The sequence below is a fragment of the Juglans microcarpa x Juglans regia genome, chromosome 5S, assembly GCF_004785595.1.
Source record: "Juglans microcarpa x Juglans regia isolate MS1-56 chromosome 5S, Jm3101_v1.0, whole genome shotgun sequence".
In the NCBI taxonomy this organism is placed as follows: Eukaryota; Viridiplantae; Streptophyta; class Magnoliopsida; order Fagales; family Juglandaceae; genus Juglans; species Juglans microcarpa x Juglans regia.
This window is the reverse complement of record NC_054603.1, coordinates 19,766,503-19,910,681: the sequence shown is the minus strand read 5'-3', so window position 1 is coordinate 19,910,681 and position 144,179 is coordinate 19,766,503. Positions and strand designations below refer to the sequence as shown.

Here is a 144,179-nt window from a genome sequence, read left to right as displayed (position 1 = left end):
AAGGTTTGATGACCAAACATGTGATGGATGGATGGTGTTTTCTCTTAGTCATATGTCATGTGAATCAAAAAGTTGAACACACTTTGGAGTACTGTCCTAGAGTTAGATAGAGTACTTAATTTTGGGTAAGGTAATTTCAAGTATGACATTAGGCCAAGTGCAGTGAACGATTTTAGGATTCTTCTAATGACGTATTTTCTGTGGTAAGATGACTGAGGAATCATATTGTGACGTTGGAAACGGGACTAGAATGGATACTAAACAGAGTTGTTAAGCTTGAAGAAATTCTGGATTTGATGGCAATCTTGAAGGTTTAGAACTTAATGTTCAATGTTTTAGCGTCGAGGGGATAAATGAAACTTTTGCTAGATTTTATAAGTTTATGTTTCAGTTGAGGATTTGTCTAATGTTTGTACGCTTTTATTTCATCCCATGAAGATTATACTCTTTGTAAGTAAGGAAAAATTTGTAAGTACACCCTCAACTAACCTCGAATAATATTAGTATATGTTGTGTGAACTTTGCATCTTTGGTTGCTATTGTGTATGCTTGTTATTTCATGTTTCAAGGTGTACGATGTCTTGGATTCATATGATGACATTGCCATGATCAAATGTGTATAATGTTTCAGTTTTATATGACGACTTTGCCACGATCTATGGTCTATGATGTTTCGGATTTCCTCTTATGTTAAGATGATGATTTGCAACATGCTTTTGTAAGTCTTGATAATTTCGGCCAAATCATATTCTTCTATGTTCATGAAGTTGTTTTGCTATTTCATGTGTTCTATGTTATCATCCCATGATTTGAATATGTTACGCTTGATTATTTCATGCACGGCATTTCATGTGTCACATGTCACGTGTAAGAAGGAGTATGTCTTAAGTCTCATGTCACATGCATTTGGGAACAAAAGGTTTTTCAAAGAAAAGTGTCTGTAAATATTTTATCACGACCTCAAATGTTAGGACGGGGGAATGTACTAGTGGAACTCTTATGTCCACTCTAGAGTGTTTAAAAATGGAGTGGTAACCCCTAGGTTGACAAAGAACCGTTAACGTACCTCGAATGAACCTGTTTTGAAAAGATGCCGAAGCAAGGTAGCACCTAACTCTAGTGGGTGACATGACTAAGGCAAATAACTTGACAAAGTACTGTCGTGTTTTAATGAATATGAATAAGACGTATTCACTACGATGTACAAATCGTTGGTAGTGCGGTAACTAGCAGGAACACGCGGTGCATAGGGGAGCCATGATGTGTCTACCACGTGTTATAAGAACTAGGCAATGAGCCTACATGAAACGGATCACGTGATATGATATGACATGATACGTTCCAAATCACGTGATTAACAAGATATGAAATGATGTCAAAGATGTTTTGTGAAAAATTCTACGGATTTTGTAACATGTCTTTTGAAAAATGCCAAGTTGCATAAGTCAAGTTTTATGTCAAGTACATGTCCATGCATTCATCTAATGGTTTACCATTGTTTGCTTATGTTATCTGTTGTATGTTGTTTGTTTACTTACTGAGATTTTTTGAAATCTCACTGTGGTAGTTTCCACTACCATTCCCAAGTCAGAATTGTAGAATCTTTAGCAGGACCAGGAGTAGCGAGTTAGGATGATGATGAAAGTTAAGGATGAGCTCAACCTGGATTAAAGATCAGATTTAGTCATGACCTACTTAGAGATAGCTGAGATTAGAAAGATATTTTAACGATTTCTTTGTTATGGTCTTTTTAGACAATACTTGTAATGTTAAAGTGTAAACAAGGAGTTGGATACTCCATTACAAGAAAGTGTGATTTAAAGCTATGAATGAAGAAGTTGAGATATTAGTTTTATTCTAATACAACATTTAAATGACTTATTTCGCTGTGATATATTGCATACTGCTAGTATATATAGGTGTATTGCATCTTATCTGTCATGTACCGAGGGGGGTATGTAGCCTTATGCTGTATGTCTCAATGTTTCAGTCACTGTTCAATCCCAAGCGAGGGCTGGGGGCGCCACAATCTATTACATTATATATTATGTCATGAAATATTTGTCTGTTACACTATATATTCTATCACGTAAAGTCAAGTACTCGTGAAGATAAACAAATGAATTGACGTAAGTATTTTCCACAATAGGTTCAGATACCTGTGAACTGGCACATAGTTAATGTACTCAGAAGTAGTGGAGATAGATGTGTTGTGATGCGGTAATCGGTATGGATACACAAATCAAGGGGAACTGTACATCACCCATATATTCATGTTTATTAATCATGTCTATTTATTGAACAAGATTCCAAGTTCATATATTTGACGTTCAAGTTCAAGTTCATGTCACGTCAAGTTCATGCCATGTTAGATGTTAAGTCACATCATGCTTATTTATGACGATTATTCATTCATGCCTTTATTTTCGTGCCTGCATCCGGAAACTATATCTTAAGTTACTTGTTAACTTTCAGAGATTTGTATTCAAATCTCACCGTGATAGTCCTAACTACCATTCGCCCTAATGGTAGGCGATGTGCCAAGATCAAGAGATGGAGTGGAGCCTGGACGATTGGAGGAGGTTGAATTGGTAGCGTTGACTTGACACGAAGCTCGTAGCCTTCATGACCAAATTTATAGATAGTATTTTGGAATCCTTAGTTGAGTTATGCGAGTTACTCTGTGGACTATCCTAGTAGTTGTTTTATGCTTGTACTTATGGAGCTCTGTTTCCCGTATCTCTGAGATTACAGATCTTTTGGACTTGTGATGTAATCATGGATATGTATCACTTTCATGTTTTAAGTAATATGTTTTAGAATTATTTGGGATGTTATTAGTTTGGTAGATAGTATTACTCAAACAAAAAACATATTCGCTACAAATATTGCATATTGCTAGATCCATGCTAGGTCCATTGCATCTTTAACTGTCAAGAATGGGGACAGGTAATCTCGTGTTGCATGTCCCGATGCTTCAGATGGTCGTCCGATCCCAAGCGTAATTTGGGGGAATCACAACACTTCCACGTTTCTCCCGATTTTATCTTTGAACATGTGGTTTACTAACCTCTTGTGAGGGTACCCCAGCGCAAGGGGATAGACCATCAATGGAGTTGAGTGGAAAGAAAGATGAGGAACACTCCATTGGTTTGGTGAAGAAAATAGTTGAGTGCTAGAAAGTGAAGCTAATCCAACTTGTGTGTGAACAAGCACCTTGTAAAGGGCCTAGTAGATACGTCCTAGCGTGGGGTGGATATGTACAAAGAGATATCCTAACAGCTTTACTTATAAAAAGTTTCTTTTCTTGCTCTTGCTTGATTTGTTGATGTCCTTTGTCATCAAGAATCCATTACGTTGACAAATTGAGATAAGTGTTACATGAACTCATTTGTTATTTTCAAAATCTATAAGCACGTATAGAGTTATATGATGCTTGAAACATTGGGCTCAACGGCCTTGTAACATACTACTCATAGATTTGGGGTATATAAGTAAATCTTTTAGTTATCTTTCTATTATTATAATTTATATAATCTTATTGGATTTTACATTATTAATTTTAATAATTACTATTATAATTTGGTAAATCCAAATCCTAATGGAACCAACTCTAAAATCCTATCAGCAAACGTTCATTTTCCCACAAAGCCTCTTGAATAAACACAATAAACCTCCAAGCTCGTACCGTACGTCTCTGAGTGTTAGTTGTTAGTGTTCTAATGGAAGACCAACTCTCACGTCAAAGCCCTTACAAATCCTCTCTTCCTCTGCACAATATTTCCATCAACAAACCCACACTTCGAACCAGAGTTACACAGTAAAAACAAAGAAAACCACTTCCCCAACAGCCACCATAGCAATTCCCTTCATTCCAAGTTGTCCATCACGCCAACACTACTTCAAGGGACGTTGGAGTACCTCTCGAACAACACAGAGATCGTCGACCAGCTTTTTTTTTTTTTATTTCTTCTGTCACTCCAGGTCCCTGATCACGCGATCATGCGTTTCCATCTATTTTGGTGACGAGCTATGAAGTGAGATTTAAGAAGAAGCACAACGAGGTAAGTAATTTGATCACAAATTAAGATCATCACAGTTCAGCTTATATATAAGAATTAGTCATGCTAGTTCATTGACAGCCATTATTTCATGCACCACTCATGTCATATGCAAACATGTCATTCAGCGTAGCTTACGATCACGTCATTCCGCATCATGTTCAAATTCAGAAATTATAATTATGTATGTATTATGTCATGCATCTCATGTGTATAAGACACGTAAGCTATCTTAAGTTCAAATGCAAGATAAGATAATATCAGTTAATCAGATGTTCATTCAGATGCATGGTACCAATGCAGTTCAATTTCAGGGTGGATGTGCAAGTCAAGGACTCAAGCGTGGTCCACCATAGTATGCCAGAATACAATTAGTGTCTCCCCTCGCAGCCACGGGACGTGGGGCCGGTGCACAACCCCGCTCACAGGATTAAGTGTGTTGGCCAGTCAGATCAGTCAGTTAATTCAGATCAGTCAGTTAAATCAGATCAGTCAGTCATGCATAGCATAAACATCAGTATGAACAGTCATGAATTTTAAACTCTCAGGATGAAAACTTTTATGAAAACCTTATGTTTATTATGTTTACATTGTGATGGATTTCTTGTTGAGTTTTCGATTCATTTTAGTTTGTTTTCATGTTTTTAACCACCCAGGTAAGGATGGTGAATACGAGCAGGCAGACTAGGATTAGAAGGAGAAGTTGATTTAGTTTCAGACTTTCTAGAATAAAATTTGCTTTTATGACATAAATTTATTCAGTTTATTCATTTAATATTTTTGGAATACATTTAGTAGACATTTTTCTACAAAATAAATCCTAAAGTTCATTTATTAAATATGAAATCTCTTGTCATGTTTATTTTATGAAAAACATGTGACACTCCTAGCCTATGGGAAGGAGGTGTTACAATTTGGTATCAGTGCCGGTCGAGAGATTCTGTAGACTTTTTGAAAATAAAAAATAAAAATAAAAAAATACTTTTATAATATTTTTTTAAAATAAGTTAAGTTACCTAGGATGCTCCTTGCCTGCTCGTGAATAATCGAGGTTTGTTTTTTTTTTAGAGTTGAATACTTTATAGCTCTTACTAGTTAGAACCATCATTATAGCTGCTTTTATTATTCTTATCAAATACCAGTTAATTGTTAGTATGACATCTTGACGTAGATTATGGCCTCTGGCACTAGAAATCACCCAAATCTAGAGGGATCTTCTGGATCTAATCAGAATGATAACCCGAACCCCTTTGTCGCAACTGCTACCCAATTTTTCCAATCAATGGTTAGAAGCCAATTTATGGCTTTTTAGAGCTCCCCAAGCCAATTGTACCTTGGAACAATTTTCCCGCCAGCATCCCCTACTTTTGACAGCAGATTGAATTCCTTAGATGCAGAAGGCTGGATTGAACATATGGAGCAGATATTTGAAGCGCTCTACTGCACGAATGATTCGTAGGTGAAATATGCCACTTACCATTTAACTGACATGGCAAACAAGTGGTGGAAGTCGACACGGGCTTTGGTTCAATTGGAGTTAGGGGAAGCAGTCCCCATTTCTTGGGAACATTTCAAGAAAACTTTCCTAGATCACTTCTTCCCACAGACCATTCGGGAATCGAAAGCTCACCAATTTATGGACCTCGCGCAAGGAACAATGACAGTAGCACAGTATGCTACGAGATTCATGGAGCTTTCCCGTTTCGCTAGTTACTTAATTCCAAATGAGGAAAAGAAAGCTAAAAAATTCAAGCGCGGACTGGATCATAGGACTCGAGAACGTGTACGCACACTCAAGATCGGAGTTTCACGGACCTAGTCACCTGAGTTACCATTGCTGAAGAAGACCTCCATGCAAACATTGAGTACAACAACCAAAGGAAGCGCCAGCAACAACAGCAACAACTCAAATCAGCTTCGCATAAGGACAAGATGCCTCATATCGAGAATCATCAAGCGCAACCACCAGCAGGACAAACTTACCCCACATGCGCAAAATGTGGGAGAAGACATATGGGAAAGTGTATGTATGGCCAGAACGTGTGTTTCAAGTGCGGGAAGCCAAACTATCTAGCCCAGGACTGCCCAATAAAGAGACCCAGGGAACCAGGAAGGAGCGGAAGACAGAACATGACAGCTACGGCAAGAGTATATTCCCTCACCCCTGTTGATGCTGAAGCGTCAAACGATCTAGTCACAGGTACCTTCCCTTATCCTAAATTTAGATATGTATATAGAATGATGAATAAATTATATGATCCTGATAGCTCTAAGTTGTTATGACATTCATATGGGCAATTATCGTTGTTTTCACGTCATGCCTCCATTTTATTTGATTATGGTGCTACTCATTCTTTCATTTCAAATTATTATGCACCTTTGGCTGAGAAGATACATGAACCACTAGAACCTAGTATGTCTGTTGCTACACCCTCGGGAGAACATATCACTGTGATTTTGTTCTAATTGGATTTTCGATAGAGATTCAAGGGAGAATTCTACCTGCGAACTTAATTATATTTAATATGTCCGGATTTGATGTGATTCTGGGAATGGACTGGTTGTCCTGGAACCATGCCTGTGTGGATTGCTTTAATAAGAGAGTAGTCTTTAAATCCACAGATAGGGAGGAGTTTAGTTTTCAGTCAGAACGAGAAAGTTCCCCTCCTCGTGTAATCTCAACTTTACAAGCCACCCGACTTTTGAGACAAGGGTGCATGGGATTCCTTGCGAGTTTGATCTTACCCCTAAAAGATGGACTCAAGGTTGAGGACATAAAAATAGTTAGAGAATTTAGAGATGTGTTTCCTAAAGATCTTCTAGGGTTACCGCAGGATAGAGAAGTAGAGTTCACGATTGATCTCACTCCGGGAACGACGCCTATATCCAAAGCACCCTAATAACAATAAAATATGAATAGTAATAATAATAATGATACGATAATAAATCTATTAAAATTACACTTTATTAATAATATAAAATCTGATAAAATAATAATAATAATAATAACAAATATAATAAATTTATAGCTATATGAAAAAAAAAATTACATAACACTTATATTATAGCCTAAACTTAGGATCGGGTTGTTACACTACTACCCCTATTATTTCCTGCAATTAATGAGAGTAAATGATATAGAGAAACACCAAACATTACTTTTACCATCTACATAATGTAATTAGCAACGATACAGTTACCTTTTGGCTCTAGTATAGGATCAGCCAAAATGGAGTCTTGGGCTAGGGTTACACTGCTTTGCCCCTCTCCTTGTGGCTCAATGCTCATCTTCTTAGTTCCTTCAATTAGTGAAGCTGAAATAGAACCTTGGGCTTGGGCTACACTGTTATGCCCTTATCCTTTTGGCTCCATGCTCCTCTTATTTGTTCTTGTAATGAGTGGATCTGAATTAGAACCTTGGGCTAAGGCTACATTACTTTGTCCTTGTTCTTTTGACTCAGCACTCGTCTTCTTGGTTCTTACAAGAGTGAAGTCGAAATAAAACCTTGGGTTGGGGCTACGCTTCTTTGCCCTTTTCCTTTTGGCTCAACTTTCCTCCTCTTCTTGGTTCCTGCAATCAGTGGAGTTGAAATAGAATCTTGGGTTAGGGTTACACAACTTTGCCACTATCCTTTTGGCTCAACTCTCTTCCACTTCTTGGTTCCTATCATCAATGAGAGAATACAATGTAAAGGAAACATAATAAGGCAATGTTTTTATTTTTATTTTTTCCGGATAGGAAACATAGTCCATAGTAAGTAACTAACAACAATGTGGCTTGCTTTTTGGATAGTTTTTCCATGTTAAAGTAATTAAGCAAATTTTGATATGCTGCATCAAAAAATTCCTTAACCATTTTTCTTTTTGTGGCTTGCTTCTTAGACCGCAATAAGAACAATGTATACTTTTTTACATCACTTCCATGGTTCAAGCTACCATTTGTAGAGCCGATAAATTTTTCATATGAAACTGCTAAGAAGTGCTCCACTGTTTCGGTTTTATATCCTTCATGAACCTTGGATGAGAAACATTTCTTCTCTTTATTTGATTTACAATTGCTTTTAGAAACCGGAGATGTCCGCTTTCTTTCAAGCATTTTCCTCCTATATTCATATTACATAGTAAAGTATTCGATAGCGATTGTAAATTCTACTGATGGTACATTCCTCTTCTCAGGCACATAAATATGAATATAGGAGGAAAAGACTAAAAAGAAAGTGGACATCTCTAGTTAAATTAATTAAATGATCATGTCTTATAATTAATTAAATTATTCAAATAGATACAATTATAAAAGACAACAAAAATGTGCTAGTATACCATATTAAACAATAATGATGAAGAATGTGTTAAAATCAAGTATTAATGTTTAAATCTTGTTTTGGATGTTTGCATTGATTTATTTCTTCAGACAATTGTTTGAATTAATTGTTTTGATCATGGGTACGTTCTGCCACACTATTACATATTATTTGTAAGAAAATAATATCCGTCACAAAATTACTGTAGCATTATGTAAAAAAATTATATATTTTCAGCTTCAAAAACAATACTTCATTCCAAACAGAGCATATGAAAAGTTAGGCAAAGGGAGAAAAACATTACCGTATCTCTCCGGATGTATGTTCTGGCATTTTCTAAGCACTCCACCAACTTTGAAATCAGTGCATTCCACATGTGAGTGACTCAAATCTAGCTTCGACGCGTGAACAACCGTAAAGATTAATGGTTGTGTTTCGCAGTGCGGTCAAAATTTAGATCCAAGAAACTTGTAAAGTGAAAAGTCCCTTATAAAAACGTACTACAAAAAAAAGAGATGCCTGATCGATCAACTTTACACAATCATCTCTTATATGTGTGCTAACAAAAATAATTTATTGTTGTAGTGTTTTAGGACAATGCATGCCTACAACTTTATTATAATAACTAATTTTTAAAAATAATAGTAATCTTAGAAACAATGAACTTTGAAGAATTACATATTGATCAATGATATCATGGAATATCATGTATCAGATTATTTATCTGTTTTCATGTAAACTGAGAACTACCACTTCCCTTGTGCATGCCTACAACTTCTAGATTACCCCACTACAACATATACTAGTTTTTGTCAAGGGGAACTATGGTCAGAAAAAATATATCCACTGTGACAAAAAGTTTTTTCTCACCAAATTGATCTGTGGCAGCTTGGTGGCATATAACTGGTGAAGTAAGTCTCTTTTTCCACCAAAAGTTTAGTTCATGACAAAAACTTATCTTTCTCCACGACATTAATGGCGGAAAAAGCATACAAAATTTCGTGACCAATAGTACTAGACCTACCCTCAGCTTGTGAGAAATGAGTGAATTTTCTATGAAATTCAATTATGGATAATTGTTTTACCCATGACCATGTTTATGGGAAATGCTTGCATTCCTTTTTTTTCCCAAGAAAAATAGTCATGCAATTACAGATTTTGCATGTCCAGTGTTCATGAGAAATAACCATTTCCAACCAAATACATAGTCAAAACTAATTTGATTACATGATTATATTTCATGGCAAAAGACCAATTTTGGAATAAGCACAAAAACATAGTTGAGAGAAAATACTTTTTGTTAGGATCAAATCTAGTCAATGAAGCCTAATATGCACAGAATGATTGGCATGGGAAATAAAAATATATGCAAGCAACATGGATCTGTTCCACCAGTTTTGCCTTGGAAAAAAGACCAATTTTTTGTAGCAACCTGCTTATAGAGAAATCCACATTAACAAAAAGGATTACAATCAAAAGAGTATTTTGCTAATACCATCACTATATTGAAGCTACAAATTACCAACCATCAGAAGAATATCATAGCTTTAAGACTACCTCAACTATACAATAAATTAATGGCCATTCACTTCATAAAACCAACACTTGAATAACTTCAACAAAAATATCAAAAATATAAATTATATATATCATAATACTTTTACACATTTTTCAACTAGATTAACCAGTCAATCAAGGCCTGTTGATTTACAATATATGTTTGCAAATAGGGGAGTACAGGAGGTAAGCCAACTACATCAGTAATGTTCATAACAAAATCCAGCTACATGTACACATATTTCTTGCCACAAGACACATTACTGTGATTTAGTGTGTGCTCCAATTCAACTCCATTCATAGTTGGTTGCAAAGCCTTTTAATCCACAAATATGATGGGCTCATAGTTACCTGAAAATACCATTTACTTATCTGTATTAGCCATTAGAAAACACTGAGGAACCTAGCTACTAGGACATATGCTTAGCAAATCATATTTAGAAATATGATATAAACAAGTTGTTTTGTGGTTTACAACCTCTATTTAATAGCCATTGAACAAGATTATACCAGACTTCAAACATGAGTAACTCATTGTAATAATTTTGATCATAAAACATTTATACAACACCATATCTTTTCCAGCCATAAATACCTCACCTTTTTTCAGATTCATAAACAGCCACCTCTTACTACTTTTACATACTTGTTGCCCTATATATTTATTTACTTTATTTCCCCCAAGCCCTATAATTCATGAGTTGTGCCATATGAAGCAATACATACCTCAAATTTATTCCCAGCCTTATCCATTTTGACTGCATCTATCTAAGGTGGCACCATCAGTTTTTTATCTCCACATACTCCAACCACTATTTGATATATTTTTATATTTATACATATATAACTAAATTGTAAAGAACATTACCACCTTTCATGTGCAAACAGAGATGTACTAGGATAACTCATGGACTAAGTTAATTGTGAATAATTAGAATCTCAGCAAATAAATAAAGAATACTTACTCCTGTACAAGGAATACAGCAAAAAGATGTGCAGGAATATCTGATTTAATACAGGCTGGTGCCCTGGTCTAGAACCTGCATAAAAGAAAAAGACTAAAGTTATTTTAGTATTAAGTTTGAAATAACCAATACACAAAGTCTACAAACCAACTTCGAACAAAGTATAAGATAATCACCCCTTGATGATAACTAGAAGTCTTCAGAAACAATAAAATTATTTCCTTACTAGTTTTTGTGCAACCAACCTAGAGTCAAATCCCACACACTTCCTCACGCTCTAGACAAAAGTTTTAAAACCACCAACTTTTCCCTGCCACTTGTTCTAACATACTCTACCATAAAATATTTCCACTAAGCCCCATCAAAATATTTCCCCCTACAAACTGCCATGGCCTTTGGATTGTGCTAAGAAAATGATCAAATATAACAAAGTCTAATATATGCTAAAATAAATATATCCGAACCTTGGAGATCCAAATTCACAGTTACAATAATTTTTTTTAAAAAATGTAACATTGTGCTAACATTCAAAAAAAAAACTTCTAATGCGAACACGAGAGGAAACTGCCCATACAATTTATACACATGCACCACACATACACCACATAACCACAAAACATTATAAATTAAAATTCATGACTCCACAAAACCACAACCATACAATCTATTCAAGCTTTATAAGATCAACATACAATCCATTCAAATCACTCATTTGTTTTTTCAAGCTTCATCCATACCCAATACATTTAATATACACAAATTTGTCTATTAAACCAACATTAACGTCATACTTTACAAACTCACTACAACTCCGTCACTTAATCCCAACACTTCAAAACAATTCATCTTCATTCCAACTCCATTTCATGCTCAAATATCAATACAAGTGAAGCCACTCCATTCCATCCACTCCATTGCAATCCAAACAGGCTATCGCCCAACCAACAAAAAAAAAAAAAATCCACTTTAGAACCAATGACATATTATAACTAACCCAAACAACTACATTTAATTAAAATTTGTTTATAATTAAACTACCTTTACTTTAATTAATCAATGAAAAAAAGCATAATATTTCTAAACTAAGCCCCAAATCAAAGTGATATAACTAGTTTCCAGGTTAAAATGATGGTAAAAATGAGAGTTTTCAGTAACTGTGTGAAAATGAGAGTTTTCAGGTCAAGATAGTGTTGCCGGATCTTGTAAACATCAAAGCAGCTTGCAGTAAAATCATTAAAAAAGATCCTAAAGGTAGAATGAGATATGACAAGATGAATAAAATAATGGATTATAAATATAGTATTGGCCTTAACCCCTTAGGTAGTGAGCCGATGGCTTGAGCCTTTATTGAAACTTGAAAGACACAATGACTATACTTATTTAGATCACCAGACATCAGATCAGATATTTAGATAAAACTTAAGAAACATAAAAGTACCACAACCCCCTCCCCCCCCCCCCCCCCCCCCCCCCCCCCCCAAAAAAAAAAAAAAACCAAATAAAAGATACAATGACCTTGCAGAAGTGGGATTATAGGAAAAAAAGGCTACAAAACATACAGTTTGAAGTACAGAACATGAAACTATAGCATAAAACTGCTTGTCAGCAATTAGCTTTCCAATATGAGCTGGAACCTAAGCTAAAGTTTCAAGTACAGAACATGAAAAATTTTCAGAATCACGAAACTGTGAAATCTAGAAAAATTAGAAGAGAATAATTGTAGTGCTAGTTTATAAATGATGAAGTCATAGTACAAGTACTTTTTTTTCCATTTTCTAAGAAAAAGTTGGAACAACTGAGTAAGGGCACATCATAGCATGCAAAAATGTGTGCATACCAATACATCTACTTATATATACATGCCTACATCTAGAAATGAATCAGAAAGGCAACTATAACTCAAGTGCAAAAAGATCCAAGCACAAAGGTATAGGCATAGTGTTTTAAAGCGTGGGATGGAAATTAGGTGATTGAAAACAGGGACAATGAGAAGAAGAAACAAGCAAATATGCACAAGTCTTTCAGTTCTTATTGTGCCATCAGTAATTGTGGACATGGCTAGTAGCCTAGTACACACAATGACAAACCTTTTCCAGAAAAAACAAGATGCTTCTCTACTTCAGACAAGACAGAGCCCAAACACTCCAACTCATTATCCCATTAGGTTTCAGAAAGACAGTTCAATAATGCTACTACGAAAACCATTATAGATGAGTTGCATTCACATCAATGCTCTCAAATCTAAACTTGATTCTTGAGTGATTACATTCACCAAAGTGAATAATATCCTTTGGATACCAAGTGGCTGGCCACCTTATTAATATCACACTATCTACGGGTCCAGATTTAGTATGTGATATAACTTTTGGTGTTAAAGATAATCTTCAGAATAAAAGCTTACTAAATTGCTTCAGAATAAAACCAAGCTCATTAGCAAAATACCAAATTTGAAACACAAGAAATCCTATAGTAAAACAGCTCCATCATCATTCGGTTAGGACCAAAACAGAGCATTTATAATATTTTGCAACATAGAGAAATAAACACAACCCAAGACACAAGCTTTCCATCACAAAAGAATTCGGTTGGCTTCAAACTAATACCCAAATCAAATAGAGCCCAGTTAGGGTTTTTACCTTGGTTCTCAGCTCCTTCTCAAGATGTAAAATGGAGGACCAAATAATGTTATAGGCATGTAGAGGAAAGAACACAAGTGATTGCATTGAAAAACCCCAAACCGAAACATCAATGGGTAACCTTCCTTGAAGAAATCGAAACCCATTCGAAACCATAATAGAAAGTGAATCAAAATGGTCTTACCTTCAAGGTTTTCCCTTTGGAAAGATGAGAACAAACCTTAAATCAAACTTGAAAAGAAACTAAAATGGGTAAAGGGATGAGGGTATCGCACGGCTTGGGAGGAAGAAAACCATTTCCTTAGTTGCTATGGTCGCACGGCTTGGAGGAAGAGATATGTGGGACCTGGGGTGGAGCGATGGATGGTGACTAGAGGAGCCGTAGGCGGCTGAGGGTGGCGATGGCCATGGCTGGAGACGGCGGAGGTGCACGGATCTAGTGGGATCCGAGAGGGAGAGAGGGAGAGTCAGATAGAAAGTCGATGAGAGGGCGAGGCGGAAGGCCTCTGGTGGCTTGATGGCAAGGAGAGCCCTTCACGATGGCACAGTCGGGAGGAGAGCCTCGATAGTCGCACGGAGTCTTAGGGAGAGAGACAGAGAGAGAGGCGAGAATATCACAGGGGTTGGGGGGAAAGAAAGGAAGAAGGGTTTAAAATTCTTATTACTATTTGCAGCGAGTTGTTATCGCCGCAAATGGTATTTAGTCGCCGCAATTACCAATACCTAGAATTAAAAAAAAAAAATTAGTAGGCAAGTTTATTTGCGGCGATTATTAATCGCCGCAAAAAGATATTAATCTCGTCAAAAAAACTATTAACTCACGAGAGGAAAATATTTCTGAGAAGATTCTCTTCGGCGATATAAAGTCGCCGCAAAAAACTAATAACCTTGTCACAAAAACTATTTACCCACGAAAGTAAAAATAATTTTGGTAAATTTATTTTCGACGACCTGAAATCGCCGCAAAAAATTTTTATTTCGTGGCAAAAAAATTTTTTACACAAAGTTTTACTTGCCAACATGATTTCGTGGCAAAATGCTTGTTTTTTTTTCCCACCAACTGTCCTTGTGTCGTCAGCACACTATTTGCCACGATCATATATCGTGAGAAAAGAATTCGTGGCAAAAACCCACATTTGTTGTAGTGCCCTTAACCTAAAGTTGTTTGTTTCGTAGCATGTGATATAGATTTTGGAAGATGATGAATAAAGGGTACCAAAAATATTTTCAAAACCATGAAACTCTTCTTGAAGAGTTCGAGAGAGGAGAACAAATCTAATAAAAAACAGTTTCTGTGCTTAAGACTCCATACTTTATATAAAAACTTTTTTCAAACTTTTTCCTAGCTAGCTAAATTACCTCATGATCCATTCTTTCGAATTGCATGAGAAAACTATGTTGCCCCCTTTCGATGTAACGACCCTTCTGTCATCTCGATGCGAATGGCAAAAAGATCTATGTCTCTGCTTCTATGTAATTTTCACGAGCCTTAATCTCATAAATGAGCATCATTGTGACCCTAGAGAAAAAGCTTGTGAGAGAGAAAGCTTGTGAGAGAGAAATGGGAGTGGCCTTCATTCATGTACATTTCCATCTATTTATATTAATCTTCGTACATGAAGAAACATACATGGAAGCCATGTGCTTGTTGACGAGGTGGCGAGGTAATGTAAGGTTCTGGATTGTCTGAATCTATTTATTTTGACTCGAGACTCTTAAAGTTGGTAAATAGTTTATGAGGTCTTTCTCAAATATTAGTATTACACAAAACTCAGCATAATTGTGCTAAAACAAACTTCCAATTAAAAGGCATGCACATTAGATTGCTAGCCATACTTAATTTGCTAGTGAGGTAGGGGCCACTAGAAACAACAACCATGAAAATCAAACCTTTGTTTTAAATGCAGAGATACAATTGGCCGTATTCACCTATTTATTTTACATTTTACAAATTTATACACAATGAAAATTAAACATCTTGCCAATTTTTGAAGGACGAATGCAAAGTGGCAGGCATGCTGTACGTACCCCATAATGCATCGAATTATAAATGCAGAGACACAACAGATATTCACCAATTTTATAAATGCAGTTACTTCAGTTATTAATTGAGTGGAATTTATGTATGAAAAATGATAATAATAAAGTTATTATTCTACTATATATAAAGATAATAAATTGGTTAATTTCTTAGATTCCCATTTCTATATATGATTATTATTCCATACACTAAGAATATTTTTTAACAGAATAATGTCAATTTAAATTTCTTTAAATTAATAATAGTAGGGTAGTCTTCAAAAAATTTAAGAATTCCCGAAGGCTGTCACTACAACAAAAAAGACTTTTTGGGACGATTTTCTCTTGGAACGAAATGAAAATCATCCCAAAAAGTTTTAGGGACGAATTTTATATTTCATCCCAAAAAAAGGACGAAAGAACAAAACCGTTCGAATGCGTTCGAACAGGATAATTAGGGATGAAATATTTTGTCTCTAATAATGAAACCGTTCGAATGTAATGTTTTAACGTTTGGATGGTTAAATTTAACCGTTCGAACGTACATTTTGGTGTGTTAAGTAATATTATTATAACGGGAAATTGTTCTACCGTTCGAATGTACAATTTTCACCGTTCGAATGATTAATCAGCACTGTTTGAACGTACATTTTGGCGCGTTAAGTATTATTATTATAGCGGGAAACTGCTTTACGTTCGAACGTCCAATTGTACCATTCGAATGATAAATCAGCACTGTTCGAACATGCAATTTGGCGTGTTAAGTAACATTATTATAGCGGGAAATTGATCTACCATTCGAACGTATAATATTCAGCATTCGAACGGTGATCATATGTTTTTTCTTAAGAGAATTATATTTATATTAACTAGTAATTATAAAAAATTTATCAATTAAATAATAAGAATAATATCAATCAATAATTAGTTTAGAAAATATAAACTAATACTAATTCATAATTAAATACTGAATTTACAAAACACTAAATATTGTTTATTCTAGAAACAAACAAAATAAATAAATAAAAGATAGAAAGCACTAAGACCCCAACTCTTTGCACACTTCCTCGACTGTAGCTAGGCGTTCCTCTATCTGTGCCAATCGAGTACTGATGGTGACCTGAGTCGCAGACATGGCATCAAGCTTCATACGTAACTCAGAGATGGTACCAGTAATCTCTATAAGAAACTCAGACATGGAAGAACGGACCTCCATACGCACTGCATCGATCAATGTTGATGTCTGTCCATTGATCGTTGCACGCACGACCTTGGCCATATCCTCACGAGTAGCGTTGTGTACTGATGCCTCGGTCTGTCTGGATGTCCCAGTGGCCAATACTCCATGATCTCCCGGCTGTACAACTCTCTGAGGATCAACCGGGTCTGGAACATGTCCACAAAGACGCAGTCTCGAGTGTCCCGTGCTGCGTGAGAGGGTGGTGCTATTGATCGGTCCCATCGGCTCCCTTTTATGCTCGAGAACATCAGGCACAACACCGGCAAATAGTAGAAATCGGGTGATCAGGATCCCGAATGGCAGTATATCCGTTGAAATGTACCAGGACTCTGATCGAATCCTATCGAATATATACCCCACCAGGTCGATAGGAATACCACGAGCGACCCGTATCATAAGTTTCATCCGGTCAATGCCAACCTCTGTCTTGTGCTGCCGAGGGTCAATATTGTTGGCGATTATCAAATTCAAGATCTTGAAGAAAGAAGATAGATCTACATGCTTGATGCTCTTCGTCTAGTCATACGGGGGAGCATCTGGACCAACAACCAAATCCCTCACCTCATGATCAGCATGGGTATCAACCTCATCTGTATAAACTGCTGCCTCCTTCTCAGCTGTCTTCGCCTTAGCTAAAGGATTAGACTTTCTAAGCAGCACGTTGGGATATGCATTTGGCAGCCTAGGAATATCGAGATGCTCAACGAGTCTGTCCCATGAAAATACAATTAAAACTCCTCAGACAGAGATCCTGTATGCCCCTTCGTCATCTGGGTTGGCACCACCGAGCTCTCTATAGAACTCATAAACAATGTGAATATAGGAGACGGTCTCCCATGATTCCTCCCGCTCATCTAAGATAGGTCCCCAACCACGATCGCTGAAGACTGATGGCAGGGAATGACCCTCCCAGACAAGACTTTGGAAGTCAGAAAGCTTCACTTGTCGCTCTAGTGAAATAGTCATTTCCCTGCCTGGACTGATACTAGTCTTAGCTGGATTGCGTCGCTTACGTCCTGCCCTAGAAGACGACATTTTAATCAACTTGAAATTTACAATTAAAGAGTTTATCAATACAACATTAACGATAAAAATATAATAAATAACTAATCACTAAATTACATACGAATAATAATTTAATAAAGTGAAATATTGTGAACAACATAATTTTATAAAAATAATATCACATTATTTAATATTAATAGAAATTAAATATTTTACAAAATGTGATACATTTCTATATTAATTTAATTATAATATAATATCTATTCTCGTTAAGATTTAATAGAACTACAATATGGAATAAAACCACCGATTCACTAATATTACTAAAATTAATTATTTCGTTCGAACGCTTAAAATAGTGTTCGAACGGTATGCAAATATGTTTGACTTGTATACTGTTCAAAAGTATAAAACAACGTTCAAACGGTATACTACATGTTTGGTTAATACCATTCGAACGCCATAATCAGCGTTCGAACGGTATGCGAATTTAACTCAGCGACTATACTGAGTCGATTCAGCCATTGAAATCCATGGAATCCTTCGATTCCATCAATTTTTCAACAAACAACTACAAAGAGACTTAAATAAACCTTCCTACAATGGATTTAAGCAAATCTACGGTGAATATTGATGGATAAATTGTTTTATCCTAATTTAAACAAATAATCCATCAAAAACCTATATTTAAAAGGTAAAATAGTTAGAAAAATAGCATATCGGTGCTTAAAGGAAGAGGCTTCAACTGAGTACTGTTTGCGGTGGCGAAGGCGGCTTTAAACGGCAGAGATAGACGGTTCACTTGGAAAAAATGAAGTTTTGTTAATAGTTCAAATGTCCGTGAAAATGACCGTCCGCGAGAACTTATTTATGCAATACCGTTCGAATGGTTAAAATAAGTTCGAACGGTTTACTTCAATACATTTAAATATTATACTAGTATATTAATATATTATATTTTAGTTATAGTCTAATTAGATGACACTATATATAATACTATATATATGTTATCTATAGTCTGATATATTAAGATATTAATTAAGTATTTATGGTCTAATTAGATGATACTATATATGCTAGTACTGTAGATGACATTATATATATTTTATATATATAGTCTAATATATTAACATAATATATTTTAGTTATAATCTAATTAGATGACACTATATATGATATTATATATATGTTATCTATATAGTCTAATATATTAACATATTATATTTTAGTCATGGTTTAATTAGATGACACTATCTATGCTAGTACTATAGATGACACTATATATGATACTATATATATGTTATATATATAGTCTAATATATTAACATAATATATTTGTATTATAGTCTAATTAGATGACACTATATATGCTAGTACTATAGATGGCATTATATATGATACTATATATGTTATATATATAGTCTAATATATTAACATGATATATTTGTGTTATAGTCTAATTAGATGACACTACATATGCTAGTACTATAGATGTCATTATATATGATACTATATATATGTTATATATAGTCTAATATATTAACGTAATATATTTTAGTTATAGTCTAATTAGATGACACTATCGATTATATATTATAATATGATATTACTATGTTACTAAACTATAGTATCATCTAATATGTCTATATCTATATATTAATGTTGTTCTTTTATTTGAAGGTATATTGTAAAAAAAAATATTAGTAAACATTTACCAAACCATTCGAACTGTTACAATAAACGTTCGAACGGTTAATATTCGAGCGGGAATGCATCCATTACCGTTCGAACATACTATTTATACGTTCGAACGTGAAAATTTAGGAGGAAATTTTTTCCCACTACATATTTTCACATTCGAACGGTTAGGAAATCTTCTGCACATACACAACAGAACCTCACAATCTCGCTCTCCTCCCGCGCGCCACTCTCAGTCTCTTACGAAACAGTGAGCCTTCGCGACACCAGGTATAATTCTTCCTCAAACTAGCCCCCAAACTCAAAAGAGTTTTCATCTCACTCAATTATTCTTGGATTACTACTTGTTGGGGAGGTCCTTCGCACGGCATATAATCTAATCTTCTTGCATTTTCATCTCCAAAAATTCAAGTATGCCTTTTATATTCTCATTTTGGTTTGAATATAATATTTTGCAATATTGGAAATTTGTATGCTCTTGATATTGTTGTTTGTGTTGTTGTGAGTTCGTGATTAATGGGGTTTTCCGTTGTTGAAGACGACTGAAATCTGGAAAGAATCCGTTCGAATGGGTTAGTATTACCGTTCGAACGTGTATGTTATGTTCGAATATAGTGTAGCACCGTTCGAACGTAAACTATACATCAATGTCTTTACAATTAGAATACAAATATATAATGATAGTTGTAAATTATATGTACTACTAAATCTCTAAATTAAAATACAAATAGTTAGGATTTAATAACACTTAAATAGTTAATTCTAAATTAATAAAATTAAGTATTTAAATTAAAATACTATTAAATCTTTAAATTAACATACAAATAGTTAAGATTTAATAATACTTAAATACTTAATTCTAAATTAATAAAATGAAGTTTGTAAATTAAAATACTACTAAATCTTTAAATTAAAATACAAATAGTTAAGATTTAATAATACTTAATTCTAAATTAGTAAAATGAAGTTTGTAAATTAAAATACTACTAAATCTTTAAATTAAATTACAAATAGTTAGGATTTAATAACACTTAAATAGTTAATTCTAAATTAATAAAATTAATATTTAAATTAAAATACTATTAAATCTTTAAATAATACCTACTAATTATGTTTTTGTTGTATTGTTGTATAAATAATATGTTGTTATTGTTTGACATATGTTAGCATATCTTGCATTTTTTGTTCATCAAAATAAACCTTAAACCCGTTTGAGAGTTATCAATCCAGATGAATGCTTGATTGATAACTCTTGAATTGTCCAGAGTGGACAGTTTGGGATTGTAAGATCATTCTTGCAAACTATCAAACTATATATGTTGTCGTCCAACATTATGATTTTGGTAGATTCATCCCTTGTTCTCCGGATATGCAGTTTCGGTGATGGTACAACGGCGTGTTAATCGTCAGTGCACACAACCAAACGAGCATATTTGGAGAACTATAGGGAGATGCTGCCGAAATTTTGTTGGACGTGACAGATAATAGATCATAGGTTGGCGACTACGATCTTACAATCCCGAACGGGATAGGACCAACTACCCGGTGAAAGGTGGCATACTCCTTGATTGATACACGATACATACTTGTTTGCTGATGCACACGTGATTGTTTGTAATGAATATAGTCGGCATGGATAAGAGTTGGATGAGAGTTAGTGATCAATTGGGTCAAAATTACAATGTATATACTGAAGGTGTTAAGAAATTTTTGGAGTTCGCATTGGGTACATGCGATAGTGAAGGGCGTATTAGATGCCCATACAGAGAATGCAGGAATTTGCGTTCTCATAAGATAGACTTGGTGAGAGAGCATTTGCTTGTCAAAGGTATTGATAAGGGTTATACTGATTGAGTCTTACACGACGAACCATCTCCAACTTCATTTGAGGCTCCACATGAAGAAGAAGAGATCGATGAAGATGTACAACCAGAGGTTGTTGGAGATGAATACGATGAGGATATGGAGCAAATGTTAGGTGACATCGGTGTGAGAATGTTTATGGATGAAGGTGACATGGACACATCAAGCTCAAATGATAGGGGCCATAACACTTTTGCATGATTGTAGAATGATTCACAGCGTGAGCTATATCCAGGATGTAGAAGACACAGTAAATTGTCATTTACCGTAAGATTGCTTCACATAAAATCAATGTGTCGATTATCTATTAAGGCAATCAATATGTTACTTGAACTGTTTAAAGAGGTACTGTCGACAGACAATACTTTACCTCGTAACTTCTATGAAGCAAAAAAGTTGAAACGAGGACTCGGATTTGATTACAACATAATACATACATGTAAGAATGACTGCATATTATTTTGGCGAGAAAATGAGTAGTTGAACGAGTGTCCCATATGCCACGAATCAAGATGGACATCGGACAAGCAAAATATTCCACAAAAGGTCGTACGCCACTTTCCATTGATACCTAGATTACAATGATTATTTATGTCACGCGCAACGGCTGTAGACATGACATGACACTCATTAGACAGAGTAAGGAATGATGATATTTTGTCACATCCTGCTGACTCCCAGGTGTGGAAGAAATTTGATCAGGAACACCTATGGTTTGCTGAAGAACCGCGTAATGTAAGACTTGAGTTGGCAACAGATGGATTTAATCCGTTTGGGAACATGAGTACTAGTCATAGTACTTGGCTAGTTGTACTTATGCCATATAATCTACCACCGGGAAAGTGTATGAAAGATCCATATTTCATGATGAGTTTGCTCATTCCAGGTCCGAGGTCACCGGGAAATGATATAGACATACACTTACAGCCATTGATTGCAGAATTGAAAGATTTGTGGGAGAATGGGGCTATCACATTTGATTCATCAACAAGCAAGTCGTTCAAGATGCATGCTGCGGTATTGTGGACAATAAATGATTTTCCCGCTTATGGAAACTTGTCAGATTAGAGTACTAAGGGGAAAATGACATGTCCAACTTGTAACAAACATACCAAATCTGAATGGCTTACGTACGGGAGGAAATTATGTTTCATGGGTCATCATCGATTTTACCTGGTGACCAAAGATGGCGTGGAAATTCTAGAATGTTTGATGGAACTGTTGAATGGGGCCAACCTCCACCATATTTGTCTGGCGAAGATGCACTTGTACAATTTATAGATGGTAGTTGTAATGAATTTGGTAAAAAATAACGAAAGAGAAAACGAGCTACGAATGAGTTGAATTGAACAAAGAAGAGTATATTTTTCGAACTCCCGTACTGGTCAAAGTTAAAATTGTGGCATAATCTTGATGTTATGCATATTGAAAAAATATTTGTGAATCCGTATTGGGAACATTGATGTCAATTGAAGGAAAAACAAAGGATACAATAAACTCAAGCAAGGATTTGAAGGGGTTGGGAATAATGTGTTTGTGACTATTTTTTTCAATGATGATTTCGAATTAAATTTTGGTCGGAGAGAGGAGCGTAATACTGTGGAAGAGGTTATGGGTAATGCATTTCGTAAATATAAGGCAAGGTGTCATGGGCATTATAATAAGTTTGAGAAGAAGGAAGATGCACGCCAACATCATTTTCAGGATGTTCGACCTTCCGAGTGGTTTGTGACATGTTTGAGGATCCATCATATCAGGTATAATTAAATTAAATTTAATTATTTTACTTCTCCTATTTGTCATTTCGCTTCATAATATTTTTAATTTCTTTGTAGGAGCGAAGTTCTATAAACAAAACAAATAGATCAAAATTGAAGATTAATCATCATGCAGGCTCAAGATCTTTCCATCGCCTCTCTAAGAAATTGGTATTGCTATTTTTTTTTTATTGAATATAGTTAATTATTTAGATGAATCATAATAACTTTATATCTTAACATATTTATTGTGGCAAGATTCAGATACCAATTATGATCTAACAAAATTATATGCTACATCGCACACTGATCGTAATGGAGAGTGGACTCATCCTGATACCCATGAAAATTATGTAAGTATTATAACCTGTTTTAATTAAATATATTAGAATATTTATGACGATATTAATTCTTTATCTTATATACGTCTAGGATAAAATGGTTGCCCTACTTGCTGAATCTGCATCAGATCAAAATTCCTCAACAAATGATATTGATATTTTTACACAAGTCCTGGGTCAACGTTCAAGATATTTAAGGGGTTTGGGTCGCTCTGTAAAGCCTTCTCTTTCTTCCTCTTCTTCTGGGATTGCATCTATGACTTCTATAGCGCTAGAGAATGCGAATTCCAGAATCGAAGAATTGACTGCAAGACAGCATGAGTTAGAGGCTCAATTGGCAAAATAAGCAGATATGGAGATGCACCTCAAACAACATGAAGAGCAACAAGAAGAGTTCAGAAGACAGATGCACCTCCAAATGCAACAGCTTATGCAACAGTACAGGCCTCTAAGCAACTGATGGTTTTTTACGTACAAATTTTGGGATTATCTATTATGTACGAACAATGCCAGTCTCACGGTTATTTATTTAGTTCGCACTTATTATAAAACTTTTGTGAGTGTTAAATAGTTTCTAATGTATTTTTTCAAATATTATGAATGTCTATTTGGTTTTCTATTATTGACTTTAAATAAAATAGTTATCATTCGAATGACCAAATAACGCTCGAACGCTTTTAGCGTTCGAACGTTAACATAATGTTCGAACGCAATTTATTTTCGTAGAGTTCAAACGATCATACAACGTTCGAATGTCATTTATTTCTGACGTGATTGAACATAGCTTATACCATTCGAACCTCTATATCGTTCGATCTGACCCTTTAACGTTCGAACGCAAAGCTAAATTCATACCGTTCGAAAGAATTTATTTTTGTTTGAACGTATTTTGCAATCGTTCATACACGTTACTACTATTCGAACGTAAAATTGTTTCTGTTTGAACGATATTCTTGGATGAATTTCAACCGTGACAAAAGAAATTCCTGTTCAAACGTGTTTGAACAGTTTCCTTCAATTTCATCGCAAAAGATATTTTTTGGGACGAAATGGTGATTTTCGTCCCAAAATACCTTTTGGCACAGTGTTGATGGAACGAGCTCGGGACGACCTTTTTTCGTCCCAAAAAGTATTTTAGGACGAAATGGCTATCTTTTGGGATGAAAATTTTCGTCCCAAAAGAGCCTTTTTATTGTAGTGTGTATTTAGTCTAATTTGTTTCTCTTTTATTTTCCTCCTTTCTTTCTTAGTAATAGGAATATTTAAACATCAGAGAATTCACATAATTAATTGGGCTAACCAAGATGTTGGATCCGTTTAGCCTCATCTCTTTTGTCAAAATGAAGAGAGATCATTGACTATATTTGAGTTTTATTTTGTTTGAGGATGAACATTATTCTATAATTCTAAGCTCAGTCATGCAAAACTATTTTTGTACAAATTTTAGTGCCTAGAGACTTAGACATTTAAAATTTAGTAGTGTTACATATACTTACAATTTTATGTACAAAATCTATTTTATCAATTTTGTTTTTCAAGGCATTTCAGAGTTCTACATTTTCAAAGTGAATAGTAATTTTGATAATAGCACCTAAGAGTAATGTTTTCAAAATCACAGTGTGGAATGTCCAAATTAGGTTAGGGAAGTTTTATTTGGAAACTTGGCAAATCTTAGCCCCACTTGGTGAATAGTATTGGACACTTGGCACAAAGAGAAACCATGAGATGGAAAAAGTGAATGAAATCAAGGTTTGTGATCATGCCTCCTAAGCAAAACACTATTCCATCCAACCATCCAATTTGTGTCAAACCAAAAAGGGTTTCAACCCTAGTGAAATCCTAAACACAGAGAATTTAACTGAAAGCTCAAAAGTTTGGGTGAAACCGAAATCCTAAACGGCTTCCCCAAACCCCAAAGTTTGCCTGCAAACCATCAATGGAATCGGTTTTAGTTTGATGTTTAATCACTTGATTAAATCACTTCCACATGTTACTAACCACTCAAATTCAAGTTATGACATCATTATTTATATTTTTAAACCTAGGAAATCTTATTGAACCATAAAAATTAGATTTGGGTTTGAGAGCAACCCAAACCCCAACCAAACCCTATTGAAATCCTAAATGGGAGCCAATTTGGTTAAGTCCTTTTAAGGCCCATGAAATTAAACCAATTTGGCAAGGCTTGTGGATGAAGTTTCCCCCTACCATGTTTGACCAAACCCTACTCAAAGCAGCCACAAATAGTACATGATGTGAAGGCAAAAGGCCACCTCACGCCTCCGTCTCACTCGACAATCCAAGGCAAAAAGCCATGGGCTGGTTTTACCCTTTGGTTTGGCTGACAAAATCATCATTTCAAGTGTCATTCACATCCTCCCATCACCCTCCAGAAGTGTAAAAGGCAACCAAGTCCCTTCCCTCTTCATTTCATCACTTTCCAACTCTTTCCTTGGAGAGAAAACCAGAGACTTTTAGGCTGATTTTCTGGCTCAGATTATTCATCATTTTTAAAGCAGTTGTAAGTATTTTCTCACATAATCTTCTTCGCCAAAGTTGTTTTTCTTTGAGTCTAGTTTCTATGAATATGTTTAACGTTGATTTTCATGATCATTTGATTGGTCAAAAGAAGTTTGCTCAAAACCAAACCTTGGAGAAATCCTATTATCATGTTGCGTGGCATGGCGTCTAGCCTTAGATGAGCAGCAAGGTAGTGCAGCTACAGTCTCGTCTTTCGCATATCAAAGAATGGAGCAAAAAGTCTTTCTTTTCAGTGCTGGTTGGGAGTTTCCTATGGGTGAAGCGGTGCATGACGAGTAAGTTGGCCATCCAGAAGTTTTCTATTCTTGGGTTAGAGCGAACTCAGATGCGGTCATGACGGACGCTCTCCTTACTTGGGAGAACATAGATAATTTCCTCATGTCTTCAAACCGATCTTACTTTGTTTGATGGTCGTTGTCTGAAATTCTGGGTGCAGCTCATGGCCCCTGTAGGAAGAGGCCTCCCCCTTCTCTCTTGAAATGGGAACAGAAAAGGCCTTACTCTGACTGCCACTGCATCCGCGGCTCTGAAGAGATTCAGAGTTGATGCCCTTTGAGCGATGACACTGCCTTCCCATGTCTCCATAGGGGGTTCTATGCCAACCCACTCATTCGTGGCACTTCCGAAGGATCTAGCAGAAGTACTTACCCGAGGAGAAGAGCAAGTTAGAGAGCTTATGGGCTTGAGGTCGAGACCCCTCAAGCATAGAGGGTTCCTTTGCACTCAAGGACCTCATAGTGGTGCTTCCTGGTTACTTGGTGAAGATACCCCGCCAAAGGGAAGAAGAAGTTGGGGAAATGATAGATTTTGGTTTCCTCAAGCCCTGTGGCGGGTTGAAACCCAACCGTGGAAGGTTCACTCGAGAGGCCAACCCTACTACCCTTTACAGTTAAGTCCTTTGACAGCCTCCGGTGCTCACCCCCATCTCCTCCGCCTCTGAAGAATTCTAGCACTCCTTTTAGGGGTAATTCCCAAGAGACAATTGGTCTCTTGAGAACAGACGAGGCGGGGAATCCATCTTCTCCCACTAGTTCTCCCTCTAGTAATTTGGCGAAGATGTCTCGCTTTTCCCTTAGCTATGTTGATGATGGTTAAGGTCCAGCCTGTTGAAGTAGCGCTCGGCATTCCTCTTGTGAGCAGACCTCCTTGACTCCAAGTTCTTCTCCCCTCTCCTCCAGCAGGTTGAGGTTCTCTTCCAACTCTGTGATTCAATTCTTCGTCTTAACATAGGACCCTGTAGCTTTGCATCTTGATCTCTACTGGTATCTTCGCTTCATTCCCTTAAGCCATAGTAAATGGGGTCTCTTCTCTCAGGGTTTTTGCGATTGTTCTATATGCCCACTAGAGTCTCGGGAGTTCCTCGGCCCATAGTCCCCTATTGCTTTCTAACCTTTTCATTAAGATGCCAACCATGGTCTTAGTTGTGGCCTCGACCTGCCCATTTTCTTGAGGATGGCCCGGGGAGGCATATGTGGCCTTGATCACAAGCCCAATGCACCAGTTTCGATAGCAGTGGAAATATAACTGCCTCCTATTATCCAAAATTATGTTCCTCGGTACGCTGAACTAGGACACGATGGCCTATCAAAGGAACCAAGTGATGTTGTTGGTCGTTATGGTTGCCAGGGCTTCGGCCTCTGCCCGTTTCGTTAAGTAATCCACTACGACAACAACAAACTTTACTCCCCCCTTTGTCAAAGGTATGGGTCTTCCGATGTCAACTCTCCATTGTGCAAAGGGCTAAAGAGAGATGATCAATGTTAGTTCTTTTGGCCAGTAATGAGGCACCAAAATGCAGCTGGCATTTTACTCACTTGTTAACGAATTTCCTCGCATCCCTAAGGCGTGTGGTCAGTAGTATCCTGCCTTTAGGACCTTTCTTCCTAGAGCTCATCTTCCTAGAAAAACCTCTCCTGTATAATACCCCATCTACAAGGGTAAAGCGGGCTGCTTTATTCCTTACCTTTTGCACCACTTGTTTATCTTCAAGAAGCCCACCGTCAATCTGGGTACTTCACTACCTTAAATGCCCATTTGAGTATCTCCGAGCTCACCTCCGAGATCAATAGTCCGGTCAAAGGGGTTTCTAATATTTTGGTAATTACTTCCCAAGGAAGGGCTTATTCATCAATCCCAAATGTAGTTTGTGCTAATCGTTTCGCTCTCCAACTGTCGCTTTGTGAAATTCAATTGATGGTGAAGTAGTCGAAGTGGTCACACTTTTCCCAAACTTGTTGCAGATACATCTTCAGCTTGTGTACCTTGGCTGTGTTCTCCTGTGACACCTGGTTAACTAGCACCTATGAATTTGCTTGTACGTCAATCTCCCTAGTTCCCAACACTTCCGCTATGGCAAGACCTGCCAGTAGCGCCTCGTATCCTGCTTGAATGTTGGTTGTCTTGAATGTGAATTTTATAGCATAATAGATTTCTTTTCCATCTCTGGTTATAATGAACATGCCTACCCTTCCTCCTAATTAGCAAGTGGAGCCATCGATGTCAATCCACCATGACTTTCAGCTAGCTTTTTTACACTGGTTTGGGAAAATCGATAAATTCTACGATAAAATCTACTAATACTTTCCCTTTTAATGTGCCCAGCGGGAGATACTTAATGCCGAACTCACTCAGCTCAATTGACTAGCTCAGGAGGCACCTAGACATGTCGGGCTTCTGCAAGCCTTTCTTAAAGGAGTTTTTATCAGCACCTTCATTAGGTGAGCTTGAAAGTAAGGCCTTAGCCGGTGGCCATTATCACAAGTGCAAACGCCAGCATGTCCACATGGACGTAACGTGTTTCGAGTCCTTTTAGGAGGGGGACTAGGCCAGATACTCTTTTAGGCATCAAAGTGCTTCATTACATTTGTCGTTCCACGAGTGGATTTTACGCAACACTTTTGTAAAAGGGGGTGAACTTTTCCATTGACCTGGATATGAATCTATTAAGCGCAGCAATTCTCACAGCCAATCTTTATGCCTCGTTGAGGTTCTTGGGCATTATCAAGCTGAGAATTGCCTCAATTTGCTTAGGATTCGCCTTGATTTCTCTTTCTAGGACCATGAAGCCAACAACTAGCTTGAGTCCAGGCCAAAGGCTCATTATGCCAAATTAACCTTCATCTTGTTGTGTTGCAAAATGACAAAGGTCTCCAGCAGGTCTGTAATATAGTGCTCAGGCCTCTTGATTTTTATGAGCAGATTGCCCACGTAAACTTCCATGTTACTACCAAACTGTTCCTTAAACATACGGTTCACTAACCTTCGGTAAGTGGCCTGGTGTTCTTTAGATTGAAGGGCATTACCTGGTAACAATACAATCATTGATTGTCATGAAAGAGGTCTTAAAGCTCAACATTCAATCTGGGGCAGGGGAAACTATCCTTCATACATGCCTTGTTCAGATCGGTGAAGTCAATGCACATCCTCCACTTGCCGTTGGACATTTTTACAACGACTACCATTGAAAGCCACTACGGGTGCTGGACTTCTTTGATGAACCCCGAAGCTAGTAGACGGTCAACTTCTTCTGCTATTGCTATGTATTTCTCTGTGCTAAAACTCCTTCTCTACAAGACCTTTTTTGCCTTTGGCTTGATGGTGAGGCAATGGTCAATGAAATCGGTGTCGATGTCGGGCATGTCCTCGTGGCTCCATGCAAATACATCCTTGTGCTAATCAGGAGTCGCTGCAGTTGCTGCTTGATTTTGGGCCTCAATCTAGTTCTGATTCTTGTCATGTCTCCAAGTGGAATTAGTCCAAAATTATAAGTCCAATGGCACGTCAATTCTTGTTTTGGTCTTCGGGTGGAATTGGTGGAAAATTGTTCAAGGTCGGGCGCCTGATGATCACATTGTATAAGGAGCAAGTTCTAGCCACTAGAAAGTCCACCATAGCAGAATAGGCTTGTAGCTTTGTTCCCACCGTTACCGGCAATGTGATGGCACCCTCTGGTTGGATAGCCTCTCTTAAGTATTCCTTTAGTGGGGTCAGCGATGGAAGAAGTCAGTCGAGATTGATCCCCATCTTTGCGAAAGTGTCCCAAAAGAGGACGTCATCAGAGCTCCTGTTGACGATCAAGATTCTCCAAGTAGTGTTGTTGGTGACCAACATGGTTACTACCAAAGCATCGTCGTGAGGATATTGTACCCCTCGGCTGTCCTTGTCACCAAATCGGATGGTGTCGGTCTTCTTTACTCAGCTTGCTTAGGCTGCCCTTCCAAGTGAACACCTATATCTACCTCGCCCTCCAAGCGTATGCCTTTCTCCCTGGGGAAGTTTGACCACCTCTAGCAAAAACCCTACTATAGTCTGAATCCCTCCTCCCCGAACTCCCCCACGGGCCACCTTCCTCATCTCCCCATGGCATCTCTTTTTATCTCAAGCTCCCGCTTCTCTTAGATTCCCAATCTGACTCTGGCCATCGACTCGCAGGTTGTCTTATGGGTGAAGAGTGCTAGGCGATTACCCATTCCAGCTCCCCATCTTCTTTCATCGCTACTATCTTTCCCTTGAGGTTGTGGTAGTCTTCTGTCTTATGCCCTATAGCCTTGTGGTAGGTGCAGAAGGGGCGAGTGTGACCACCATAACAGCTCACGTTGACTCCTTTTAACTCGTATTCTTTGTGCCCCATCCGCATGTGTAGGTTCAAATGCGTTACTTTGTAGGTCCAACCCTTGGGGGCCAAGCAACTATCCTTTCTTTTTACATACACGTGTTTCTTCTCCCTTTGTTCCTTCTTCTTTCCCTTATCCCCCTCGATTTCTTTTGATCTGTCCTCAGCCAGCCCCAACTCGCATTTCCTTGGCCCGATCAATGCCTTCATGGTATCTTCCGCGTTGACGAAGTCATCCGCCATGTCCTTAAATTCTCGCAATATCACAGGAGTTTTTTTTGGACAATTCCATTATGAATGGGCTTTGAGGCCAAATGCCCCTAGGAGCTGCCAACGTGATTTTATCATCCTGATCACTCGCAGTCATATGCTCCCTGTTGAGTCTCACCAGATAGCTTTTAGGTTTTCATCTTCTCATTGCTTCATCTTGAGAAGGTATGCGGCAGGTCGCCTCCTGCGCTGGCTTGCCATGAACTAGGTTAAGAATTTTTTGCTGAGCTCCTCAAAACTATTGATGGAGGTCGGTCGCAGTGTTCCAAAAATGGAGCAATTATTGATAACATGTTTCGCACACCTATGACGGAGTTCCCATCCCAAGTGGCCATGCTGCCACATTCAATGCGATAACCCTCCAGGTCTTTTACGTGCTTATCATGCTACGTGCATATCTTTTGATTGTGCGTACCAGGACACTTAATGTAACGTGGCCCTCGGTAAGCTTCCGCAGTCAGGGGCACGTCGACTTAGCAGACCATGCAGTGTACTTTCTATGACCAAACCCACATTGGGGGAAGGGAACAAATCTCAGTCTCTTTGGGGTTTGGAGAACCCAATTTGAGGCCTCATTCAGACCTTACTGGCAATTTTTGCCCTCACCGGATGCATTAAGTAATTCTGCTAATGATAAATGATTAATAGATTTATATTAATGAATATAATCCAATCCTAATATATTATATCAAATCTGATTTCAACAATATTAAATAGAAAATGGTTGACGGTTAATGATCAATGATTGTATCTTGCTATGTTCTTGCATTAATGAATACAATCAAATCCTACTAGATTATGTCAAACTCGATTTCGTTAGAATTAACTAGAAAATGATTAACAGTTAATGATTGTGTCTTATAATTTATTAGGTTAGTCAATAACACAAGACTCTAGGAGTGTAAATTTAAACTGAAAAACTGGAAAATCGGTCCGGACCAGACCGAAGCCAGTCCGGTTCCGGTTCTGTGGTTTCCAGAACTGGACGGACCGGATGGGGAAAAAATATAAAAATTAATTTTATATATTATACAAAATATTTTATATATTTAATGTTTATATATAATATATAATTATATATGAAATTTTTATATATAATTATATATCCTATAGGAAATAATTTCATATTATAATTTATAAATTATGGCATAAAATGTTAATCTTAAATATGAATATTTGTAATTTGTTTGATCATCTCTTATTAATATAATTATATATAAGATAATGTTATTACAATTTTTAAGGTAAAAGTTTAATCTTAAAGATGAAAATTTAATTGATCATATGCTTTAAACATAAAATATATATATTAAATTATTAATAACATTTTATTATAAGAAGTAAGAACCAAAAAGAAAGAAAATCACTCAAATATTATTACTAAATTTTGATGGCCTAATAAATTCTCGAAATGTTTTTTTTTTATAAGTACACAAGACATTAGTAGATTAGTAATACTAATATATATTAGTATATAATTTATATTAATTACAAGTTGCATTTTATGATCCAATACTAATAGTCTAATGCTATATTACTATACTAAATAATCACTTATAAAATAATGATATAGTAATACTAATACTAAATTACTATACTAATACTATCACTATAAGTCTATAATACTATCAATAATAGAGTTATAATAAATTAAACTCATTATAGCTATAGTTATACACTTTTAGTATAACATATTATATAGACTATAGTTATACTAAATCACTATAATTAATACTAATATATAGCTATACTAAATTACTAATAGTTTAATATTAATACTATTATATAGTCTAATATATTATATAGCTATACTAATATATAACTAATGCTAATATATAGCTAAGTCTTCTCTCTGGGTCTCTAGTCTCCTAGACGATTTCAGAGGTGAAGTTTTTTTAATCTTCTTGACTACTGGCTTGTGAGGATCGAGTGCTATGGAAGAGATTGCAGAAATGTGGCAACGCCTACGTTTATCTACGGAAGAGGAGGAGGTTTTGTATTTCCCTTTAGGAGAGAGTGATGATGATAAGTATAAGGGTCAGCGGAGTCTCATTGGGAAAATCAGCATGGATCGTGTAGTGGGGAAAGAGATTGTGGCGAATTCCATGGGAAAAATCTGGCAAATTAGTAAGAGGGCTGAATTTCAAGAAGTTGCTAAGAATACTTTTGTGATAACATTTGCTACCCATGCTAATAAAGATCGGATTCTTGATGGAAGACTGGCTTTTTTATAACACTTTGTTTGCGCTAAGGGAGTATGATGGAATTATACAACCTTCACAGATAAAGTTTGAGACTGAGGTATTCTGGGTTCAAATTCACAGCTTACTGTTAGGGCAGATGACGAGGGACCATGGCTAGTTCATTGGGGCAACTATGGGAAGAGTTCTTGATGTCGACACAGCGGAGGATGGTGTAGGGTGGGGTCGTTTTTTCCAGGTTAAGCTTGTATTACCCCTACAGAAACCAATTGCTCTGGGCGTTTTGTCCATTATTTTGGTCGTAAATTATGGGTGCAATTTCAGTATGAAAAGTTGCCCCGTTTCTGTTTTAAGTGTGGCTAGTGACTCATGATATTAATGGTTGTCGACAAGAAGGAACGGTGCTAGGGAAGGAAGGGAAGGCGGGGATGCAGTTTAGTGCATGGCTCAGAGCTGAAGTTGGGATCCGAAGGAAATCCTCTTTTGCATCTAACGATCATAGTGACGGTCAAAAAGGGGCTCACTTTCAGGATCATCGACGTGAAGAGGGTTTAGGTAGGTAGCACCGATCATGGTGGTCTGTCATTGATGTTGGAAAAAGAACAGCTCCAAGGTGTGGCGGGAGGGGGCAGTTATGATTTTAGAAAGATTGGCTACAATATCTCGAAACTGGGTGATAAGATTCGAATTATTGTTGCGGTTGAAACGGAAACCATATTTGCTTTTGAAAATGGGAAAACTGATAAGGATAGGGTGCGTGATAGGGGGAGTGAGGGAAAGACTTTATGGGGAACCTCTTCGAGCCAAAATTTATGGGGAAGTACATTCAAATATAATCGTTACAGAGGCTGCGAAGGGTTTGGGGGAATCATTGGGTTTGGGTGGGCCAAACTTGCTTTCCCAATCTAATGATGGGCCTAGACTGGCTACAGGGCCCATGAAGAAGGCACTCCATCAGCAAAATCTTATAACGGTTGCATCTCCTTTTACGGTTACAACTTAGCTTGAAGGAAGCAACAAGGGGAAGGGAAAGCTCTCAAATGATCACAAGGGGGTGCAGAGGTGGAAGAGGAGGGCTCATTCTCAAGGTAAACTTTCTTCTCATCTAGAAATTTTAACTGGTCAGAAGAGATTATTGGATGAGGAGAATGATGATGGGTCTGAGTTGGTTGTTTCAAAGAGAGGGAAACGTGCTGTTTTGCACCATAAGGAATTGGTGGAGGCTGGGTCCCAGCCCCGCCATCATCATGAAAATCTTAAGCTGGAACTATCAAGGGCTTGGGAACCCCCGAACAGTTCAAAGTCTTGTCTATCAAGTTAAGGCAAAAGCTCTCAAGATGGTTTTCTTAATGGAAACCAAGTTATGTTCAAAAGGTGCTCAAAGTGTTGCTAGGAAACTGAAATATGAAGGTTGTATTGTGGTAGAGGCTATTGGTAAAAAGGGTGGGTTATTGTTGTTATTGAAGTAATAAATTATGCTTTATTTGTGGAATTACTCTCAACAATATATTAATGCCTTTATCACTGATGAAACATGTGGGACTTGTTGGCTCCTTACTTGCTTTTATGGTTATCCTGAGGTTACTAAAAAGAGATTTGGGTTTGAGTTGTTAACTTCTTTCAAACCTAATGATTTAGGTTGGTGTGTTATTCGTGATTATAATGAGATTTTAACGAATGATGAAAAGGTTGGAGGGAGAATTAGGATTGAGGGATAGATACAACTATTCAGAAATGTTCTTGATGTAGGTGCTTTGTTTGATTTGGGATGGAGAGGTGATGAGTTTACTTGGTCAAACAAGCGTGAGGATGCTACTTTTACAAAAGCGTAGTTGAATAGAGTATCGGCAAATCAGATTTGGATGGAATGCTATGCTAGCTATCAGGTGGACATTATTTCTGCAATTTTTTCCGACCAAAGGTCTGTTTTGCTTTCATGTGGCTTTACTCGAGTGTCTCAATTTGCAAGGCCAAGCAATTTTAAGTATGAAATCTCTTGGTTAAGGGAAGAAGATTTCAGGCATGTTGTAGATTCTGAATGGTAGAAACATATGGGGGATTTGACCCAATTAGATTATGTGCAAGCAAAGTTAAAACAATGTGGCAAGGGCCTCAAGAGGTGGAGCAAGCCTATTGACTAGGATAGGAGGAAAGCTTTAAAGGAGAAGACAACAACTCTAAATCTATTACAAAAGGAAGAGCGACCAAGCAATATAGTGGTTCTTAAAGAGCAGCAAAAGGAGATTGAATTTTTAATGGAACAAGAAGATGTTAAATGGAAACAAAGGGCAAAGAGACACTGCCTTGAGAAAGGGGATAGAAATACCAAAATTTTTCATGCATGTGTTGCTCAAAGAAGAAAGAAAAATACTATCAAGCAGATTCAAGATGAAGATGACTTCTTATTGACTGTACATACAGACATTGCTCATGGTTTTGGGCAATATTTCTCAAAAGTTTTCCTCTCTACCTGTCCTGCAAGGGAGAGCATTGATCATTGTTTGAGGGGGATTGAACCTAGAATTACTGAGGAAATGAGAGTTTGTTTGGACAGGGAGTTTCAATGGGAAGAAGTGGAGATATCTTCGAAACAAATGTCCCCTTTTAAAGCCCTTGGGCCTGATGGCTTTAGTGCTAAATTCTTCCAAGACCATTGAGAGGTTGTAGGTGATGATGTCTCAAATGCTATGTTGGAATTTCTTCGAAGTGGCAACATGTCAGCAAGTCTTAATCAGACCCATATTGCACTGGTAACTAGGGTAAATTCCCCTACTTCTATGCATGACTTTAGACCTATTATCTTATGTATTGTTCTATACAAACTAATTTCTAAAGTCCTAACTAATAGAATGAAGGGAGTGTTATAAAAAATCATCTCATGGAATCAAAGTGCTTTCATTCCTGGTAGACTTATTTATGATAATATTATGGTTGCCTATGAGATATCACCTTCTATGCAGTCAAGACAAAAGAGCAAAGTGGGAAGCATGGCAATTAAACTAGACATGTCTAAAGCCTATGATAGGTGGAATGGGATTATTTAGAAGCTATGTTGCTTAAGCTAGGCTTTGGGACAAAGTGGACAGGTTTGATTATGACTTGTGTCAAAACTATTAGCTACTCAGTAAAGGTTAATGGGGTTCCTGGGGAGCCATTTTTTTCTTCAAGAGGATTAAGTCAAGGTGATCCATTATCTCCATACTTCTTTCTAATATGTGCAAAGGGGTTGAGTTCTTTGTTTCAGCAAGCAGAAAGAAATGGTTTGATTAGAGGCATAGCAGCTTCAAGAGGTGGATTGAGAATAAATTACCTTTTCTTTGCTGATGACTATGTCATCTTTTGTAAAGCAAAGCAAGGAGAATGGGCATATATGAAATATATTCTATGGAGATATGAGTGTGCATCAATTCAGTATCTTAATAACCAGAAAACTTCAATTTTATTTAGCAGCAATACAAATCCTCATTCTAAGGAGTTACCTGCTTAGTCTTCTAAGGGAATGATATGTGGAAATTACAATAAGTATTTGGGACTACCAATTGTGATAGGGAGGTCCAAATACAACACTTTTTGAGGTTTAAAAGAGAAAATGGAGAAGGATTTGTAGTTGGAAGTCTGTTTTGTTGTCTTTTGTAGGGAAAGAGATTCTGATCAAAAGTGTTATACAAGCTATCCCAGCATATACAATGAGTGTGTTTAAGTTGCCAACAAGTTTACTAAGAGAGATTTTGTCAAAGTTTTGGTGGAGCCGCAACAATTCTGTCAAAAGCATTCATTGGAGAAGTTGGGAGAAGTTAGGCAGGATTAAAGATAAGGGTGGATTTGGGTTCAAAAGTTTAACCAGTTTTAATAGAGCTTTGTAAGGAAAACAAGTGTGGAGACTTTTGCAAGATCCCTCCTCACTGGTTTCACAGGTTTTTAAACATAAGTATTTCTAGAATTGTGAGTTACTAGAGCCTAAGATTGGCCCTTCTTCTTGTCGCATATGGAGGAGTTTTTAGTCTTCCATAGACTTAGTTTAGGCGGTTCTATGCCGAGGGCTGGTAATGGGAAGTTTATTAAAATGTGGCATGATAGGTGGCTTCCTAGACCTTCTAACTATAAGGTGTTAACTCTTGTTCATGAGTTTGACATTGATGCTAGAGTGGTAGCTTTAATAAATGCAGAGAAGTATGAGTGGAATACTGAATTGATCAAAGAAGTGTTTAGTGCAGAGGATGCTCAGTTGATATCCAGTCTCCCAATCAGTCAAAGAGGGGCGGGCACACAACAAGCTAATCTGGGTGAAGTCTTCAAAGGGAATGTTCACTGTAAAGTTTGCATATTTTGTGGATTTAGAGCTTAAAAGATAGAATCAAGGTCAGTCTTCTACTGAAGATGTTGAGGAGGTCCTATGGAAGAAATGTGGAATTTACAGATTCCTGGGAAGATTAAACAATTTCTCTAGAAGGCAATTTCTGATATGTTGCCAACAAAAGTTGGTTTGGCACAAAAACAAATCATTGAGAATGGAGACTGTCCATTTTAACATCAAGTTACAGAAACTGTTTTGCATGTTCTATGTGTTTGCCCTGCGGCAGTGGATGTGTGGGGAGAACAAACTAATCCTCTTAAGAAGTGGAACACAGAATATGAAGACTTTACGTATTTATGGAAAGCTATGAATTTGGGGTTAGAAGGTAGTCAATTAGAACAAGTGGTTGTTGTTTGTTACAAATTATGGGCACGAAGAAACATATTGGTTTTTTATCAGAAGTTCCAAAGTCCATTAGTGCTTTATGTCAATGGATAGCTTCGCTATCCACATTTGTTTCCATACTTGTTTCCATCTTTGTTTCCTTGATTTACTCTTCAGAATAATTAGCTTAATATTTGACAGATTGTATAGGGATAACATTAGCATATACGTAGTTCTTTCCATGTATAGAATTCTTTTGTACAAATTATATAATAGAGAGAAATCAGAAGGCCAACCATTCGGCCATTCATACAACATTTTTACTTATTTTGACATGCTATCAAGAGTCGGTTGAAATTTTTTTTTCTCTCGGTTTCTTTGTCGCCCCTGTGAATCATTTTTTTTCTCTCAGTTTCGTGTGTCGGCGTCTTCTGAGTCTCGACAGCACTTCTCGACACCTATTTCTGAGTCTCGGCAACACATCTCGGCACATCTCGACGTCTTCTGTGTCTGTTTTGTGTTTTTCGGCATTCTGGTTCTGCGATAGTCTTTGTCGGCACCTTCTGTCTCAGCTTTGGGCATTTTTGGCACCCTCTCAGTCTATCGACACTTTCTTTTGCTGCAGTGGTGTCTTTCGATAGCCTCTGTTCAAGGTCTTGGTATTGTTCTCCGACTTCTTTGGGAGTTTGTTTTATTTTTCCTGGATTGGGTGGTTTCGGCAATTTATTTTTTGGTCTGGGTATTTTGTTTGGCTTCTCATTTGTCGGCAATAGGTCCTTCTCTTGGATATTTTTTTGCTTTGTCTCGGGTTTCATTTATTTGCAATGGACTCTGCACCTGTGTGTGTCAAGTTTACAAGCAAAAATTACTCTACCTGGGCTTTTCAGTTTGAACTTTTCCTCAAGAGAAAAGACCTTTGGGGCCATATTGATGGCATGGATGTTGCACAGACATCCAACACTGACAAATCCAAGGATGTCGTGTCTTCTCCTTCTTGGGCTATGCTTGATGCTCGAATCATGTCTTGGCTTCTTGGTTCAGTGGAGACACATATTGTCACCAACTTGCGGGCTCATCGCTTCGCTCAATCCATGTGGAATTACTTGAAGAAGGTTTATCATCAAGATAATGATGCTCGTCGCTTTCAGTTGGAACATGCGATTGCCATGTTTCAACATGGTAGTCTTTCCATCCCAGACTACTACTCGGCATTTTTTACTCTTTGGCATGAATATACTGATTTGGTTATAGCGGATGTTCCTGATGCCGCTCTTTCGACTATTCAGAAACTTCACGAGACTAGCCGGCGTGATCAGTTTCTTATGAAACTACATTCGGAATATGAATCTGTTCACTCCTCTCTACTGAACAGATCTCCTGTTCCCTCTCTTGATATTTGTTTTGGTGAGTTACTTCGAGAAGAACAATGTCTTAGTACTCAAGCTATTCTGGAGCAATCTCATGACAGTTCCGGGATGACAACGGTGGCTTATGCTGCGCAAGGACGAGGATCACCTATGACTTTTAAAAATTTGCAGTGTTTCTGTTGCAAGGATTATGGGCATATTGCTGCAAATTGTCCTAAAAAATATTGTTCTTATTGCAAGAAAAAGGGTCATATTATCAAAGAATGTCGTATCCGCCCCCAGAATCGTCAGGCCCAAGCATTTCAGACTTCTGTTACTATTTCTCCCGCGGCGACTTTTGTAGCACATGACTTTTCCTCAGGTGCTTCTTCTAATCTTGCACCACCTGCGGCAACTTACTGCACTCTTGAAATGGTGCAACAGATGCTAATTTCAGCATTATCTGCGATGGGGTTTCAAGGTAAACATTCTACTACACTTTGGTACGTAGACTCGGGGGCTTCTAATCACATGACGAATACTTCCACAAATCTGTGTCATGTTCGGCCCTATGCTGGTCAATCTGTCATTCAGACTGCAAATGGCAGTTCTCTGCCAATTGCTGCTGTCGGAGATGCCTCTTCTACATTTACTAATGTGTTTCTTGCTCCTCAGCTTTCCACGAATCTTATTTCTGTTGGTCAATTAGTTGATAATAATTGTGCTGTTAATTTTTCTGGTGATGGTTGTGTTGTGCAGGACCAGGTAACGGGGGAGCCGATCGCGAAGGGACCTAAAGTGGGGCGCTTGTTTCCACTATTTTTTACCTGTTCCAGCACTTTCTCCAGTTTCTTCTATTAAGTCTTTTGCTTGTAATAATGTTCTTGATCTAAGTATGGTGTGGCATCGTCGTTTAGGCCATCCCAATACTCAGATCTTATCTCATGTATTGCACTTTGGCTTTCTTGGTAATAAAGAACTTACTTCTTTATCTCTTGAGTGTGATTCTTGTAAACTTGGTAGAAGCAAAACTCTTCCATTTCCTTTGCATGCTAGTAGAGCTTCTCGCTGCTTTGATCTTATCCATAATGATGTTTGGGGACCTTTCCCCGTTAGTTCACATGAAAAATTTAAATACTATGTGACTTTCATTGATGATCATAGCAGATTCACTTGGGTTTATTTTCTTCACTCTAAATCTGAGGTTTTTCGTATTTTCACTGAGTTTTTAGCGTATGTTGACAATCAAATTTTCGCGACTATTAAGACATTACGCACAGATTCTGGTGGTGAATATTTGTCTACTGAGTTTCAGGCATTCTTGGCTTCTAAAGGTATTATCCATCAACATTCATGTCCCGCTACTCCCCAACAAAATGGAGTAGCCGAACGCAAAAATTGTCATCTTCTTGATGTGGTACGTACTCTCTTGTTAGAATCTTCTGTTCCATCCATGTTCTTGGTTGAGGCTCTGAAGACTGCTACTCACTTGATTAATCGTTTACCTTTCCATGTCTTACACATGGAGTCTCCCTATTTCTGCTTGTTTGCTAAGCAACCTAGTTACGATAATTTTCGTATCTTTGGTTGTATATGTTTCGCTCATTTACCTCCTCATGAGCGACATAAACTATCTGCTCAATCTGTTAGATGTGCATTATTGGGATATAATGTGTGTCAAAAGGGATTTGTTTGCTATGATCCTACATTACATCGTACACGCATTTTTAGGAATGTTATTTTCATTGAAAATCAACATTTCTTTCCTGCGTCATATGTGCCCTCTTCTTCTACTGTGGTCCTTCCCTCTTTTGAGCAGCAGTTCTCAGATATTCATCCAGTCAGTTCTCGCTTTAAACCAGGTATGGTGTATACAAGATGCTCCCGCTCACAGTCTCTTCTGGTGGCTCACCCGATATCTGATCCTAACATGCACCAGAATCAGTCAGTTGCAGCACCTCCAGAGCCTTTGGTACGTCGCTCTCCTCGAGTGTCTGTACCCCCAGATAGGTATGGGTTTTCTTTTGGCAATTCTATTTCAGCGCTTACTGTTGCATTATCCAAGTTTAATATTCCCACATGCTACTCACATGCTGTCAAGCATGACTGTTGGCGACAAGCTATGCAGGAAGAAATTGCCGCTCTAGAGGCCAATCACACCTGGGACATTGAGCCTTGTCCTTCCACTATAGTTCCTCTGGGTTGCAAATGGGTTTACTCAGTCAAGGTTCGCTCTGATGGAAGTTTGGATCGTTATAAAGCTCGGCTTGTTGCCCTTGGGAATAATCAGGAATATGGTGTCAATTATGAGGAGACGTTTGCTCCTATGGCTAAGATGACCATTGTTCGTACGATCCTAGCTCTTGCTGCTTCCAATGATTGGCCACTACATTAGATGGATGTTAAGAATGCTTTTCTTCACAGTCATCTTAAAGAGTGTATTTATATGAAGCCACCCCCGGGATTGTTTCCTTCTCCGACCTCCAATGTGTGTAAACTTCATCGCTCTCTTTATGGTCTCAAACAAGATCCGAGGGCCTGGTTTGATAAATTTCGAACCACTTTATTACATTTTTCCTTCAAGCAAAGCAAATATGATACTTCATTGTTTCTTCGGAAATCAGACATGGGTATTGTTGTCCTTTTGGTTTATGTTGATGATATTGTGATAACTGGTTCCGATTCTACTTTACTTGTACAGCTCAAGACCCATCTCTCAGAATCCTTTCATATGAAAGATCTTGGGCTCTCACGTATTTTCTTGGTGTTGAGGTGCATTGTAGTCCCTCTGGTATTTCACTCACTCAACATAAGTATGTTAGTGATTTGGTGGCTACAGCTGGATTGCAGGAAGCTACCTCTGTCAATACTCCCATAAAATTAAATGTCATGCTTCGCAAAGAGGAGGGTGACTTACTTGTTGATCCCAGTTTATATCGGAAATTGGTGGGTAGCCTTGTCTATCTCACCATCACTAGACCAGATATTTCTTTTGTTGTACAGCAAGTCAGCCAATTTCTTCAGACTCCTCGTCATCTTCATTTGGCTGCTGTTCGTAGGATCATACGCTATGTTCAGGGCACTTCTGCCTGTGGCTTATTCTTTCCTGCAGGCAATTCTCCTCGTCTTGTTGCTTATAGCGATGCTGATTGGGATACACATCGCTCCATCACTGGTTGGTGCGTGCTCTTAGGTGATGCGTTGATCTCCTGGAAGAGTAAGAAGCAAGACAGAGTTTCTAAGTCATCTACAGAATCTGAGTACCGAGCGATGTCTCTTGCTTGTTCCAAAATTATTTGACTTCGAGGTTTGCTTGCTGAGTTAGACTTCTCTGAGACCGATCCTACACTTTTACATGCCGATAATACAAGTGCTATTCAGATCACGGCCAATCCTGTCTATCATGAGCGCACAAAGCATATTGAAGTCGACTGTCACTCTATCCGTGAAGCCTTTGAAGCTCGTGTTATCACTCTTCCACACATTTCCACTTAACTACAAATTGCTGATATCTTCACCAAGGCTCTCACTCGTCATCGACATTGCTTCCTAAGTAGCAAATTGATGCTTGTTGATCAACCCGCATCAATTTGAGGGGGGCTGTCAATTGACAGCTTTGCTGTCCATATTTGTTTCCATACTTGTTTCCATCTTTGTTTCCTTGATTTACTCTTTCGAATAATTAGCTTAATATTTGACAAATTGTATAGGGATAACATTAGCATATATGTAGTTCTTTCCATGTATAGAATTCTTTTGTACAAATTGTATAATAGAGAGAAATCAGAAGGCCAACCATTCGGCCATTCATACAGGATTTTTACTTATTTTGGCACTTTATACATCTGCAGTGAATGACCTTGAAGTGTTTAAGGATGTGAATCAGGTTGAGAATTATCAGCTTATAGCGGTTGAAGCACAGTGCAGACAGTTGTGGATCCAGTGTTATGGAGGCTAGCTGAGGAACCTTTTACAAAGGTTAATTTTGATGCAGCTTTTGTCTCTGAAACAATGACTATTGGTGTAGTATTGAGGGATAGTAGGGGAGATGCAGAGGTGGTCTTATCTACTCCTAGACCATATGTCTCTTCTGTATTTCAAGCTGAGTGTTATGCTCTACTGAGAGCTATGCAGTTGTGTCATGAGTTGTGGATTTCCCATGTTGTTTTTGAAGGTGATGCCAAGCAAGTGATTGATAGCATTCTTAGCAAAAGTCTGGACTATTCTTGGAATGCACAGATCATTGAAGACATTCAACCCTTATTCTTAAATCAAATCCACTTCAGGCTAGTTTTTGTTAAAAGGGATGGAAATATGGTAGCACATGTTGTTGCTCAATACGCGAAGAAGCTGGTTGATAAAACTGTTTGGATTCAAGACTGTCCTAGGAAGATTTCTTCTATTATCGTCGCTATACTAATAGTCTAATATTAATACTATTATATAGTCTAATATATTACATATCAATACTAATATATAAGTTTATAACTAATACTAATATATAACTAATACTAATATATAGCTATACTAATATATAGCTATACTAATAGTATAATATTAACACAATTATATAGTCTAATATATTTTATAGCTATACTAGTTTGGGATTTTTGTGATTGTGTTTGTTTTACTAGCGTCTTGTGATTGTGTTTGTGAAAATGCACATAAATCTGGTACATGCAAGGAATCCGAAATTTAGGTTTTTTGTGATTGTGTTTGTGTTATTCGGATCTTGTAATTGTGTTTGTGAAAATGCACAGAAATCTGGTAGATGCATAGAATCCGAAATTTAGGATTTTTGTGATTGTGTTTCTGTTATTAGGGTTGTGTGATTGTGCTTGTGCAATTGCACAGAAATCTGGTAGATGCACAGAATCCGAAATTTAGGATTTTTGTGATTGTGTTTGTGTTATTATGGTGTTGTGATTGTATTTGTGAAAATAAATAGAAATCTGGTAGATGCACAGAATTCGAAATTTAGGATTTTTGTGATTGTGTTTGTGAAAATGCACAGAAATCTGGTAGATGCATAGAATTTGTGTAATCTGTAATTGTAATTTTTCTACTGGAATAACATTTGTGTCTTGTTTATCAATTGGGGTCGAAGATTTGAATAAACTGTGAAGGCTCAACGAAATAAATAAAAATTCAATGCAACAAACATTGTTGCAGATTTTATTAATTTTATAGCAGCTTTTATTAATTGCTAACTTTTTATTGGAACTAACTGCTTGATTTATTTTCATACAATTGCAAAGTTTGTTGAATGGACTTCGGAGTTGGTGGCTTGGTACATAGTTATTTGTTCCAGTTGTAAAGTTTTTTATTGAATGTTCTTATAATTTTGACTTCTAATTTAGATTTGTAATTTTGACTTTTAATTTGGACTTGTAATTTGTTGGAGTATTGAACTTGTAATTTGTTGGAGTTTTGGACTTGTAATTTAAACTTTTGGAATTTGGACTTGCAATTTGTTGGACTTTTGGACTTATAATTTGGACTCTTATTTTATTCCATAGCAGATTTTTCTATTTATTGCAAATTTTTTTTTTCAGTTTTTGTAGTAGTTATATTTATAGGCTTGTAGCAAATTTTTTTTAGTAAAATAGATTTTGGAATAAAAGCATAAATCAGATATTTTTTTATTAAAACGGATTTTTGTAATAGTAACAGATTTTGGAATAAAAGTATAAAACATATTTTTTAAAGCAGTTTTTTTTTTTTTTTTTTTTTTTTTTTTTACTTTTAAAACATATAAAACTAAATTAAGATATTTTTTTTTAATAAATTACTGAAAACTCTACATATTGTGTTTATTCGTCTTTAACTTATAGATCGAATGAGTTTTGGATAATAAGAAATAATTAGAAATCTCAATCTCTTAAATTGCTTGCAATCCGATGAAATTATAGGGGATCTCGATCTTCCATTAAGACATAGAATAGATCCAAGAGAAGTTATTACAATTTACTCTTCTTAAGGAAAATTTGGTTACTACATATATGTATTTGAAAAAGTTGGAATTCGTTATTTATGCCTCTTTACAACACATTGTTTTATGTAAAACAAAAAATTATAATAACTTGAAAAAATAAAAATTATAACAACTTTTAAATACAAAAAATTATTATAATTTCAGTTGTATGATTTGAAATAACAAAGAAAATTATTGACGCAATAGCATTTTCTATTTATTACGATCAACAAAACTACCTGTAAGGGGAAATTTCCCCTAGGAAACGCCCTTGGGGGCTTGGCCTAGGAACCCAACCAAATGGGGTTTCTTAACCAAGCATGGAACGAAATGTCAACCAGGAAAAGGCACCGTCTACTCGACAAGACAGATCGACCTGAAAATTTGCGGCCCCCTCGGAAATAGAATGTGCACAGAACACACGGGAAACATGGAGGACCCTCGATTCATCAGTATTAGGTCATCAACAACTCATATAAATCAGATTGGGGATCAAGGAACCACTCCACATTAATGGTGCTGCTAATTAAGTCACACACCACAATTATGAACCCGACATAGAGCCGCGCCACATTAAAGAAAGTCTAACAGCAAACACAGAAAGAGAAGCCTAGACTTTGCAGGACAAAGACTGTTTGCACCCTCCCAGACACAGTATAAATAACAAACTCCAGGTACTAAAAAACTCTATCTGATCCTTAGACTCTCTTACTTATGTACTACACTCCAAGAATATTAACTAACTTTGGCATCGGAGGTTCCCCGACCCTAAGGCTACCTTCTCAAAGCCGCAGTATATTCTACCTTGTGTAGGGCTCATTTTTGAAGACCTAAGTTATCAGAGCTTGGCTCAAAGGTGTACGAAACACTACGTTAACAGTGGTGCCGTCTGTGGGATCGTAATAGATCTTGCATGCCTTCGTATTTGAGGCAACCCGTTCCAAGTAACTCAAAGGATCGTTGAAGTAACTCGAGACATGGAGATAGACCAGATGGAGGAATAGGCATGCGAAAACAAAAAGATAGTGACAAAAGAAGACCAGGCATGCATAAATGAAGCGCAACGTGTGACTAAGGAGATCGGAGTTCAGCCTCCGGCCCCTAATCATGTGGAAGTTGCAAGCGAAGTTCAAGACAAACGAGAGCTCTGAAAGGCAGAGCCAATTCGATCGCTGGAACTTGTTATCCTCCACCCAGACCGACCAAAGGCTACGGTGATGATCAACAGCGAAATGACGCAGGAAACTTGAGACGCCATGCAACAACTCCTTCCCGAACACCTGGATGTGTTTGCGTGGAATCACAAGGACATGCTTGGGATAACGCTCGAGATCATACATCACAGTTTAAGCATGGACCCAAAAGCCAAATGGGTGCGGCAAAAGCGTTGAAGCGTCAGTGTAGAGAAGAACGCCGCCAAAGCCGAAGAGGTGGACCGATTGCTAGAGGCGAGGTTCGTCCAAGAATCTCACTGCGCGGAATGGTTGTCAAATGTGGTATTAGTAAAGAAGTTGAGCAGCAAATGAAGAATGTGCGCTGATTTCACTTACCTCATTAAATCTTGCTCCAAAGACAGCTTCCTGCTTCCTCGCATCAACCTCGTCATCGACTCAACGGTAGGTCATTGGATGCTCAGCTTCATGGATGCCTACTCGGGATACAACCATATCCATATGAAGCCTAAAGAGGAGGTGAAGACCTCGTTCATCACAGACCAAGGTCTGTACTGCTATCAGGTGGTGCCTTTCGGTCTAACAAAAGCAGGGGCCACCTACCAACTGCTGGTTAACCGAATGTTCGAAGATCAAATAGGAAGAAGTTTGGAAGTCTACGTGGACGACCTGTTGGTCAAGAGTGGGACCTTAGAACAGCATCTGGACTACTTGAGAAAGGCTTTTGCGATACTGCAGCAGTACCAAATGAAACTGAATATGACAAAGTACGCTTTTGGTGTTGGGTCGGGAGAGTTTCTAGGGTTCACGGTGTTTGAACGGGGCATTGAAGTTAATCCAGAGAAGGTAGATGACGTCCTATAGATGGCCCCACCACACAACATCAATGAAGTACAGAGGCTGGCTGGGCGAGTTGCCGCCCTCAATAGGTTCGTCTCATGATCAACCGAAAAGTGCCTACCATTTTTCAAAGTCTGGCAAAAGGTGAAGACATAGGGCTTCGCCTTGACCTTGTATTTGGTCGTATCCCCTCAGGCAATTTCTTCAGCTCTAGTGCGCGAGGAAAAGGGGATATGAAAGTCGGTCTACTATGTCAGCCGAGCATACCTAGGGGCCGAAACCAGGTACCCCAATATAGAGTAGTTAGCTTTTGCGTTGGCAATGACCACGCAAAAGCTGCACCCATATTTTCTGGCTCACCCAATACGAGTCCTAACAGAGACTCTACTAAAAAAGGTATTATAGTGACCAAATGCTTGAGGATGCCTCGTGAATTAGGCAGTGAAGTTGAGCGAGTTCGATATTGAGTATGCACCTTGAAACACCATAAATGACAAATATTAGCGGACTTTGTTGCCGAGTCCACTGGGTTCTCGGTGATGGATGACGATGCACACCTTATAAAGCCCTAGCGAGTATTCATTGATGGCTCGTCTTGCCAAGCTGGAGGGAGAGTGGAGGTGCACATCGTGATGCCTGAAAGAGAAGAACACAATTATGCTGTTAAATTGGCATTCAAAACGACAAACAATGAAGTAGAATACAAAGCGTTGCTCTTAGGTTTACAAGTAGCCAGAGCTTTGGAAGCCATTGAAATCAAAGTATGGGCCGATTCCTAAGTGGTGGTGAACCAAGTATGATGAGAGTTTGTTGTTAAGAGTGAGAAATTAAGGAGATATTTTGCATTGGTAGAAGTTGAGCGCCCTCACTTCAAATATTTCCAAATTTAGCAAATATCAAGGACCGAAAATAAAAAAGTGAACAAAATGGCATGCGCGGCATCCAACCAAGAAGATTCTACCTTGCCAGAAAATACGGTGATTAAAAGGGTGGAAGTACTCGCTCACGGAATCAAAGTAATGGAAATACGACCAAGGTCCTCAGATTGGGCAGTGAACATAGTCAGATATTTGGAAATTGGTGAAGTACCTGAAGATAGGTAGGAGGCAAGAAAAGTTAGGAATAGGGCGGCACGTTACGTCATGATCAAGGGAGTCCTGTACCGGCGAGGTGCAGTACGTGTTAGCAGAAAAACACGAGGGAATTTGCGATAGCCAGTCGGGAGGGATGGGCACTAGCTGGAAAAGTGATGAGGGGGGGTTACTACTGGCCTCAAGGCCTCTGAGATGCCAAAGGCTATGCACAAAAGTGTTTGAAATGCCAAGAATATGCCCAAATTCTCGATTTCCCGCCAGAGAAGTTGATGTCGATCACGTCATCTTGGTTGTTCGCCCAGTGGGGGGATGATTTGGTTGGCCCATTTCCCCTGTCAAAGGGGGAGTCAAGTTTGAAATGGTGGTCACCAAGTGGGTCAAGGCCAAAGCCTTAGCCTCCATCACTGCGAGCAATATCACGCGATTCCTATGGAGATCAATAGTTTGCAGGTTCCGTGTCCCACACACTACCATCTTGGCAACGGAAGGCAGTTCGACTCTAATCGTTACTGAAATTGGTGCCAAGAATTGGGGATCAAGTTCCGATACTCATCCCTAGGGCTCCCTCAGTCCAACGGACAAGTCGAGGCGACTAACAAGGCACTACTGGGAATACTCAAAAAAAAAACTTGACGATAGAAAAGGTGCATGGGCCGAGGAACTCCCCGTCATGCTATGGGTCTACCGGGTCACGGTGAAGACACCAACCTTGGAAACTCCCTTCACACACACCTACGGACAAGAGGCAATGCCACTTATAGAAATTGCACTTCCCACATAGAGAGTCCAACACTTCGAACAAGAGTCCAATAGCAGACAATTAGAGCAAAAATTGGACCTAGTGAAAGAAGTCTAGCTAGAAACGGAGATAAAGGCTACATCCGACAAGAGAAGGGCTGAGAGGTGTTTCAACAAGCACGGGCCAAGAACATTCAAAGTATGGGAACTAGTACTCAAAGAAACGAGAACAACAATGCGGGACGGCCCCTACGTGGTCATCGCCACAAATCGACCAGGCTCTTATAGCCTCATAGATTCCCAAGGAAACGAGCTACTGCACCCATGGAACTCTGAGCACCTGCGAAAATATTAATGCTAAGCCAACTCACTCATCATAATTTTGTTATTTTCATGTTAAAGCTACCGACCATAATCAAAATATATATTTTTTCTTGTCTTAATGATTGATTTTAAGAGCATAGTATAAGGAGGAAATCAGTCTACACATTAGCAAAGTCGACTTCGCCAAATAAAAACTTCAAGGACTTAACTCCCCGCGACCCCGCGAGGCAAAAAGGGAAGGGTAGGCCTAAAATTTTGCCTTATCCCTCTCGCGGAGGAGTGTGGGTCGGCCATCGGCCACTCGAAGATAAAGTTTACCTTCCTCGTAACTATTAACTGGCGGGACAAGGTCTAGTAACAGACAGCCCGAACAACTTACCTGCCTGTAGGATATCATAGGGAAGGGTAGGCCTAAAGGGTTGCCTTATCCCTCCCCTAGTGGAGAGCTGGATCGGCTTCTCGGCCACTCGAATAACTTACCCCAACCTCCACTACGACGAAGTGTGGGTTCAACGCTAGCCTGACCCAAATGTATCCTTTCCTGTGATGTCAACGAGCAGGAGTGGGTCCAGAAAAAACTGCCCGAACAACTTGCCTTCCCACGAAGGATGATAGGCAAGCAGGCAGCTCAGCCTCCTCATCAGACAGAGCGAGACTAGCCTTGAGGCTGCTCGAATAACTTTCCCCGACCATGTCATGGTGAAGGAGTGGATCAGCCACATCACTGTTTGAATTACCTCCCCGGGGGCAACAGAGGAAAGGTAGGCCTTAAAGGTTGTCTTATCCTTCCCGCAACAGTGTGTGGGTTAGTCCTCAGCTACCTAAAGGAAAATGTTTACCTTCCTCATCAGCGTAACCAGGCGGAAAAGGGTTCAGTAGCAAACTGTACGAACGACTTACCTCATTCCGGGATACCATAGGAAAAGGTAGGCCTTAAGGTTGCCTTATCCCTCTCATAGTGGAGAGCGGGATCATCCTCATGGCTATCCAAATAACTTACCCCAGCCCCCGCTACGACGTGTGGGAGTAGTGCCAGCCTGACCCAAATTTATCCATTCCTGCAGTGTCAATGAGTGGGAGTGGTTCCAGTAACAGACTGTCCAAACGACTTAACTCCCTGCGAGATACCATAAGGAAAGGAGAGCCTAAAGGTTGCCTTATCCCTCCCGCAACAGAGAGTGGAACAACCCCATGGATGCCCGAAAACTTACCCTGTCCCCTACCACAGTGAAGGAGCGGTCCGATGTACCTCCCTGGGGGACAAAGGGGTAGAATGACATTCCGATCTCTCCCCGATGGAGAGTGGGCCAAGTCTATGGACAACCCAAATAATGAAAAGAAAGATATGGACATTAGTAGTGGAATCTACATCAACGGGATCACCATCAGTAACTTACATCCCCGCAAGGTCATAGGGACGACTGTAACGTGTAAGACTGCTCTATCTCTCTCGCAGAGGAGTGTAGGTTAGCCATCAGCTACCCAAAAAGTGAAATCTTCATCAACGGAACCTCCACCAATGGAATCTACTTCACCAAAATCTTTATCAACAACTTACCTCCCCACAAGGTGAAAGGGAAAGGTAGGCCTAAAAGATCGCCTTATCCTTCTCGCAGAGGAGTGCGGGTCGGCCCTTGACCACCTAAAGATAGAATGTCACCAACAAAATTCACATCAATGTGATTGCCATCAACATATTACCTCCCCACGAGACCAGAAGGGAAGGTAGACCATAAAGGTCGCATCATTCCTCACACGGAGAAGTGCAGGTAGGCCCTTGGCCTCCCAGAGAGAAAATATCCACCAAAGGAAGCTCTGCGAACTTCAACCAACCTCCGCGTGCGGAAAAAGGGGACAAGTGACACCAACGGCAGCTCTATCCCTCTTGCAAAGAAGGGCAAGTCGGCCTCTGGTCACTCGACATGTTTATAAACAGAATCCTCAACAATGGAATCTTCACCAACAAAAACTAACACTCTGACTATCCAGGAGGGAGCAAATGGAAATAAAAGCTAAGGAAAAAAGATGGGACAAAGTGAGCAAAAAAGTGCTAAACTCGGGGCTGTGATATTGATTCTCTTGCATCAGCAAATTACTCTCCAACACAAGCTGGGAACTCGGGGTTGTGATACTGATTCTCAGGACAAGAACACAAAGATAAAGCCCGTTGTTTCCTGACAGTGACATAAAGGACAAAAATCTGACAAGGAAAGTGCAAAACTATAGTGTCGTAGTCGAGGCCGACAGAAAAATGCAATATAAAGGGCCAGCAACAGGCGGGGTCATCGACCGCGGCCAAACGCTAGCGGGGTAGATCGTGAGGAATAGTAGAAGGTGAATCCTCACAATCAAGCCCTACCCAAGCCGCCCCCCCCCCCCCCCAAAAAAAAAAAACATATATATATAATAAATAATAAACAATACAACAAGGAAAAAAGTGGAAACAGTACAATCGGATACACAAAATTATGTTATTAATTGTGCAGGATTACATGGGACAAGTTACATCATAAGGCCGCATAAAGTTTTAGGCTACAAGGAACAAATTACAAAGAGCAAGTTACGCTGTGAAGCTCATATATCCGACCAAACTGCCTGCAATACCATCTACTCTACGCATACGCGCATAGGAGAAAGGTCCTTGAAGGGATCCTGGACCGTAAATCTTACTGAGTCTGACTCATCGGCCACGAACGACGGCCACATAACCATACTGACTCATCGGCCACGAACGACGGCTACATAACCATAGAACCGCACCACGACAACCAAGCACGATCAAATCAATCTTCCGTGCGTGACGAGTGGCAAAGATCTCCACCATTACAACGTGTCGATAATGCCGGAAATTCCCTCAAAAATCAACAGAGCTATAATGAGGCAATTAAATAATTGAGTCATATGGTGAATGCACTATTCAGAACCCCAACAATAGAGGATTGACAAGGAAATCTGCGCAGATTTCGCCCTCGTAAATTAGGCTTGATCCTCGCGGAACCACCACCAAGCCCCTGAGATAGCTCGCAGGCCATGGAAGATGGTTACGAAGTCATCGCACTCTAAGCAAAAGGGCGGGAATGAGAATAAGAGGTCTGGGACCCCAACGATAGAGAGTTGACAGGCTGTAACACCCCGCTTCCCAAAAAGACATTTTAGAATTTTCAGGAAGATAATGTGCTACTACTAAACTTAAGCTTAAAAGCTTTTCTTTTTAACAAAGCGCCAGATGCAAAAGATTTCCATAAATAACAAATTTCAAGAAATACTGAAAATCCAAAATAAAGTCTGCAGAAGCACTTCTTTAAAAAAAATACAGAAGTCTCATGTACTTATCAAAATGATTTATTTAAACTATAAACCATAGAAATAATCATAGCATAATCTGTCTAGGCCTCTGCCTTGCCTCTCGGGGTCAAGTCCTGTTCTGCAGTCTCATCCTCATAAATGCCATCACCTGGGGTAGTTTAAAAACATAAAAACAACTAAAATGAGTCGAATACTCAATAAGCAACACTTCATACAGTAAACATAATAAACATAAGATTTCTTGAAAAATGTGCATACTCACAAATATATATGTACTTAACATGAACATGAACATGGACTTATCTTTTCATTTATCATAGGCCGTTACCCACTGTTGACCCCCGTGAGTTAAAGTTAACGAATCTAAGTAGATTCCAATTCCGCCCGTGGCCGCGGGTTGTGGAATCCATACGTAAGGATGGCATACTGGGTGCACTACCAGCATGCACAACCTGGCAATACAATATGCCCATAACATAGGTACCGTCTTCATATCATAACATAGGCCGTTACATATTTTATTAAAATCATACTTGCATACTTGTCATTTCATAGATTTCAAAAGAAATTACATACATACTTGTCATATCGTGTCATAGATTTTAAATGAAATCGCATTCTTTCATAAATATCGTGATACATGTTCCCTCACATAAATTCATGACTTTCATAGAAAATTTTATACATAACTCTCACATAAAATAATTTTATGCATAACTCTCACATAAAATCATGCATTTCATAAATAATTTTATGAAATAACTCTTACGTAAAATCATGCATTTCATAAATAATTTTATGAATAGTCTCTCACATAAAATCATATATGACTTCCCATAATTATTTTAATGCATAAATTATCACATGAGATCATCAATATTCATAAACTTTCACATAAAATCATGGATTTTAATAAATAATTAAATGCATAAATCTTCATATAAAAGCATAGATTTTCATAAATATATCATGATTGGGTACGTAAAGAGGAGCTTCCAAAGAAGGGCATACACGCAAAATATTTTTATAAAAGACATGCCGTTTACCTTACATACGTGGGTATGATCATGCTACTTACCTTGCAGTATTAATCCACTATCTTCTGCGCGTAATCGGTCGCTTACAAAATAAATACATAATTTGCATGAATTTCTAATTAAACATGTGATTTTATTTAAAATCTAAAGTACTAAAATATCCTATATTTTCTAAACCTAAAATCTTCTAAACACTAAATTATTGTCTAAATGTTAATCTTTCTAACCAAAAAGACATAAGCCCGTAGATAAGAGCCCACGTAAAAAAAATCAACGCTCAATATAAAATATAATTTCAACACGTATGTTGTTTGGTGTATAAACAAGGGACAAACATGTAATTACATTAAAAGTCTACCCTTCTGTAATTGTAACCGACAGAAGGCTTAGGAGTTCATTTCAACTTTGAAGACAACAGAGGTATTTGCTTGAGGGGAACATAAACCGAGCGATAGATCCTTACCGAGAGAGGAAGCATGCGACGAGCCGGGGCTGAGGCGAAGGTGGTGAGTGCGGCGTCATGCTGGGCTTCTCTGGGCAGTGGTGCGGCACAAGAGAGAGAATGAGGGAGGGAGAGTTTTATGAGATGAATGAGAGGGAGAGGACACGGCGTGAACTTATAGAGTGTGGGTGGCGGCTTGTGGTGGCTTGAGGTTCCGGGCAGCACTCTCTGTCCAGTGTGGTGAAGAAGTGTAAGGAGGTTGGTGCAGTGGGGTCGCTGGGCTGTGGCTCACGGTGGGGAGAAAAATCCCCTGTTTCGGTGCAGTAAAACAAAGCACCCTATCTACACCTTTCAGTGGTTGCCGCCGTTTACTTAGGCTGCAAAAAAGCTTTATTTGCCGTGTGATGGTTGCTGCGTGTGAGAAAACTGGTGGTTCTTGGTGCTGCTGTGCGACTGTGGTGTGGAGGCCGTGAGATGTGAGGGAGAAAGGATGGTGTCCGGCATGCGGGAGTCTTGTTTTCGTGGTAGTTCACGGCAGAGGGAGGAGCGGCTAGGAGGAAGAGGCTCACGGAGGAGGTCCTAGGTGGTTTGTTGGACGAACTGAGGGGAGGTGGTGGAGGTTGTGTGTTCGTGACTTACGGGGTGTGGGCTGGCAGCGGCGTGGAGGAGATTCAAAGTATATACATATATACATATATATATATATAGGTGATAGAGAATGGTGATAGAGAACGTTCAAAGTAAACCTAGGAAAAGAGACGTGCAACGAGCGCGATGATTAGACGTGCATGCGAAGGAAACAGATGCAATGAAGCTATGCATGCATAGGTTTGATACGTGAGAGGAAGATACACGATGGATGATTTGCGGCTTGCAGTTTTTTTGGTGAGTGAAACGTGCATATATATATATATATGATTGAAAACCTAAAAGAAAACCCTAGATACAAGGAGGAATGAATGTGCATGAGTGATATGTTTGTAATTCATAGAAGAAATATATGATAGGGAGGAGTTTTATTATGAAAATGACTCATGAGCTTGGAGAGAAAATAATAATAATAATCTATCCGATAAATTCTCTAATGGGCTTTAACTCATTTATTGAGCTTAAAATAAAAAATTTCTGTAATTTATTCCTAAAAATATAGGATCGGGTCGTTACACAAGCAAACCTGCCTAGAAGATTCACCCTCATAAAGTGGGTTCACTCCCCACGAGAATGTCGCTTCACCACAAGGATGCATCATGCGAAGGAAAGTTGCCCACGCTCATAGTCAGTAGGTCACACTAGGGATTCTGAAGAAGAATGTTTTCATCCGCTCTAGGCCTTCATCCTAACCGAACCTCCATGCATGGTTGTGAACCCACTGGACATGGGATAGCTCACCATGCAAACTACGAAGAGTTGCGTCCCGACCCTTGAGCTCCAGCTGATTCATTATTAGGGCGGCCTCCACATATTTTCTTTGCTGCCTTTCCACCCTAGGGTCTTCCTCTTCTTCTCTAGTGACCAGTAAACTCTTTGACCTTAGAGTCAAGCCATTTGATCGTCCGACCATCTGTGTCCCATTGCCGACGAAGCTCCAGGACATCGGCTTGCAGTCACTCCAGTTTTGATTGACACTGGTCTTGAGATTGCTGCAACGTGTCCCTCTTCTCGCAAGCAAATGCGGTCTCAATGTGGAGCTGGCTGACCTCCCCCTACGACCTGACCAGGTCGGCTAGGGCTCCTTCATCCGCTTCCTCCTGCTCCCGCTCAGAGGCCACACTTTCCATGGTTGCTTGGACTAGAGAGTGAGGGCCTCAGTTCTCTTTCCCTAGCTCAGCTAGGTTGTCCACAAGGAAGGTGGCTAGACGCTCCAACCCCTACAACAAAAGACGAGTTAAAAAAATAAAAAAGAGAAAGAAAGAAAGAAAGTGGAGGAGCTGTTGAGTAAAGTTTATCTCGGTAAGTAGCCTCCTGACCTTCCCCTCCACTCTATAAAGACAATTGGCATGTCTGCGCAGTACGGTCCTCTGAAGGTACCCGTAAACTTCCTCGGCGACTTCCTCTCCGTCATCAGAAACACTAGGATCTGTGACTCCCTCACTTGTCCGCCATCCCCTCAATGCCGCTGGGAAAGGCAACTTTGGCCACATAAGTTGCGTCAATTGAAACTCTTTAGGCTGGTGACATGGCGTAATGCGGGACGACTGGACGCACTAACTATTCGGATACACTTGGGGGCGTAAGGAGACGATGCATCAACATGGACGACCCCCAGATTGAGGGGCAACACTATCAGAGTCAGTGAGTGTGGGAGAGATACTACGGGGTCTCTTCCCCTTCCCAACAATTGGCAGACTAGAAGAACGACTGGGAGCTATGTAGCCACAAATAGTACATGATGTGAAGGCAATTGTGTCAGGCAGTGTGGGAGTGGGAGGGCTACTGCGGGGTCTACTCCTAGACCATATGTCTCTTTTGTATTTTAGGCTGGGTGTTATGCTATACTGAGAGCTATGCAGTTGTGTCATGAGTTGAGGATTTCCCATGTTGTTTTTAAGGTGATGCCAAGCAAGTGATTGATAGCTTTCTTGGCAAAAGTCTGGACTATTCTTGGAATGGACAGCTCTTTGTAGACATTCAACCCTTATTCTTAAATCCGATCCACTAGAGGCTAGTTTTTGTTAAAAGGGATGGAAATATGGTAGCATATGCTGCTGGTCAATATGCAAAGAAGCTGGTTGATGAAACTGTTTGGATCGAAGACTGTCCTAGGGAAATTTCTTCTATTATTTTGAAAGATAAAGTCTGTATGGATCCTTGCTGATTAATGAAAATTCATTTCATTTAAAAAAAAATAAAAAATACTAATATATAGCTATACTAATAGTCTAATGTATTACATATCTATACTAGTTTATAAGTTTATAACTAATACTAATAGTCTAATATACACTATATTTATACAAAGTCAAAATTGGGTATGTATTCAATTAACCATTAGGAAGTATCTAAATTAGACCATAAGGTATGCATCACAAGATACTCCTATTGCTGTATGGGGGATATTATTTTTTAATAATGCTAGATACAGTTTTAGTGTATGTAAATTATGCACTCCCTTTCGAAAAAAAAGTGGACTCTAATATTAAGAAAATAATTTTTTCTTGTGAATCTCAAATTTATCTACTTTTTTCAAAATAAGTACATGAAATTTAGACATTCTAAAAATGTAAATATAGTTTTTTTTAGAATAAGTAATGGCTTTGCAATAATAATTAATAGATGAAAAATGATATTTATAATTATGAAATATATAAATACTACGTAATCTTTTTTAAAAAAGAGTGTAAATAAAAATTTATATAAAAAAATTAATTTTTTAATAATAAACCACACATTTTCTTTTAAACGATACAATATAACATTATTCTTAATAGTCACGGAGGTTGCAAAGTTAATAGTTTTTTAAATCTCATATATCACTTCAGCTGGGGAATAAGGTCTAAAAAAGCGCAGAACAAGTCCGGCCCACACTGCAGCCGCCACGTGGTAATAGAGATTGTCCAGGATCCAGATTGCCTGCAACTCTGCAACTGCAATTCCCTTCTGTAGGCCATTCAGATAGAGCACAAAAAGGCCTACCTCAGCATGGATCCACCTGCAAAACCTAAACTAAATTAAGATTTTTTAATAAAATATATATATTTTTTTAAATTAGACGAGAATACAATATATGGATCTTATTGCGTTAATACCGAAAACTCTACATATTGTGTTTATTCGTCTTTAACTTATAGATCGAAGGAGTTTTGGATAAAAAGTGAAAAAAAAATATAGAAATCTCAATCTCTTAAATTACTTGCAATCCGATGAAATTATAGGGGATCTCGATCTTTGTGATTATGAAATTGTACAGGAATCTGGTAAATGCACAGAATCCAAAATTTAGAATTTTTGTGATTGTGTTTGTGTTATTAAGACATTATGATTGTATTTGTGAAAATACATAGAAATCTGGTAGATGCACAGAATCCAAAATTTAATATTTTTGTGTTTGTGTTTGTAAAAATGCACAGAAATCTAGTACATGCACAGAATCTGTGTACTCTGTAATTTGTATTGTAATTTTTCTACTGGAATAACATTTGTGTCCTGTTTATCAATTGGAGTTGAGGATTTGAACAAACTATGAAGGCTCAACGAAAATAAATAAAAATTCAATGAGCAAACATTGTTGCAGATTTTATTAATTTTATAGCTACTTTTATTAATTACAAACTTTTTATTGGAACTAACTGCCTGATTTAGTTTCATACAATTGCAAAGTTTGTTGAATGAACTTCAGAGTTGGTAGCTTGGTCCATAGCTATTTGTTCTAATTGTAAAGCCTTTTATTGGATGTTCTTATAATTTTCACTTCTAATTTAGATTTGTAATTTTCACTTTTAATTTCGACTTGTAATTTGTTGGAGTTTTGAACTTGTAATTTGTTGAAATTTTGGACTTGTAATTTAGACTTTGGAATTTAGACTTGCAATTTGTTGGACTTTTGACCTTCTAATTTGGACTTATTTTATTACATAGCAGATTTTTCTATTTATTTATGGTTTTTTTTTCAGTTTTTGTAGTGGTTATATTTATAGGCTTGTAGCAGATTTTTTTTAGCAAAATAGATTTTGGAATAAAAGTATAAATCAGATTATTTTTAGTAAAACGGATATTTGAAATAGTAACAGATTTTGGAATAAAAGAATAAAATATTTTTTTTAAAGCAGTTTTTTTTTTTTAAACATATAAAACTAAATTAACATTTCTTAATAAATTACTGAAAACTCTACATATTGTGTTTATTCGTCTTTAACTTATAGATCGAAGGAGTTTTGGATAAAAAGAAATAATTAGAAATCTCAATCTCTTAAATTGCTTGCAATCCGATGGAATTATAGGGGATCTCGATCTTCCATTAAGACATAGAATAGATCCAAGAGAAGTTATTACAATTTACTCTTTTTAAGGAAAATTTGGTTACTAAATATATGTATTTGAAAAAGTTGGAATTCGTTATTTATGCCTCTTTACAACACATTGTTTTATATAAAACAAAACATTATAATAACTTGAAAAAATGAAAATTATAACAACTTTTAAATAAAAAAATTATTATAACTTCAGTTGTATGATTTGAAACAACAAAGAAAATTATTCACGCAATAGCGTTTTCTATTTATTACGATGGACAAAACTACCTGTAAGGGGAACTTTCCCCTAGGAAACGCCCATGGGGCTTGGCCCAGGAACCCAGCAAATGGGGTTTCTTAATCGAGCATAGAACGAAATGTCAACCAGGAAAAGGCATTGTCTATTCGACAAGACAGATCGACCTGACAAACTGCGGCCCCCTTAGGAGCAAAATGTGCACAAAACACATGGGAAACATGGAGGACCCTCGATTCATCAGCATCAGGTCATCAACGACTCATATAAATCAGATCGGGGGTCAAGGAACAACTCCACATTAATGGTACTGCAAATTAAGTCACACACCACAATTATGAACCCGACATAGAGCCACGCCACATTAAAGAAAGTCTGGCAACAAACACAAAAGAGAAGCTTGGACTTTGCAGGAAAAGACTGTCTACACCCTCCCAGACACAGTTTATATAAATAACAAACTCCCGGTACTAAAAACTTTCTCTGATCTCTAGACTCTCTTACTTATTTACTGCACTCCAGGAATATTAACTAACGTTGGCATCAGAGGTTCCACTGCCCTAGGTCACCTTCTCAAAGCTGTAGTATATTCTGCCTTGTGCAGGGCTCGTTTTTGAATACCTGAGTTGTCGTAACTTGGCCCAAAGGAGTGAGAAATACGATGTTAACAGTGGCGTCGTCTGTGGGACTGTAATAGATCTTGCATGTTCTTCGTACATCTGAGGCAACCCTTTCTAGGTAACTCAGAGGATCGCTGAAGCAACTCGAGACATGGAGGTAGATCAATGGAGAACCAGGCATGTGAAAGTGAAAAAATCGCGGCAGAAGAAGACCAAGCATGCATAGATGAAGCATGACGTGTGACTAAGGAGATCGGAGTTCAGCCTCCGGCCCCCGATCATGTGGAAGTTGCAAGAGAAGTTCGAGACAAACGGGAGCTTCGAAAGGGAGAACCAATTCAACTGCTGGAACTTGTTATCCTCCACCCAGACCGACAAGAGGCTATGGTGATGATCAATGGTGAAATGATGCAAGAAGCTCGAGACGCCATGCGAAAACTCCTCGCTGAACACCTAGATGTGTTTGCGTGGAATCATATGGACATGCTCGGGATAGCACCCTAGATCATACATCACAGTTTAAATGATGACCCAAAAGCCACAGGGGTGCAGCAGAAGCGTCGAAGCGTCAGTGCGTAGAAGAATGCCACCATAGCCGATGAGGTCAACTGACTGCTGAAGGCAGGCTTCATCCGACAATCTCACTACTCGGAGTGGTTGTCGAATGTGGTATTAGTAAAGAAGTCGAGCCGCAAATGGAGAATGTGCATTGACTTGACTGACCTTAACAAAGCTTCCCTGAAAGATAGCCTCTCGCTTCCTTGCATCAACCTTGTTGTCGACTCGACGGTAGGTCATCGCATGCCCAGCTTCATGAATGCCTACTCGGGGTACAACCAAATCCGTATCAAGCCTGAAGATGAGGAGAAGACCTCGTTCATCATAGACCAATGTATGTATAGCTATAAGGTGATGCCTTTCGGTCTAAAAGGTGCAGGGGCCACCTACCAACGGGTGGATAACTGAATGTTGGTCAAGTGCGGGACCTTAGAACAACATCTAGACGACTTGAGAGAGGCTTTTACGATACTGCGATAGTACCAAATGAAGCTGAAAACGGCAATGTGCACTTTTGGTGTCGGGTCTGGAAACGTTCTGGGGTTCATGGTGTCCAAACGGGGCATTGAAGCTAATCTGGAGAAGGTGGACGCCGTCCTATTGGCCCCACCAAGCAACATAAACAAAGTACAGAGGTTGGTTGGGCAAGTCATCGCCCTCAATAGGTTCGTCCCATGATCAACCGACAAGTGCCTGCCGTTTTTCAAAGTCTTCCGAAAGGTGAAGACATGGGACGATAAGTGTGACCAAGCCTTCGAAGCCCTTAAGAAGTACCTTGCGAGCCCTCCGCTCCTTAGCCAACCGCGGAGCGGGAAAACCTTGACCTTGTATTTGACCGTATCCCCTTAGGTAGCTTCTTCAGCTCTAGTGCGTGAGGAAGAAGGGATACAAAAGCCAGTCTACTACGTCAACCAAGCATATCGAGGGGCCGAAACCTGGTACCCCCATATAGAGCAGTTAGCTTTTGTGTTGGTAGTGACCATGCGAAAGCTGCACCCATATTTTCAGGCTCACCCAGTACGAGTCCTAACAAAGACCCCGCTAAAGAAGGTCTTACAGTGACCAGATGCTACAGGAGGCCTCATGAATTGGACAGTGGAGTTAAGCGAGTTTGATATTGAGTACGCACCTCAAAACGCCATAAAGGGACAAATATTAGTGGACTTCGTCATCGAGTTCACTGGGTTCCCGACGATGGACGACGGTGCACGCCCTATAAATCCCTAGCAACTATTCGTTTACGGCTCGTCTTGCCAAGTTGGAGGGAGAGTGGGGGTGCACATCGTGACGCCCAAAGGAGAAGAGCACAATTATGCTGTTAAATTGGTGTTCAAACGACCAACAATGAAATAGAATACAAAGCATTGCTCTCAGGTTTGCAGGTAGCCAAAGCTTTGGAAGCCACTAAAATCAAAGTATGGGCCAATTCCCAGGTGGTGGTGAACCACGTACGATGAGAGTTTGTTGTTAAGAGTGAGAAATTAGGGGATATTTGGCATTGGTAGAAGCTGAATGCCCTCACTTCAAATATTTCTAAATTCAACAAATACCGAGGACCGAAAATCAAAAAGCGAACAAACTGGCACGCACGGTGTCCGGGCAGGAAGATTCTACCTTGCCAGAAAATATGGTTATTAGAACGATGGAAGTACTCACTGTCAGAATTGAAGTAAAGGAAATACGACCAAGGGCCCTAGGTTGGACAATGAACATAGTCAGATATTTGGAAACTGGCGAAGTACCTGAAGATAGGCAGGAGGCAAGAAAAGTTAGGAATAGAGTGGCACGTTACGCCATGATTGAGGGAGTCCTATACCGGCAGGGTCACTCAGCTCCTCTCTTAGGATGTATCTCCTTGGAGGAGGCGCAGTACGTGTTAGCAGAAAGGCTATGCACAGAAGTGACGAGGGGGGTTACTACTAGCCTCAAGTCCTCCGAGACGCCAAAGGCTATGCACAGAAGTGTTGAAAATGCCAAGAATACGCCCAAATTCCTGATTGCCTGCCAGAGAAGTTGATGTCGATCACGTCACCTTGGTCGTTCGCCCGGCGGTGGCTCTCGACTACTTCACCAAGTGGATCGAGATTGAAACCTTAGACACCATCACTACGAGAAATGTCATGCGATTCTTGTGGAGATCGATGGTTTGCTGGTTCTGCGTCCCACACACTATCATCTTGAACAACGGAAGGCAGTTCGACTCTAACAATTACTGAAATTGGTGTCGAGAATTAGGGACCGAGTTTCGATACTCATCCCAGGGGCACCATCAATCCAATGGACAAGTTGAACCGACTAACAAGACACTGATGGGAATACACAAAAAACAACTTGACGATAGAAAAGGTACATGGGCCGAGGAACTCCCCTCCATGCTATTGGTCTACCGAGTCACGGTGAAGACGCCGACCTTGGAAACTCCCTTCACACTCACCTACATACACGAGGCAATGCCACCGATAGAAATTGGACTTCTCACATATAGAGTCCAAATCTTCGAACAAGAGTCCAATAGCAGACGACTTGAGGAACAACTGGACCTAGTGGAAGAAGTCCGGCTAGAAACGTAGATAGAGGCTGCATTCGACAAGAGAAGGGCTGAGAGGTGTTTTAACAAGCTTGGTCGAGAACATTCAAAGTAGGGGAACTAGTACTCACAGAAACGAGAACAACAACGCAGGACGAGGGAAATTCGGGCCCCGCTAGGATTGCCCCTACGTTGTCATCGTCACAAACCGACCAAGCTCTTATCGCCTCAAAGATTCCCAAGGAAACGAGCTATCACACCCATGGAACGCTGAGCACCTACGAAAATATTAATGCTAAGCCGACTCACTCGTCATAATTTTTTTATTTTCACGTGAAAGCTACCGCCCATAATCAAAATATATATTTTGTCTTGTCTTAATGATTGATTTTAGGAGCATAGTATAATGAGAAAATCGGTCTATACATTAGCAAAGTCGACGTCCCCAAATAAAGACTTCAACGACTTACCTCCCTGCGACCTAGCAAGGCAAAAAGGGAAGGGTAGGCCTAAAAAGTTGCCTTATCCCTCTCGCGGAGGAGTGTGGGTCAGCCCTCGGCCACTCGAATATAAAATTTACCTTCCCTGTAAGTGTTAATGGCAGGAGCAGGTCTAGTAACAGACTGCCCAAACAACTCACCTCTCTGCTGGATACTATAGGGAAGGGTAGGCTTAAAGGGTTGCCTTCTCCCCCCCCCCCCCAAGTAGAGAGTGGGATCAGCTTCTTGACCACTCGAATAACTTACCCCGACCTCCACTGTAACAAAGTGTGGGTTCAGCGCCAACCTGACCCAAATGTACCATTTCCTGTGATGTTAACTAGTCGGAGTGGGTCCAGAACAAACTACCCAAACAACTTGCCTCCCCACAAAGGATGATAGGCGAGCATGTGGCTTAGCTTCCTCGTCCGAGAGAGCAGGACTAGCCTCGAGGCACCCCGAATAACTTACCCCGACCCCCATCAAGGTGAAGGAGTAGATCAACCACATCATTGTCCGAACTATCTCCCCACGGGGCAACAGAGGGAAATGTAAGCCATAAAGGTTGTCTTATCCTTCCTACAACGGTGTGCGAGTTAGTCCTCATCTACCTGAAGGAAATTTTTTACCTTCCTCATCATTGTAACCAGGTGGAAGCGGTTTCAATAGCAAACTGCACGAACGACTTACCTCATTCGGGATACCATAGGGAAAGGTAGGCCTTAAGGTTACCTTATCCCGTCCATAGTGGAGAGCAAGATCATCCTCAAGGCTATCCAAATAACTTAACCCGACCCCCTCTACGATGAAGTGTGGGATTAGTGCTAGCCTGACCCAAATTTATCCTTTCCTACAGTGTCAACGGGTGGGAGTAGGTCCAGTAACAGACTGCCTGAACGACTTACCTCCCTGCGGGATGCCGTAAGGAAAGGTAGGCCTAAATGTTTCCTTATCCCTCACGCAGCGGATAGCAGAACCAGCGCCACGGATGCCCGAATACTTACCCCGACCCCTACAATAGTGAAGGAGTGGACCATGCAAATCGCTGTCTGAAGTACCTCCTCGGGGGACAAAGAGGCAGAATGGCATGAAAAATTCTGACCTCTCCCTGATGAAGAGTGGGCCAAGTCTATGGACCACCCAAATAATGAAAAAAAGATATGGACATCAGCAGCGGAATCTACATCAACGGGATCACCATCAACAACTTACCTCCCCACAAGGTGAAAGGGACGACTGTAATGCCTAAGGCTACTCTATACCTCTCGCGGAGGAGTGCGAGTTAGCCTTCAGCTACCCGAAAAGAAAAATCTTTATCAACGGAACCTCCACCAATGGAATCTACTTCACCAAAATCTTCATCAACAACTTACCTCCCGCGAGGTGAAAGGGAAAAGTAGGCCTAAAAGGTCGCCTTATCTATCTCGTGAAGCAGTGCGGGCCGGCCCTTTGCCACCTGAAGATAGAACCTCACCAATGAAATTCACATCAATGTGATCCCCATCAACAAATTAGCTTCCCGCAAGACAAGAAGGGAAGGTAGACCTTAAAGGTTGCCTCATCCTCTCACGGAGGAGTGCGGGTTGGCCTTTGGCCACCTGAAGAGAACCAAAGGAAGCTCTGCCAACTTCAACCTACCTCCGCACGAGGCAAAGGCGACGAGTCACGCCAATGGTGGCTTTATCCCTCTTCCAAAGAAGGGCAAGTCAGCCTCCGGTCACCCGACATGTTTATAAACAAAATCGTCAACAACGGAATCTCCATCTAAGGAATCTTCACCAATAGAAACTAACACTCTGACTATGCAGGAAGGAGCAAACAGAAAGAAAAGCTAAGGAAAAGCGGGGGGCAAAGTGAAAAGTGCAAAACTCAGGGCTGTGATTTTGATTTTCCAGCATCAGCAAATTATCCAGCACAAGCCGGGAACTCGGGGCTGTGATATTGATTATCAGGACAAGAATGCAAACATAAAGCCCGCGGTTTCTCGACAGCGAAGAAATGAACAAAAATCTGACAAGGAAAGTGCAAAACTATAGAGCCGTAGTTGAGGCCGACAGAAAAATGCAATATAAAGGGCCACCAACAGGCAGGGTCGTCGAGTGCGGCCAAATGCTGGCGAGGTTGATCGTGAGGAATAGTAAAAGGTGAATCCTCAAAATCGAGCCCTACCCAAGCTCCCCCCCCCCCCAAAAAAAAAAAATATATATATATATATACATAATAAATAATAACCAAAATAGAAAGGAAAAAGTGGAAACAATACAACCAAATATACAAAATTATGTTATTAATTGTGCAAGATTACAAGGGACAAGTTACGTCATACGGCCGCATAAAGTCGTAGAGCTACAAGGAACAAATTACAAAGAGCAAGTTACACTGTAAAGCTCATATATCCAACCAAACCACCTGCAATACCATCTACTCTACGCACACGTGCATAGGAGAAAGGTCCTTGAAGGGATCCTGGGCCGTAAATCTTACTGAGTCCGACTCATAGGCCACGAACCATGACCACATGACCATAGAACCTCACCACGACAACCAAGCCCGATCAAATCAATCTTCCATGCGCATCAAGTGGCAAAGATCTCCACCATTACGACGTGTTGATAACGCAAGAGATTCCCTCGAAACATCAACAGAGATGTAATGAGGTAATTAATTGAGTCATATGGTGAACGCACCATCCGGAACCCCAACAACAAAGGATTGACAAGGAAATCTGCGCAGAAATTTCACCCTCATAAATTAGGCTTGATCCCTGCAGAACCACCACCATGCCCCCAAGATAGCTCACCACCATGGAAGATGGCTATGAAGTCAGAGCACTCTAAGCAAAAGGGAAAGAACGAGAATAAGAGGTCTGAGACCCCGACAACAGAGAGTTGATAGGGAGACTTGCCTAGAAGATTCGCCCTCATAACGTGGGTTCACTCCCTACGGAACTATCACCAAGGTCACTCGGAATCAGACCCTCCATGAGAATGTCACGTCACCGCAAGGCCGCGTCATGCGGTGGAAAGTCGCCCACGCTCATAGTCCGAAGGTCACACTAGGGATTCTGAATAAGGAATGCATTCATCCGCTCTAGGCCTTCATCCTAACCGAGCCTCCATGCATCGTTGTGAACCCCCCGGACATGGGATAGCTTACCATGCAAACTGCGAAGAGTTGTGTCCCGACCCTTCAGCGCCAGTTGATTCATTATCAGGGCAACCTCCACATATTTTCTTCGTTGTCTTTCCTCCCAGGGTCTTCCTCTTCGTCGCCGGTGACTTGGTAAAATCTTTGACCTTAGAGTCGAGCCATTCGATCATCTGACCATCTGTGTCCCATTGCCGACGAAGCTTCAGGACGTCGGCCTGCAATAGCTCCAGTTTTGACTGACACTAGTCTACAGATTGCTGCAACGTGTCCCTCACCTCGCAAACAAACGACGCCTTAATGCGGAGCTGGCTGACCTCCCCCTCGGACTTGACCATGCCAGATAGGTCTCCTTCAGCTGCCTCCTTCTGCTCCCGCTCGGAGGCCACACTATCCATGGTCGCCCAAACCAGAGAGTGAAGGTCTCGGTTCTCTCTCCCTAGCTCTGCTAGGTTGTCCACAAGGAAGGCGACTAGATGCTCCAACCCCTACAACAAAAGGCGAGTTAACAAAAAGAGAGAGAGAGAGAGAGAGAGAGAGAAAGAAAGAAAGCGAAGTAGCTGATGAGTGAAGTTTACCCCGATAAGTAGCCTCTTGACCTTCCCCTTCACTCTATAAAGACAATAGGCATGGCTGTGCTGCATCGTCCTCTGAAGGTCCACGTGAACTTTCACAACAACTTCCTCGTCGTCATCAGAAACATTGGGATCCGTGACGCCCTCACCCGTCCGCCATCCCCTCAACACTAATGGAAAAGGCAACTTCAGCCACATAAGTTGCGTCAACCGAAACACTTTGGGCTGGTGAGACAACGCAATGCGGAATGACAGGAGGCACCAACTCTTCGGATACACTTGGGGACCTAGGGAGATGAAGCATCAAAACGGACAACCCTCAAAAGGAGTGGCAACACTATCAAAGTCAGCGGGAGTGGGAGAGATATTGCGGGGTCTCTTCCCCTTCCCAATAACTGATAGACTAGAAGAAAAATTGGGAACAGTCGCAGCAGTCGAATTTATGGGAATCCCAGTGTCAGAACGCTGAGTGGCAAGGGGAACTAAATATCGGCAAAGACTATCCTTTAACAGCAGAGCCTTCGAATACACGTCGTTTGGATGGGCCATCACCTAGGACTAGACGATCCCAAGTCTCACCTTCTCACGGGAATTTAGTTCAGGGAGATGAATCAAGGCATCAAATATAGTGCCCCAGTTGGCACGGACATAAAATAGCCGCTTAACAGTCTGCCCTGCTAGATTCTCCCACCCCTCGGCCGGCAAGAATAAGAATTTACGCCTGTATCCCTTCACCGCCTTATGCCGCTCCTCTATCCAAGCCCATTCCTGAACAAGTTGGAAATTGTAAATACGCAGACCCTTCCGCACCAAATTATGAGTAATAAAGAATTCACGGGTCATAAGGTCAGGAAAATCCTAGTCGGCCTCCTCCAAGGCATGATGCCAAATGACACAACACGAGATCAAGATCCTCCATGCATGGGGAAGGAGCTGAGCGGGCGCCAACTCAAAGAAAGCCAGTACTTCACCCATCGGCCGGCAAATTCGTAACCTTAGGCCACAAGAGAACATGGCAGGATACACCACAACTTTAGTACCATGGCCCTCCATGTCCACCACTCCATCAGAGGGAGAAGGCACTACAAGCTCCAACTTTGAAGGGATCCCGTAGGTCACCTTCAGTTCCTCCATTTCCTCGGAAGTAAGCACCGACTGCCATGAAAATCCTACAAAATCATCCGCAATGGAATCGGCATGGATGACAGCAGCTTAGACAGCGCTAGAGGGCGCTACACTAACTCCCGGACGTGAAGATTTCTTCGGGGCCATGAGGTACACAAGAGATTGATGAAAAGCTTCGGAAGAAAGGTAAGAAAATTAAATCGCAAAATGATAGGACAAAAGCAGAGAATATGATGGGCTACTCAACAGGAGGGGAATTCCTTATATAGAAGGGGGCAGCGATCGCCTTATCGAGGTGTCCTAACTCCATCTCACATGTGTCCCACTCAAGTACCATAATCCCTCGATTAACGCAACTGCTGCAAAGCATATCAACTAGAATGATGTGTGACTTAATGACTGCAAAACACAAAGACATGATGTGGAAATTAGAGAGGTGCCATTCAATGCAAAAATGTGGCTGATGTTGTCCTACCATATGGGTGGAATACAGATGATCACTTAGCATGCGGCTAGGTGGGCCGGGAAATTAATCAAACAGAAGAGCAAAAAGAATAAAAGAAATTCCACCCGAACCTGTCTGGGAAGAATTGACGGGGTAACTGTAAGGGGAACATTCCCCTAGGAAAGACCCACAGGGCCTCGGCCCAGGAACCCAGCCCAATGGGGTTTCTTAACCAAGCAATGAACGAAATGTCAACTAGGAAAAGACGTCGTCTAGTCTACAAGACAGATCAACCTGACACATTGCGGCCGCCCTCGGGAACAGAATGTGCACAGAACACATGGGAAATATGGAGGACCCTCGATTCATCAGCATCAGGTCATCAACAACTTATATAAATCGGACCAGGGGTCGAGGAACCATGCCACATTAGTGGCGCTGCTAATTAAGTCAGACGCCACAATTATGAAGCCGACATAAAGCCTGGCCAGATTAAAGAAAGTCTAACAGGAAACACAAAAATAGAAGCCTGGACTTTATGGGAAAAAGACTATATGCACTCTCCCCAAACACGGTATAAATAACAAACTTCAGGTATCAAAAAACTCTCTATGATCCCTAGGCTCTCTTACGTATTTACTACACTCCAAGAATATTAACTAACTTTGGCATTGGACGTTCCATGGCCCCAAGGTCGCCCTCTCAAAGCCGCAGTATATGCTACCTTGTGCAAGGCTCATTTTCGAAAACCTGAGTTGTCGGAGCTTGGCCCAATGGTGTGTGAAACTTGACGTTATTACTACCAATGAAAGGTGTAATAGAATGTATTTGAGTGGTTAATAGCATGTGGAAGTGATTTAATCAAGTGATTAATCACTTAAACAAAACCAAGTGGTATAGGGTTTGTGAAACCATTTAGGGTTTTGGTTTCCTCCTAGGGTTTTGGGATTTCAAAGGTTTGTGGTTTCATTAGGGTTGAAACCCTATTTTGGTTGGCAACAAAGTGTTTGGTTGGATGGAATAGTATTTGGCTTAGGTGGCATGACCACATAGTTTGATTTGCCTTCCAATCCTTCACATCTCCATCTCATAGTTCCTCCTAGTGCCAAATGTCGTATATTATTCACCAAGCGTGACTAGGATCTTGCCAAGTATCCAACAAGGCCGTTTTGGACATTCCACATAGCAATTTGACAATTGTCTGAACGGGATGCCACGTGGCCTATCCCGGAAGTTACTATTCACCCAAAAAATACAAAAAAGGACATTCTAAAAATCCTAAATAATCATACGAATCTAGTAGTGCAATTCATTCCTTAAAATTTAACTTCTAATTGCTTCAATTAAATCATAAGGTGATCCAGGGTTTTATTCACTACAAAAAGGTGAAACGTAACATACTGTAAAATCCTAAGTGCAATTGTATGTGAAATGTAACATTGTACATGAAACACGTAACATCTGAGACTAATGGTGCAATTAGTTTCTGAAATTCATACTCCTAAGTGCCTCAAATTATAGACAGACACATGTGTCACCATAACGGGTAGGAAACCAGTTATGCTGACATACTAAGGTCTAAAAAGATTTATCCACTAAATTTCTAGCAGCTGTAACACTTTATTTGGGCTTGGATTTGAGATATTTAGGCTTGAAGGAACTAAAGTGTTGGACTAGGAAAGCATGACAGCATCGGCTGCATAACCGAGGCAACATCAGATCATGGAACAAAATTAGAAGTCTCAAATTGAGAAAGGTAACAGGTTCGGATCACTCAAGAGAGTTAAGGTTTTAGAAATTGAAGACCCTAAGGAAAGATTCCTATTAGGATTTGAAGTTTTAAGTTCTATAGGCTTAGTATATGAGTTTAACCATACCTAAAGTTTTTGGGTTTACAACTATTAGGAGGGGAGCTTCAATTGAATCTAACGTATAGATTGAGAGATGTTTGGGTCACGAGGTTTTACGAGATTTGAATGTGACGAACCTGCAAACTTTTGATAATGATCTTATCTGATATTAGGTTATCAATTGAGTGAAAGTTTGGTAAATTATGTTGCATATCCTGACACTTCAAGTTCCGAGAAATCCGTAATACGACCGGCGGGAATCACAACGTACACTTATAACAACCCACCAAAAATTCGAGGAATTATTTTTTTTAGACGTTAGGAATCTCGTGAAATCCCAAAAGTTTCCACGAATCGACTTAATCCCATAGGTTTTAGTCTGTCAGCATAGTCAGTGTTGCCACTCACTATGGTGCCAGAAGTGCGATTTTATTTATTTCAGATACCTAGAAGTTTCAAAATTGATATGGTCTACACCATTTGTTTCATTTGAATATTTAGGATTTTATGGCGTATTAAATTCATTTTCAATTTTTGGACAAAATGCTTATTTGAAAACGCGTTTTAATTATTTCAAGGCACTTCAGAGCCAAAATTTTATAATCAATTTGCACTTTAAGGTTAGTATGATTATTAGGATTTTACAGTTTAAAATTATTTCTCACTTTTTCAGAGTGAATAGTTACCTTGATAGTAGCAATTAAGAGCATTCTCATACGGTTCTCCATCTCTCCCCCATCCCCATAATTTAGAGATAATTTTAGGGTTTTGGAGAAAAACCCTCTCCATCCCAATCCCCATTTTGCGGTTTGCGTTTAAGGTATCTACAGTCGTTCCCCATATATGGGGAACTACTATACATCCCCATTGCCATTCAGCTTCTTCTTCGTCCAGCAAAAACCTTCTCTCTCAGTTGGCCCTTCCCTCATAACACCAACGAATGTAGCCCCTCTCTATCGGCAATTTCTGTAAGTTTGATTTTGATTTCTTCAAAATCAAAATTGTTTCCCTCTTCCCTCATTTTCCCTCATTTTCTTGTATTTTTCTTAGAATATATCTCTCCTTCTCTGTTTCTCTCTTCCCATTTTTCTTCCTCCCGACGCCATGATCAAGGTAAGCTTCAATAGAAGGTCTTCGACTCCATGTGTTTATCGACGATGTCTTCGTTGTTTTGCTGCCGAGAAAGTTATGGGTCACTTTCACTGATTTGTATTTTGTTTATTTTTTTTCACTCTCGTTTAGATTTATGATTTTGGGCTTTCTTTGAGGAAACCGCTTCTCATTTTTATTCTTGTGTTGCTATTGATTTCTCTGTATTATTTTGGCTCTCTTTGTTGTTTGGCTGCCGAGAAACTTATGGGAATGTAGACAATGATTTGCAATTTTTTTTTGTCACTCTCATTTAGATTTATGATTTTGGGCTTTGTTTGAGGAAACCGCTTCTCATTTTTATTCTTGCGTTGCCATTGATTTCTCTGTATTATTTTGGCTCTCTTGAGTGTTTGGCTGCCAAGAAACTTATAGGAAATTATCTCTATTTTTTTTAATTACTCTGTTTCTCTCATTGCAAAACCAACCATTTGGCATCATCTAAACTTTCACACAGATTTTTTTTTTTTAAATATGTTTCTCTCATTGCTGTCCAACCAATTTTGTTGACGAATCGTTTGTGGTTTTCGATTGTGGCATATTAAGTATACTTTGCGGTGGGTTTCTGTCTGTGAATGTGGTTGGCTATCTTGGCTGCTGAAATGCCGAGAATTTGATGATGCTATCACGCAGATTTATTTTATTTTAATATGTTTCTCTCATTATTTTCCAACCGTTTTGTGGGGATTTTGGTTTTGAGGAGAATTTGGTGGAGTATCTGGTTTTGGAATGTGTGGAGTTTTCTTTTTTATTTATTTATTTATTTTTATTTTTTTACCGAAGAGCCGGTAGCCACACAGTAGTGACCCCGTCCCAATTTTATTAAAAAAATTCTCACTTATGGCGGAGGAAAACCATGGTTACAAGCCAATCAACTTGGTGGAGTTTGTGCTTATGGAATTTGTGAGGTTATTGGTTTTGAGCAGAATTTGGTGGAGTTTGTGGTTATGGAATTTTCTAGGTTATTGCTTTTGAGCAGAATTTGGTGGAGTTTGTGGTTATGGAATGTGATTTATCATTTTTTGTGGTTATCCACTCATTAATTTGTTGTTTTGTTGAGTCCTTTGCAATGTTCCGTATCTCTTAGGGGAGGGGGCTGTTATTAGGCTGTGATGATGGTATTATAGTGCGGGTTAATTCACAAGTGTTAATAGGGCCCCCATTGATATGACAGGGTAATCCTCACCCAGATTGCCATATTGCAATTTTGGTATTTTCCAGAAAAGGCAATGGATGTTCGGGTGGGGTTTTGCAGCTATTCGATGTGAATGGTTCCCTACTTACGCATGCTATCAATATTTCCACCATTCTGAGCCCCATTTATTTTTAAATTCGATATGAAGGAACCTGATAGGAATACTCTTATTTAGCATTATTCTGATTTTCATTGTTGTTTGGTTATTGTTTTGTGTGAATATGTGAATTGGTCAGTTCTATTATATTGCTTTTTTGCTGTGTCATTGTTTAAGAAAGTTATGTTTTGATAAAAAAAAATAATATGTAAATTAAACCCCATCGGCTGTGATGATGACAAAGCCTGGTGGGGATACAGAAAATTTATGGTCATTTCCTCAATGGTTAGGTAACCTAGACGGCTAACAAGTAGTGGCAACCGGTTGTTGCAGCCATGAGAGGGTGGCCAAATTTCGTGGATGTCACCATTTGGTTCCTAAGCCACCGATTGGAAAAATCACAAACTTCATACTTATGAGCCTAACATTTCAATGCATTTTTAGATATGGATTCACAAGATCCTGGACACATGTACTTCACCAACCTCTTCAGTGAAGATCCTCAACTAGACCCCACATACGGTGGGCAAAGTGGAAACTCTCCTATGACTGTTGATGACTCTCCACCCCTATCCCATAATGATCTTATCAGTGTTAGGAAATCAGTCAGGGGTGCGAACTTCACTCCCGAAGAAGACAAGTTACTTCTCTCCGCATGGCTTAATTGTAGCCTTGATGCCGTCCAGGGAACAGACCAAAAACACTCCCAACTTTGGTGTTCCTTCCAGTTCGAGCATTGTTGGCACCTGTTAAAGGACCAGCCTAAATGGATTTGGCATTCGACAAAGGAGGATCCAAAGCGAAGGACGACGATGTCCTCGTCCCCGACCCTGACCCCAAGTCGATGTTCGGGCGCTATAGTGGATTCAGTTTTTTATCTCGAGGCGGATAATGTGATAGATAATGACTAGATTGAATTCGACAGACCAATGGGAAGGAAAGCTGAGAAAGGAAAATGAAAGGCCCAAGCCATCAGCACAGGAGATTGTTGGGCTCAGCAAGCTAGAGTAAATGCTTTTGGAGGAGTCACGTGCTTAGGAGAAAGAGTATTTTCACCTCAAGGCTGAAAAGATGGAGTATGACAAGGAAAAAGAGCTAAATTTCATCCGTCTCAAGGATGAAAGACTGAGGTTGGACGCCGAGAAGATGGAAAATGAGAAGGAAAAAAAGTTAAATAAAATCCATCAAGAGGACGAAAGACTGAGGTTGGAGGCACAGAAACTAGAGCTCGCCAAAAAGGAAGCGGATCAGCGCATTATGATGATGGACGTGAGTGCCATGCCAGGACTGCAGCGGTTATATTTCGAGCAACTGCAAAGGGAAATCATGGCGAGACACAATAATGCAGGACATTTGGATTGATAAACTTTTTCTATAAAAAGTTTTATTTCTTTATTTATTTTTTTTAGACAATGAAGGATGACAATATTATTGATACTAATGCAGTTTCATTTTTAATTTGGACTGTGTAAATTGATATTTTGAAACAAGGAAATTGGCTATTACAATTTCAGAAACTATTACAGATTACCTCAAATGTAATCACTACTAACATGAATGAAATACGAATGGAAATTTAATTAACTCAAATATAGTTTATACTAACATAAAAGAAATACGAATTGAAATTTGATTAACTCAAATATAATCATTATAACATGAAGGAAATACCAATCAATTATGCGAGATGTCTACTGTTAGGAATATAATAGCCATTGATGTTCAATTAGATCAGCTTGGAGTTGATGATGTGCTGAGGTGACTTTAATATGATGATGGCGTTGGATGAAGTCCGTAAGCTCAGTTGTATGATTGCGCGATAGTTCGGGGACTTCATCATCAAGTTGATCATACTCAATGTTCGGACCCTCACTATCGTTACGCTCGTCTTCAATGATCATATTATGTAGAATAACACATGTCTTCATTATATTTGTTAGTTCCTTGACTTCGAACATTCAAGAAGGTCCACGAATGATTGCAAATCATTGTTGAAGTACCTCCAAATGTACGCTTGACATCTTTCCTTGCTGATTCTTGTGCTTCCAAAAAAAAAAATTTCTTATTCCCTTGTGGTGATGGAATCATCTTCACAAAAGTTCGCCACTTGGGATAAATACCATCCGCAAGGTAATACCTGTAATGCTCGTCCTTGTGGTGGGACTTTTTATAAAATGATTTTAGAAAGGACAACGGGAATTACCGTTTGATTTAAAACTTTTTACTTCCATACCCAGGGTGCAAGACTCTACGTTATAAAATAAAATGTACTTTGAGAATAAAAGAGGTTTACAGCATAAAACATCAATTTTAACAATAAAAAGTCCTCTCATATATTTAAACACTCATGCTTAGACTTCCATGCTCTTCCCCATGGGCCGTGTCCGTCCAGACGCGTGCTGCTCATTTGGTTCCTGTGGCGGGAAGGGCATGCAAAAAAACTAAAATGAGTCGATGACTCATAAGCATTACTTCATACAGTTAAAATATAATAACATAGGTTTTCATTCATGCATTCATCATTCCATACATACTATATATACATGCGTACGTGTAATCGTTTGAAAACATCACTAGACGGGTTTTTTTTCTTTAAAAATGAGTTTTCTTTTCGTAAAACGTTTATCTCGTCAGTGCCTTCATTTCTTAAAGAATGTAATGCATTCATACATTCATATATTCTTTCTTATCACTTTCATTGGCTGGTACACACTGTTACGCCCCGTGTGTTGGGGTTAACGGTCTTCCTTTGGACCTGGACTCTGCCCAGGGCCACAGGTTGGGAATCGCTTTTTAGTCAAGGGGTAGCACTGGGTGCACTACCAGTACTAGTTACCTGGTATTGCAATCTGCCCATTCCTTTGATACCCTTTTCATTCATTCATGTGGCCGTTACGTATTTTCATGCATTAAACGTTCAGTCCTTTCTTTCAATTAGGTCCTTTCAGTCATTTCATTCGGTTTAGTCCTTTCCTTTTCAGTCTTTTTCATTTAGCAGTTCATTCGTGGAAAACATAATTTAAGAGCATGGGCTTAAACATTCTCTTTCATGGCATCATTTAAAGCATCAGTTCATGGCATCCTCAAAATATCAGTTCATATGGAAGTTTAAAACACTTTCTTCGCTTCGTTTAAAGCATCAGTTAAAGCTCGAGGCACAAGCCTCAACATTTCTTTTCGTGGAAAATACATACAATAGATATTGCGTGTAGTCATTCATTCACATGCGTAAATTAATACTTTGGTTGCTTAAAATGGGGCTGCGAGGGCCGTACATACGTACACCTTTGAACACCTATACTTAGCATGTTTTTCATAAAATATCTTTCATGTCGTTTCGTAAGGCATCATAAAGAGAAAGCATTTCATTTTCATTTCATGTATTTTAGAAAACTCTAGAAGAGTATGAACATAATACTTACCTAGACTCCATGCTACTTTCATATCATGCAGTCCATTCATGTACTTGTCAAATGACAATCTGCATGCATACACATAACCTTGACGTCATTCTTTATCTAATGTATAAGCAACTAAACCTAGAACACATAAGCTAATCTTCACTTGGAACACTCTCATTCTATCCCATGCTCTTACGTACCCTTTACTATGCTAAAACTTTTAGGATCCACTTACAGTCACTACATCTTCCAAACTCAAGGTCTTATCTCGAGTGCTCATCCACTAAAGTGAACCCATGATTCACTTTAGGATTAAGACACTAAGACCTTCATCCTACTGTTCCTATTGACCACATTCCGATGCATGGTTCCGACTGACGGAGTCACGCATCCCAATCCTAGACAATACACCCGTCACTACCTCCATGCACCTCAGCTCAAACTAAATCCTCATTCCTATCCATACACGCCACATGGCTCTAAGCCAACTCCGAGGCTTAAGCACCGTGTAACCATGCTTAGGACAGATTACCCATTATATACGGTGAATCCGTCTGGCACATGTGTCTCACCAAATTATGCATATACCTTACCCCTTTATCACCTAAGGCCAACATATAACACATTGATCACATGCTCGTAGGGACAAGCGCCATATTCCGATACCAACCTTCCCTTAACTCGGTTAGCATGACTCCTCATGCTACCAATCCCTTTTGACAGTTCATCCCAACACTTAACAAGACAAGACTCCATTCACAACTATGCCTTACGTCAAGTCATATAGCTCAAGACTACTCCCGCGCTACACCATGACCGTGTCACGTCACCTCACATCCCGCTACGTCATTTCTACGCCAACTTTAACTCATCATGAGTACGGTCCCTCACGTACTTCTGTCACATCGTGACATCTTGTCACCCATCACAAGCACGACTGCCAGTAATCATGTCACTTCGTGACATTCCCCAGTCATGCTTCCGCTGCGCACTCTTACACTTGTTTTGCCACTTCACACATACTCTCAGCCATAAGTCAATTACGGTGACACTTGTCACCTCATACTATAGGCCACATCACAGCTACTTCGAGACACTGTTCTACAGTTCTCGACACTACTCACCACGCTCTACACCAATTAACCACACAACTATCCTTATCTCTGCGACACACCACACAGTGTGTCGCTGCACCTCATGGAGTACATTCCACGTGTACTCCCTTCACACACTCTACACCACACAGAGTACACTCCGCGTGTACTCCTCCCAATCCAGATTACACCAGGAGGGTATATTTTACATATACTCTCCTTATCCTACACTACACCACGTGAGTACACACTCTCTTCCCAATCCACACTTCACAGCACAATCTACAACACTACACAACACTTCACAGCACACGTCCCAACAACGCCCAACACTTCACTACACAGCACTTCACATATCCAGACTACACAGCGAACTCCATAAATACTAACAGCACAGTCTACAATCTAACCAACCACCCAACTAACATATAACTTAAATAACAAGGGAGAAAGGATTATACCATCGTCGGGGTTAACCGATGCGTTACTCGTTGTCGGGCATGGCTAGTGGCGGTTAGCCACATATAGTGGCTATTTTGGCCATTGAAGGTGGCTAGAGGTGCGGGTCTAAGCATAGGAGGGTCGGGTCATGGTCCTGGAGTGGTGGTCTCGTGGTCGTGCTAAGGTAGCACACGTTGGAGACACGGCGGCTTGTGGAGGAGCTAAGGCCGTGGGTCTCAACTTGGGAAATCAGAGAGAGAGCTTGGCTGGTCGTGGCTGGCTATGGAGGGGCTGAGGGAGGTGCAGTGGAGCTTGTGGTGACATTGGGGTGTCGCCACGATGGCTGGAGGCGGCGGATCTAGCAGTGAGGTGGAAGGAGAGTCTGTGAGAGAGTGGACATGCGTGAGGGGTAGATCGGGGCTATGGGTGGTTGGGGTAGGCCGATGGTGACCAGAGGAAGTTTGAGACAGCGGCTGGATGCCATGGCCTAGGTAGTCGTGTACGGCGGCGCAAGGGTGATAAACCAGTGTGTGAGGGGGAAAAGCCCATGCGTGTGAGGGAGGACTATGGGCTTCAGGTCAAGGCAGGAGGAAGGGGGAGGTAAGGGGAAGCTCATGGTTGTGCTCAGTGGCTGTGGGTGGCTGCGTACAGCGGCACACTGGGCGAGAAATGGGTTTTACCCATTTCGGTTGGCTTATCGTGAGAAGAGAGAGAGAGAGCTGCGCGTGGGGTACGTCGATGGTGGCTGGCCTGGTCACCGACGTGAGAAGATGCCAGTGGTGGTGGCGGTGAGACCGGGTGGTGTGCAGCGGCACTGGGCTAGGGGGAAGAGGAATTCAGTTGTGAGGAGAAAGGCGTGCGACGTACGTTGGGGGAGAGGCAGGAGAGAGAGAGGGAAGGGAAAAGTGAGGGAAAAAGAGAGGGGTTTGGGTTTTGATCCTAACCCTTTGTTTTGGGAACCTCAAAACAATCTAACTGTGGGGAATTAAAACACTAATTTGAAATGCGTAAACATTAATTTAATTAAAAGCACTGAGAGAAATTAAGGTAGAATATTATTTAAACTAAACTTTAGTTTATAAAATAATATTCCTTCATCATTAATAAAATGACGAAGTCTTATTTAATATCTTTAAAAGAATAAAACCATTTAATTAATCAGAGTTTTCAACATAATTTAAATCTCATAATATTTTAAATAAGTGAAATCATTTTAATAATAGATATTAAAATGATTTCTGATAATTATAATATTTTTGGAGCTCTTCAAAAATATTATAATTGTCTTATTTAAAATCTAGCTTAGTTCAATAACACTGAAAATATCCCATATAAATATTTCCAGTGCATTTAAAACACTAGACGTACTTTAGAAATCAGATAATATCTTTAGAAACATGCTATCGAGGTTCGGCACACATAACGAGGCTCGCAGTCCATCTGGTAGTTACAATACCTCATCTGGTAGTGGTTGCCATTGATTGTGTAATTAACTGGAGGAGCACGCCCTTGGACAAGGTCAGTGAAAATAGAAATCTCTCTAGTACATTAATGTCATTATGTGAACCGAGCATACCAAAAAATGCATGCTATATCCAAAGATCAAATGAAGCAACTGATTCTAAAATAATAGTTGGTTCACGAATGTGGTCGGAGTACATACATTTCCAAGCTGTGGGACAATTTTTTCACTTCCAATGCATGCAATCAATGCTTCCCAGCATTCCTGGGAATCCCCGTTGTTCACCAACCGCAAGCAATCGAGCAATATCATTGGCATTTGGAGACTGCAAATATTAATTTGAAAAAACATTTACTATTGTCTTAGAGAATTTTTTAAGGCTCTCCATTGCGATGCTTTCACCAATACGTATGTATTCATCCATAAAATCTTTAGTCACCCCATACGCCAGCATTCTAAGTGTTGCGGTTATCTTTTGTATAGAAAATAAACCGAGTCTTCCAGTATTATCTCTTATCTGGACGAAGTACGACTCGTAAGACTCTACCTCATTTAGAATACAGAGAAATAGGGGATGGCTCATCCGAAATCTCCTTCAAAATAGATTCGAGGGATATACTGGATTTTCTTTGATATAATTGTGAAATAGGCACTCGTAACCTTGAATATGATCATGCCGAATAAACTTACAGCGTTGGCGATTGGCACGATGCCTCGATGACTGTCCATCAGCCTTGTCATTAAGAACAACATCCAACTCATCTTCAAAGGATAAGTATGTGAGCAATTGGGGAAAGAATGTACAAGGCATTCGATGAAGGGAGTGGCATCTCAGGGGAGACTGTTGAATTTCGGTTCTTTAGATCAAATGAAACTTGAGATAGTGAGCATGTGAATGAAGGCAAAATGTGTATTTATAGAGGAAAAAGTCACCGTTACATATATGACAAAATATGTTACCATTTGAGACTGGAGAAAAAAAGTTACCTTTAGAGAAAAGACAAATTCAGTTACCGTTGGAGGTAGGAGTTCAAATTGTTACCGTTTGAGAAAGTCTTCAAAATCTTATCGTTAGAGAAAGGAGAAAAAATGTTACCGTTACAGATTAGACAAAAAATTTTATGACATATTAAAAAATTAATATTTTTATAATACGGATTTTGGTTTGAAAAATAACATTGTATTCGATAGTCAAAATCGTATAAGTATTTAGTAGAATGTGATATTTAAAACAAAAGATAATAAGACAAAAGAGTTAGTAGTTAAGATTGTAAATTGAAGTGAGAGAAAAAAGTAATAAAAAAGAATAGAGAAATATTATTTAATAGAATAGAGATAGGATGGGGAATGAGATGTAAGAGGCTTTTGAAAGATGAATAAAATTTAGGGAAAACTTCTAGGAATGTGTTTTTTAGTTAAATTATAGGGAATTTATGGAGAACCCAATGAGAATACTCTAAGAGCAGGGTCTTCAAAATCACAGTATAGAATGTCTAAATTAGGTGAGAATAGTTTTATTTGGACACTTGATAAGATATTAGCCAAACTTGATGAATAGTATTGGACACTTGGCACCAAGAGGAAACATGAGATGGAAATGTGAAGAAAATCAAGTACTGAGATCATGCGACCTAAGCAAAACACTATTACATCCAACCATCCAATTTGTGCCAAACCAAATAGGGTTCCAACCCTAGAGAAACCTAAAAAACTTGGAACCCAATTGAAACCCCAAAAGTTTGGTTGAAACTGAAATCCTAAATGATTTCTCCAAATCACAAACTTGCTTCCAAAACCTAAATGGATCTGGTTTCTAGCTTAGTGTTTAATCACTAGATTAAATCACTTCCACATGCTATTAACCACTCAAATTCATTTTATGACGTCATTATTTTCTTTTAAACCTTGAAAATTTTATTAGGCCAAGAAACAGTGGATTTGGGCTTGATAACAACCCAAACCCTAACCAAACTCGCTTTAAACCCCAAATTGAGGCCCATTCGGATCAGGCCCACGAAATTAGGCCACCTTTGCAAGGCTTGTAGAGGAAGTTCTTCCTGCCATGGCTGACTAAAGATGTGGCACCCTCGACCCCCATGTGTTATTTTTGTTGAGTTCGTGACACCGGGATGGTGACCACACGGATCACGCACCCCAACGACCAGTGCTCAAAGTGTGTACAACATACATTAAATGTACAGTAATATTCGCAGCAGAGAAAAAATAAAAGGGTCTTACTTTATTAAGTACCAGAATTGTTCAAAAAGCAGTAAAATAACTTTACAAATATTTTACAGTCTTCCGTCAGATAATTTAAAGAAAACAAATAACATAAGGGAAACAAGTCCCAAATGCTGAACAACATAACAACGACTTAAGCTTCTGGCGGAGTCGGTCCTTCAGGTTCATACTCGGGCTCTGCGTCAAACTCTACGGCACCATAAAACGGAACCGTAGGGTAAACACCACTATGAGATTATGACATCTCAGCAAGTAATTAACCAAAACAACATCCAAGAGATTTAAAACACATTTATACAAACAGGTGTTCCCATGCGGACAAAATAACAACTTACATTCATTTTCCCCAAAAATACCATTTTTATACTTACACCAAAAATCTCATTTTTGTCCCAATCATATTTATTATGAATTTACGCATGCACCACGGTCTCCCCTATGGACCGTCCGCACACCCTGGCTCTCTTCGTCACATCACGGGTAACATCCGTGCATGAGACTTCTTAACGAGCGATGCCCAATTCCGCGCCCAGCGCGTACATGGCCAAGCATCCTCTAACCTCGCTAGCCAAAGGTCACGGAATCGGTATGAGAGCGTTACCGTCTCGTCCGTTCCCGTCGTCACCCTGCGACAACTCAGAGGACGTCACGTCAGTCTGTTATGCTCCCGAGTGACCAGAGGAGCTCCACCGAGATAATAACCCATCTCGACTTGGGGTCGTGAAACACACGCACCCAATATCAATATCCAACAGACTCCGTGACATTACCGCACAATTTAATAAAACGATAAATATGTTCAACATTTTATTGGAATACGCATTTAAATAATTCATTTTACAAATTCTTAATAAACACCGAAATACAGTTTCACAAATACACGTATAGTCCCATCCTCCAATCCGGCCCAAGGCCCAATTACATTTAAAATCTCAACAACTCCGACGGCCCAAGGCCCATTTTTTCACAACACCGTTTAAAGCCCAACACTTCAACAAATACAATATATTTCCAATAAACCAACAATTTATAATTAAACAACAGTTATAAAGCCAATTAATATCACTTGATGGAAAATTACATACACACGTTGACTGGAATAATTTGAAAGATCACAGTTGTACAAGGCGACCGTGCAACAGCGGCACACAGCAAGACAGTGCCCAAAAACTTGGGTTTTTGTTACACAGCAACAACCAACAATTTCACAACACCATACACGGCAACAATCTCACAACACCCACCATTTACAACCCAAAATTTATCAAGAAACCAAGTGGAACTTTTTTCAAAAATCAGAACAAACACCGCACGGCATCTCACTTAGAACTCTCGGATCACACCAAAATTCCTGATTGATTTTCTAAAACAAAACCAAACACACTCGAAACAAGCTTACAAAATTACTCGGTTTCACTCCTAAATTCACAGATAACACACTCAAACGGGGATCCCCAAACCATGAGAAGCCGTGGCCTATTTATAGGCCAAATGCGGCGGTTCGCATGGTGTGCGTGTCGCACGGTGGAGGAAGGAAATAACGGCAGCATGCCGTGGAGAAAAAGAAGTCCTCACGCGGACGCATGGCACGGCGACACTCACGGAAGCCATGCCCATCGCCACCGAGGAGCTTGCAGAAGGACAAGTGACCGTGCGATGCCACGGGTTGACAGCAAGCCCTCGGGGTGCATGCCGAACGACACGAGAGAGTGAGATGTAGGTGGAGGTGGCTCTCGGCTGGGATCTACTTTCGGCAGCAGCTGCGTGGAAATTCGGTGGAAGAAGCAGAAATGAAGAAGAAAAAAGGAGGAAGAAGAAACAGGAAGAAGAAGCAGCAGGGTGCGGCGCATGAAGGGAATAAGATGGAGCCCTAACTCCATCAAAACGGCGCCGTTTCTTTTAGTAGGGGGCTGGGTTCTCACGGGCTGGGCCGATCTTCGGCTGGGTTCAGTAAACACACACACACAACACACATGGCCCAACATAATAAACAAAAATAATAAGTCCATAAACAAACACAAGCCCAAAAATAAAAACAATACAAATAATCAAAATAACATACTCTAAAATAAATTTAACAAAACAACAAAAATAAAATACCAAAACAAATAACAAACAACATAATTAATTAACACATTAATTAATATAACAAAATAACACCTCAAAAATAATAAAAATAAGGATTAAAAATTCAAGTGAAACTAGAGATCTCACAACCTCCCCTCCTTAAAAGAAATTTCGTCCTCGAAATTGCCAAGTTCTTCATTGATTCAAAAACCAAGATACAATACAAAGCTTATCAAAAGCTTGAGAAAGAAAGCAACACTCAAATTACCCAAACAAGTAAGGGTAGAACTTTCTCATATCTACCTCTCTCTCCCAAGAGAAATCCTGAGCCAAAGGATCTCCCCATGATACCATAACTAATGGTATTGTCTTAGATCTCAACTATTGCTCCTTTCTATCCAAGATCTGAGTTGGAATAACTTCATACGTGAGATCAGGTCGAAGTTGAATGCTTCCGGGGTCAACGAAACGCGGTTCTTGCTGCCCAAAGCTCTTCTTTAATGACGACACGTGGAAAATATCATGAATCTCTCTAAAATATTCAGGCAAGGCAATACAATAAGCAACGAGTCCAACCTTCTCCAGAATTTGAAAAGGACCAACATATCTCGGGCTAAGTTTCCCCTTTTTACCGAAACGCTTAACGCCTTTCATTGGAAAAACCTTGAGATAAACCCAATCACCATCCTTAAATAATAAATCTCTTCTCCTCGTGTCCGAATAACTCTTTTGACGACTCTGAGCTGCTGCCATCTTGTTTTTTATAACTTGAACCTGATTTCTCATCTCCTGAATAATTTCTGGTCCAAGTAGATTACCTTCGCTAACTTCATCCCAAAACAAGGGAGACCTGCATTTTCTCTCATAAAGAGCTTCATAAGGGGTCATTTGAATAGTCGCTTGAAAACTGTTATTATAAGCAAACTCTATAAACGACAGATGATTTTTCCAACTTCCTTTAAAATCCAAATCACAGGCTCGCAACATATCCTCAAGGGTCTGAATAGTGCATTCTGATTGGCCGTCAGTCTGAGGACGATAAGCACTGCTGAATTTTAACTTGGTGCCCAAAGCTGTTTGCAAAATTTTCCAGAAGTGAGATGTGAAACGTGGGTCCCTATCTGACACTATACTCTTGGGAATTCCATGAAGACGTACAATTTCCTTGACATATAACCGAGTCAAACTTCCCAAAGTATCAGTGTTAGATATAGGTAAGAAATGGGCACTCTTGGTTAGACGATCAATAATTACCCAAATTGAATTTTTTCCACTAGGCGTTCTTGGTAGTCCTATAACAAAGTCCATTGCGATGTTGCCCCATTTCCACTCAGGAATAGGGAGTGGTTGAAGATAGCCAGCGGGCCTTTGATGCTCGGCTTTAACCTGTCGACAAGTTGTACATTTTTCAATAAATAAAGCAATGTCTCTCTTCATACCTTCCCACTAAAAACTTTTCTTCAAATCTCGATACATCTTTGTACTTCCAGGATGAACAGAATAAGGAGCTGCATGGGCTTCAGTCAAGATTCTTTCTTTAAATTCTGAATCTGTAGGAATCACCCTACAATTTCGGAATAAAAGAATATCTTCTCTACTTAGACTGAAATGCGCGGGTCCTTGCGACTTCTTGACTCTTTCTCTAATGTCACACAACTTAGAGTCATTTTCCTGCAGAGTCTTTAACTCCTTAAAATCAAGAACTCGGATATCAAGAATTGAAGCCAACACCTCTTCCTGCTGTGAACTAGTAGTAAGAAGTCTCCTTATACCAAAAAGAAGAGAGTCTAACCCTGATGACTCAGCCTCACCAACTGAATAAGACTTCCGACTTAGTGCATCTGCAACCAGGTTTGCTTTCCCTGGGTGATACTTAATCTCACACTGGTAATCACTGATTAAATCTAACCATCTCCTCTGTCTCATGTTAAGATTTTTCTGCGAGAAAAGATGTTTAAGGCTCTTATGATCAGTGTAAATTTCACAAGTCTCGCCATATAAATAGTACCGCCAAATTTTGAGAGCGAAAACCACAGCTGCTAGCTCCAAATCATGAGTGGGATAATTCTTTTCATGATCTTTTAATTGACGAGATGCATATGCCACGACTTTTCCTTCCTGCATGAGAACACATTACAAACCAAATTTGGAAGCATCACTAAAAACCACAAACGGCTTATGAGGTTCCGGAAGTGCCAAAACAGGTGCTGTAGTTAACCTCTTTTTCAGCTCCTGAAAACTCTTCTCGCATTTGTCAGACCAAACAAACTCAACATTTTTCCTGGTAAGAGTAGTGAGAGGTCCAGACAATCGAGCAAAGCCTTCCACAAACCTGCGATAATAACCAGCAAGTCTTAAAAAACTTCAAATTTCGTGCACCGTTGAAGGACGTGGCCATGCCAATACAACTTTGACCTTACTTGGATCAACTGCTACTCCATCTCGGGACATAACATGACCAAGAAATATCATCAATAAAGACTATCACAAAGGAATCTAGATAGGGTCGGAATACTCTATTCATCATATCCATAAATGCTGCAGGGCATTTGCTAATCCGAACGGCATCACTTTAAACTCATAATGCCCATACCTAGACCTAAAGGCAGTCTTAGGTATATCCTGATCCTTTATCCTCAATTGATAGTATCCCGATTTTAAGTCAATTTTTGAAAAAGTAGTAGCACCTTGAAGTTGATCGAATAAATCATTAATCCGAGGTAGGGGTACTTATTCTTAATGGTTACCTTATTGAGTTCTCGGTAATCTATACACATTCTAAGGGTACCATCATTCTTTTTAACAAACGACACTGGTGCTCCCCAAGGTGAAAAACTAGGCTGAATAAACCCCTTATCTACCAATTCCTGTAATTGACTCTTCAGCTCTTTTAACTCTGCTGGCGCCATTCGGTACGAGGCCTTATGAATTGGTGTCGCACCGGATTCTAGCTCAATGGCGAACTCCAAATCACGAACAGGTGGCAAGCCGGGCAAATCATCCACAAATACATCAGAGAATTCCATCACAATCGGAATATCTGCAACAGATTTCCTTTCCGAAAGTGCAGATACCACATGAACCAAATAGGCATCCGCCCCATTAGCTAAGTCCCTGCTTGCTTGAATGGCAGATATAACTGCAGGTTTCGCCTTTATCTTACTTCCTGCAAACTCTAAATACTTACCCCCAGGTAGTTGGAAACTAACAATCCTACTACGACAATTAATGCTGGCGAAATACTGATATAACCAATCCATTCCTAGAATAATGTTAAACTCAAGTAATTTAAACCTTATCAAATCTGCCTTAAGAGTCATTCCATTTAAAACCAGAACACCACACAGTTTCCCCATTTGGTAACTTCACTACCAAAGACTGTGATAAAGGTTTAAAAACCAGGTTGCACATCCGAGCAAAGGTGGCAGAAATGAACGACTAAGATGCTCCCGAGTCAAATAAAGTGCAAGCATAATAATCATATAGTCGAACTCTACCTGTGATGACTCCAGCATTTTGGGTTTCCTGAGCTTCATCATCTACCTCACCAGGTGTCACAGCATAGACCCTAGCTTGAATAGTTGGTCTTGAGGTAGTCCTCCCACCACGGTAACAGCCTTGATTTGCCTGTATGATGGTAGGGCAGCTGCGAGCAAGATGTCTTGTTTGCCCGCATCTGAAACACTGAATCCCAGACATGTGGCACTCGCCGACATGCGACCTATTGCATTTGCCACATATTGGTGCTCGACCTCCCATTCGTACTCCGGTGGCCATCTGTGGTTGGGCCCCAGTCCTAGAAATAAACTTAGGTGCAGATCCCGAACTACTTCCTTCCCCGAAAACTCTTCTCTTTTGCCCAATTGGTGTAGCAACAGGATCAATAAACTCCCGCTCTGCAATCGAAGCAACCTCTACTAATTGCTGAAAAGTCAGAATTTGCAAGCAAGCAACCTGTCTACGGATCTCCCGCCGTAGACCCTCCTGAAATCGCTCGATCCGCATCTCTTCCATAGCAATCAAATGTGTAGCAAACTTCCCGAGTTCTATAAACTTCCGGGCATACTGCTCAACCGTCATCACCCCTTGTACTAAATTGTTAAACTCTCGTGCCTTTTGTTTCCTCATAGTACTCAGGAAGAAAAGATCATTGAATTCCTTTTTAAATCGCGGCCAAGATACCGCCGGAATAGATCCTAACTCCATTTCCAGAAGCTCCCGCTTGGTTCCCCACCAAGCAGTCGCATCACCTTGCAACAGGTAACTTGCGTATAACACCTTTTGAGTTTCAGTACACCCACAGATCTCAAATGTCTTTTCGAGATCACTAATCCACTTTCCAGCACGAAGTGGATCCTCTTGCCCAGAAAAAGTAGGGGTCCTATGAGCTAAAAAGCGTTCGTACGGACAACCGTTCTGTTGCTCCCTTTGCGGCGGAAAATTCTGTTGAAGAAATTCTGTCATACGGGTTAAAGCTCTAGCCATGGCGAGATTCCCATCAGAACGAGACAAGTCAATATCAGGTTCCGGATGCGGTATTCCCGATCGGTCTATCCTTCTAATAAAAACGCGTATTTTTAAAACTCGATATTTAAAATAAATAACAATTAAAAATATACAATAAAATTTTCTGGTACTGCACCTAGGTATTTACACGGTGTTACCCAGAGCCAGACCGCTCTGATACCACCTGTCGCGCCCTCGACCCCCACGTGTTATTTTTGTGGAGTTCGTGACACCGGGATGATGACCACACGGATCACGCACCCCAACGACCAGTGCTCAAAGTGTGTACAACATACATTAAATGTACAACAATATTCGCAGCGGAGAAAAAATAAAAGGGTCTTACTTTATTAAGTACCAGAATTGTTCAAAAAGCAGTAAAATAACTTTACAAATATTTTAGAGTCTTCCGTCAGATAATTTAAAGAAAACAAATAACATAAGGGAAACAAATCCCAAACGCTGAACAACATAACAGCGACTTAAACTTTTGGCGGAGTCGGTCCTTCAGGTTCATACTCGGGCTCTGTGTCAAACTCTACGGCACCATAAAACGGAACCGTAGGGTAAACACCACTATGAGATTATGACATCTCAGCAAGTAATTAACCAAAACAACATCCAAGAGATTTAAAACACATTTATACAAACACGTGTTCCCATGCGGACAAAATAACAACTTACATTCATTTTCCCCAAAAATACCATTTTCATACTTGTACCAAAAATCCCATTTTTGTCCCAATCATATTTATTATGAATTTACGCATGCACCATGGTCTCCCCTATGGACCGTCCGCACACCCTGGCTCTCTTCATCACATCACGAGTAACGTCTGTGCATGAGACCTCGTAACGAGCGATGCCCAGTTCCGCGCCCAGCGCGTACATGGCCAAGCATCCTCTAACCTCGCCAACCAAAGGTCACGGAATCGGTACGAGAGCGTTACCGTCTCGTCCGTTCCCGTAGTCGCCCTACAACAACTCAGAGGACGTCACGTCAGTCTGTTACGCTCCCGAGTAACCAGAGGAGCTCCACCGAGATAATGCCCCATCTCGACTTGGGGTCGTGAAACACACGCACCCATGCAACAATATCAATATCCAACAGATTTCATGACATTACCGCACAATTTAATAAAACGATAAATATGTTTTTCAACATTTTATTGGAATACGCATTTAAATAATTCATTTTACAAATTCTTAATAAACACTGAAATACAGTTTCACAAATACACGTATAGTCCCATCCTCCAATCCGGCCCAAGGCCCAAATACATTAAAAATCTCAACAACTCCGACGTCCCAAGGCCCATATTTTCACAACACCGTTTAAAGCCCAACACTTCAACAAATACAATATATTTCCAATAAACCAACAATTTATAATTAAACAACAGTTATAAAGCCAATTAATATCACTTGATGGAAAATTACATACACATGTTGAGTGGAATAATCTGAAAGATCACAGTTGTACAAGGCGACCGTGCAACAGCGGCACACAGCAAGACAGTGCCCAAAAACTTGGGTTTTTGTTACACAGCAACAACCAACAATTTCACAACACCATACACGGCAACAATCTCACAACACTCACCATTTACAACCCAAAATTTATCAAGAAAACAAGTGGAACTTTTTTCAAAAATAAGAACAAACACCGCACGGCATCTCACTTAGAACTTTCGGATCACACCAAAATTCCCGATTGATTTTCCAAAACAAAACCAAACACACTCGAAACAAGCTTACAAAATTACTCGGTTTCACTCCTAAATTCACAGATAACACACTCAAACGGGGATCCCCAAACCATGAGAAGCCGTGGCCTATTTATAGGCCAAATGCGGCGGTTCGCATGGCGTGCGTGTCGCACGGTGGAGTAAGGAAATAACGGCAGCATGCCGTGGAGAAAAAGAAGTCCTCACGCGGACGCGTGGCACGGCGGCACTCACGGAAGCCATGCCCATCGCCACCGAGGAGCTTGTAGAAGGACAAGTGACCGTGCGATGCCACGGGTTGACAGCAAGCCCTCGGGGTGCATGCCGAACGACACGAGAGAGTGAGATGTAGGTGGAGGTGGCTCTCGGCTGGGATCTACTTTCGGCAGCAGCTGCGTGGAAATTCGGTGGAAGAAGCAGAAATGAAGAAGAAAAAAGGAGGAAGAAGAAACAGGAAGAAGAAGCAGCAGGGTGCGGCGCATGAAGGGAATAAGATGGAGCCCTAGCTCCATCAAAACGGCGCCGTTTCTTTTAGTAGGGGGCTGGGTTCTCACGGGCTGGGCCGGTCTTCGGCTGGGCTTCAGTAAACACACACACACAACACACACGGCCCAACATAATAAAACAAAAATAATAAGCCCATAAACAAACACAAGCCCAAAAATAAAAACAATACAAATAATCAAAATAACATACTCTAAAATAAATTTAACAAAACAACAAAAATAAAATACCAAAACAAATAACAAACAACAAAATTAATTAACACATTAATTAAAATAACAAAATAACACCTCAAAAATAATAAAAATAAGGATTAAAAATTCAAGTGAAACTAGAGATCTCACAAAAGACTACCCAAATTGCCCCAAGTTGTACTTGCTTTGAAGTCCAAGGCCAACTCATCACCACCCACTCACTCGGCAGTCTAAGGGCACAAAACCATGTGCTGGTTTTGCCACTTGTTTTGGTTGACACAACTATCTCTCAAGTGTCATTCATAGCCTTCTCATCATCCCTCAATTGTGTAAGAAGGCTTCCAGTCCATTTCCTTTTCATTTCATCCTTTTCCAACACGTTTCTTGGAGAGAAACCTAAAGATTCTCTTAGAATGTTTTGCTTGCACGCCATTTTTGAATTTTTCCATGTATTTGCTCATGACATTTTCTTCACCCGAGTTGTTTCTCTTTGAGTTTATTTTCTGTGGATATATTTTTTGTTGATTTCTATGGTCATTTGATTGGTCAAAACTTATTTTAACCTTAAAATCATCATACTAAGCGGTAAACTGGAAAGTGCTTGTTATCTTGGTGTTTTTGACCAAGCTGCTAGAAAGTTCCTGGCCTATTTTTTATATGGAGTGTATTTAATATGTTCATATGAAAATTTGATGAGGAGCCATTGCATTTTATAAGCTTTTGATGAAATTTTTTCTCAGATCTAAAAACTTGGTAACTCGAAGGAGAAAAACAGTTTTTCTTTTCTGAAAGCTTGTATCTTTTGCGGTAAAATCATGCTCCAATGGATTTTATATTTTTATATGATTATCCTAAGTCTTTGATTGACTTGTTAGGATATTAGTTTGAATATTTTTTCTGTAACACCCCGTATTTTAATGTATTTTTAATTGAAGGGTTATTTTAATTAATTTAAATATTAGTTCTCTTGTTTTAAGTTTATTGGATTTTTAGCTGGTTTATTTTTATGATTTTTAATTTGTGAAAATTATTTTGATATGCTTTATTAATATTAATTATTGTTATGCATTTAAATTGCTCTTTATTTTAAATTAGTTTATTTTTGGATTTAATTATTTTATTTTCATTTAACCACTACGTTTAAATTATTTTATTTGACTTGCTGTTTTGAAATCTTTTTCGTTAGATCATTTGTGCCAAGATGTGAGGATTGGACCTCATTTCTTTCCCTCACTTTTTTCTTTTCCCCTTTTTCTTTTCTTTTTCTTTCCTTTTCTCCTCTCTCTCTCTTCTCCTGCACAATTTCCTTTCTCTCCCCCGTCCATTGCGTCGTCCTCCACCCACTGCTGCCGTGCCCCATCGTGGTCATCACCGCCCCTCCCGTTCTCTTCCCCTCCGGCCGGCGACCACCCCTTCCATTCCCAACCCCTCTCGAGCAGCCATTCTCCTCCACGCAAGGCTTCAAGCTGCAGCACCTCTTGTGTTTGCGCGCCGCCGTTGTGCCACCATTGACCACCATTTCTTCACCACATCACCGGGTACCTCCCAGCAACCTAAACCACCCATCCCCAGATCCGATCTGCCATCGGTGAAGCTCCACCATCTACTTTTTCAATTTGAGCATTTTGGCCTCCAAACACCTCCCACGCCGCCACCCACGGCCAACCACCACTACCATTAGCTTCACCGACATCCCTAAGCCATTTCCTAGTAATCTCAAGTCTTAGTTTATCCCTGTTCAAAAGTGGATTTTTTAGACCCACGACCATAGTGCATTTTGTACTGTTACGTTACTGTGCCGCCATTTCTAGCACCTCCGTGATCCTTCAAAAATTATACTATGGAGCTGTAAGTATTTTTCCAATGAAATTTCATGATTTAATTGTATTTTTGTACTAACTCATTTTTATTATGATCTGTTGGCTGTGTCGGACTGAGTCCGAGGAGTAAGGGGGTCGGATGGATTGGAGAATGGAGTTGTTGTGTGTTGTGATTTGTTGGTTGTTGGATATTGTGTCGTTTCATGTAAATGACATATTTGCATGCATGTTCATGTTTGTAAATGAAAATTGGGTTTTCGCATGATTGCATAAATGTTCATGTGTATTTTATGAAAACTGGGTTTTCATGTGAGAAATGGATTTTGGGTGCATGTGTATAACGACCTCAAGCTGAGATGGGGCATTATCTCGGTGGAGCTCCTCTGGTCACTCAGGAGCGGAATATACTGAGTGATGTCCCCTGGGTTGTCGCTGGGCGACAACGGGATCAGACAGGATGGTAACGCTCTTGTGCCGACTCAGTGGCCCCTCTGCTGGCGGGGGTTAGAGGATGCTTGGCCACGAACGCGCTGGGTATGGAACTAGGCATCGCTCGTTACAAAGTCACTTGCACGGTCGTTACCCGTGGTGTGACGAAGGGAGCCAGGGTGTGGGGATGATCCCTAGGGGAGATCATGGTGCATACAGTTAAAATGGATATTGGGCCATTTTCTGGAAAAATGGCGGTTTTGATAATTGGATATGTGGACTATTTTCTGTGAAAATTGTGGATTATTGATTTGGGCCATCTTTTGGGAATTTCTGGGAAAATGTTTTTATGGAAATATTTTGGGCCAAATGGGATTTTGGCGTGCGTTAGAAAATATTCATTTTCGGGAAAAATGGTATTTTGGGCATAATGCATATTTCATCATATGCATGCATAATTGTTGGTTACATTAATGCATTTTTATTTTCGATGGCTTTTTGGATTATACTTACCTACGGTACCGTTTTATGGTAACGCAGCTTTTGATGCAGATGATGCTGAGGGTGAGCCTGAGGATTTGGATTCGCCCAAGGAGTGATATGGGATCACTTGTTCTTGTATTTGGACTTGTATTATATTTTTCGGGATAACTGTATAACTCTTTTTAAAACGTTTTACTTATGTAAATTTGTATTAAAAATTCTAGTACTTAATTGACTTACTTAAATTATCCGCGGCATTGTTTATTGTACATTGTTACATGTGCACACACTTGGCACTATGTTGGGATGCGTGACCTTGTTGGCATCCTCCGGGCATCTCGATTCCCGAGTTTCCGTACATGGGGTCGGAGGCGCCACATTTTCTGTTGGTTTTAAAAATATGATTTTTTATGCATGAAGAGACTTGGTTAGGTTTGAGGTTTTCGGGTATATGGATGTTTTGATGCAAATATGGCTATGTGATCTTGAGTTTAATGCTTCTGTCTATTCAAGAATTTGATTTTAAACCATGTGATGTTGTTGGATTTGTGATTTTTGCTTGATGATTCAAAGCATGATATTTCTTAGGGGTTTGTTAGAAGTATATTGGAAGAGTATTTTGAAACTTTTAGAGTATTTTTAAATGTTTTTAAAACTAAACAAAACCTTGGGAATCGAAGGTTATGTATATAGTTGAAGCTTGGAGCCTTGTTTGAAAATGTTTTATGATTTAGTGAAGTCGACTTTGTTGGTTGATCTTGTATGATTTTTAAACGTAGGATGTGAGATCATCCATGTTGCCATATTTCAATTTTAAGCATGAGGAATGGAGTTGATAGAATTGCAACAAAAATCAAGAGTTTTTGCTTTTGATTGTTTCAGCCTTAGTATGTTTGTGATAGTTGTGATGTATTTTAAATTTTTCTAATTAGATATTTGAATTTATGACAAAATTTACATGAGGAATGTAAATTTTGGTGACTTTGGAGTTAGGGGTAAAATGGTCATTTTCTCACATACAGATGGTAAAATGGTAATTTTACTCTAATATAGTATTATCATGTTTCTAAGTTATTAGTGATGAAGTTCTAACGTTTAGAAATCCTTACTTAGAGTTTTTCATGGTTCGTGTTTTCTCCGTAACGCGACAATCACTGTAAGTTACTTCTAACTTACTATCAGATCACTATGTGTGTGATGGGTAAGAGAACTATTGTTTATGTACTTCTGTTATCCTATATGTCATGCTATGCCATGTCACTATATGTATAACAGTTATGCATATTATATTCTGTGACAACATGTTTATATGTGTGACAACCCAAACTTAGCCAAGTCCTCGTCTATTACTTTGATTATGTTTAGCTTAACCCACTTAGTGATCTATCCAAGTTTTGGCATGTAGAAAGCATCACAGGCCTTGCCATCTTAGAGAAGAGGCACCCAAGCCCACTAAGAGGACCACCATGGGATAGTGAAATTCGGCCACTAAGGGACTTGGGCTTAGGGAAAAACCCTAATTATGGTTTTGGCATGGGAGGTGTCTTCTTGAAAGAAGAAAAGGCTTTCAGCTTTCCTTAGAATTACAATTATTAGGAACCTAAGGAAGAAGCAACTTAGTTAGCACATTGATGCCACTTGGCAACACATGCATGAAGATTTCTAGAAGAAGCTAATGAGATGGAAGAGGATGTAGGGTTCAGCACACACCTAGGGCACACACCCATCTCACCTACCAACCTACCATATGGCCAACATGCAAACCTACATCCTGGGTACTTTGAACCTGGACGTGAAAGTGGAAGAAGGGGGAGAGAGGGAGAAAAAGGAGGGTTTCGAAACCCTAAAAGCCACATGCGACCCATAAGATTTTGGTGAGTTCAAAGGAGTTGTGCATACCAACCATGAAAAGGCCACCTACTTTTTACACTTGTCACACATGAGAAGAGATGTGAGAGTTTTTGGAAGAAACGAATCATGGGCAATAGGAAGGGATGCCTAGAACCAAAACATTCTTAGTCCCTAAATGCCTCGGCCAATACTTTCATCACACACAATCGCCCTTATCTTTTGCCACTTGTCATGCTTTGAGGGCTTCTAGAAAGAGAGGTGCATGGGAGATGTCAAGAGTTTCCTGCACAAGTTCCCAAGAGACCTTAAGATTTCTATCAAGCAACTTCACGCCTACCTAGGGAAGACCAACCAACACTTAGCCAAGTGTCATGCATGCACACGGATTGGGACTTTCTAGAAGGAGGGAATGCATGAGAAAACGAAAAGACGCATGGGAAACACACACACACACACCCACCGATGTTCTAGAAGAATCTTTGTGAGGGAAGAGCAAGAGATGGACGACAAAGGGGAACAAACTCACACACCCTACATGCCACTTGCCACATGGCAAGCATGCACACGTCTACAAAGCTCAAACCTAGGTTTAGGTTTTATCAAAGGACGAGTATGCCCCAGAGATTCATTGAACTTGGACCACATGAAGGAGCATGCCCAAGGAGCCTTTTAAGATTTCAGATTTTGACAAGATACAACGCCACATGTCAATCATGCAGATGGTCTTTTGGACTTTCCAAGCAGAGACAATGGACGGACTTTGACACATGGGGTCCATGCAAGGATATTCTTAGATTGCCTAGGAAAGCAATGATGTGGAAGATGAAGAGGATTTCTAATTTTCATGGACTCATGCCACTTGGTAAGATAATTCTTTTCAAGAACATTTTTTAGATTTGTGTACCCTATATCCTAGTCTAGTGCACCATTTGTCCCACATGCAACAACTAATGCGCCACTTGTCCCACATGCATCACCTAGTGCACCACTTGTAACAACACCGAGACCCGTGGAAGAGCCAAACCACCTATAAAACTGCATAGTTTTGATGTGTGAAATTTTCTTTTCCTTTTCCCCTCCTTTTACCCCGACAGTTTCGCAGTTTTATCCTTCTCGTGTTTGTCTCCTTCCCGTCAGTTTTATTCTCACCATCTCATCCATATTCACACCACTTCATTTCAGTTTTCTCTCTCCAACTGCCTCTGACTTTGTCATGCCACACTACCCCACAAACTCTCTCCATGCTTTTCTATTTTCTCAGTAAGTTCTCACCGCCCCACGAACCAACCACTGCCCAAGCACTCCTCTCGGTTGGTCCCACTACCATGAACCATCAGAGAGGTGTTTCACGTCCTATGCAAGCCGAGTAACGTAGCAACCATGGGCATTTCTTTACGTACTCTGCCAACATGGCACCACCAATTGCCTACGGCTACTTCACCATGGGAGAGCCCCACTGCCAAGTCTCTCCACGTTGTGGTCCACTTTTTCAACCAGCCAAGACACCTGGAAACAGTGGCCTCCCAAGGAGGCAGACCGCTGCATTGCAAGATTACCTCCATTGTCGCGGTTCGTCCTCCACTGTAGAACCTCCAAGCTACATCATCACTGGCCCAGCCCAACCACAACCAACCAGGACGGCAATCTCTACTCAGTCACCACAGCCGCAATGCGAACTACCGTACTAGCACCACACACATGACGCCAACCACTTGGAACCACGTGGAAGTCAGCCCCTCTAGTTTGTCGTCCTTTTCACGATAAACCACTGTCATCCTCTCTATTTCTCCATCTCTTGTCTTACTCTCTCTCTCTCTCTCCCAATGCCCAGCCGCTGAGTGCACCACCATCAACCTCCACCCAGCTCACTACCCCATCGAGCCTCTCTATCTCTCTCGGTGAGTATGGTTTTCCGTCGCACGAGTTGGGTCTAGGGTAGTTATAAATTTGTAGTTCCATATATTTGTTTATATATTTCAGACTTACCCCCCATGAATTTTATGTTCATTTCCTAAAACACCCCATCAGTAGGCAGATTGAATAATAGGCCTGATATTATTGTTTATATACTTTGTGAGGGCTTGTTTTAATTACAAGAACTTATAAAGAAAAGAAATAAGGATTTAAATTGTACTTTTTTTGTATTAATATTTTTACAAATGAATTTCATAAGTAAATAGTATGTATGAAATTTTAATTTTTTTAACCCGTTAAAAATTGATTAAGTCTATTGTTTTTAAATGAAATTTTGGCGTTAACTTTAATATATTTTGTTATAATTATGTTAAGAGAATATTAAGCAGAAGATTTATTTTACATGGGCTTAGTTGTAATTGAGTACTTACGTTAGCCATACAGTTTAGCTTACCGAAATAATTTAGAATTTAATAGTAGGGGAATTAAGCAAAAATCGATGAATTTGAGAAATAATGATATTTTAGGGTTACGAAAATATTTAGATTTTTAGGAAAAATAAGTTATTTTAGCATTCACGTTTAAGTATTAAAATACGTGTTTAATGACAAATTTACGAAAGTTACGTGAATATCTTATAGGTGGCGAGTAATATTCTTTTTCTTTAAAAAAAAAAAAAAGAAGAGCAAGGGTAGTCAAGTGTCCAATAGTGACCCCCGCCCAAATTTATTAAAAAACCCTCACTTGTGGAGAAATACCGTGGTAACAATGTACATGGGTTTTACAAAATAAGAGAACAAAAAAATTAAAACCCCAAGTACCAAACAACGCTATATTAAAAATACAGATCAAAACCAGAATAGCTATAAACGAAATCAAGACAAAACCAAATAAACTAACGGATGCAACGTTTGAAACGAACAAAGTCGAAAGCAACATGTCGCAAGACTGATATTCAACACTCATACCAGAACCTTCAACACTTCTGAAGGTGAGCCTGCCCACATGAATCCGTTCTGATGATACCTTTAAGTAGATGAGGAAGTTCCATCTGTCCTAACCATTCATGGGAGATACCACTACTTCCAAGCCGGGCCAAAAAGTCGGCAGCCTTATTTCCTTCCCGATAGATGTGATTAGCATAAAAGTTAATCTCTGCCAACATATTAACAATGTCTTCCCAAAAGTCCTCTAGGTACCAAAGAGTAGATCTTCTGTTTTTAATCCAATTCACTACTATTAGAGAGTCCATTTCAATAATAAGGTTATTGAACCCCAATCTTTTGCAATGTTTAAGCCCTGTCCGTAGGGCCATAACTTCCACAAGATTATTACTACTGTGATCAATCGATTCGTAAAAAGCATATACCACTTTCTCGAACTCATTTCTGACTACTCCTCATGCACCCAACATTCTGGGATTATTGATGCTATTTTCGTCCGCATTTATTTTAAGCCACTCTCTCTTAGGCTTCTCCCATCTCACTACCATAAGCGCCTCCTTCTTCCTTGCATTAATAGGAAGATTCAAAGATTTTAAAACCTTGATATCATTCTCCACTAACCGAGAAGCCTTGTGAATTTTAAAGCCAACCCAATGAATCCAATACTTTATTGATCTCCATAAAGCATGAACATTCTCCTTTTTACCTTCCATCCTGGCTTTACATCGCCAATTCCATAAATTTCAGGAAATGATCATAGGTACAAACCCAATAAGAATGCCAGTTGTTATGATTTCAATGCTCTCCGAAACCAAGCCTCCACTGTTGCTCTCCAAGACCGGTTTGGGACAAACAGGATTCCCAAAATGTTTGAGCTGAATTTCCAAATGGCCATGGCAATGTTACCACTATATAACACATGATTGATATCCTCCAAGGCACCTTGTCGACAACACTCACACTTGGAAACTAAAGGCACTCCAAGTATTCTTATGCGGTCATCCACACTAAGGCTTGAATTTAGGGCCTTCCACATAAGCACAAAAAATTTCTTAGGAAGTGTCACATTCCATACCCAATCCGACCATTGGCATTTAGGATTACTAACCTGAACAAAGGACCAGACACTCCTGGACGTGAAGGATCCATCCAAGTTGCCTAACCAAATAAGTTGATCATCACGTAGCCTTCAACTCTTGATTTCATTGACAATAGTTTCAGATTTTTTAGGCCCTCCTAACTACTCCAATTTGTCCAATTCCCAGCTATTATTCAACATAATATGTTTCACCTTCAAAGTTGAGTCTCCCACAATTGGGTGCTGCTCCATCATAGGACCAGAGCTTAGCCAATTATCTTTCCAGAAAGACACATTCCCCTCTCGAATTTTCCACTTAGAATGCGAAAGAGCATTGGGTATTTCTTTAGTTATTGATTTCCAGAACTGGGTGTCTCTAGAAGAGTTAATCTCCAACGGGTGCATACCATGCATATACTTCACGCAAAAGAATCTTTACCATAAAGAGTATGAACATGGCAAATTACAGGCAAATTTGAGATGTATAGATCTTTGAACATCAACTAGATTCCTCAACCCAACCCCTCCCTCATCCACTGGTTTGCAAAGTTTGTCCAATTTAATCCATTTTTTTCTTAGGACTCCCATTGATAGAGCCCCAGAAAAAAGTGCTAAATATCTTATTAATCTGAAGATACACCATTTTCGAAACATGCATCACCAAAAGAAGATGAATCGACATACTTGACAAGACATGCTTTAAGAGGATCAACCTCACCCCAACGGAAAGGAAACTAATTTTCCAACCATCTATCTTCTTTCGAATTCTCTGGATAATATCCTGGAAATGCACTAACTTCAATCTTCCAGAAACAGTTGGCACCCCTAAATATTTGAATTGAAACACCCTTCCAAGAATTGAGTGATAGATAATAGATGCCTCCATCTAGCATTATTGATTTTCTTAGAGAAAAACATATGAGATTTGGCACTATTTACTTGTTGACCCAACCACGAAGCATAGGTGCGAAGGGTACCAACAATCTCAAGGATAGAACATTTTACTCGATTGCTAAAATCACCATATCATCAGCGTATAGAAGATGAGAAATAATAGGGCCCTATCTCGGATGAGAGTAACACTTAACTTTTCCACCCTTAAAGAACCCCTTTGCAGTGCCATTCATAACAATAGAATACCAGGGTGTAGTAACACATTGTAGCAGCAGTGGGCAAACTTTCAGAGAGAAACCAGAAGCTTCCAACACATGAAATAAGAATTTCCAATCAATTGTGCCATAAGCTTTTGCAAAATCAATTTTCATCATAATGCTGTAACCTCCTTGAGCGAGCTTATTAATATCATGAATAAGCTCCTAAGTGAAACTGATATTTTTTAAAATACTTCTATTCGGCAAAAAAGCTCCTTGCTCCTTAGAAATGATTCTGCTAAAGACTGAAGTAAATCGGTTCACTAGAATCTTAGAACAAATTTTATAGACCACGGAACAAAGACTGATCGGTCTAAAATTCCCAAACGACATGGGATTCTGTACTTTGGGAATTAAAACAATATAAGAGGCAGTGTAGAACCTTGGTAATTCAACCCTGCTAAAAAAATCAGTAACTGCTTCCAATAAATCTTCTTGTACTAAGGACCAACAATGCTGATAGAAACCTAACCCAAAGCCATTAGGTCCAGGACTGTTTGTCCATAGGAATAGAGAACAGGGCATCTTTAACTTCCTCATTATTTTTCTCATACGAAACAGCACCCGAAATTAACTCAACCAAGTTTGGCAGAGAGTTCGTCGGGTTAGCTTTAAGAAAATCCTCAAAGTAACTACAAGCCTCCTCATGGATACCTTATGGCGAGTTAAGCACACGGCCATCAGTTAACTTCATTTCCATCACCACATTATGTTTCCTGGATTGTAACGCTTTAAAGAGATAGGACGACACTTCACGATGCGAAACCCAGTCTTGCTTAACATGTTAAGGCGAGTAATATTCATTCGACACTATTGGGGAAATTTCTGGAAAGCTAAAAAGTCCATGTAAGTCGGGTTCCTATACTAGATTTGCACAAAAAATGAAAATGAATTGTGGTTGGTTTATAAAATGTGCATGTTGTTTTAAAAAGAAAATGTGAAAAATAACCTCAGTATATATTTTGCATTCACTCATAAAATATGTATGAAAGAGAAAAATAATACTTTTTGACATGAATAATGTAGACATGAGCAATATTTGGTATGTTTCTGAAATGTACAAAAGAGAGAATATTATATAGGAAATTTTTTGTACATGTGATATGAAAATATTTTGGATCTTTTTTTTATCATATGAAAATGATGTGAATATGTTTAACACATGGTTTGATATGATATACATCTGAAAAACCTTTGGCATGACTTATCTGTTTTTACTCTAATTTTGGCTCTTATATGATGATTCTGGTTCAATGATATGGTTGGTAACAACATGATATAATATGATATGAGTGCACCCACTTTGGAAACAAAGTGATCTTTTATGTGTTCTTTCTTGTGTGCATACACGGGGCTCCGAGAATGAATAAGGGAAGGTTTCACAATATGATACTGCCTGGTTTTGCCACCAAGGATAGCAATACCCAACCACGGGGGTTAAACATGGTATATGATATGATACGACACGATTTAATATGATAAGAAGAAGATATTCATCTATGTTATGCCAAAGTGTTTCCTTAATATGAACAGTTGGTTTCTGAAATATGAAAAAGATTGAAATGTCGCTATGAAATGTTGTTAATATGTTGTGAGATCTGCATGTGAAAATGAAATATTTTTGTTTCCTGCATATTGAACTTTATGACAAAGTTAATGTTGTACGCACAAATATATGTGCTTACTTACTGAGTTGTTGATAACTCACTCCTTATCTCCACAATATTTTCAGATGTTTTGGATGTTTTAGTTGAGGATCAAAAATAGAGCTCATGGGTAAGAATGTGAGCATAGAAAATTAAGTACAAAGAGGGTATTTTGATTATTGGAGAGTTTATTTAGTAGTTTTGTTTTGCTCTGTTGATTTGACATTCTGAAAGGTTGACTTTTATTTTGAGACTTGGTGGTGTCTTACTTCAATTATATTGAGGTAGCCAATTTAAAACAATGAGATATATGTGTAATTGTGAAATTGGAGTTTACATCTGTATTGTGAGATGTGATTTTAAGTGAAAGGTAGTAACTCTCCAGCCCCTTTGGGACTGGGGCTTTATAGTTGGTATCATAGCCAGGTTATCAAACTATAAGATTTGTGGTTTTGGATATTTGTGGGATTTAAGAAATAATTTCCAAATTTGAGGTGTAGACATTTGCGGATTATAAGAGATGATTTTGTTGACATTTATGGTTTTAGAATTTACAAGCATTAAGGAATGTGTCCTACAAAATCTGAGATTTTAAATTCGACTGGTTTTAAGAATTGACTCTTATGACATATTAGATTATGTGGACTCTAAGAAATGATTCTTTTTAGATTTAAGTTATAGATTGTACGAACTTCATGAAATGATTTTTTTGTAGGTGCTTAGGACATAATTCCAGCAAACCATTGGAAATGATTTAATTTTTTTTATAGGTTGTTGGATATTGTCAAGCTATGTAGTTGGATATTGTCAAGCTATGTAGAGTATAAAATTAGGTATATTAGCCTTTATCCAAGTTGGTTTTGATTATGACTAGAACTTAGTGGTCATTGAGATTGATGTGGGTTGCCATAAGCTTAAATGCATGTTGGAATTGAGATGATGAGTTCCTGAGTAAATGATGTCGGGTTGAATCTATAGATGCATTTTTTTATTGGTTGGGACAGTGATAGAACTTTTGAGCTCGTTTAATTCTAAATGGGATGTACTAACATTCTTCTAGTTGGGTTCAACGTGCATTAAGTTGTAATTGGGAATTTCTCCATCGTAAAGATGTCTGCTTGTATATGTATCGACACATATAGGAGTTGAGGAGATAAATGTCAACTCTTTTCGTTGCGAAAGCTTTAATCACTGCTACCCTTGGGTTTCACTCGGACTAATTCCAAGTTAACTCTTCTCAAATATTCAAAACTCCTTACGCTCATACTTTGTTACACGTCTCAAGTAGATCCTTCCTTCGAATTCTTGTAAAATGGTTTGGAACACATGACTTAATTTATTATTAAGTTATGGTCAATTCCCTTCAAAAATTTTCAAGACGTATTTCTTGAAGTCTCGTTTGGAATGGACACAAAGGAACACCAACATTTTTGTAAAACCTCTTAGAGTTGGACTTACTAGTGTTTCGTTGTTGATCAATTCATTTTAATTTCTTATCCTTGTGAAGTCATTTTTTGTCCATCTTAATGGCATATATTTTTGTAAGTAAATTAGTGTTTCGAGAAGAGCATTTTTGGTAAGCTTATTCTATGGACAATAGGAAATGATTTTGATAAGATTTAAGGTTTAAATTTAGCGGACCTTAAGCCATAATTATTTTCATATTCAAGATTATAGACCTTGCAGATGTTAAGCAATTGACTATCATTCGGATTTCAGATTTTAGTTTCAACAGGTTCTAAGAAATCATTCATTCAGGTTTAAGGTTATTAATTGCGACTGAGAATGAAAGAAAGAATTTTAGAGTATAAGTGGTGTGCATGAATTTGGGAGACAAGAAGTCAGGTTGCTAACAAAGTTGTATGAGTGCCCAACAGAAGCGTGGTTTTTGGTAATACGATGGTTTGAGAATAAACTTTGGGAGGGCTGGAAATCATTTAACTTGAGGTCACTTAGGACTTAAAGCTCATGGCTATGGACTTTCAGTTTTTGGAGGATTATTGAGAATTATAAAATCTTAGAGATCACGAGTTGAATATTTTCATGAATCGAGTGTGAAATTAAAGGCCACGGACTTTGGAGAGTTTTAATATGCTAATTGTATGAAGTTATTACATTATTTGGGGAGTTCTATTTACTATTTTATATGAAGTCAGATTGGAATTATTGTTAGGCTTTTAACTCCATTGTTGAGGTTGATATTTATAGACTTGAACTCGCCCCCCAGAGTGTATGATGACACTATGTGCGCGAATGTGTATGCCAAGAGGATTAGGAAGTTTGTAACGTACCGGGCAAAAATATTGGGAAGTAGCATATTGGAGCATTAGGCTTGACATTATGATCGACGATTAAAATAGGCATGGAATATAGATGAGGGAAAAGTTCTTTAAGCTTTGCTTTAATTGTAGCAAGTTTCGAGGATGACGTTTTTCTTCAAGGGTGGGAGGGATGTAACACCCAGACCCACGGAGGAGCCAAACCACCAATAAAATTGCACGGTTTTGATGTGTGAAATTTTGTATTCTTTTTCCCCTCCTTTAACCCCAATGGTTTCTCAATTTTACCCACCCCGTGTTTGTCTCCTTCCCGTCAATTTTATTCTCACCATCTCATCCACATTCACGCCACTTTATTTCAGTATTCTTTTTTCTTTTTTATCTCCTTAATTGCCTCTGACTTTGCCGTGCCACACTACCCCACAAACTCTCTCTCTGCTCCTCTATTTTCTCCGTAAGTTCTCACCACCCCATGAACCAATCACTGCCCAAGCCCCCCTCTCGGTTGGTCCCATTGCCATGAACCACCAAAGAGGTGTTTCACATCCTATGCAAGTCGACTAACATAGCTCTTACGCTCAAATCAAGCCTCAACGTCCAGGAGAAATGCCCAGCAACCAAGGGCATTTCTTTACGTACTCTGCCAACACGGCACCACCAGTTGCCTACGGATGCGCCACAATGGGAGAGCCCCACTGCCAAGTCTATCCACATGGCAATCAACCTTTTCACCTAGCCAAGACGTACGGAAACAGTAGCCCCCCAAGGAGGCAGGCCATTGCATTGCAAGATTACCTTCACTACCACGGTTCGTCCTCCACGGTAGAACCTCCATGCCGCACCATCACGGACCCAGCCCAACCACAACCAACCAAGAAGAAAATCTCTGCTTAGTCACCATAGCCGGGGGAATAACGTGGATGTCAGCCCTTATTTTTGCACCATCAAAACAAAGCAACCCCATCACCTAGTCCTCACCCCAATTCGGTGCCACCAGCCACGGCAAGGGAGATACAGCAGCACTGACCGTTACCACCTCAGGTCCATCGTCCTCCACATGGTAAGCCACTGTCATCCTCTCTGTTTCTCCCTCTCTCGGCTTACTCTCTCTCTCTCTCTCTTTCACCCCTCCCTCTCTCTCTCTCTCTCTCTCTCTCTCTCTCTCTAGTGCCCAGCTGCCGAGCTCACCACCATCGACCTCCACCCAGCTCACTGCCTCGTCGAGCCTCTCTATCTCTCCAGGTTTTCCGTTGCACGAGTAGGGTCTGGAGTAGTTATAAATTTGTAGTTCCATAAATTTGTTTATAATTTCAAACTTCCACCCCATCAATTTATGTTCATTTCTAAAACACCCCTTCAATAGGCGGGTTGAATATTAGGCCTGATATTGTTTATGTACTTTGTGAGGGCTTGTTTTAATTATAAGAACTTATAAAGAAAATAAATAAGGATTTAAATTATATTTTTTTTAAACTAATATTTTTACAAATGAATTTCATAAGTAAATAGTAAGTATAAAATTTTATTTTTTTAACCGGTTAAAAACTAATTAAGTCCATTGTTATTAAATGAAATTTTGTTGTTAACTTTTATATATTTTGTCATAATTATGTTAAGAGAATATTAAGTTAAAGATGTATTTTACATGGGCTTAGTTGTAATTGAGTACTTACATTAGCCACACACTTTAGTTTACTGAAATAATTTCGAGTTTAATAGTAAGGGAATTAAGTGAAAATTGATGAATTTGAGAAATGATGATATTTTAGGGTTACGAGAATATTTAGAGTTTTAGAAAAAATAGGTTATTTTAGTCTTCACATTCAAGTATCAAAATACGTGTTTAATGAGAAATTTTTGGAAGTTACGTAAATATCTTATAGGTGGTGAGTAATATTCGTTCGACATTATTGGAGGAATTTCTGAAAAAGCTAAAAAGTCCAAGTAAGTTAGGATCCTATACTAGATTTGCATAAAAAAAGAAAATGAACTGAGGTTGGTTTGTAAAATGTGCATGTTGTTTTAAAAAGAAAATGTGAAAAATAACCCTAGTATATGTTTTGCATTCCTCATGAAATCTGTATTAAAGAGAAAAAAAAATATTTTTTGACATGAATAGTGTAGACATGAACAATATTTGGCATGTTTTTGAAATGTACGAAAGAGGGAATATGATATCAGAGAGTTTTTGTACATGTGATATGAAAAAGTTTTGCGTCTGTTTTTTATCATATGAAAAAGATGTGAATGTGTTCAGCACGTGGTTTGATATGATATACATCTAAAAAACCTTTGGCATGACTTATCTGTTTTTACTCTGATTCTGATTCTGGTTCTGATATGATGATTCTGGTTCTGTAATATGGTTGGTACCAACATGATATGATATGATATGAGTGCACCCACTTTAGAAACAAAGTGATCTTTTATGTGTTCTTTCATATGTGCACACATGGGGCTTTGAGAATAAATAAAGGAAGGTTTCACAATATCATACTGTCTGGTTTGCGGATTATAAGAGATGATTTTGTTGACATTTATGGTATTAGAATTTATAGTTATTAAGGAATGTGTCCTACAAAATCTGTGATTTTAAATTCGACTGCTTTTAAGAAATGATCCTTATGACAGATTAGATTATGTGGACTCTAAGAAATGATTCTTTTTAGATTGAAGTTATAGATTGTACGAGCTTCATGAAATGATTTTTTTTGTAGGTGCTTAGGACATAATTCCAGCAAACCATTGGAAACGATTTAATTTTTTTGATAGGTTGTTGGATATTGTCAAGCTATGTAGTTGTACGTTGTCAAGTTATGTAGAGTATTAAATTAGGTATATTAGCCTTTATCCAAGTTGGTTTTGATTATGACTAGACCTTAGTGGTCATTGAGATTGATGTGGGTTGCCACAAGCTTAAATGTGTGTTGGAATCAAGATGATGAGTTCTTGAGTAAATGTTGTCAGGTTGAATCTATAGATGCATTTGTTAATTGGTTGGGATAGTGATAGAACTTTTGAGCTCGTTTAATTCTAAAGAGGATGTACTAACTTTCTTCTAGTTGGGTTCAACGTGCATTAAGTTGTAATTGGGAATTTCTCCATCGTAAAGATATGTATAGACACATATTGGAGTTGAGGAGATAAATGTCAACTCTTTTCGTTGCGAATGCTTTAATCACCGCTACCTTGGGTTTCACTCTTACTAATTCTGAGTTAACTCTTCTCAAATATTCAAAACTCCTTACAGTCATACTTTGTTACACGCCTCAAGTAGATCCTTCCCTGGAATTCTAGCAAAATGGTTCGGAACACATGACTTAATTTATTATTAAGTTATGGTCAATTCCCATAAAAAATTTTAAGACTTCTTTCTTGAAGTCTCGTTTGGAATGGACACAAAGGAACACCAACATTTTTCAAAAACTTCTTAGAGTTGGACTTACTAGTGTTTCGTTGTTGATCAATTCATTTTATTTTCTTATCCTTGTGAAGTCATTTTTTGTCCATCTTAATGACATTTTTTTTGTAAGTAAATTAGGGTTTCGACAAGAGCATTTTGGGATTTTTGATCTGGTAAGCTTATTATATGGACAACAAGAAATGATTTTGATAAGATTTAAGGTTTAAATTTAGCGAACCTTAAGCCATAATTATTTTCAAATTGAAGATTATATACCTTGCAGATGTTAGGCAATTGACTATTATTCAGATTTGAGGTTATAGTTTCAACAAGCTCTAAGAAATCATTCATTCAGGCTTAAGGTTATTAATGCAGCTGAGAATGAAAGAAAGAATTTAAGAGTATAAGTGGGTGTGCATTAATTTGAGAGACAAGAAGTCGGATTGCTAACAAAGTTGTATGAGTGCGCAACAGAAGCATGGTTTTTGGTAATATGATGGTTTGAGAATAAACTTCAGGAGGGATGGAAATCAGTTAACTTGAGGTCATTTTGCACCTAAAGCTCGTGGCTATGGGCTTTCAGTTTTTGGAGGATTATTGAGAACTATAAAATCTTAGAGATCATGAGTTGAATATTTTCATGAATTGAGAGTGAAATTAAAGGCTACGGACTTTGGAGAGTTTTAATATGCTAATTGTATGAAGTTATTACATTATGTGGGAGTCTATTTACTATTTTGTATGAAGTCAGATTGGAATTATTGTTAGGCTTTTAAGTCCATTGTTGAGGTTGATATTTATAGACTTGAACTCGACCCCCCAGAGTGTATGATGACACTCTGTGCGCGAATGTGTATGCCAAGAGGACTAACGTACTGGGAAAAAGTATTGGGAAGTAGCATATTGGAGTATTAGGCTTGGCATTATGATCAATGATTAAAATAGGCATGGAATAGAGGTGAGAGAAAAGTTCTTTAAGCTTTGCTTTAATTGCAGCAAGTTTCAAGGACGAAAGTTTTCTTTAAGGGGGCGGCGATGTAACACCCAGACCCATGGAGGAGCTAAACCACCAATAAAATTGCAATTGATGTGTGAAATTTTCTTTTCTTTTTCCCCTCCTTTTACCCCGACGGTTTCTCAGTTTTATCCTCCCCGTGTTTTTCTCCTTCCTGTCAATTTTATTCTCACCATCTCATCCACATTCACGCCACTTCATTTTAGTTTTTTTTTTTTCTCCACAACTGCCTCTGACTTTGCCATGCCACACTACCCCACAAACTCTCTCTCTCTGCTCCTCTATTTTCTCCATAAGTTCTCACCACCCCACGAACCAACCACTGCCCAAGCCCTCCTCTCAGTTGGTCCCACAACCATGAACCACCAAAGAGGTGTTTCGTGTCCTACACAAGTTGAGTAACGTAGTTCTTCCCGTTCAACCCAAGCCTCAATGTCCAGGTAAAATGCCCAACAACCTAGGGCATTTCATTACGTACTCTACCAACACGGCACCACCAATTACCTGTGGGTGCAGCACCTTGGGAGAGCCCCAGTACCAAGTCTGTCCACGTGGCAGTCAACTTTTTCACCCAGCCAAGACGCGCAGAAATAGTAGCAGCCCAAAGAGGCAAACCATTGCCTCGCAAGATTACCTCCACTACCGCAATTCATCCTCCACGGTAGAACCTCCATGCCATGTCATTACGTACCCAGTCCAACCACAACCAACCAAGACGACAATCTCTGCTCAGTCATCACAGCCGCAATGCGAACTATCATACCTACACCACACACACGATGCCAACCACCAGGAACAACGTGGAAGTCAGCCCTATTTTTGCACCATCAAAACAGAGCAACCCCATCACCTAGTCCTCAACCCAATTTGGTGCCACCAGCCAAGGTATGGGAGATATAGTGGTGCTGACCATTGCCACCTCAGGTCCATTGTCCTCCTCGTGCTAAGCCACTATCATCCTCTCCATTTCTCCCTCTCTCTGCTTACACTCTCTCTTTCTCCCCCTTTCTCTCTCTCTCTCTCTCTCTCTCTCTCCAAGTGCCCAGCCGCCAAGCTCACCACCGTCGACCTTCGCCCAGCTCACTGCCCCGTCGAGCCTCTCTAACTCTCTAGGTTTTTTGTCGCGCGAGTTGGGTCTAGGGTAGTTATAAATTTGTAGTTCCATAAATTTGTTTTTAAATTTCAGACTTCCACCCTATGAATTTTATGTTCATTTCCTAAAACACCCCATCAAAAGGTGAGTTGAATATTAGGCTTGATATTGTTTATATACTTTGTGAGGACATGTTTTAATTATAAGAACTTATAAATAAAATAAATAAGGATTTAAATTATATTTTTTTAGTATTAATATTTTTACAAATGAATTTCATAAGTAAATAGCAAGTCTAAAATTTTATTTTCTTAACCTGTCGAAAACTGATTAAGTCTATTGTTTTTAAATGAAATTTTGTCGTTAATTTTAATATATTTTGGTATAATTATGTTAAGAGAATATTAAGTTGAAGATGTATTTTACATGGGCTTTGTTGTAATTGAGTACTTAAGTGAAAATCGATGAATTTGAGAAATGATGATATTTTAGGGTTACGAGAATACTAAGAGTTTTAGGGAAAATAGGTTATTTTAGTATTCACATTTAAGTGTCAAAATAGCATTTAAGTGATCTTTTATGCGTTATTTCCCATGTACACTCACGGGACTCCTAGAATGAATAAGGGAATGTTTCACAATATGATACTATATGGTTTGGCCACCGGGGATAGCATAACCCTACCACGGGGTCAAACATGGTATATGTTATGATATGCTGATATAATATGATATGACACGATATGATATGATAAGAAGAAGATGTTTAGTTATGTTATGCGAAACCATTTTCTTAATATGAATAGTTGGTTTTTGAAATATTAAAAAGATTGAAATGTCACTCTGAAATGTTGTTAATACGTTTTGAGATCTGCATATGAAAATGAAATGTTTTTGTTTCCTGCATATGGAATTTTATGAAAAAGCTCAAGTTGTACACACTAGTATATGTGTTTTGCTTACTGAGTTATTGATAAATTACCCCTTATCTCTACAATATTTTTAGATGTTTTGGATGTTTCTGCTGAGATATGATTTTAAGTGAAAGTAGTAACTCTCTGACCCTTTCGGGACAGGGGCGTTACACCACTTGTCTCACATGCATCAACTAGTGCACCACTTGTCCCACATTCACCAGCTAAACGCCACTCGTTCAACTTGCACTAGCTAAAGACCTGCCATATGCCACTTGTCCAACATGAAGTAGTCAAAATCTAAGGCCATCCACTTGGCAATAAAGCTGGAGCAAGAAGAAAGAGAGTTTGGTTTATTTTTAGTATAAAAACACCCCATTTATCTTCTGATTTGGGAGCTTACACGAAAATCACTCGCTCTTCTCTTCTTTTCCTCTCTATTCATGCACACACAAAGTTTCGACCGCACCACATTCGAATCAATAGCATAACACACAACAATAGTGAAAAATCTAGAGTTGTTGGTTAGAACAATGCAAACCAAGCCTCCTCTTCAATATTTTCGACTCGGTGAGTAATCTTCCTCTACATATATTTCTTAATAGATGTTAAAGAGTTGTGTTAGTGTTTTGGTGGAAGCTTTTTCTAAAAGAAAGAAGTCGACTTATGGTGTTTTTTATGGCTACGAGTTTCAAGTGACAACAATGCATTTGGTGTTGTTAGCCAAGTTTAAGCTTGACAAATTCTGGATTTGTAACACCCGAGCCTAGCGCCAAGTTTATTTATTTATTTATTTTCTATCTATATTTTCAATTTAAGTATATGAAAAAGTCAAGGGAAATTTTTCAAATATTATTTTATGGGCGGTTATAATTTTTTTAAAACAAGTTAGATTTTTTTTTATTTGAGTTTGAGTCAGGGCCTATAATTCGCAGAAAAGGCCCACACCCGTTTGTGTTCAACCATGAAAAAAAAAACAACTATCAGTAGTTTATGATCACTTTTCCCCACCCCGCACGACTCTACCACCATGCACGTGCACGTCTCTTTTCCGTTTTCTTTTGGTCCTCAATCTCATTCATAAGTACGCATTATACGCCTTCTTGCAGAGTCACCTCCTTCGAGTTCGAGGGTTACACCAACCCCTGCTTTAACTTCAGCAAGCCGCAGCACCTCCTCACAGTCATCACAAGAGAACCTAGACCAGCCATCATTTTTTTTTCTTGCCATATGCAGATCTGCCTTGCACCACCACTAGCCACCGAGACTGCCTCCCCAAACGACCAGGCCATGAATCAGTAACTCACCACTCATGCCCAATGGTTTTAGCCACAATGTCGTGGTCGCCTCCATGTCCAGGCAGCACCAAACTCACACACACAACCCAGTTTTCCCACCCCTGATATTTTAGTTTTCTTCCATAACCACCAAGTCCCACAAGCGACAGGTTGCCCCGCACCCGCTTTCTTTCTTGTCTCTCCTTTTCATTTCCTCTTGTTTTTCAATCACGTGTAGACACATACGTTTATACCTCCTGCATGTAGAAACTCTCGAAATAGGATTGCCGTCAGCACCTTCACATCCAACCGCTAGCCTTGGGCTGCCTAGCCGTGACCACCAAGTTGCCGTTCAACTCCAGGCCGCATCCTCGCCACCACGGAAGCCCAACGAGTCACCCACCGCACGAAACAAAACCACCCAACTCAGGCCATGTGAATCCCCTGTTTTTGTTTCCCGAAACAGAGCACCCACCCCTCATTCTCCCCCACCGTAAGCAATGCAAACCCACCACCTAGTCAGTCACGGCCCCAACCTGCTCAGCCGTTTGGGACCACCTCTATTTCTGCATCACTAAGCAGCAGTAGTTACAGAACAGCCCTATGCCACCGTCGCCTAGCCATGGAAAATCACCAAAGGCAACGCTATGTTCTGTTGCTCCGAAAATAGGGTACTTCCACAACTGGAAACCACCACCACCACATCTCGAGAGAGCCACCGCACGCCGCCAACCCCTTCGCGCCTTACCCCTCCACACGTGCCTCGGTTTCCCTTGGGTAAGCCCCTACCGCCGCATGCTTAGTGTAATTCCTGTGTGTTTTGTTCATCTGGATTTTGTTCCTATCAGTTATATACGTACATAATCTTCATATTATACATATGGAAAGTGTTAACCTAATAGTTGAGTGCTAATACCAGTTTACCCTTAGTGTATTTCCCATATATATGTTTTCGGATCAGAGGTCTTTTTGGATTATGTTTAAATGGGTTTTGTTTTAAGTCTCATAAAATATTATTTTGTGTAGATAATATTTTAATAATATTGTTAACTAAAAGAAGTAAACCTATTTTTAAGAGAGAAGTCTTTTGCGTCGTATTTTATAAGATTTTTGAAGTAGTCAGAGTATTCTATTAATTTATAATACGTTGTTGATATTTTAGATATTTTAAATTTACTTTTTATTGAGTCCCGTAATTATCTTAATACTTGTTCGATTAAATTTCTTATTTCGGTACGAATTCGATTAAGTGGATATTGATGGTTTTAGAAAATGGTGGTTTTAAGGTTATGGAATTTTAGGTTTTGAGGAATTAAATAGGTTAATTTAGAAGCTTAGGATTAAATATCGAAATATGAGATTAATTGAAAATTTATGAGAATTACGTGATTATTTTATAAGTGACGATTAATTATTGTTCGACATTTTGAGGAAAATTTTGAAAAAAACAAAGTCTAGGTAAGCAGGGTTCCTATGCTAGACTTTGCATTAAAATAAAATGAGATGAGGTTGACTTTTTGAAAAATATACGTATTTGGTTATGAAAAGAAATTTGAACTACCTCAGTTATTTGTTTTGCATTATTTATGAGATTCTGTTTAAGAAGAAAATATTTTCCATCATGACTGGTGTAGACATGAGCTTATTTTTGACATTCTATTTCTGATTTATGCAAAAAGAGTGAATATAAAAATTTGTGCATAAATATTGTAAATATGCTTTGGATCTGTTTTGATTACGAAGATAATATGATTTTGTTCAGTACTCTGTTTGGATAAGATGTGATTTCTGAAAACCTTTGGCATGACTCTTTGATTATGTTTCCATTCTGTTTAGTTACGGCCCTGCCACGGGTTATAATAGTGGATACGGCCCGACCACGGGTAATAATAGTGGATACGGCCCAACCACGAGTTACAATAGCGGATACGGCCCAACCACGAGTAATAATAGTGGATACAGCCTAACCACGAGTTATAATAGTGGAGACGGCCCTGCCACGGGTTATAGTAGTGGTCTCTGTTTTGGGTGCACACCTTGGTGACAGAGTGTTTTATGTTCTACTTGGCTATCTGCAGATTGCATAACCCTACCACGGGGGTTATACATGGCTTCTGTTCTGATGATGATGATGATGATCATTTATGCTATGCAAAAGGATATTTTTGAATGAAATTATTTCTAAATCTTCGCTCTGATATTTTGATAACATGTTTTGCTTCCGTACTCTGAAAATGAAAATGTTTTGTTCTGCATTTTGATTTCTGTAAATGCTCATGTTTACACACTGGTATATGTTCTCTGCTTACTGAGTTGTTGATAACTCACCCCTTATCTCCATATATTTTTCAGATAATCTTGATGGTTCTACTGGAGAGCAATAGTAGGCAGTAATAGAGAGGTTTGATGTTCACAGAGGAATAAGTACCTGAGGGTACAAGTATTTGTTTGAGAGTCTTAGTTAGTAATTTGGTTATTTTCAGTTATTTTGATTTGATGGACTAAGGATATTTTCGAGTCTTTTGGAAAGTTTCAATTTATTTTATTAAGAATTTTTGTATTGTCCTTATGAAGGAACAGATTTTTGGTTTAAGTAGATGAATATTTTTGTGGAGTTTTTAGATTATTTATAATTGTGATTTTTGAATTGATATTTAGGTTACAAGAGCTAACTCTCCGGATCTCCGGGAACGAGGCGTTACAGGATTTTATGACTTCCATGTCCTATTCAAATCTTGTATAAGCTTGGAACAAAGTTATTGGTTGGATGAAAGCTTCTTGCACAAAACTCAAGGTATTAGGATTAATAATGCCATCTAGAGTCAATAATATATGTCATGGTTAGTATCTTGACTATTGAATATTGATTTGAGGTTGACCTCCTAATGATCATATTTTTTATGGATAATGTGATACTTAAGGACTTAGAATAGGCTTGGAAATGAATTGCTTGATTATGATCTACGAGCAAATCAAGATGTAAGCATTTCATACGTTCAAAACTGTCAAAATGTATGTCTCGGGTTTTTTCTCTAAAGGTATGTCAGTTTATCTGGACTCAATATCCTTGGATGTGATCTTCATCATGACCATGTTTAAAAGAACTTTAGATGCTTTGATGTTTTAAGAATCACAAGTACAAAGGAAGCAAGATACCTTAAATAAAGTCCCGATTTTTAAGGTTTGATGACCCAACATGTAATGAATGGATGGTGTTTTCTCTTAGTCATATGTCGTGTGAATCAAAAAGATGAACAAACTTTGTAGTTCTATCCTAGAGTTAGATAGAGTACTTAATTTCGGGTAAGGTAATTTCAAGTATGACATTAGGCCAGGTGCAGTGAACGATTTTAGGTCTCTTCTAATGATGTATTTTCTGTGGTAAGATGACTGACGAATCATATTGTGAGGTTGGAAACGGGTCTAGAATGGATACTAAACAAAGTTTTTAAGTTTGGAGAAATTCGTGATTTGATGGCAATATTGAAGGTTTAGAACTTAATGTTCAATGTTTTAGCGTCAAAAGGTCAAAATGAAACTCTTGCTAGATTTTATAAGTTTATGTTTCAATTGTGGATCTCTCTTATGTTAGTACGCTTTTATTTCATCCCATGAAGATTATACTCTTTGTAAGCAAGGAAAAATTTGTAAGTAGACCCACAACTTACCTCAGATAATATTAGTATATGTTGTGTAAACTTTGCATCTTTGGTTGCTATTGTGTATGCTTGTTATTTCATGTTTCAATGTGTATGATGTTTTGGATTCATATGATGACCATGCCATGATCAAATGTGTATAATGTTTCAGTTTTATATGATGACTTTACCATGATCTATGGTCTATGATGTTTCAGATTTCCACTTATGTTAGGATGATGATTTGCAACATGCTTTTTTAAGTCTTGAAAGTTTCGGCCGAGTCATATTCTTCTATGTTCATGAGTTCTATGTTATCATGCCATGATTTGAATATGTTACGCTTGATTATTTTATGCACAGCATTTCATGTGTCACATGTCAAGTGTAAGAAAGAGTATGTTTTAAGTCTCATATCACATGCATTTGGGAACAAAAGGTTTTTCAAAGAAAAGTGTCTGTAAATGTTTTATCACAACCTCAAATGCTAGGATAGGGAAATGTCCTAGTGGAATTCCTATGTCCACTCTGGAGTGCTTAAGAATTGAGTGGTAACCCCTAGGTCAACAAATAACAGTCAGCATGCATTGAATGAATCTGTTTGGAAAAGATGTCGGAGCGAGGCAACACCTAACTCTAGTGGGTGACATGACTACTCGATGAAGTACTATCATGTTATAATGAATATGAAAAAGACATATTCACCACAATGTACGGACAGTTGGTGGTGCAGAAACTAGCAGGAACATGCGGTGCATAGATGAGCCATGATGTGTCCACCATGTGTTATAAGAACAAGGCAATGAGCCTACATGAAACAGATCACATTATATGATATGATATGATATAACATGATACGTTCCGGATCACATGATTAACAAGATATGAAATGATGTCAAAGATGTTTTCTATAAAAGTCTACGGATTTTGTTACATGTCTTTTGAAACAGCCCAAGTTGCATAAGTCAAGTTTTATGTCAAGTACATGTTCATGCATTCATCTCATGGTTTACCATTGTATGCTAATATTATCTATTGTATGTTGTTTGTTTATTTACTAAGATTTTTCAAAATCTCACCGTAGTAGTTTCCACTACCATTCCTAACTCGAAATGGTAGAATCTTTAGCATGACCAGAAGTAGTGAGTCAGGATGATGATGAAGGCTAAGGATGAGCTCAACCTAGAGAAAAGAAAGGATTTAGTCATGACCTACTTGGAGATAGCTGAGATTAGAAGGATGCTTTCATGATTTCTTTGTTAAGGTCCTTTTAGGCAATACTTGTTATATTAAAGTGTAAACAAGGAGCGGGATACTCCATTACTAAGAAGTGTGATTTTTTAGTTTTGAATGAAGAAGTTGGGATATTAGTTTTATTCCAGTACAACATTTAATTGACTTATTCCGCTGCGATATATTGCCTACTGCTAGTATACATAGGTGCATTGCATCTTATCTGTCATGTATAGGGGTATGTAGCCTTATGTTGCATGTCCTGGCGTTTCAGTCACCGTCCAATCCCTAAGCGGAGGCTGGGGGCACCGCAATCTATTACAGTATATATTTTGTCATGAAATATTTGTCTGTTATACTATATATTCTATCACGTAAAGTCAGGTACTTATGAAGATAAACAAATGACCTAACGTATGTATGTTCCACAACAGGCGCAGATACCTGTGAAATGGCATGTATGTTAACTCACTTACAGCTAGTGGAGATACATGTTTTGTGATACAGTAATCTTGTTAACATACAAATCAAGGGGAACTGTGTAGCACCCATATGTTCATGTTAATTAATCATGTCTATTTATTGACCAAGATTTCAAGTTCATATATTTCACGTTCAAGCTCATATTATTCAAGTTGAAGTTCATGTTACGTTACATTCGAGTTCATGTTATTCAAGCTCAAGTACATGTTCAAGTCAGTTCACGTTCAAGTTCTTGTTACGTCAAGTTTCAAGTTTAGTCTATGTTCAGGTCACGCCATGTTAAATGTTAAGTCATGTCATGCTCATTTATGACTATGATTATACATTCATGCATTTATTGTCATGCCTACATCCGTAAACTGTATGTTAAGTTTCCTGTTAACTTGTCGAGATCTGTACTCAAATCTCACCGTGGAAGTCTCAACTACTATTCGCCGTAATGGTAGGCAATGTACCAGGATCAAGAGATGGATTGGAGCCTGGACAATTGGAGGAGGTTGAATAGGCAGCGCCAACACGATGCGGAGCTCGTAGCCTCCATGATCAAATTTATAGATAGTATTTTGCATCCTTAGTTGAGTTATGTCAGTTACTCCATGGACTATCCTAGTAGTTGTTTTATGCATGTACTTATGGAGCTCTGTCTGGGAGTATCTCTGAGATTACAGATCTTTTGGACTTGTGAATCATGGATATGTATCACTTTCATGTTTTATGTAACATGTTTTAGAATCATTTGGGATGTTATTAGTTTGGTACATAGTATTACTCAAAGAAAAAAAATATTCGCTGCGAATATTGCATATTGCTAGATACATGCTAAGTGCATTGCATCTTTAACTGTCATGAACGAGGACAGATAACCTTGTGTTGCATGTCCCGACGCTTCAGATGTTCGTCCGATCCCAAGCGAAACTTGGGGGCATCACAACACTTCCATGTTTCTCGCAATTTTATCTTTCAACATGCAGTTTACTAACCTCTTGTGAGAGCCCCACCAAAGCAAGGGGACAGACTATCAATGAAGTTGAATGGAAAGAAAAATGAGGAATACTCTATTGGTTTGGTGAAAAAAATAGTTGCAAGTGCTAGAAAGTGAAGCTAGTGCAACTTGTCGGTTAACAAGCACCTTGTAGAGGGCCTAGCAGATACGTCCTAGCATGAGGTGGATATGTACAAAGAGATCATATTCTAACAGCTTTACTTATAAAAATTTCTTTTTCTTGCTTTTGCTTGATTTTTTGATGTCCTTCGTCATCAAGAATCCATTATATTGACAAATTGAGACAAGTGTTACTTGAACTCATTTGTTATTTTCAAAATCTATAAGCAGGTATAGAATTATATGATGCTTGAAACATTGGGCTCAACAGCCTTCATAATAGTTCTGTTCTCTTGTCATGTTTTTAAGTCGATCTTTCAAAGATATACTGGGCTATTGAAATGAATGAAGTTCAAGTCAAGTTGGAGTGGTGATAAAGACTAGAGATTCAATTAGGTGGAGATATGTCGAAGCTTAGCTTTAACTTTCTTGGTGGATTATAATTTCAACGTTGGATTTCCGTAATATACAAGGAATAGGGAATATTATAGATTTAAGTAACTTGCAATTATATTATAAAATTAGAGTTATAGACAAGCAATATGAATTATTTATTCATGAACAAGAACTATGAATTTGCAACAAATTTGAGACGAATGAGACAATCAGATGGCAAGCTGCAGCTACATATAAATGGCATCTGAATAGAGATGCCACCTAGATCTTGGGTATAGGTGATCACTTTCAAACCCAGCTCAAACTAGGGAGGTACAGTTCCTTGAGTTCGTGTCAATAAATAATTCAAAATTTCTCAACTTTGTCTATGTATTGTTCTATTCTATCTTTTAGATCCCTGCTTTGCCATTCTCACTATTCTCAATGCTGTTACTTTCACCAATAAGAAAACCCTTATAATCTTGCTATGTAAGAGCTTTTTCAGAAATATTGGGATGAAGAGTTACGACTTTGCTTTTCTAACTACACTATATGAAAATAAATAGGAAAAAGAAAACTATCATCCCAGTCATCCTATGATATGGCACATCTCTAATAGAGGATACTTGTTTTTCATTAATTTAACTTCAATGGATGGAAAATAGATTTATTCTAAGAAAAAATTTATTTGCAAGTCTATTTTTTATACAATAAACACATTATTGAAATAGGTAACACAATAATGAAAAAGTATCAACTTTTAATTTCTTTTATAATTATAATGAGTCCCCTACAACTGAGGTGTTGACACACCAAGCTTACACATAGCTAATTGAATGCCCCTTCAACATCTTTGGGTTTCCTCTATCTTGGGCAACCATCTAGGCTGGTCCACAACCTTATCCAATAATCAGATATCAATAGTTGCCACTCCATAGCCATATCAAATAAGAGGATAAATAAAGGAAAATGATAAACTTACAACTCTATTTCAAATTAAGGATAGTTCTGTAAAGTTGAGACTATTTTTCATGAAATGGTTATATATGATACAAAAGAATTGTAAATATATGATTATTCATAAATAGCAGTTTTTACCAAATAACTTTTAAAACAAAGTATTTATAGAAACAAATTTTGCGCAGAAACGAAGAAGTAAAGCCCATGACCAGTTGCAGACACAAAATATGTTATAAGCATAAACAAAGCCAATAAACCTCCCGACATCTAGTGGCCATCGTTTTGGCCATTGTTATGATGGAAATATACACACTCATGATATTGGAGATTGTGGGGAAGATTATTGAGCACACCAGGTTCTTCATTATAGTTCAAAAAGGTTGTAAGGGATGCATCCAATCCGGCAATGTCATCTTTCTCTTCTACAAGTCTAGCTTGATCATGTATAGGATTGCTTGTAAAACTTGCGAATTGGACTACACCTCTTTTCCATTCTTCTATACTTATCGTCTCGATAACCCCCTTGTTGTTTCCCGCAATCAGTGTGAGTAAATAGTTGAAGAAACACCAAATACTATTTTTACTTTTTATATCGTGTAATTAGGAACCATGCAGTTACCTTTCGGTATAGAATTAGCTAAAATAAAATCTTGGGCTGGAGCTACACTGCTTTGCCCTTCTCCTGTTGGCTCAAATCTCACCCCCAAGGTTCCTGCTATTAGTGAAGGTGAAATACAATCTTCGAAAAGCACTACATTGCTATCCCATTCTTCTAGATTGGGTGGATTCTCCACTATCACTATGTAATTTCCAACAATCAATGAGAGTAAACAATGCATAGAAACACCAAACACCACTTTCGCTATATACATCATGTAATTAGCAATGATATAATTACCTTTTGGCTCTAGTATAAGGTTAGCCAAAATAGAATTTTGGAACAAGATTACACTGGTTTGACATTCTTCTAGATTTGGATACTCTACCACCCATATTATTTCCTGCAATTAATGAGAGTAAATGATATAGAGAAGCACCAAACATTACATTTACTATCTACATAATGTAATTAGTAACGATGCAATTACATTACAGTTACACTGCTTTGCCCCTCTCCTTGTGGCTCAATGCTCATCTTCTTGGTTCCTTCAATTAGTAAAGCTGATATAGAACCTTGGGCTTGGGCTACACTGCTATGCCCTTGTCCTTTTGGCTCCACACTCCTTTTCTTTGTTCTTGTAATGAGTGGATCTGAATTAGAACCTTGGGCTAAGGCTACATTACTTTCCCCTTGTCCTTTTGACTCAGCACTCGTCTTCTTGGTTCTTCCAATCAGTGAAGTCGAAATAAAATCTTGGGTTGGGGCTATGCTTCTTTGCCCTTTTCCTTTTGGCTCAACTTTCCTCCTCTTCTTGGTTCCTGCAATCAGTGGAGTTGAAATATAATCTTGGGCTGGGGTTACACAACTTTGCCCCTCCTTTTGGCTCAACCCTCTTTCATTTCTTGGTTCTTCTTGGTTCCTATCATCAATGAGAGAATACAATGTAAAGGGAAACTAATAATAAGGCACTATTTTTATTTTATTTTATTCAGATAGGAAGCATAGTCCATAGTAAGCAACAAACATAACGTGGTTACCTTTGGGGATAGTTTTTTCATGTTAAAGTAAATAAGCAAATTTTTATATGCTGCATCAAAAAATTCATTAACCGTTTTTCTTTTTGTGGCTTGTTTCTTAGACTCTGATGAGAACAATGTATACATTTGTACTTCACTTCCATGGTTCAAGCTACTATTTGTAGAGCTGATAATTTTTTCATATGAAATTGCTAAGAAGTGCTCTATTGTTTCAGTTGTATATCCTTATGAACCTTGGATGAGAAACATTTCTTCTCTTTATTTGATTTACAATTGCTTTTAGAAACTGGAGATGTCCACTTTCTTTTTAGCATTTTCCTCCTATATTCATATTTATGTGCCTGGAATATATATATTACATGGTAAAGTATTCCAAAGCGATTGTAAATTCTACTGATGGTACATGCCTCTTTTCAGGCACATAAATATGAATATAGGAGAAAAATACTATAAAGAAAGTGGACATCTCTAGTTTCTAAAGGCAACTATAAATCAAATAAAGAGAGGAAACGTTTCTCATCCAAGGTTCAGGAAGGATATACAACCGAAACAGTGGAGCACTTCTTAGTAGTATGAAAAATTTATCAGCTCTACAAATAGTAGCTTGAACCATGGAAGTGAAGCAAAAAAGTATACATTGTTCTCATCGAAGTCTAAGGAACAAGCCACAAAAAGAAAAACGATTAAGGAATTTTTTGACGCAGCATATAAAAATTTGCATAATTACTTTAACATGGAAGAAGCTATCCCAAAAGGTAACCACGTTGTTGTTAGTTACTTACTATGGACTATATTTCCTATCCGGAAAAAATAAAAATAAAACAGTGCCTTATTATTAGTTTCCCTTTACATTGTATTCTCTCATTGATGATAGGAACCAAGAAGTGGAAGAGAATTGAGCCAAAAGGATAGTGGCAAAGTTGTGTAACCCCAACTCACAGAATTATCTCCTTCTAATGCTCCCTTGTTTGCCTTCTACAGTTTATTTAGGTAAACCTCGTAGAGTAGAAAACTGACAACCTTAATTGTCGATTGAAATGTTCTTCGTGCCTTTTCATGATGGTAATACTGCATGCACGAAAGATTCCATAATTTATATATGTATATGTACATAAAACTTACTAAAATTATCTTTTTAGTTATGATCATGTTCACGGTAAATAGGTAACATTAGAGTTTAGATTTACACATTTGAATTGGTTTCATTAATAACTTGTTTTGCTTTAGAGTTAAGAAGTACATTAAATGTTAGTATTATCACAATAAGAAGTGAACATAATTACCAGGTCAAATCTACCATTAGCGCGTTGTCTTGTCCATCTCTGTGAAATTCCCTATGGCTATAAGTAAAAATCTGGTGGTCAATTGCTTTTGTAACTAGTTTGACTACCACATTCGATGTTATAATATTGATGGGAAAGTCGTGATCTGCAACGTTATAGGACATTGGGACAACTATGAGCACACCATCTATTGTCTTGCATCTTGTTTGCCCAACCGAAGTTTGTTTTAACTTTGAGGTTAATTACTATTTCAAATAAAAGATGAGATATAGTTAGCATGGGTTGTGAAAACAATATATATTCATATATCATAATGTTGCAGTAGTAGTTCTGTCCCACCAACATCAAACTAGCCTATGATCAAGTGAAGAAAACAAGGAACTTACGACAATCATTTCTCTGAGTACTTGGACTAGCTGATTGTGGTCGAGGTCTTTTGCATCCAAAAACCCTGATCTTGTACTGGATTTGGAACATAGGGTTGTATCTTCCACTCTGTGATGTTTTCCAATTCATTACTAGAGTTTTGAGAGCTGTTCTCATTTGAGATCAATGACATCATGACCTGCAAACACACACACGCACATAGAGAGAGAGATGAGAGAGGGGTCGGTAGCAAAGGGAGATTGTGTGAAGGTGGTGGAACAAGAGAGAGCTTATACATATAGGAGAGCCCAAAAAGCCTCTCCAGTACTAGTCACGTACCTTTTCGTAGCCAGATAAGACATTTTGGAAATGATACCAAATAGGATTTTAATTCTTTTCCTAATAATTAGAAATTTAGAACGTCATGTCCATTCCATGCAAAGTAACTTGTCTAAATTACAGTATTTTAACGATAATTTTTAATGCAAGAATATGAGACGGTAATTAACCGTAGTTATTATGTTTAACGATCTTGTATTAATGAAAACAATCCATTCCTATTTGATCATGGAAATTTGATTTCATTAGCATTAAAATAGAAAATAGTTAACAGTTAGCGATCAATGACCATGCCTTGTAATTAGGGGTGGTAATATGTGACACGACCCATTAACCCAATACGAACACGACACGAAAAAAGCGGGTTAAGGTTTACCCTTAACAGGTTCGGGTCAAAACGGGTTGACCTGTTAAGATACGATAACTTAACGGATTGATAACGGGTCAACCCGTTATGACCCGTTAAGAAAGTTAAAGTTACAATTATACCCTTATACCTAAAAAAATAAAATTGTTGGGATTTTAATTTCAATATTTTTATTATTTGGATTATAATTTTGGACTTGTAGTTAGTTTTATATTTTTTATAGATATTGTGATTTTAATATTTATATAAAATTATGCTAAACTTAACTAGATAAAATGGGTTAATTTTGGGTCTGTTTCAATCTATTTACATAAACGGGTCAAAACGGGTTGACACGACACGACCCGTTATGTTAATGGGTCGTGTTAGGGTTTGAGATTTTGACCCTATAAGCTTAACGGGTCGGGTTAGGGTTGACCTATATAGTATAATATACATGTCTTGACACGACACGAACATGACCCGTTAACACGATTTGACACCCCTACTTGTAATTAATTAATTTAGTCAACAACATGGTTCCAATTATAAAGATGACAAATATGTGTAATAGACGTTAAGCAATTAACGGTCTTCTACCAATAAATACAAACAAAACGTAATAGACGTAAATTTAATTTTTTTAATAGTAAATAATATATAGCTAATTGACTATCAGCAATTTATGAAAAGGCCTCTGGGCAGAAGTGAACAAGGACAAGACTGCAATGGTTTTTAGCAAGAATGTCATAGCTACTCGACAGTCAGATATCATGCAGTTGTGGGGAGTAATGCAATGCCAAAATTATGATAAGTATTTGGGGCTCCCTTCTATGGTGGGCAGAGGAAAACATCAAGCTTTCTTTCAGCTTAAAAATAAGGTTTGGCAGAAGCTTCAAGGGTGGAAGGAGAAGATCCTATCTCAATGAGGGAAAGAGGTGCTTATCAAGGCTGTGGCCATGTCAATCCCAACAAACACGATGAGTTGTTTTAAATTTCCTATCCCTTTATGTTCTGATTTGGAAAGTTTAATTGCCAAGTTCTAGTGGGGGCAGAAGGGAGAGGAGAATAAAATAAGGTGGGTGAGTTGGAGATAGATGTGTGAATCAAAAGCTAATGGTGGGATGGGGTTTAAAGATCTAAAGACTTTCAATCTAGCACTCTTAGCTAAGCAGGGATGGAGAATTCTTAAAGAAGAGGATTCATTGCTACACAGGATCTTCAAAGCAAAGTATTTCCCCTCATCTGATTTTAAAGATTCTAAGTTAGGTGCAGCCCCTTCTTATGTATGGAGAGGTATTTGGGAAGCAAAAAGTTGGCTATTAAAGGGCTGCAGATGGAGGATAGGAGATGGAAAGGCTATTAATATATGGTCTGATTATTGGCTGCCTAAAAATAGACTAATCCCACTTTCAGGCTCTATAACACAGACACAACTAAACTGGACAGTTGCAGATTTGATTGATGAGCACACAAGATGGTAGGATGTGGAGAAGATTATAAGATGTTTACCTCAAAGTGAAGCCTACGAGGTCCTGAATATTATGTTACCTACTGAGAGCCGATCTGATAGTTTGGTATGGGAGCATGAGTTTAATGGTCAGTATAGTGTAAAGAGTACTTACAGGTTGTTCTGGTCTATGTGTGAAGAAGGGCAGGAGGGTGAGGTTTATTATAGGGAGGAGCAAAGGAAATTGTGGAGGAAACTCTGGAAGATGAGAGTACCTCATAGAATAAAGATTTTTGCTTGGAGGGTGTGTAAGAATGGGCTACCAACTCTGAAGACTCTCAAAACAAGAAAGGTGGTGCAAGATGCTAAATGCAGATGGTGCAAGGTGGAAGAAGAGGATATTAATCATGCTCTTCTATACTGCTCAAGCTTCAAAGAAGTTATGCAGGTACAGCTCAGTTTTTTGCAAGATTTTCAAGTTCATCTTATTTTTTACAAATCTTGGCTCACTTGGTCAGAAAGAATAAACAAGGAGAAATTGAGAAACTGTTCCTATGTGCTTGGGGGCTATGGTATAGAAGAAATCAGTTTCTCTATGAGGAGAAAATCTTAAAACCAATAGAAGTCTTGGATAATGCTTTGTTAGGTTATAGTGAATATCAATCTGCACTAGAGAATCAACAGCAAGGATGCATACCTCTTTGTGGTTGGCAACCCCCACCTACAGGAGTAATGAAGTTAAATACAGATGGTGCTATTTTCCATGATTTTAGAAGATCAAGTGCAGGCATGTTTCTTTGAGATGAGGGTGGCAAGGTGGTCTTCACAGCACAGCAAGCAAACCAGAAGCTGAGCTTGATGATCCTATGGAGATTGAACTATTGGTTGTGCTGAGGGGTCTTCAGATTTGTCTCCCATTGGGTATTATTGATCTTCAAATTGAATGTGATGCCATGTTGGTAGTCCATGAACTAAACAGAGAGCAGGTTTCTATGTCTATATGGAGAAATTTGATTCAAGAGATAAGGAGGTTAATTATTAGATTTCCAAAAGTTTCAATACATCATAAAGGTCGTTTGGCCAATTCTGTAGCCCATAGTTTGGCAAGATATTCATGGCATTTAGATGATCTAGTGATTTGGTAGGACTCTTTTCCAGAGTTTGTTTCCCAAGTCATTTGGCATGATGCAATGATGTAATTCTTTTTCTAAGGAATAAAACAGTTTCAGAATTGTTTATCAAAAAAAAAAAAAAAAATCATCTCTTGTATTTGTATAGATCTTATGTCAATAATGATGAAGAATGTGTTAAAATCAAGTATTAATGTTTAAATCTTGTTGTGGATGTTTGCATTGATTTATTTCTTCAGACAATTGTTTGAATTTCTTGTGTTGATCATTGGTACGTTCAGCCACACCATTACATATTATTTGTAAGAAAATAATATCCGTCACAAAATTACTGTAGCATTATGTAAAAAACTATATATTTTCAGCTTCAAAAACAATACTTCATTCCAAACAGAGCATATGAAAAGTTAGGCAAAGGGAGAAAAACATTACCGTATCTCTCCAGATGTATGTTCTGGCATTCTCTAAGCACTCCATCAACTTTGAAATCGGTGCATTCCACATGTGACTCAAATCTAGCTTCGGTGCCCAAACAACCATAAAGATTAATGGTTGTGTTTTGTAGTGCTGTCAAAATTTAGATCCATGAAACTTGTAAAGTGAAAAATCCCTAATAAAAACATACTACAAAAAAATAGATGTCTGTTCAACTTTACACAATCATCTCTTATATGTGTGCTAACAAAAATAATTTATAGCTGCAGTATTTTAGGACAATGCATGCAAGCAATAAACATGAGCGATTACTTTATTATAATAACTTAATTTTTAAAAATAATAATAATCTTAGAAACTAAGAACTTTGAAGAATTACATATTGATCAATGATATCATGGAACATCATGTATTATTAGATTATTTATCTGTTTTCATGTAAACTGAGAACTACCACTTCCCTTGTGCCTGCAACTTCTAGATTACCCTTAACCTAAAGTTGTTTTTTCGGAGCATTTTATATAGATTTTGGAAGATGATGAATAAAGGGTACCAAAAAGATTTTCAAAACCATTAAACCATCTTGAAGAGATAGAGAGAGGGGAAAAACCAACAAAAATTAGATCAAGCCATAAAAAATAGTTTATATAAAAACGTTTTTCAAAGCATTGAAAAGTAGGGGAAACCTAACTAGCTAAATTACCTCATGATCCGTTCTTTCGAATTGCATGAGGAAACTATGTTGCCCCCCTTTTGATGTAACAACCCTTCTGACATCCTGATGCCAATGGCACAAAGATCTGCGTCTCTGCTTCTGTGTTATTTTCATGAGCCTTGATCTCATAAATGAGCATCATTGCGACCCTAGAGAAAAAGCTTGTGAGAGAGAGAGCTTGTGAGAGAGAGATGGGAGTGGCCTTCATTCATGTACATTTCCATCTATTTATATTAATCATCGTACATGAAGAAACGTACTTGGAAGCCATGTGCTTGTTGACGAGGTGGCGAGGTAATTTAAGGTTCTGGATTGTCTGAATCTATTTATTTTGACTCGAGATTCTTAAAGTTGGTAAATAGTTTATGAGGTTTTTCTCAAATATTAGTATCACACAAGACTCAGCATAATTGTGCTAATACAAACTTCCAATTAAAAGGCATGCACATTAAATTGTAGGATGACAAAAAAAAAAAATTTAATATTTTAGGTAAGATTGCTAGCTATACTTAATTTGATAGTGAGGTAGGGGCCACTAGAAATTATGGAATACTATAGATTATGTTTTAAATGCAGAGATACAATTGGCCGTATTCACAATGAAAATTAAACATCTTGCCAATTTTTGAAGGACGAATGCAAAGTGGCAGCCATGCTGTACGTACCCCATAATGCATCGAATTATAAATGCAGAGACACAACAGATATTCACCAATTTTATAAATGCAGTTACTTCAGTTATTAATTGAGTGGAATTTATGTATGAAAAATGATAATAATAAAGTTATTATTCTACTATATATAAAGATAATAAATTGGTTAATTTCTTAGACTCCCATTTCTATATATGATTATTATTCCATACACTAAGAATATTTTTTAACAGAATAATGTCAATTTAAATTTCTTTAAATTAGTAATAGCAGTGTGGTCTTCGAAAAACTTAAGAATTCCTGAAAGTCAAGCTGTATTTCGTCTAATTTGTTTCTCTTTTATTTTCTTCTTTCTTTCTTAGTAATAGGAATATTTAAACATTAGAGAATTCACATAACTAATAGGGCTAACCATCTTTTTAGCCTCACCTTTTTTTGTCAAAATGAAGCGAGATCATTGACTGTATTTGAGTTTGATTTTGTTTGAGGATGAACATTATTCTATAATTCTAAGCTCAGTCAGGCAAAACTATTTTTTTACAAACTTTAGTGTCTAGAGACTTAGACATTTAAAACTGACTAGTGTTACATGTACTTACAATTTTATGTTCAAAATCTATTTTATCAGTTTTCTTTTTCAATTTAAATTTTGAATTTCAAATTTCATAATATTCAACATATCAATAATTGACACATCAGCACATCTTATTATATCAGTAAAAATAGCATCTTCTTTTAAAATATAGTTGATAAGCATGCGCTTCTTTTCAATTAAAACGAGTTGAATCCATCTAATATTTTTGTCATTATTTCTAAAAGGTACTAGATTGATCATTTTATCATTTCTTCAATAAAATATTATTATTTTTTATATATTCTACCATATATATGTAAAGTGTTTGAGTCCTAAACTTTGGCTTAATGTTCCTGGTGATAAACTTAAAAACACAATATACACCTCGTGTGTGTGTATATAATATTGCGGCCTATCGTCTATCAAAATGAAAATTGAAAATTTATTGAGAGAGAGGATCGAGGAGAGTAACTGGTCCAAACTCTTGATTATATTATATGAAACAAATAATTATCATCAATTCGAGTTTCAAAAAGATTCAGCCACCTCCTATGTACAAAACTTCATAATACTACTTATACATATATCATTCATAATTAAATTAATTTTACAAAATATTGAGTGTCCATACAAAAAACTAAAAAAATGCAAAAGATATATACTACTACCCCAATTCTTTTACCACATCCTCGATCGCAGCTAGGCATGTCCCCACCTAGTATTGATCATCAACTGAGTCGTGGCGATGCTAGCCATCTCTGTACGTAAGTCAAAAATTGCACTTCAGATCTTCGTTCGCATTGCATCAATCACCTCTACTAATTGTCAATGGATAAATTTTTTTAGACTTTAGAAACTTCGTGAAAACCCAAAAGTTTCACAAATCGACCCAATCGTAGGTTTTTGTTTGTTGGCATAGTCAGTATTGCCACTACTGTGGTGCCAAAAATTTGATTTTATTTATTTTAGATACCTAGAAATTTCAAAATGAGATATGGTCTACGCCAATAGTTTCGTTTGAATATTTAAGATTTTATGGCATAATAAAACCACTTTCAATTTTGGGACGAAAAGTATGTTCAAAAATGCGTTTTGATTTTTTCGAGGCACTTCAGAGTTTTACGTATTCAAAGGGAATAGTAGCCTCGATAATAGCACCTAAGAGTAATATTTTCAAAATCATAGTGTGGAATGTCCAAATTAGGTTAGGAAATTTCTATTTAGAAACTTGGCAAGATCTTAGCCCCACTTGGTGAATAGTGTTGGATACTTGGCACCAAGATGAACCATGAGATGAAAAAAGTGAAGGAAATCAAGATTTGTAATCATGCCACCTAAGTAGAACATTATTCCATCCAACCATCCAATCTATGTCAAACTAAAAAGGGTTTCAACCCTAGTGAAATCCTAAACACGAGGAATCTAATTGAAACTTCAAAAGTTTGGTTGAAATCGGAACCCTAAACAGTTTCCCCAAATCCCAAAGTTTGCCTGCAAACCATAAATGGACTCGGTTTTAGTTTGGTGTTTAATCACTTGATTAAATCACTTCCACATGTTACTAACCACTCAAATTCAAGTTATGACATCATTATTTATCATTTTAAACTTTGAAAATTTTATTGAACTACGTAAAATTAGATTTGGGCATGAGAGCAATCCAAACCCCAACCAAACCCTATTGAAATCCTAAATGAGAGCCCATTTGGTAAAGGCGTATTAAGGCCCATGAAATTGAGCCACAATGGCAAGGCTTGAGGAGGAAGCTTCCCCCGGTCATGCTTGACCAAACACTACTCAAAACAGCCCCAAATAGTACATGATGTGAAGGCAAAAGGCCACCTCATGCCTCCCTCTCACTTGACAATCCAAGGCAGAAAACCATGGGCTGGTTTTGCCATTTGTTTTGGCTGATACAACCATCATTCCAAGTATCATTCATAGCCTCCCATCACCCTCCAAAAGTATAAAAGGCATCCAAATCTCTTCCCTCTTCATTTTCTCACTTTCCAACTCTTTCCTTGGTGAGAAAACCAGAGACTTTCAGGCTGATTTTCTGGCTTAGATTATTCGACCTTTTTGAAGTAGTTGTAAGTATTTTCTCTCATAATCTTCTTCACGAAAGTTATTTCTCTTTGAGTATAGTTTATGTGAATATGTTTAACGTTGATTTTCAAGATCATTTGTTTGGTCAAAAGAGGTTTGCTCAAAACCAAACCTTGGGGAAATCCTACTGTCATGTTGCATGGCATGGCATCTAGCCTTGGAACTGACGAACGACAAGTACCCAGACAGAATGCTCCATGAGTTCATTCATTCTCACAGCATTCGGCTGCACCCAGGCAACCTATATAGCTTCTGTGTTTAGACGAGCAGTAAGGTAGTGCAAGTAAAGTCTCGCCTTTCGCATATCAAAGAATGGAGCAAGAAGTCTTTCTTTTCAGTGCTGGTTGGGAGTTTTCGATGGGTGAAGCGGGGCACAACGAGTTTCCTGTTCAAGCCATGTGGGGGCGGGTTCCTGTTGCAATTCTTTGGACGTGACCCTTTCCCAGCAAGAAGTTGGTCGTCTAGAATTTTTCTGTTCCTAGGTTAGAGCGAACTCAGATGGGGTCATGACCGACGCTCTCCTTACTCGGGAGACCAAAGATCATTTCCTCATGTCTTCAAACCGATCTTGCTTTGTTGGATGGCCATTGTCCAAAATTCTGGGTGCAACTCATGGCCCCAATAGGAAGAGGCCTCCCCCTTCTCTCTTGAAGTGGGAACAGAAAAGGCCTTGCTCTGATTGCCCCTGCATCCGTGGCTCAGAAGAGATTCAGAGTCAATGCCCTTTGAGCGATGACACTGACTTCTCGTGTCTCTACAGAGGGGTTCTGTACCAACCCACTCGATCGTGGCACTTCTGAAGGATCTACAATAAGTACTTACCCAAGGAGAAGAGGAAGTTAGAGTGCATATGGGCTCGCGATTGAGACCTCTCGAGCAGATAGGGTTCCTTTGTGCTCAAGGACCTCGTAGTGGTGCTTCCTGGTGACTAGGTGAAGATACCCCACCATGGAGAAGAAGAAGTTAGGGCAATGATAGATTTTGGTTTCCTCAAACCCTGTGGTGGGTTGGAACCCACCCATGGAAGGTTCACTCGGGAGGCCAACCCTGCTACCCTTTAGAGTTGAGTCCTTTGACAGCCTCAAGTGCTCACCCCCATCTCCTCCGCCTCCGAAGAATTCTAGCGCTCCTTTTAGGGGTAATTCCCAAGAGAGGTTGGTCTCTCAGGAAAATACGAGGGGGACTCCATCTTTGCCCACCGCTTCTCCCTCTAGTAATTAGGGGGATATGTCTCACTTTTCCCATAGTTGTGTTGATGATGGTTGAGGTCCATCCGGTTGAAGTAGCGCTCGTCCTTCCTCTTATGAGCAAACCTCCTTGACTCCCGATTCTTCTCCCCTCTCCTCCAGCAGGTTGAGGTTGTCTTCAACCCCTGTGATTCAACTCCACTTCACTCCTTTAAGCCATAGTAAATGGGGTCTCTTCTGTTAGAGTTTTTGCTATTATTCTATATGCCCACAAGACTCCCAGGAGTTCCTCAACCCATAGTCCCCAAATGCTTTCTAACCTTTTCCTTAAGATGCTAACCATGGTCTTAGTTGAGGCCTCGACTTGCCCATTTTCTTAAGGATGGCCCGGGGAGGCATATGTGACCTTGATCCCAACCCCAGCGCACCAATTCCGATAGCAGTGGAAATCTAACTACCATCCATTATATGAAATTATGTTCCCTGGTACACCGAACTAGCACACGATGGCCCTTCAGAGGAACCCAGTGATGTTGTTGGTCGTTGTGGTTGTTGTGCTGAAAATATCTACAAGTAGACAGAATCATAACAAGTAGTAAAGTGCTTTAAAAAAAACAGATGTCGAACCCACACGGAATAATTATGCTATTGAGTATTGAAATTTACTAAATTAATTACTATTTGAAAAACTAAAATTTGAAGAATAGATTATCTAAATTAAACTGAAGAAAATAGCATTAAAATTAAGATTTTAAAGATTATAAGAATAGATCTAGAGCGTTTGATTTCACCTAGCAAATTCCACACAATTTATTCTTCCTAGTTATAGAATTCTAATTATCCCAAGTTAATGATAAAAATCCCTTATCTAATCAATATTCTCTTTCGAACAATACCAAAAATATCTCCAACTAATAACTCCATATCTCTATATGAATTTAACTAACTGGAGACTCAATATGTTCTTTAGATTTTTCTTAAAAATACACTAATCGCGGTAAGAGTATCTCTAATTTTGCTCAACTAATGGTGCGTAATCCTAGAGCTTTAATAAAAAATCATCTCTCGGTCTCATTATGATTCAATAGATCAATTAATAATTAGCTAGAAAATTGCAAGCATTAAGAATAAGGAATAAACACTCAATAATGGAAGTATTGAAAATACGATAACTTAGAATATAAATTGTGTGTTCAATGCTAGACTACATCAAAACTTTAGAAAATAGAATTAGTTCATAATGAAACTGAAAAGAAAAATAATAAAACTAGTGTTCTTCGTTAGAGTCAATCGATGAAGCATGCGGCTCTCGCCTCTACCCTCCAAATCCGCCTCCTTGAAAGAAACTTAAATGATAAACTCTGGACTATTGAAATCTAAAACTTGGACTCTCTTCCCCTCTATTCATCCCACAATACGGGATTAAATAGATGTCAAAATTCAAATATGGAAACAAGATAAAGGCGGCTACAATCTAGCCTAAAGATATGGAAAATAGTTTCTAAAGATAAAAGTTACATAAAAGAAATTATCCCAAGAATAACGGAATTATCTAAAATGGAAGATTCAATAATAAACAACTTGATTTACAGAGTTCGGGAGGATTTGGTGGTCAATAAATTGATTGCGGAGCTCGAAAGGGTCCCACCGGGTAGATGCGTGTGCGCTAAACATAATTGGTCTCCTCGCCTACCAAGAGGAAAGACTCACGACCGGAATGAGAGAACCCTCTCGCCAACCTACCAAGCAGTAAAGCTGCTTTCTTTTGCTAGTTGTTGCCCAATATGTCATTTAGGTTGGTCTTTTAAGTTGGTCGTTTAGACTAGTCGCCTAATCTAATCGCTCGGAGCCTTGCGTCAAGTCTTCTTGCCCAGAAAGTAAAATATCTTGCTTATCGCCTAACTCTTGTCACAAATTCTGGTCGCGAGTCTCCTCGACTCTCTACAGATCTCACTACCTCTCATCAATCTGGATCTGTAGTCTCTTCTTTTATACCAAAATGCTCTCCTTTCGCACTAAGTCTTCTCATTCCTTCAAATCCAAGAAAAAAAAAAAGAGAAAATATATAGAAATAAAATAAAATCAATAGTATTGAAGGAAAAATGACACTTTTCATGAATAAAATAGTAATAAAAATCACATAAAAATAATACTTATCAAATACCCTCAAATTTAAGTTTTGCTTGCCCTCGAGCAAAGAATAAAAGAAAGACAATTAAAATAAGTATTGGTTTGATTCATAAAATTTATTACCTCAGAAATTGTCTAAAGTCTATAATTCAAAGGAATCATTCAAGATCAATCAAGTCCAAAAGTTAATTCAAAACTTAATTCCACCACATTATCCATCCCCACATTCATGCATACCCATCATTCTCACTTTATCATTAGCTCCCCAGATCTCACTCCATAGGCTTATTTTTCAAATCACTCTCCACTAATATAGAACATAAATTGTCACCAGGGATCAATAAGTCTTTATTAAGGTTGTAATGTAAAGCTAGGGTGAGGACTACAAAGAAAATGTAGGATTCAAACAATGCAAGAGAACTTAAGTTTGAACACCAACAGGAAAATAGAGCATTCTCACTTCTAACATCTCTTCTCAATCATTGTAAATCTCTCAACATACCTCTCTTTATTGTACTTTCAAGTATCTCTCTTTTTACCCCTCTATTCAGCAAGTCGAACATTTTCTTTTCTTTTATTTTCTCTTTTCTCATTTTTTTATCATCATGGAAATATTCCATAACTTTTTTACTACCTTTGTGGATGACTCTCGTCGTCCTTTCCTTGTTGGCCACATAGTAGATAAGTTGACTTTTCATCCCCCCCTCCAAACTTGTGATTTTGATACTATGTCTATAATTAACTTTATTTGTAGACCTTCTACCTCTCTTGCCTTTCATGCTCTTATGAGTCTGTGATTTTGTGTAAACTTATTTCTCTTGAAAGGTAAGGAAATCAGTGTTTAACCTCAAATAGGGTAGGGAATATGAGGTTTAAAATAAAATATATATAAGGCCAAAATATAATTCAATAAAACTCAAAGGGGTGACCAAGGATAACGATAATAAACAAGTAAGTTTGAAAGGCTCAATCACTCCAAAGAATGCCTTAATCATTTCTCCAGTAATATTCTGTCTAGGATTTAACCTTGAGTGTAATCAAACGAGTTCTAGAGTAAGTTGAGACCATACAAATTTACAAAATTCACATAAAATTTCTCTAGGTATGCAAAACTATTAATGATCGTAAGAAGCTTTCATTGAACATAGAAAATATCAAATGAAGTAAGATCAAGTAAAGAATTAACAACTAGACTTGAGCAATGAGAATTTTTCCTAAAAATTATAATCAATTTCAATCATATTCTTATCATAGGCTTTTTATTCATCAAGCCATATTGTTTTTATCATCATCATCATCATCATCATCATCATTATTATTATTATTATTATTATTAAATAAAATAATATCATTTCACCCCCAAACTTAAATATCACATTGTCCTCAATGGGAAAAATGAAGAAAAACTAAAGCAAAGAATGAGAGAAAGTAACAGATGCTCCCTTATTTTTCTTTTTCTTGTCTTCAATTCAATATTTTCCTTGAAAGTGCAGCCGTGTACCCCTCGGAGATCTCCCCGGTCTCTTCGTTCCTTAAATTTGATGGAAGCGATTTGAGTTCAAGCTTGGGTGGTTCCTTAAGTGGTAGCTTTGAAAATTCAGCTTCATAAATCTCGTCGACCATGACCATGTCTCGATCGCTTATTTGAAAACAAGAATGTACCTCGAAAGTGAATTCCTTAGATTTAAATACGTCAAAAGTGACATGCTCCTCGTCGAACTCTCTTCCCCTCTATTCATCCCACAATGTGGGACTAAATAGAAGTCAAAATTCAAATTCAAAAACAAGATAAATGCAGCTACCATCTAGCCTAAAGATCTGAAAAATAATTTCTAAAGATAAAAGTTAACATAAAAGAAATTATCCCAAGAGTAATGGAATTATCTAAAATGGAAGATTCAATAATAAATGGCTTAATTTACGGAGTTCGGGAAGATTTGGTGGCCAGTATATTGATTGCGGAGCTCGAAAGGGTCCCACCAGGTAGATGTCGTGTGCACTGAATATAACTAGTCTCCTTACCTACCAAGAGGAAAGACTCCCGACTAGGATGATAGAACTCTCTCGCCAACCTACCGAGTGGTAAATCTGCTTTCCTTTGCTAGTTGTTGCCCAAGATGTCGTTTAGGTTGGTCTTTTAAGTTGGTCAGTTAGACTAGTCATCCAATCTAATCGTCCGGAGCCTTGCGCCAAGTCTTCTCACCCAAAAGGTAAAATATCTTGCTTATCGCCTGACTCTTGTCGCAAATTCTGGTCGCGCCTTCTGGTCGCAAGTCTCCTCGCCTAAATCTCATCGGCTCTCTTCAGATCTCGCTGCCTCTCATCGGCCTAGATCCGTAGTCTCTTCTTTTGTACCAAAATGTTCTCCTTTCGCACTAAATCTTCTCATTCCTTCAAATCCAAGAAAATAAATAAAAATAATATACAAATAAAATAAAATCAATAGTATTGAAGGAAAAATGACACTTTTCCTAAATAAAAGAGTAATAAAAATCATGTAAAAATCACATTTATCAATGGTTTTCCTGCCCGTTTCATTAAGTAATCCACTGCGATGACAACAAACTTCCCCCGCCCCCCCCCCCCCCTTTCTCAAAAGTATGGATCCTACGATGTCAGCTATCCATTGTGCGAAAGGGCTAAGGAGAGATGATCAACGTTAGTTCTTCCTGCGGGTAATGAGGCATCGAAATGCAACTGGCATTTTACTCACTTTTTAACGAGTTTCCGCACGTCCCTGAGGGCATGTGGTCAGTAGTATCCTGCCTTTAGGACCTTTCTGCCTAGAGCTCTTCTGCCTGAGTGGATCCTACATGCCCCCTCAAGTATTTCCGCCATCATGTACTATGCCTCTCTAAGCAAAGATGTTTGAAGAGGGACGTAGAGAAACCAATCTTGTATAATACCCAATCTACAAGGGTAAAGCAGGCTACTTTATTCCTTACCTTTTGCACCAATTGTTTGTCTTCAAGAAGCCCACCGTTGGTTTGGTACTTCACTACCTTAAATGCCCATTGGGGTATCTCCTAGCTCACCTCCGAGATCAATAGTCCGGCCAAAGGGGTTTCCAATATTTTGGTAATTACTTCACAAGGAAGGGCATATTCATCTATCTCAAATGTGGTTTGTGCTAATCGGTTCGCTCTCCAACTGTCACTTCATGAAATTCACTTGATGAAGTATTCGAAGTGGTCACACTTTTCCCAAACTTGGTGCCGATACATCTTTAGCTTGTGTCCCTTGGTTGTGTACTCCTCTGTTACCTAGTTAACTTGCACCTATGAGTCTACCTGTATGTCAATCTCCCTGGCTCCCAACACTTCCACTATGGTGAGTCTTGCCAATAGCACCTCGTATTCTGCCTCATTGTTGGTTATCTTGAATGAGAATTTTATCGCATAATAGATTTTTTTCCATCTCCAGTCATAATGAACATGCCCGTCCCTCCTCCTAATTAGCGAGGAGTCATCGACGTCAATCCACGATGACTTTCAGCTAGCTCTTTTACACTGATTTGGGAAAATCCATAAATGCTACGATAAAATCGACTAATACTTTCCCTTTTAATGTGCCCAATGGGAGATACTCAATGCTGAACTCACTCAACTCAATTGACCAGCTCACAATGCACCTAGACTGGTTGGGCTTCCTCAAGGCCTTTCTTAATGGAGTTTTTATCAGTACCTTCATTGGGTGAGCTTGAAAGAAAGGCCTTAGCTAGTGGGCCATTGTCACAAGTGCGAACGCCAGCATGTCCACACGAGCATAACGTGTTTCGAGTCCTTTCAAGGCCTTGCTCGTGTATTACACTGGCCTCTAGGTATTGTCCTCATTTTTCATTAACACTGTCGATCCTGCATTTAAGGAAGCAAATAGGTACAAATATACAACTTCCCCTTACATTCCTAAGTCAAGAGGGGGGGACTGGGCCAAATACTCTTTTAGGCGACAAAGTGCTTCGTTACATTTTTCGTTCCATGAGTGGATTTTACATAGCACTTTTGTAAAAGGGGGTGCACATTTCCATTGACCTGTATATGAATCTATTAAGCGCAATGATTCTCCCAGCCAATCTTTGTACCTCGTTGAGGTTCTTGGGCGTTATCATGCCTAGAATCGCCTCAATTTTCTTAGGATTTGCCTTGATTTCTCTTTCTAGGACCATGAAGCCCAACAACTAGCTCGAGTCCATGCCCAAGGCTCACTTTCTCGGATTAAGCTTCATCTTGTAGTGTCGCAGAACGACAAAGGTCTCACACAGGTCTTTCATATAGTGCTCAGGCCTATTGATTTTTATGAGCAAATCGTCCACATAAATTTCCATGTTACTCCTAATCTGGTCTTTAAACATACAGTTCACTAACCTTTGGTAAGTGGCCTGGCATTCTTTAGACTAAAGGGCATTACTCAGTAACAATACAGTCATCGATTTGTCAAGAAAGAGGTCTTATGCCAATCGTCCTCGCTCATCCGAATCTGATTGTAGCCAAAGTAGGCGTCCATAAAGCTCAACATTCAATGCCCTGCCATGGAGTCATATATTAGTTCGATCTGAGGTAGGGGAAACTATCCTTCATACATGCCTTGTTTAAATCAGGAAGTCAATGCACATCCTCTATTTGCCGTTGGACATTTTTACTACGACTACCTTTGAAAGCCACTCCGGGTACTAGACTTCTCTTATGAACCCCACGGCTAGTAGGCAGTCAACTTCTTCTACTATCGTCGTGTATTTCTCTATGCTAAAACTCCTTCTCAACTGGACTTTTTGGGCCTCTGGGTTGATGGTGAGGCAATGCTCAATGAACTTGGTGTCAATGTTTGGCATGTCCTCGTGGCTCCAGGCAAATACATCCTTGTGCTCAATCAGGAGTCGCTCCAGTTGCTGCTTGATTTTGGGCCTCAATCTAGTTCTAGTTATTGTCATGGTCTCCAAGTGGAATTAGTCTAGAATTATAAGTTCCAAAGGCTTGTCAATTCTTGTTTTGGTCTCCGAGTGGAATTTGTCCAAAATTGTTCATGGTCGGGTGCCTAATGATCACATTGTATAAGAAGGAAGTTCTAGCCACTAGAATGTCCACCATAGCGAAAGAGGCCTATAGCTTTGTTCCCACCGTTATCGGCAATGCGATGGCACCCTCTAGTTGGAAAGCCTCTCTTGAGAATCCCTTTAGTGGGGTCAGCGACGAACGAAGTGGGTAGAGATTGATCCCCATCTTTGCGAAAGCGTCCCAAAAGAGGACGTCATCAGAGATCCCGTTGACAATCAAGATTCTCCAGGTAATGTAGTTGGCGACCAACATGGTTACTACCACAGCATCGTCGTGAGGGCATTGTACCTCTCAGCTATCCTTGTCACCGAATAGGATGGTGTTGATCCTTCTTTCCTAGGCTTGCTTAGGCTGCCCTTCCAAGCGAACACCTCTATCTACCTCGCCCTCCAAGCATATGTCTTTCTCCCTGAGGAAGTTTGACCACCTCTGGCAAATCCCCCTACTATAGTCTAAATCTCTCCTAGGGGGCATTGCTCCTCCCTAGACTCCGCCACGGGCCACCTTACTCATCTCCCCATGCCATCTCTTTTTATCTTAAGCTCCCACTTCTAGATTCCCGATCTGACTCTCACCATCTACTCGCAGGTTGTCTTATGGGCGAAGAGTGTCGAGCAATTACCCGTTCCAGCTCCCCATCTTCCTTCATTGCTACTATCTTTCGCTTGAGGTTGTGGCAGTCTTTCACCTTATGCCCTATAGCCTTGTGGTAGGCGTAGAAGGAGCGGGTGTGGCCACCATAACAACTCATGTTGCCTCCTTTTAACTCGTATTCTCTGTGCCCCATCCGCACGTGTAGGTTCAAATGTGTTACTTTGTAGGTCCTACACTTGGGGGCCATGCAACTATCCTTTCTTTTTACGTATACGTATTTGTTCTCCCTTTGTTCCTTCTTCTTTACCTTATCCCTCTCGATTTCTTTTGATCTATCCTCAGCCTGCCTCGGCTCGCACTTCCTTGGCCAGATCAATGCCCTTGAGGTATCTTCTACATTGACGAAGTCATCCACCCTGTCCATAAATTCTCACAATGTCAGAGTTTTTTTGGACTATTCCACTATGAATGGGCTCCGAGGCCAAATGCCCCTAGGAGTGCTGCAACGTGATTTTTTTCATTCTAATCACTCACAGTCATACGCTCCCTGTTAGTCTCGCCAGATAAGTTTTAGGCTTTTGTCTTCTCATTGCTTCATCTTGAGGAGGTACGTGGCAGATCGCCTCCTCAGCTGGCTTGCCATGAACTGGCTTAAGAATTTTCTGTTGAGCTTCTCAAAACTACTGATGGAGCTCGGTCGCAGGGTTCCTAACCACGTTCTCACTACCCCTCGAAGGGCCAAAGGGAAGGCTCTGCACGCAACTTTCCCTGGGGAATCATGGAGTGTCATATGTGCCTTGAACGTCTCCAAATGTTCTACGCGGTCTTTAGATCCTACATATAGCTCGATTTGCAGTACCTTGAACTTAGGTGGGCACGAGACCATCGTGACTTCTACCCTAATGATGAATGAGCCTATTTACCTAGTAATTTCTTCATACTTGTCCATGAGGTCAAAGAGGTCGCTATGCATCTTTCTTTCCTCCTCATCGTCAAGAGCTAGCTTGCCCCCACTTTGTGATTCCACATCATTGTGTTCTCTCTGCCTTGGTATGGCTCCTCCCTCAAATCTCTCCTCTTTCTGATGCGTCGTTTTCCTTCTGGAGGTGCTCCACTTCTAGGTCCATTCCTTCCAGTTTTTCCTCCATTTCCACAAGTTCGTTATTCACGGTATTGTTGGCTAATTTGTCCATACTGGTGACGTCCTGGTCATGGGTTGCTCGGGAACCCGTCGTTGTAGGCATGCAAAATCCACATTGAATTCACTACCATCCCACAAACAGAACAACTGTTGATAACATGTTTCGCACACCTATGACAGAGTTCCCATCACCGTGAAAACACGGCCTAATAAGATGAGATGCCTAAGTGCGTCAGCCCATGCAGGACGGAGCCTCTGATGCCTAAGTTAGTCAGGAAAAGGTATTTACGACTAACTTGGAAAAGGGATATCGAATGTACCTCCAATTTCTCTTACTTTCTTACTTACATTCTCCTTTTGGGGTCTTGTAGCCATACTCCTTCAGTGGCCTGATAGCCCTCCCCATTTCCCAAGTGGCCATGCTGCCCCATTCAATGCAGTAACCCTCCGAGTCTTTTACATGCTTATCTTGCTACATGCATGTCTCCCAATTGTGCATACCAAGACATCTAATGCAGCATGGCTCTCAGTAAGCTTCCCTAGTCAGGGGCACATCCACTCAGCGGACCATGTGGTGTACTTTCCGTGACCAAACCCACGTTGGGTGAAGGGGACAAATCTCAGTCTCTTTGGGGTTTGGATGCTAAACTCTGAGCAATGGGCATTCTTGCGCCAGACCCTCCCTATTTACCAAGCCGGGCCAGGAGAACCCAATTTGAGGCCTCATTCAAATCTTTCTGGAGATTTTTGCCCTCACTGGATGCGTTAAGTAATTCTGCTAATGATAAATGATTAATAGATTTATATTAATGAATATAATCCAATCTTAATATATTATATCAAATCTAATTTCAACAGTATTAAATAGAAAATGGTTGACAGTTAACGACGAACGATCATATCTTGCTATGTTCTTGCATTAATGAATACAATCAAATCCTACTAGATTATGTCAGACTCGATTTCATTAGAATTAACTAGAAAATGGTTAACAGTTAACGATTGTGTCTTATAATTTATTAGGTTAGTCAATAGCACATGGCTCCAATTGTACAGAAAACAAAAATGTGTAGTTGTCTTGATCTTATCAATCATAACACTAAATGACTCTAAAAGCCATAAACGATTATCGGTCTTATATTAATAAATATAAATGAATTGTTATAGATGTCAACTTAATTCCCTTAGTAGTAGTAATAATTAATAGTATATAGTTAATTAAGTACTATCAACGATCGTAAGTCACTTGTATTGTGTATAGATCTTAGGTCAATATATATATATAACGATGATATAGAATGTGTTAAAATCAAGTATTAATTGTTAAATCTTGTAGAGGGTGTTTGCATTGATTTCTTTGATGAATTAATTTTGTCATAATATCATATGTGTGTGTGTGTGTGTATATATATATATATATATATATATATAATCATGTCCAAAAAGATTGTTGTATAGATCAGCATTGATCGAAGCCTTTGTGATGCTCCGATGCTCCTGAATTGTTGTCTTCTTCAGAATTATCATTTTCCAGTGACTTTGTTAACAAGTGTATTAAATCATTTTTATTAAGTCCTTCCAGGATATTTGTCTGTTTGGACTTTAAGGATTTTCTTGTAGAGGATGAGCTGGCAGTTTTTCCTTTTTTGGAAGTAGTAGGTGAAGCAGGGGCCTGGATCTTTGGGTATCCAGTTGAAGCAAGAGAACCATATGTGATTGCTGGGAATTCTTCTTTATTCTACAAGTCAGGTGCATTTTGAGGAAAATCTCTGATCACATATTCAATTATCTGTTGGGTATAGGGAAACCTATCACACCATTTTGTGAAGCAATACCAAACCAGGATGTCACCGTGTCTTTCATAGTTCCATTTCATAATCCATGGTACTTTGTACCATTTGCAAAATTGGAGACAATAAGGAAATTTAGACATGTGTCGGTCCAGTTTAAAACAGATAGCATTGGAGAAGAAGGCTCTCAGGAGCTCGTCAGGGAAGTTTTCTGGAATGGGTCCAAATTGGTTCCACCATTGAAAAAACTAAAAAATCAGTTTTCCTTTGAACTTCTTGTCAAAATTGAGAAATCAAGAATGACTCATATCTGACACCTGGAAAAACATAAATCTGTTCCAAGCAGTAATATAGTCATAATAATTATAAGCAATGTCTGTATTGGCAAGTCTTTTGGAAGTAAAGGGGTTCGTACCCCAGTCTTCTTCTATGAAAATTCGTAAAATGTAGGCACTGTGGTAAATTAACTTGGTTTTATTAGTCTTGTCATAAATGGGTTTTATGACAATTGAATCAATTTGGACCAGGATACTGGAGTAAAATTGGAGATTCTTGGAGGAATTCTCTAGTATCTAATGAAATCCTGGGAGAAAATAGGATGAAGCAATTTTGAATGGATCTGTTTAGTTAGATCTATTCGGTTCTATGTAAAACAGGCTGGTAGAATAAGCTTTTCTAATGTACTCAATCTTTGATTTCGGAAAGTACTAAGTAGCAGTAGATTTTGAAGCAATTGCCTTTGCATATGGATCAAAGGCGGTTGAAACAGTTGAAGCAAAAGTGGCAGGTTGGATTATTTTACCAAGAGGGGTAAACCTATTGGCAATTTGTAAAGCAGTTGAAACAGGAGTTCAAGCAGATTCATTCTTGATAGATTTCCTATCAGGAATGGGAGGTGGAACAGTGGTTTGTTTTTCTTTTCCTTTTTTCTTGCTCATTGTTCGGTGTCTGCAAGAATTCACGGGTGAGAAAATCAGGAATAGAATTATTAGTACCTTTGATAAATTCAATGTCAAAATCAAAAACACTTAAAATAGCTTGACATCGTGCAAAAATATGTTTTGATGCAATGTTTTTAACATCATTTTCTAATACATATTTAGCACTTTTGCAATCAATCCTCAATAGGAATTTCTTATTAGTAAATCACTTTGAAATTTAGAAATACATAGTATTATAGATAATATTTCTTTTTTAATAGTACTATAATTTTCCTGTGTAGGGTTCCAGACTCCAGAATGGGAGCGAACAATTTCTTCAGGAGAGCCTGGAGAAACAATTTGTTTCAGAATGCCGCCATAACCAATGTTCGAGGCATCTGTTTCAACTATTTTAAAAGAATCAGAAGTAGGGATACCAAGGCACGGAAGAGTTTTGACATGTGTCTTGATTTTCCTTACTAGAGTAGTGTGATTTTCTGACCAAGGAAGAGGGTTTTGTAGAAGCCTTTCAAACAAAGGACGACACTATTTTCTCATATCTTGGTAGAATTCAGCGATATAATTGAGGGATCCTAAGAACCTCTGCAATTATTTTT

The 144,179-nt window shown here is 38.8% G+C and overlaps 3 protein-coding genes and 2 long non-coding RNA genes across 6 annotated transcripts; 3 read left to right on the top strand and 2 right to left on the bottom strand.

Annotated features, from left to right (window-relative positions):
- Positions 1 to 8,712: 8,712 nt before the first annotated feature.
- LOC121267382 lies at positions 8,713 to 12,520 on the top strand. Its single transcript, XR_005940977.1, has 3 exons — positions 8,713 to 8,725; positions 12,205 to 12,207; positions 12,390 to 12,520. It is a non-coding gene; the product is annotated as an uncharacterized LOC121267382 (long non-coding RNA).
- Positions 12,521 to 39,235: 26,715 nt separating this feature from the next.
- On the top strand, positions 39,236 to 40,091 carry LOC121267381. Its single transcript, XM_041171251.1, has 2 exons — positions 39,236 to 39,572; positions 39,851 to 40,091. The coding sequence occupies exons 1-2, from the start codon at positions 39,263 to 39,265 to the stop codon at positions 39,886 to 39,888; spliced, it is 348 nt and encodes a 115-aa protein (XP_041027185.1). The 5' UTR covers positions 39,236 to 39,262; the 3' UTR covers positions 39,889 to 40,091.
- A 33,340-nt stretch (positions 40,092 to 73,431) lies between these two features.
- On the top strand, positions 73,432 to 84,151 carry LOC121267380. The gene is made up of 4 exons (XR_005940976.1): positions 73,432 to 73,705; positions 80,364 to 80,370; positions 80,473 to 80,479; positions 84,141 to 84,151. It is a non-coding gene; the product is annotated as an uncharacterized LOC121267380 (long non-coding RNA).
- Positions 84,152 to 87,134: 2,983 nt separating this feature from the next.
- Positions 87,135 to 88,181, bottom strand: LOC121267176. Its single transcript, XM_041171037.1, has one exon. The coding sequence runs from the start codon at positions 88,179 to 88,181 to the stop codon at positions 87,135 to 87,137; it is 1,047 nt and encodes a 348-aa protein (XP_041026971.1).
- Positions 88,182 to 121,963: 33,782 nt separating this feature from the next.
- On the bottom strand, positions 121,964 to 127,591 carry LOC121268163. 2 transcript variants are annotated; one of them, XR_005941127.1, is made up of 5 exons: positions 127,405 to 127,591; positions 126,699 to 126,833; positions 123,022 to 123,130; positions 122,636 to 122,880; positions 121,964 to 122,420 (listed from the first exon to the last, which is right to left on the bottom strand). XR_005941127.1 is itself a non-coding variant. In XM_041172295.1 (4 exons), exons 1-4 carry the CDS (start codon positions 127,543 to 127,545, stop codon positions 122,789 to 122,791), a joined length of 477 nt encoding a protein of 158 aa, XP_041028229.1. In that variant the 5' UTR covers positions 127,546 to 127,591; the 3' UTR covers positions 121,964 to 122,788. The 2 variants fall into 2 exon arrangements, 1 of the variants encoding a protein (XP_041028229.1); XM_041172295.1 differs by having other exon boundaries at positions 121,964 to 122,880.
- Between the last annotated feature and the right edge of the window lie 16,588 nt (positions 127,592 to 144,179).

Excerpts from the sequence above, each read along its gene's own strand:
- LOC121267176 (XM_041171037.1), bottom strand. The coding sequence starts at position 88,181 with ATGGCTAGAGCTTTAACCCGTATGACAGAATTTCTTCAACAGAATTTT.
- LOC121268163 (XM_041172295.1), bottom strand. The coding sequence starts at position 127,545 with ATGAGATCAAGGCTCATGAAAATAACACAGAAGCAGAGACGCAGATCT. Across the intron at positions 123,131-126,698 it reads CATACATCTGGAGAGATACG|AGTGGAAGATACAACCCTAT; the intron begins GTAATGTTTTTC and ends AAAACATCACAG. Across the intron at positions 122,881-123,021 it reads TACTCAGAGAAATGATTGTC|TAATTAACCTCAAAGTTAAA; the intron begins GTAAGTTCCTTG and ends TATTTGAAATAG.
- LOC121267381 (XM_041171251.1), top strand. The coding sequence starts at position 39,263 with ATGACTTTTAAAAATTTGCAGTGTTTCTGTTGCAAGGATTATGGGCAT. Across the intron at positions 39,573-39,850 it reads ATCTGCGATGGGGTTTCAAG|GACCAGGTAACGGGGGAGCC; the intron begins GTAAACATTCTA and ends TGTGTTGTGCAG.